Source organism: Canis lupus, chromosome X (assembly GCF_003254725.2).
Source record: "Canis lupus dingo isolate Sandy chromosome X, ASM325472v2, whole genome shotgun sequence".
Taxonomy (NCBI): domain Eukaryota; kingdom Metazoa; phylum Chordata; class Mammalia; order Carnivora; family Canidae; genus Canis; species Canis lupus.
The window spans coordinates 39,228,423-39,372,601 of record NC_064281.1 but is presented as its reverse complement, the minus strand read 5'-3'; the positions used below and the strand labels follow the sequence as shown (position 1 = coordinate 39,372,601).

General features: G+C 38.3%; 2 long non-coding RNA genes and 1 pseudogene across 2 annotated transcripts; 1 reads left to right on the top strand and 2 right to left on the bottom strand.

Annotated features, from left to right (window-relative positions):
• The first annotated feature begins 37,885 nt into the window (after positions 1 to 37,885).
• On the top strand, positions 37,886 to 73,039 carry LOC112673152 (uncharacterized). Its single transcript, XR_003144690.3, has 3 exons — positions 37,886 to 37,992; positions 47,649 to 47,802; positions 67,687 to 73,039. It is a non-coding gene; the product is annotated as an uncharacterized LOC112673152 (long non-coding RNA).
• An 18,575-nt stretch (positions 73,040 to 91,614) lies between these two features.
• On the bottom strand, positions 91,615 to 93,443 carry LOC112673283 (uncharacterized). The gene is made up of 3 exons (XR_003144718.1): positions 93,015 to 93,443; positions 92,731 to 92,884; positions 91,615 to 91,663 (listed from the first exon to the last, which is right to left on the bottom strand). It is a non-coding gene; the product is annotated as an uncharacterized LOC112673283 (long non-coding RNA).
• A 16,460-nt stretch (positions 93,444 to 109,903) lies between these two features.
• Positions 109,904 to 111,287, bottom strand: LOC112673153 (SWI/SNF-related matrix-associated actin-dependent regulator of chromatin subfamily E member 1-like; annotated as a pseudogene).
• Between the last annotated feature and the right edge of the window lie 32,892 nt (positions 111,288 to 144,179).

The following is a 144,179-nucleotide window of genomic DNA, read 5'->3' as shown; positions in this document are numbered from 1 at the left end:
TTTTAGTCCTTAGAGAATGAAATATACTACAATTTTTAAGAGACTATCAGGTATTTTAGTAATGATCCTGAAAGACTGAGTATCCAATCCAATGTTATACCTTCTCTCCACTGGGTACATCATTTAAGAGAGAACAAGCATAATTTAGTGTTACTATTTTATTTCTCTTAGTGGAAATAGTGGGGACTGGACATTGCTGCTAGAATATCTGGAATTTTTAATAGACATTACAGGAAACCTAGGGCTTTCTGGGCAGCATTTATGAATTTTAAGGGGACAGAAATAATCCATTTTTCTGAGAAACACTCACTTAGGTAGAATGGACTCTTCTTAATGATGTGTTAATGAGGTGGCTGCAAAGGCCTGATTCTGAAGGCCCAAGTGAGAGGGGCTGTGGCCTCCTGGTGCTCCCCCCACTTAGCCTTTTATTCAGGAAAGCATTTCTGCCTGTTGCCATCCTTATACTTTCTCTCTTCCTTCTCCATTTGGGGCCTGACCTCTGTGCACGTACATACACACACAGCCTGACATATACACCAGATTCTTCCCTGTTCCAGGGACCAATTAAGCCAAGCTGGGCTGTGGCCTCTTACCTGGTCTTAGCATCAGTTATTCCGCATCTAAAACTCCATTTGTTTTTGGCAATTAAAGTCCTTGTGATCTCTAATGACAAAAACTAGAGACATTTTGCTTTTGTGAGCCAGTTATTATTATTATTTATTATTATTATTATTTATTATTTTTGCTTTTGTGAGCCAGTTATTAGAGGATTAATTTGGTTACTGGGAACTGGTCCTACTCCCTGTTTTCTAATCAGCCTGCATCCTGCACCAGGGTTAATATTTGAGCATGGAGAACAGCCCTTCCGTCTGCTCTGCTCTCAAATGTTGCACATGCTGAGAAGGTAGCATTTTTGGAGTAACTTTTCATTTACTAACTTTTTACTTAGAAATAATTTCAAATTCCGAGAATAGTGTAAGGATCTCTCCTATATTCTTTACTCAGATTCACCAATTGTTTACATTTTGCTCCATTTGTTTTACTTCCTTTTCCTATGTGCATATGCATATATTATATTTTTTTCTGAACTGAGTACTCTCAAATGAAATGACAACATCAAGCCGCTTTACCAAATACTTCAGTGCACATTTCCCAAGATCAAGGACATTCTTTTAAACAACTACAGTACCACAGTCAAAATCCTCCTTCTCCTCCTGCCTCTTCTCTCCACCCCACCTTCTCTTTGGGTGTCATTATGGGCTTATAATTTTTTATTTATTTCCTGTTACAATAAAATACAGCAATTTTCATATTTGTGCTCAAATTGCTTGATCCCACAATATACTTAAACCGAACCAATAGTACTGACAATAAACCTACTGGGTAAATTTTAAGATTATTTTACAGCTCTTTTCATCTTCAGAATATATGCTACTAAATATACAGAGTGTTGGAGTCAGAGAACCACGTTTCAAAGTTGCTTAAAATAATTTATAATTCTTTTTTTCTCAGTGTGAATATATTATCATTTTGATATACAGCAAGATTCATCTGTCTCTGCTTATGGTCAATATTAGGATTTTCTTTTTTTGCTTCTTTTGATGTAATTTTACTTTTGAATACGTAAAATATTAATATATTTATTTATTTATTTTTTAATTTTTTATTGGTGTTCAATTTACTAACATACAGAATAACCCCCAGTGCCCGTCACCCATTCACTCCCACCCCCGGCCCTCCTCCCCTTCTACTACCCCTAGTTCGTTTCCCAGAGTTAGCAGTCTTTACGTTCTGTCTCCCTTTCTGATAAGTAAAATATTAATATATTTAAAAAATGTGAGTCCTTGGAGAAGTCTCAGTTCCACCTTGATACCTTTCTCTCCATTCATATCTCCATAGTACCTATTCTTATGTTCTGATTGTCCTTCCTATGTTTCTTTTTTCTTTTGCAAATATTAAGCATGTGTATATGTAACTATATGCATGTAGTTATATGTTGTTTTACAATATACAATATTGTAATATTATTTACATTGTATATATTGTGAGTATATATATATATATATACAATGTAAATAATGGGTACGTGTGTAGACACACACATTGTTGTATATATGTGCATGGGAGATGGTTATTCTCCCCTTTTTAAAGATTTATTTATTTATTTGAGAGAGAGAGAGAGAGATAAACCCAACCAGACTCCTTGCTGAGCATGGAGCCTGATGTAGGGCTCTATCGCACAACCCTGAGACCAGACCTGAGCTGAAACCACGAATCCAGCACTTAACCAGTTGTGCCACCCAGGTGTCCCTTTCCCTTCTTTCATACACAAAATGTAGTGGATCATAGACTGTTCTATACCTTGATTTTTTTTTACTTACTACATCTTGGAAAGTACTCAATTTCAATTCAGAGAGTTTGTCCTCATTCTTTCTTTATGGCTGTATAGTACTCCATCACGTGGCTAGTTTATTCAACCAGTCTATGTTAACAGAGATGCATTCTTTTCAGACTATTGTTGTTTTAAATAATATATGATTAATAAACTTATGTGTATATTGTTTTAGTCTTGTGGAGGCATATCTTCAGCACTGCTGAGTAAAAGAATATGGGCATATTTAATTCCACTAGATATGGCCAAAATACCACCTAAGTGTGCCATTTTGTACTTCCTGCCATCAAGTGATGAGTGCATATGTTTCTGCACAGTCTTGCAACAGAATGTTTTGTCAATCATTTCATTTTTTGCCAATTTAATAAGCATAAAGTATCTTTGAGTAGTAGTAATTTCTATTTGAGTTATTTTAGGCATATTTTCATATGTTTAAGAGCCAGTTTACTTTTCTCTCTGCAATTACTCTTTCTCATTCTTCAGTTGGGCTTTGGTATTTTTCCTCTGAATTTTTAAAGCCGTTTATATATTCGTTTGTTTTCCTATTTTTATTTTATTGTGGTAATAACATTTCACATGAGGTCCCACCTCCTAACAAAATTTTAAGTGTAGAAAATATTGGTGACTATAGGTATGATGTTGTACAGCAGATCATTAGTACTTATTCATCTTGCTTAACTGAAATTTTATACTCATTACTAACTCCTTATTTTCCCCTTTCCCCAGCCTATGGCAACTACCATTTTATTCTTTGACTTTATAAATTTGACTATCTTAGATAGGTAAGTGGAATCAGGCAGGCTTTCTGTGACTGGCTTACTTCACTTAGCATAGTATCTTCAAGATTCATCCATATTGTCACATATCGTGGAATTTCCTTCTTTTTAAAGGCCGAATAATATTCTATTATATATATATATATATATATATATATATATATATATATATATATATATATACTGTATTTTTTATCCATTTATCTGTTGTTTGATGGTTAGGTTGTTTCCACATCTTGGTTATTGTAAGCAATGTTTTAATGAAGAGAGGAATGCTAATATCTCTTTGAGGTCCTGATGTCATTTCTTTTGGATAAACCTCCAAAAACGGGATTGCTGGATCAAATGGTAGCTCTATTTTTAATGTTTTAAGGAAACTTCATACTATTTTCCAAAAAGGCCGTGCTATTTTGCATTTCCAGCAACAGCATGCAAGGATTTTAATTTCTCTACATACTCGACAACATTGTTGCCTTTGGGAATTTTCTTTTAATAATAACCATCCCGATAGCTGTGACATAATACCGTATTGTGGTTTTGATTTACATTCCCCTAATAATTAGTGATTTGAGCATTTTTTTCATATTCCTGTTGGCCCTTTGTATGTCTTCTTCAGAAGAATATCTATTCAAGTCCCATTTCTAAATTGGGTTATTAGTTTTTTTACAATCAAGTTGAAGGAGTTCCTTAACATTTTAGTTATTATCTCCTTATCAGATGCTTGGTTTTCAAATATTTTCTTCCATTTTGTAAGTTCCCTGTTATCACTCTGTTGATTATTTTCTTTGCTGTAAAGGTTTTTAGTTTGATGGGGTTTTTGTTTGTTTGGTGTTTTTTTTTTTTATTTTTTTTGCCTGTGATTTTGGTGTTGTATTCGTGAAATCATTGCCAAGACCAATGTTATGAGACTTTTCACCCATGTTTTCTTCTAGGAGTTATACAGTTTTGGGGTCTTTGAATCTATAATCTAGTTGAGCCTATTTTTGTGTATAGTGTAAGATAAAGGCTTAATTTCATTATTTTGCATGTGGATATCTCACTTTCCCAGCACCATTTGTTGAAGAGACTATTTTTTCCTTCATTGTGTATTCCTGGCTCTCTTGTCAAAGATGTATTGACTGTGTATGTGCATTCCTTATTTCTAGGCTCCTTATTCTGTTGCATTAGTTGACATATCTGTCTTTATGCCAGTCTCATACATACTGTTTTGATTATTATAGCTTCATAACATATTTTGAAATCAGGAAGCGTGATGCCTCCATCTTTGTTCTTTCTTCTCAAGATTGATTCAGCTATTCCTGGCCTTGTTATTCCATATAAATTCAAGAAATGTTTTCTATTTCTGCAAAAAACAATGCCAGTAGAATTTTGATAGGGGTTACATTAAATATGTAGATTACTTTGAGTGATATGGAAATTTTAACAATATCATTTCATTCCATGAACATGGAATGTTATTTCATTTGTTTTTGTATTGTTTAATTGCTCTCATTAATGTTGGTAGTTTTTAGTATATAAGTGTTTGATCTCCTTAGCTAAGTTTATTTCTAAGTACTTTATGCTTTTTTTTGTGTTATCATAAATGGATTGTTTTCTAATTTCTTTTCCAGAGAAGTCACTGTTGGTGTGTAGAAATGCAACTGATTTTTGAATGTTGATTTTGTATCCTGAAACTTCCCTAGAATTTATTTGCTAGATATAACAGTTTTTTTTAATGGAGTATTTAGGGTTTTCTATAAATAAGATCATGCCATCTGCCAACAGGGGCAATTTTGTTTCTTCCTTTCTGATTCGGATGCCTTTTACTTCTTTTTCTTGCCTAATTGCTCTGGCTGGGACTTCCAGTACTTGTTGAATAGAAATGAAGAGAATGTGCATCCCTGCTGTCCTCTAAATTTTTAACAGCTCTTTATGTAGGAAGGAGATTAGCCCTTCACCAATGATAAAAGATGCAAATATTTATTTCATTTTGTCATTTTCTTTACTTATGTTTTTAAAGAAAATTTTAATTTTTATGTAGCAGAATTTATCAATCTTTTCTTTACATTGCTTCTTGATTTTAAGTAATAAGTAAAAAAACTTTCTCCACTTCTGTATTATGAAGGAATTCACCCATACTTCATTTTAGTACTTAATTTGTTCATGTGTTTTTGTTTAAAAAATACATTTTCAATTTTATCCTCAAAATTTCTATCTAAATGAATATTCCTTTAATAGTTATCTGATTTCTTGTTTGAGTTCCCCAGGAGCAGACCCTAAGTTGAGGATTCATATACATGTGATTTGTGTAAAAAGTGCTCCCAGAAGAAACTAGGAAGGAAGTGGGGGAGGCAGGACGGAGAAAGGGAAGAAGCCAAGACAGAGTGCAATTTCAGGCCAGGTTCCAAGGATGGTAGGTCCAACCTGATCCCTCAAGGGAACTCTGTAGTAAGTTCTGCCTCCAAGGTGTCCTAACCTGAGGCAAGGAAACTGAGCTTTTATATTGCCACATCCATCCATTGCCTGGCTTAAAGCTCTCCCAGGCAAACAGAGCAGTCATCAGAAGAGTCTCAGATGTAGCCTTTGGAAGCAAAGGCTTCCAAAACCTACCAAAACCATAAGAGGGTGTGTAGAAACAGAGAAATCTGAAAGTATATGAGCGAGTACTAGCAATGCTGGCAAAACCTTGAAAGTAGAAGGTTGTGGGAAGGGCATGGCTGGTGGTGAGAGGGAAGAAGAGAAAAAAAATCAAAGAAAGAATCACTTCTTGTTTCAGCAATTCTGTTATCGTTACATTTTCAGAGCCTTCTCCAAGAGCCTGTCTGCATATTCCTCCACTCACTGACCATCTGGAAATCTGACAGCAGATTGCTGACCCTAACTGGCAGCCCCAGTCAGAGGACCCTATGAATACACATCTACATTTTCAGTTAAATGGACCCATGAAGTCTCCTATACAATCATTGGAGGCCCTCCAGCAACCTCTTTCTCCTCTTAGATCCTGTCATTCCAATCCTTTTTAGTGGTTAAGAGACCAAGCTGGGAAGTCAAATATTGGAAAACCAACTCAGCATCTTATTAGATACATAACTTTAAACAAGTTCCTACGTGCTTTCAATGTCAGTTTATTCATATGAAAAAGAGAGATAACACCTACATTGCAGAGTTAATGTAATAATTACATGAAATAAACATATAAAACCCTTATTATGGTATCTGACACAAGTTATTATTATCATTCGTTACTCTCATTCTACCTGAATATTTCTCACATTGTTAACTTCCCTCCAATCCTTTCCTCAAAGACCCTCATTCCACTGTAAATAACCTCCCTTATATCCTCAACTACTTCATAGAGCGCTATCTCCTGGCTCTTCAGAGCACATCTCTCCTGAAACTCCCAAGCTTCTTCTTTGGAAAAGTCTGATTCTTCTACTCCCACTTATTGCATGCTGTCACTTGATCATATCTCCTAGCATTCCAATACAACTGGAAGATTATGACTTCCATCCTGGGGCAAGAAAGCCTCCTTCATTAAGATTTATGCCAACTGTATATACTTCTTTTTATCCCTCTCCTCTTTGTTTTATCTTTGAAACTCTCACCCGTTCCTCTGTATTCATTAAAAGCCTGGATATTCCCTGTTTTCTTCTCTTCCTCATGTCCTGTCTTCATGCTGGGCAGCTTCTCTATCCATGAGAAGCCATTCAGCATACTGGCTTCCTGGGTGTTTTTAAAACATCTTCAACACCAACAGTCTTCACCTGTCATGACCCCAGTGACCCACTTTGATTGTCATATCCTAGACCTGATATCACTGGAGCAGCTCTGTCTCCAAACTCATATTCTACTGTACTGTTATGAATCTTATCATCTTATCCCTCAGCCTTTTCTTCCCCTTCAGCTCTTTAACATCACACACACACAGACATCAAAGCTATTTTATTTCTAGTCCATCAACCCTATCAACCCTATTTGGCTTTACTTTCTTATCTATCTAAACCTGACTCCACTGCACTCAGCAATTGTATCCTTGAACTCAGCACCAAGCCTATCAACTTTCTGGCACATCTCTCCTATAATTTTCAAATCTAGATCAACCTTGCCATCTTCCCTTGCTGCTCCCACATCTGGGCTGCTGAATGCTATTGCAGAAAAATCACATCCTTGAATGAATTAAGGCAACCAGTCCCTCCTTGACTCTCAGCATCCTTTATTAGTTTGTTACCTTATTTCTGACCACGTTGTCCTCCTATTTCTCTGACTAGTTGCTCCATTGACCTCAAGTACTCCATCACTTCAGTGCAGATGACCTTACCTCCAATTTCACCCAGAATATGAAGGCTATCATGTATTGAACTTCTGTAATTTCCCCCCTTACTTATGAGTCATTTTTATCTGCACCGACTTTCAGGTTTCATCATTCATACTAAAGAAGGAGAAAGTAGGCTGCAGAGGCTGTCCTTTTTCCTAATAAAGGCAATTCCCTCCACATCCTCCTCATCTCTAACAGATTCAAGGCATTATTCTGCTCATTACTCCCTCTTTCTCCTCCATTTTCAACTTATCTCCTTTCTGAGGTATTTCTCTGTGGCTTCCAAATCTTCTAATATCATTATACCCTCCTTATGTGCTAATCTTATCTTTCCCTTCTTTTCATAGCCAAGATGCTCCAAAATAATATGCTATACTTCTGCTGCCCCTACTTTCTCACTGCCTGTATATGCTCCAACCTGCCCTAGCCAGGTTTTAGCCTTCACATTTTGTACAGAGTGATCTTTCCAAGGTCACCAGTGCCAAATCCATTGATTGTTTTTAAAAATTATGTCATGAACCCTGCAACATGAAACACTACTTGTATTAAATCTCTCTCTTCCCTTGGCTTTTACTGTACCACTCTTGTTCACTTAGCTTCAGTATTATCCTTCCTTTATTAAATTATTTTCTCAGGCTCTCCTTTCCTTACACTTTCTTAATATTGGTGAAGCCAAGGATTTTCCTCTCATTTCTCTCTACATGCTCTTCCTAAAAGATCTCATCACAGCTGGGACTTCAACTACTATCTTCATGTATACTCATATCTCAAATATGCATCTCCATTCAAGCCTCTTTTCTAAGCTCTAGAACATATATCTAATTCCTTATAGATGATCACCCTAAACTCATCATGCTCAAAATAAAACTCATGCTTTATCTTACAATCTGCTTTTTTATAGATTCAATGCAATACCTAACAAAATTCCAGTGTCTTTTCTTTGTAGAAATGGAAAAGTTAATATTCAAATATATATGATGTTCCAGGAGACTCAAAATAGCCAAAACAAGAAAATGAACAAAGTTGGAAGACTCATATTTCCCAATTTCAAAAATTACTATAAAGTTATAATAATCAAAACAATGTGATACATATAAACCAATGGAATAGAATTGAGAATACAGAAATAAACCCATACATCTATGGCCAATTGGTTTTCTACAAGGGTTTCAAGACCATTCAATGGAAAAATAATGGTCATTTCAACAGATGGTTCTGGGACAACTGGCTATCTACATGTAAAAGAACGAAATTGGACTCCTACCTCTCACCATATACAAAAGTAAACTCAAAATAAACCAAAAACCTAAATGTGACAATTAAAACCATAAAACTCCTATAAGAAAGTACAGGAGGAAATCTTTATGACTTTGGATTTGCACAGTGGATTCCTAGATATGACATCGAAAGCATGAGTGACAACAGAAAAAAAAAACAGATAAATTGGACTTCTTCAAAATTAAAACCTTTTGTCCATCAAAGCATACTATCAAGAGGGTGAAAAGACAACCCATAGAATAGGAGAAAGTATTTACAAATTATATATATATATGGTTAGGGTCTAGTATTTAGAATATGTAAGGAATTTAAACTCAAGACTATAGGACAGACATCCCAATTAAAAAATAGGCAAAGGACTTAGACATTTCTCCAAAGAAGATATACAACTTGCTAATAAGCACATGAAAAAGATGCTAAATACCACAGCCATTAGAGAAATACAAATCAAAACCACAATAAGACATCAGCTCACACCATTAGGATGACTATAATAAAAAAAAGGAAAACAACAAATGTTAGTGATGATATAGAGAAATTAGAACACTAACATGTTGCTGATAGGAATGTAAAATGATAGTCACTGTGGAAAACATTTCAGTAGTTCTTTCAAATGTTAAGCAGAGTTATTAAATGACTCAGCAATTCTTCTCCTAGGTGTATACCCAAAAGAACTGAAAACAGGTACATGAAAATACATGTGCACACAAAGTCATAGTATCACTATTCACAATAGCCCAAAGATGGAAACAAAGGTCCATTAAAGAAGGAATTGATAACCAAATTGTGGTATATACATGCAATGGAACATTAGCCATTAAAAGGAATGAAGTACATGCTACAGTGTGGACAAATCTCAAAAATATTATGTTAAGGGAGAAAAGCCAGACATACAAGTTCACATACTGCATGATTTCATTTATATGAAATATCCAAAACAGGTAAATCCATAGTGACAAAACACAGATTGGTGGTTTCCAGGGGCTGGGGGAAGAGGAAATGGAGATAAACTACTTAATGGGCATAGGATTTCAGTTTGGAGTGATGGAAATGTTTTGGTTCAGATAAAGGTAGTGGTTGCATAGTGTTGTAAATGTATTAAATACTACTGAATTGTTCACTTTAAAATGGTTAATTTTGTGTTGTGTGCATTTCACCTCAGTACATTTTTGAAAATGTGCCTTTCCTCCCATACTTCTCCCCTTAAGCTTAATTCACCCATTCATCCAAGTCAGAAATCTGGAAGTAATTCTGAATATTACATTTTCCTCACTGCGAATGGATTCTCATCATCATTCTATTAATGATGCAGCCCATTTGGCTCTATATTCATTGAATTTCTTGAATTTTTTTCCTATACTCCCATCTACTAGTAGTACCTTAGTTTAGGCCATATACTAGTGTAATTGTGTCCCAACTGGATTCATTTTCTTCAAACTTCCACCCTTTAAACCCCACTCCCCATCACACATCAGCAAGAATGATGTAGAATAGATATTATCAAATCTTCCAGTGCATCATAATTATGTAGAGAGTCTAAAACATAGATTGCTGGGCCCTATGCTTAGAGTTTCTGCTTTGGTAGGTCTGATTCAGTGTAGCCCTAGAATGTGTGTTTCTAGTAAGTGTTTATGTGATGCTTATATTTCTGGCCCAAAGGACTACACTTTGAGAACCACTATTATATGATTTTACTGACTGATTACTTTCCAGTTTAAAATCCTCTTGTCCTTATCCTAAGACATTCCAGTGTCTGGCCCCTGTGCATCTCTCCAACTTCAATTTTATCTATGGCTCATCTGTACCATACTTATGTTAATAGACAACTTTAGTACTTTCTCTTCCATGAACCTATATCATTTAGGGCTCTTTGTATGCAACTGCAACTGACTTAGGTTTTTTTTAGGAAAAAAAGGACATTTATTAGAAGTGCATAATAGATATAATAGGAAGGTTGGAGTACCAGATTCAGAAATAGACATCAGAATATATCAGAGAGCTAGGGAGCAGGAATTAGAATATGACCATCTGGCCCAGGAGGTAGTTTTGGGATGAGTGAACTATATCTGTTTTTTCATCCTTGAATTTCTCAAGAGGCAAAATCCATGGAGAAAAACCTGTGTTCCACCTTGGGTTATATACAAGTCTCTTGGTCAAGGAGGGCACAGTCACTTAGACTCTTAGTCACACTGACATAGTACACAGTAGAGAAAGGTAATTCTCCAGAAAGAAATCAGGCTGTTAATAGATTAGGGTGAATGAAAACTCAGGAAACACAAAACCAAAATATCCCCTACTATTTCCTTCTTTGTGCCTTATGGTACATTGTGTAAACCTCCATATTACTTAGGACTTCTAGTATTTTTTGTGTATATGTCTTTCCATCCTACTAGACAATGAGTTCCTTGGCAACAGGGACCACTTTTCTCTTTTATTTCTAGAATTAGCATAGCATGTGGCATTACACAGGTGACCAACAAATGTTTGTTGAAGGCATGAAAAAATGAACAAAGAAATGAAATAGAATGGATCCAGGACACAGCTGAATTAAAAGATGAGAGAGGAAACCAACCACCAAAATGAGAGGAAGAGAGAAGAGTATAGCAACTTGGGTGGCTCATCAGAAGCTGGAAACACACAGACAAAGGAGAAAAGTCTCCCCAAGCAAGAGGAAATTTGCTGTTTCCTCCCAGGACCCAAGATGTTCAGCAATAAAAAGAAGAATAGAATTTTTTTAACAGCTTAATTGAAGCATAACTGACTTACAATGAACTGCACATATTTAAAGTATACAATCAATTTCATGTTTTAACAGATATACAAGCCTGTGAAACAATCACCACAATGAAGATAATTGGCTGTTCATCACTCTGGAAGGTTGCTTTATGCTCCTTTATAACCCCTCCATCACATCCCTTCCAGTACATCCCATCGAGAGTATTTTCTGTCACTATTGATTACATTGTCTAGTAATTTATATACAACCAGTCATAGAGTATTATTCTTTTTTGTCTCACTTCTTTTACTCAGTGTAATTATTTTGAGATTCATTTATGCTTTGTCCATATTAACAGTTCACTCTGTTTTATTGTTGAGTAGTATTCCAATGTACTGATATATTATAATTCATATACCTATTCACTTGCTGATGATCGTTTGAATTATTTCCAGTTGGGAGCCATTACAAAGTTGTTGGGAGCACTCATGTACAAGTCTTTGTATAGACATATGCATTCTTTTCTCTTAAGTAAACAACCAAGCATGGAATGGCCAGATCATCTTGTGGGTATATATTTACTTAAAAAACACCTCTAGAATTTTGTTTCTGCCACGACAACATCAAAGGCTTTGTTGATATGTTTCCCAGTTAAGCTGGTGAAAATTATTTTGAAAATAAACATTTAAAGTCTCTGAAAATTGTTCTCAGGACATACAACAAATGAAGAAATATTGTTCAAGAAAAACTACAAAAACTCAGCAAGAACTGCAAGAATCTGTGGTATTTGAACCAAAACCTATGCTCTTTCCCGCACCCCCCTCAGCTCAGTGAGGTGAAAACTATGCTCTAGACTTGCACAGACATGGATATCTCTCTCTCTAACTCTTAGTTAGAGGAATGTTTTCCCAACAGGGACAGGATGTCAACATTTCTTATTCTGCCTCAAGTTACCTTGTTGCTGAGGTAAAGGATGAAAAAATATATCATGAAAACAACATCTAAGAAGGTGAAGTAGCAATACTAATATCAGACAAAAAAAGACTTTAAAACAACAACAAAAACCTTACAGGTAAAAAGGGACATTTTATAGTGATAAAAGGATCAATCTAGCTGGAGGATATAAGAATTATAAATATATATGCACATAACAACAGAATCCCAAAACACCTGAAGCAAAAATTGACAGAATTAAAGGGAGACTTCAATAAGCTACTTTCAACAATGGATGGAAAAACTAGGCAGAAAATAAACAAGGAAATAGATAGTTTGAGCAACACCATAATTACTACAGCTTCATAATATAACTTGAAGTCTGGAATTTTGATACCTCCAGCTTTGCTTTTCCCTTTCAAAATTGCTTTGGAAGTTCAGGATCTTTTGTGGTACCCTACAAATTTTAGGATTTTTTTGTTCTAGTTCTGTGAAAAAATGAACTGTTGGCATTTTGATAGGGATTGCATTAAATCTGTAGATTGCGTTGGGTAGTATTGACATTTTAACAAAATTGGCACACATACACACACACACACACACACACAGAAGAATATTATTTAGCCACAAAAGAATGAAATCTTGCCATTTGCAATAACATAGATGAAACCAGAGAGTATAATGCTAAGTGAAACAAGTTAGAGAAAGACAAATATCATATGATTTTACTCATATGTGGAATTTAAGAAACAAAACAAATGAGCAAAGGGGAAAAAAAGAGAGAGGCAAACCAAGACACAGACTTTTAACTCTAGAGAACAAACTAATAGTTACCAGAGAGGAGATGGGTGGGGTTTGGGTGAAATAGGTGATGGGGATTAAATAAGCTCACTTGTGATGAGCTCTGAGTGTTGTATGGAATTGTTGAATTACTATATTGTACACCTGAAACTAATATAACACTGTATGTTAATTATACTAGAATGTAAAATTTTAAAAAAGAACAATATAAATTGACTATACCTAACAGACATTTGTAGAAAACTCCATATCAAAACAGAATATACATTCTCCTCATGTGTACATGAAATATTTCCCAGGATAGACTATTAAAAAACCCTAATTCCATTTAAAAGGATAGGAATAATACAAAGTATGTTCTCAAAACACAAAATAAAATTAAAAACCAATAATAGAAAGGGAAACTTGCAAAAATGTGGAAATTAAGCAACGCACACATAAATCACACATAAAGTTAGAAAATAATTTAACATAAGTGAAAATTAATAACTTTCGACCTTAAGAACTGGAAAGAAAAGAACAAACTAAATCTAAAGTGAGCAGAAGGAAGGAAATAATTATTAGAGCAGAAATTAGTGAAATAGACCCATGTGGAATTTAAGAAACAATACAGATGAACATATAGGAGGGGGAAAAGAAAATAGAGAGAAAGAAAGGGAAACCAAACAAGAGACTCTTAAAGATAGAAAACAAATGGAGGGTTGGTGGAGGGAGGAGGTTGGGGGGATGGCCTAGATAAATGATGGGGATTAAGGAGGGCACTTGTTCTGATGAGCACTGGTTGTTGTATGTAAGTGATGAATTGCTGAATTCTACTCTCAAAACCAGTATTGCACTATATGCTAATTAACTAGAATTTAAACAAAAATTTGAAGAAAAAAAGAAATTAGTGACACAGAAAATGCAAAAAATAAAGAAAATCCATGAAACCAAAGGCTGGTTTTTTGGAAAGAACACATTTTAATAAAGTTAATAAAATTAACAGATTTTGGAAGATTGACCACAAAAAAAGAAAGAAGACTCAAGTTAATAGAATTGAAAATGAAAAATGGGACATTCCTACTGACTTTACAGGCATAAAAATGATAAAAAGGATTGTAAATACAAAGGACAATCATATGAAAATAAATTAGACAACACAACTTAAATGAACTGGATAAAGACCCCCCCCCCCCGCAAATCATAAACTACCAAATGTAACTCAAGAAAAAACAGACTATCTGAGTAGAGTTACAACAATTAAAAGATTGAATTAGTCATCAAAAAACTACCTACAAAGAAAAGGCCAAGCCCAGATGGCTTTAGTGGCAAATTCTACTAAACAGTTAAAGCAAATTAATAACAACTCTTTATAAGTCTTCCAAAAAATAAAAAGAAGAAGGAGGAGGAGCAGAAGAAGAACACTTCCCAACTCATTCTATGGGGCCAGTATTACCTTGGTACCAAAACTGGAAGAAAATATCCCAAGGAAACTGCAGACAAATATGTCTTATGAATATAGATGCAAAAATCCACAACAAAATAGCAGCAAACCAACCCCAGCTACATATAGGAAGGATTATGCAATATAACCAAATGGGATACCAAAGTGCAGAGTTGGTTTAAAATACAAAAAATCAATTAATCATATGCCATACCAATAGAATAACAAAGAACATATTATCATTTCAACAGAACCAGAAAAAGCATTTGATGAAATTCTACACCCATTAGAAATAGAAGGGAACTACTCTGATAAAGTGCTCCTATGAAAAAAAAGAAAAACCGATGAGATCAATGAGATACCACTTCACATCCACTCAAATGACTGTTATCAAAAAGCCAAAAAAGCTCTTATTAATAGGTACATCAAAACAGTTGCCCTTTCAAAATACAGTGAGGAAAGAAACTGCCAACCTTTTTTTTTTAATGGATGTACCATTTTATACTCCTACCCACAGTGTCTGAGAGTTTTGTAGTCACTTGACAACCTCAACAATACTTGGTATGGTCAGTTCTTTTCATTACTGTTAATTTTAGTGGTATCTTATTGGTTTAAAGTTTCATTTTCCTAATGAATACAGATATTTGAGAGTTCTTTATATATTCTGTACTCAAGTACTTTTTCAGATTTGTAGTATTTTTCTCCCAGTCCTTGGATTGTCTTTTCATTTTCTTAGTGTTGTCTATAGAAGTGTAGCAAAAATTTTTAATTTGATGGAGTCCAGATTTATCAAAAATTTTAATGAATAGTGCTTTTGATGTTGTATCTAAGACATCTTTGTCTAACTCAAGGTCATGAAAATCTCATTTTTTAGGGGTTCCATAGTTTTATGTTTAGGTCTATGATCCACTTTGAGGATGATTTGAAAGTTATCTAGGTAAGTTGGTGGGGACAGGTGACTTGGGGACCCTACTCTTCCGCCATCATGCCCCGCCTCTCCTATGATCCACTTTGAAATGATTTTTGTATATACTGGAAGTTATGGATAAAAGTTCCCTTTTTAAAAATACGAATATTCACTACTTGTTGAGAAGGCTATCCTTTGTCTATTGTGTGGATTTTATATCTTTATAAAAGTCAGTTGTCCATATAAGTGTGGGCGTCTTTCTAGACTTGGTATTTTGTTCTATTGATCTATTTGTATACTTTTTATATCGATATCACACTGTATTGGTTACTGTAGCTTTATAATACAGATTGAATTAAAGTAGTGTATATTTTTAAACTTTGCTTTTCCTTTTCAAAATTGTTTTTAGCTATTCTAGATCCTTTATATAGACATATGAATTTTTAAAGCATTTATTTAAATTCCAGTTTGTTAACATACAGTATTAGTCTCAGATGTACAATACAGTGATTTCATACTTCCATATCACACCTGGTACTCATCACAGCAAGTGCCCTCCTTAGTCTCCATTACCTATTTCACCCATTTCCCCACCCCATCCCTCTGGTAGCCATCTATTCTCTATAGTTAAGGGTCTGTTTCTTGGTTTCTCTCTCTCTCTTTTTCCACTTTGCTCATTTTTTTTGTTTCTTAAATTCCATATATGAGTGAAAGCATGTGGTATATGTCTTTCTCTGACTTACTTCACTTAGCATAATCCTATCTAGTGTCATCCATGTTGTTGCAAACAGCAAGATGTCATTCTCTTTTATGGCTGAATGATATTCCATTATATATACACACGTACCACTGTTCTTTATCCATTCATCAGTTGAAGGACACTTGGGCTGTTTCCCTAATTTGGCTCTAGTAGATAATGCTGCCATAAACATCAAGGTGCATTTATTCTTTCAAATCAGTATTTTTGTATTCTTTGGGTAAATAACTAGCAGTGCAATTGTGAGACCATAGTGGGTAATTCTATATCTAGCTTTCTGAGGAACCTCCATACTGTTTTCCACAGTGGCTGTACCAGTTTGCATTCCCACCAACAGTGCAAGAGGGTTCCCCTTTCTCCACACCCTCACCAACATCTGTTTTTTCTTGTGTTGTTGAATTTACCCATTTTGACAGGTGTGGGGTGATACCTCATTGCAGTTTGATCTCTATTTCCCTCATGATGAGTGATGCTGAGTATCTCTTCATGTGTCTGTTAGCCAACTGGATGTCTTCTTTGGAAAAATGTCATTCATGTCTTCTGTCCAGTTTTACTTGAATTATTCATTTTTGGGGTGTTGAGTTTTATGAGTCCTTTATATATATTTATCAGATATGTCATTTGCAAATATCTTCTTCCATTTCATAGTTGCATTTTAGTTTTGCTGATTGTTTCCTTTGCTGTGCAGAAGGTTTTTATTTTCATGAAGTTCCAATAGTTTACTTTTGCTTTTGTTTCCCTTGTGCCAAGAGACATATCTAGAAAAATGTTGCTATGGCTGATGTCAAAGAGGTTACTGCCCATGTATCCTCCAGGATTTTTATGGTTTCAGATGTCGCATATAGGTCTTTCATCTATTTTGAATTTATTTTTGTGTGTGGTGTAAGCAAGTGGTCCAATTTCATTCTTTTGCATGTTGCCCTCCAGTTTTCCCAACATCGTTTGTTAAAGAGACTGTCTTTTTCCCGTTGGATATTCTTTCCTGCTTTGTTGAAGATTAATTGGCCATATAGTTGTGGGTTCATTTTTGGGCTATTGATCTATGTGTCTATTTTTGCACCAGTACCATAATGTTTTGATCACTACAGCTTTGTAATATAATCTGGAGTCTGGAATTGTCATACCTCTAGCTTTTCTTCTCTTTTTCAGTGTTGCTTTGGCTATTCAGGGTCTTTTGTGAGTCCAAAGAAATTTTATGATCGTTTGTTCTAGCACTGTGAAGAATGTTGGTAGTTTGATAGGGATCACATTAAATATGTAGATTTCTTTGGCTAGTATAGACATTTTAACAGTATTTGTTCTTCTAATCCATGAGCGTGGAATGTATTTCCATTTCTTTGTGTCATCTTCAATTTCTTTCATCAGTATATTATAGTTTTCAGAGTATAGGTCTTTCACCTCTCTGGTTAGGTTTATTCCTAGGTATCTTCTTGGTTTTTTTTTTTGTGCAATTGTAAATGGGATTGATTACTTTATTTCTCTTTCTGCTGCTTCATTATTGGTGTATAGAAATAAAATGGATTTCTGTATGTTGATTATGTATCCTATGACTTTACTGAATTCACGTATCCGTTCTAGCAGTTCTTTGGTGGAGTTTTTCATGTTTTCTATATATAGCATCACATCATCTGCAAATCATGAAAGTTTTACTTCTTCCTTGCTAATTTGGATGCTTTTTATTTCTTTTTGTTGTCTGATTGCTGTGGCTAGGACTTCCAGTACAATGATACATGACAGTAGTGAGAGTGGACATCCCTGTCTTGTTCTTGACCATAGAGGAAAAGCTCTAGGATTCACCATTGAGGATGATATTAGCTGTGAGTTTTTCATACATGGCCTTTATTATACTGAGGTATGTTCTCTCTAAATCCAGTTTGTTGAGGTGGGTTTTTTTTTTTATCATGAATTATGTTGTACTTTGTTAAATGTTTTTTCGGCATCTGCTGAAATGATCATATGGTTCTATCCTTTCTTTTGTTAATGTGGTGTATCACATGGATTGATTTGTGAATATTGAGCCACCCTTGAAACCCAAGGATAAGTCTCTGATCATGGTGAATAATATTTTTAATGTATTGTTGGATTCAGGTTGTTAGGATTTTATTGAGAATTTTTGCATCCATGTTCATCAGAGATATTGGCCTGTAGGTCTCTTTTTCAGTTGGGTGTTTATCTGGCTTTGGTATCAGGGTAATGCTGGCCTCATAGAATGAATTTGGAATTTTCCTTCCTTTTTTGTAATTTGAGGAGAATAGATATTCATTCTTCTTTGTTTGGTAGAATTTCTCTGTGAAAGCATTGGATCCTAAACTTTTGTTTGTTGGAGTTCTTTGATTACTGATTCAATTTTTTTGCTACTCATCAGTCTGTTAAAGTTTTCCATTTCTTCTTGTTTCAGTTTTGGTAATTTATATGATTCTAGGAATGTATCTATTTCTTCTAGGTTGTATAATTTGTTGATATGGTTTTTCATAGTATTCTCTTTTTTATTTTTTATTTTTTTATTTTTTTTAAATTTATTTATTTATTTATTTATTTATTTATTTATTTATTTATGATAGGCACACAGTGAGAGAGAGGCAGAGACACAGGCAGAGGGAGAAGCAGGCTCCATGCACCGGGAGCCTGACATGGGACTCGAATCTGGGTCCCCAGGATCGCACCCTGGGCCAAAGGCAGGTGCCAAACCGCTGCGCCACCCAGGGATCCCCGTATTCTCTTTTTTAAAAAGGATTTTATTTATTTGTTTGAAAGAGAGAGCACAAACAGGTGATGGGTGGGGCAGAAGGAGAAGCAGTCTTCCTGCTGAGCAGGAAGCTCCAATGCATGTCTCTATCCCTGGACCCTGGGATCATGACCTTAGCTGAAGACAGACACTTAACAGACTGAGCCACCCAGGTGCCCCTGTGGTTTTATTTATTTGGGTCCTTTCTCTTTTCTTTTTGATAAATCTGGCTAAAGGCTTAACAATTTTATTAAGTTTTTCAAAGAACCAGCTCCTAGTTTCAATGATATGTTCTATTATTTTTTTTTTTACTTTCTATATAATTTATTTCTTCTCTAACCTTTATTATTTCCTTTCTTCTGGCAGCTTTAGGCTTTGTTTATTGTTCTTTTTCTAGCTCCCTTAGGTGTAAGGTTAGGTTGTTTGAGATTTTTCTTGCTTCTTGAGGTTGACCTGTATGACTATACACATCCTTCTTAGGACCACTTCTGCTACATCCCAAAGGTTATGGACCATTGAATTTTCATTTGTTTCCATGTATTTTTTATTTCTTCTTTGATTTCTGGTTCACTTTAGTAGCATGTTGTTTAACCTCTGTGTGTTTGTGGTCTTTCAGATTTTTTCTTGTGGTTGATTTCTAGTTTCATAGTGTTGTGGTCAGAAAAGGTGTATGGCATAACTTTAATATTTTTGTATTTGTTGAGGCCTGTTTTATGACCTAGTGTGGTGATCTATTCTCAAGAATGCCCCAGGTGCACTTGAAAAGAATGTATATTCTGCCGTTTTAGGATGGAATGTTCTGAATGTTTGTTAAGTCCATCTGGTCCAGTGTGTCAAAGCCATTTTTTCCTTGTTGATTTTCTGTTTAGATTATCTGTCCATTGATGTAAGTGGGGTGTTAAAGTCCCCTACTATTACTGTATTATTAACAATTAGTTCATGTTTGTTATTAATTGTTCTATATATTTGGGTGCTCACGTATTGAGTGCATAAATATTTATAATTGTTAGATCCTGTTGGATTGTCTCCTTTATGATGACATAGTGCCCTCTTTTGTTTCTTGTTGCAGTTTTAGGTTTTTATGTTGTTTGTTTGTTTGTTTTTAAAGATTTTATTTTTTAAGTAACCCCTACATCCACTGTGGGGCTTGAACTCAGAACTCCAAGATCAAGAGTTACATGCTTCACTGACTGAGCCAGGGTGGCACCCCCAGTTTTAGTTTTAATGACTAGTTTGTCCAATACAAGTACTGCTACTCTGGATTTCTTTCAACATCCATTGCCATTTTATTACTTGTTTTATTGATGTTTTTGAAGATTTTCTCTGATTCTTTCTTGTCTTTGTGGCTTTTGGTCTCTCCTTTGCACTCAAAGAGTCCCCTTTAATATTTCTTGCAGAGCTGGTTTAAATGTCACAAACTCCCTTAGATTTTGTTTGTCTGGAAACACTATCTCTCTTTCTATTCTGAATGATAGCTTTGATGTATAGAGCATTCTTGGCTACAGATTTTTCTCATTCAGCACTTTGAATATATCATGCTACTTCTTTCTGGCTTGCCAAGTTTCTGTTGAGAAATCTCCAGCAAGCCTTATGGTTCTTCCCTTGTAAGTTAAGGACCTCTTTGTTTTGCTATTGAGATTTTTTCTTTATTGTCATATATTGCAAATTTAATTATAATATGTCTTGGTATTGGCCTACTTTTGTTAACTTTGATAGGATTTCTCTGTGTCTCCTGGATCTGGATGTCTGTTTTCTTTCCCAGATTAGGGAAGGTTTTGGCGATTATTTCTTCAAATAAACCTCCTCCCCCCCTTTTCTCTCTTTTCTTCTAGGACTCCTGTAAAATGAATGTTATTACATTTGATGGAGTCACTGAGTTCCCTAAGTCTATTATCATGTTGCATAATCACTGTTTCTATCTTTTTTTCAGCTTCATTATTTTCCATTACTTTGTTTTCTAGGTCACTAATTCATTCCCCTGCTTCTTCCAGCCTGCTGTTTATTGTATCAAACCTGTTTCCAACCTTATTTATTGCATCCTTCATCTCTGATTGATTCTTTTTTAACTCTTTTATCTCTGTGGTAAGGGTCTCACTGATCTGCTGTTCTTTTCTCAAGTCCAGTGTGTATCTTTGTGACTGTTACTTTCAATTCTCCATCAGGCATGTTACTTATATCTGTTTTCCTTGGATCTCTGGCCATGCCTTATCTTGTTCTTTCATTTGGAGTGAATTCCTCTGTCTTCACATTTTGTATAAGTCTCTGCCTTCTTCTCTGTGTTAGAAAAGTCAGCTATGTCTCCTGCTTTTGAAAGTAATATCCTTATGAAGAAGAGGTAATGCAGTGCCCACAGCCTGGTGCTTCAGGGAGTGTCTCTGGTGTGTGCTGTTTTCTCTCTGCTGTTGTGTTTTGGCTGCTCTATCCTTCAGGTCAGTCATCTTCAGAGGCCCTCCTCATTTGCTATGGGCAGTGTTTGGTCCCTGGCCTGAACGTGGTGAGTTTTAACTAGATGTGCTCTCTCTGGTCTGCTTGTGAATGGAGACCTGATACTACCTCCACCAGAAGTGAAGCTGTGCAGAACTCTCTGGTTGGGAGACATGGTATGGACAGGAGTTTGTGCTGGTCTTCTGGGAGAGGGGCCTGCAGTACTAGGACTAAGGCCAACTGACTAACGGCAGTCCCACCAGAGCACAGTGGTTGAGGCTCAGTGTAAGCAAGTTTGGCAACTAGTGTTGGCCCTGTGCTGCTTCCAATAGGTGGCTCTGTGTTTATGTTGAGGAGTGGGGAAGGGAAATGGCACCAGTGAGCTCTTTTGTACTGAGAGAGGGGTCTCCATGAATGCTGTCTCTCAGGGATGCTCTCCAAGAAAAGCAAATAATCTCTCCACTATGGGCCCCAGGCACTCTTCAATTGATGTTTCCATGCTGTTGGGCCCAGGTTGTTTGTCTGCCTTTTCTCCAAGAGAAATACAGTGCCCTGGGCTCCACCCCAGCCATGCCCACTGACTTTTAAAACTCCAGGCTTTAAGTCCCAGTGGTTCCAAGAATTCATGAAATTCAGCCCCTCTCATTCTCCAGATGAATGTCTTTGGGGGAAACATTCTCCTTGTGCATTTCCTTGTGTGCTCCTCTCTCTCCTACTTTTCTCTGAGACTGCAGCTTCTTCCTCTCCACAGCATTTATGATCCATTACTCCCCTAAGCCTCATCTCCACACTTGCTACCTTCTTTGATATGGCTTCTTCTCTACCTTTAGTTATGCAGTTTGTTCTGTCATCTTTACATCTATTTCTGGGGTATTTAGGATGGTTTGATAGTTATCTAGTTGTGTTCATGGCATGAGGTGAGTTTAGTAGGGTCCTCTTTCTCTGCTTCCAACTTCTTAATCCCACATGAATTTTATTTTATTTTATTATTTTTTAAAAAGATTTTATTTATTTATTCATGAGAGACACACAGAGAGAGGCAGAGACAGAAACAGAGGGAGAAGCAGGCTCCATGAAGGGAGCCCAAAGTGGGACTCAATCCCAGGACTGCGGGATCATGCCCTGAGCTAAAGACAGATGCTGAACTGCTGAGCCACCCAGGCCCTCCCCCTCATATGAATTTTAGAATGAGCTTGGCAATTTCTACAAAATTGCCTTCTGAGATTTTGAATGTGATTGCATTGAATCTATATGTAAATTAGAGGAGAACTCTCATTGTAATAATATTGAGTCTTCTGATCCATGAATACAGTATGTCCTTTGATTTGTTAAGGCTTGTCTAATTTCTCTTGATAATGTTTTTATATCTCAGTGTACAAGTCTTGTGTCTATTTTGTCATTTTTATCCCTAAGTATTTTCTATATCCTATTGCAAATGCTATTGTTCCTAAGTTTCAACTTCTTTTTTTAAATATTTTATTTATTTACTTATTTTAGAAAGAGAGTGCATGTGTGAGTGGGGGGAGGGGCAGTGGCAGAGGGAGAGAGAGAGAGAGAGAGACTTCAAGCAGACTCTGTGCTGAGAGTCTGACATGGGGCCCAGTCCCATGACACTGAGATCATGACTTGAGCTGAAATCAAGATTGGAAACTTAACCAACTGAGCTACTCAGAGGCCCCTTAAGTTTCAATTTCTGATTTTTGTTGCTATATGTAGAATGAAATTGATTTTTGTATTTTAATATTAAATCCTTCCACCTTGATAAAATTACTTATTCATCCTTACAGCTTTTTTACTTCATAGAATCTTATTTTATTCACAGATGATCATATTGTTTGCAAATATAGTTTAATATGGATGCTCTGTTTTAAAGTGAATACATGTTTATTTTTTTACTTCATATTTATTTATTTATTTATAATAATAAATTTATTTTTTATTGGTGTTCAATTTGCCAACATACAGAATAACACCCAGTGCTCATCCCGTCAAGTGCTCCCCTCAGTGCCCGCCAACCAGTCACCCCCACCCCCTGCCCTCCTCCCTTTCGACCACCCTTAGTTCGTTTCCCAGAGTTAGTAGTCTTCCATGTTCTGTCTCCCTTTCTGATATTTCCTACCCATTTCTTCTCTCTTCCCCTCTATTCCCTTTCACTATTATTTATATTCCCCAAATGAATGAGACCATATAATGTTTGTCCTTCTCCGATTGACTTATTTCACTCAGCATAATACCCTCCAGTTCTATCCACGTTGAAGCAAATGGTGGGTATTTGTCGTTTCTAATGGCTGAGTAATATTCCATTGTATACATAAACCACATCTTCTTTGTCCATCGAAAGATGGTTGAGTGAATACATGTTTAGAGTTGTTGTCTTCTCTTGATGAATTGACACACTTATCATTATGAGCTTACTGTATTTATTATGCCTGGTAATATTATTTTCTCTGAAATCTACTTTGTTATTAATATATTCACTTTAGCTTCATCCTGATTAGTGTTACCATGGTATATCCTTTTACATTAAAATTTTTTTAAGCTATTTGTAGGCAGAACATAGTTGGATCTTAATTTTATAAAATTTGAATCTGACCATTTGTGATTTTTTAAATTGTAGTATTTAGATCATTAATGTATTTCATTTGATTATTGATATGTTGTGTTTAGTCAAACATCTTGCTACTTGCTTTATCCTATCTGTTCTTTCTTTATTTTGCTTTTTTGCCTTCTTTTGGGTTGAGTATTTTTATGATTGTGTTTTATCTCCTTTGTTGAGTTTTTGACTATAATGTTTTGTTGTTTTAGTGGCTACTGTAGGTTTTAAATGTACATCCTTGTGTTATACTAATATATCTTCAAGTGATATTATAATAATTCATATGTAGTATAACAATCTTTCTGTTACATTCGTTACATGTTTCTTTATCAATTCCAGTCTTTGTGCTTTTTTTGGCATCTATTTTATTTTTACATATGTTATAAACTCTACAACACATTATCATTATTTTTGCTTTAAACAAAGTTTTGGTAAACCACAGCGATGAGCCAAGTCCAGCCTACCATCTGTTTTTGGAAATAAAGTTTTATTGGAAAATAGTTACATTTACTCATTTTCGTATTGTTTATGGCTGCTTTCATGCAACAACAGCAAAATTGAATAGTTATGACAGAGATCATATAACCTACAAAGTGTAAAATACTTTGGACCTAGCTCTGTACAGAAAAAGTTTTCCATTTCCTGCTTTAGACAATCAATAATGTCTTAAAGGGATTTAAGTATGAGGACTTATTTTTAATATTCATTCATGTAGTTATTATTTTAGCTGATCATTACTTTGCGTAGATATAGATTTATATCTCATATCTTTTTCCTTCTTCTTGAAGGAATTTAACACTTTTTAGAGGACAAGTCTTTTAGTGATGAATCCTTTGGCTTTTGTGTCAAAAATGCCTTTATTTTGCATTTAGTTTGAAATATATTTTCACCGGGAAAGAATTCTGCATGGACAGTTGTTTTCTTTCAATACTTCGAATATGTTGAGCAACCTGCTGTCATCTTTGTCTTTGTTCCTCTAGACCTAATGTTTCTTTTTTCTCTGGGTACTTTGTAGACTTTTTCTTTATCAATTTTTAAAAGCAATTTAATTACAATGTGTCTTGATGTAGTTTTCTCATTATTTGTGGTCAAGATTTGTTGAACTTTTAAAATATGTTCAATTACAGTTTGCATCAAATTCTTTTGCTATGATTTCTTCAGGTATTTTTTTCTCCTCCTTTCCCCCAAATCCTGTTCTTTGAGGACTCCAATTTCATATACATTAGGCTTCTACAAGTTGTTGCACAACTCATTAATGTTCTATTACTTTTTCCCATCTTCTCGGATGGTTTTTTTGCTGTGTGTTCCACTTCAAAAATATTTTCTTCCGCAATGTCTAATCTGCCATTAATTCTATATAGTGCACATTTCACCTCAGAAATTGTAGTCTTTTCAGTCTCTAGAAGTCCAATTTATTTCTTTGTTTTATCTTCCATTTCAATATGTTCAATCTGTCATCTAGCTGCTTGAACATATGTTAACAAGTTCAATGTCTTTGTCTACTAATCTATATAATTTCTGGACTTCTCTTGATTGATTGGCTTTTTTTCTCACTGTAAGTGGTATTTTCCCATTTCTTTGCATACCTGATAATATTTTATTGGAGTAAGGATTCTGGCAGGTGCCCACAACCATGATGGCTGGAAAGAGGGTAGTGTATCTATTAGCTATGCCACAATAATGTGTAACAGATACCCCATACTTGGTGCTTGAAATAGACAGCCTTTATTTTCATGTATCTCTGGATCAGTTAAGTTGACTTTGCTGTTGAAGGCCGGGCTCCACTTAGTGGTTCTCCTTCATATTCTCATGGTTAGGGCAACTCTACTTTTAACTGCAGATCTGAAGGTCAACTGAGGTGGCTCTACTCCATATGTGTTCAATCTGGGACCCAGGCTAAAGAGGCAGCAGCTACTAGGGAAATCACTTCTCATGGTAATGACAGTGGTACAATATTCAGTACTTTATACTCTTAATCTTTCCTTCTTTCTTTCTTCCACCTCCACATCCATAAATAGAAGGAGATTTTTGTTAGGGGCTCCCGCAAAAGTGAGACAATTCCTCCCATCCAATGATATTTCTGGCCTTTGCCTGGTGTTCTTTCACAGTGGAAGATGGAACATTTGGGAAGCTAACACTTTCTTCTGTTTGGTCTCGTGCTTATAATTTATATTATTATAAGTGATTAAATGCTTGACTGTTATTTCATGTAGGCTTATTATCTTAACTGGCTACCTGGAGGCTTAGATTTTTCTAGCTCGACTCTGCTCTTGACAGAAACATGCAAAACCTCTTAAGGTCTGGCCTCAGAATTGACCCAGCATCACCTCTGCCCACATTGGCCAAAGCAAGACATGAGTGAATCTAGAATTAAAGGCCATGGAGGGGCACCTGGGTGGCTCAGTGGTTGAGCGTCTGCCTTCGGCTCTGGATGAGATCCCAGAGTCCTGGAATCGAGTCCCACGTCGGGCTCCCTGTGGGGACCCTGCTTCTCCCTCTGCCTATGTCTCTGCCTCTCTCTGTGTCTCTCATGAATAAATAAATAAATCTTTTTTTAAAAAAGGCCATGGAAAGGGTGAGAATAGGAAAGGCGAAGAATTGATGCCAATGATTCAGTCTACCATAGGTGGGATGGGGGCAAATTCTCTGCCCACAGGGGTTAGATAACCTCTTGGCTCAGCCCAACATCCTCAATTCAGATGGCTATTGATGCTTCTGGGCCATATGTACAGATGAGTTGTTGTTCTGGAGAGCTGCCCATGAGTGGCAGAGCCCTGATCACTGAACCTATATTAGGTCCCTTACCTAAACATTTGACAAGTATTTTTTGAGCAGCTACTTTGTGCCAGAAACTCACTGGCAATGACACAAAAACCATGAAAAACATATTTCCTACCTTGATAGAACTTAAACCAAACTTAAATGTAAGAAAATAGACCTATAATAATTTTGTGGGCTATAAAGGTAACAATGTGCTGAATCAAAGACTGAATGAAAAGCTTCATTAGGTAAGATGGTTGAGAACGGCATAATCTACATGAGTTGTTTTAAGCACAGCCAGAACTCCTCCACAGAGGCTGATGAGGGAACACACTGCATGCATATAGTTGCTTTTTGCAAATTCTAGGATGGACATCAAGAACAGATTATCCATCATGGGAAAAAGCAGACCTTTGAGCAGGATGCAGGGCTTCACTTTGTTTTAAGGGAAAACCTCACCACTTCTTATTTTTAGTAGCTACATTAGAACTGCTTATGCTGAGGTGCCTGGGTGGCTCAGTCAGTTAAGCACCCACCTTAAGTGGAACCTCAGGTCATGATCTCAGGGTCCTGGAATCCAGCCCTGCATCAGGCTGCCTGCTCAGTGGGGAGTTTGGTTCTCCCTCTGCACCTCCCCTCCCCTCTGTTCATGTTTTCTCTTTCAAATAAATAAATAAAATCTTTTTTTAAAGAATCACTTATCCTAATATATGCAGGAAGTCTCTCTTCTCTAGGAGAAGTCTCTAGGGGGAAGCAAACAATGAATTATGTTTCTAGAGAAGAATGTTCCTTGTCTTTGAGTAAGGGGGATCCAACTTTTTAAAAAATAATGGAAATTTGGGCTTCATATTTACTGGGCATTCAAAGCACCTCTCAATAGCTGTCAAGGGCAACCATAACGAGAAGAAGAGAGTAGGAGACATGGGGGACATGGGGAGAGATAAAAGTTGTGTGGGTGGGAAGTAAACAAGTCTGGGAGGAGGCTGAGAAGAAGATCCTGGGCAAGGAAAGAAGTTAGAGAGTGGAGCCATTGCCTGGAAGATGCAGAGAAAGAGCTGGCTGAAAGGATGACATCTCAGGGTCCATTTTGGATCTGAGACTTTGCTATCTAACTGCCTAGATTTGGGTAAAGAAAATATGTACAACAACTTTTGGACTTTCCAGATTTGTAGCTGACACAATGGTGCCATGTAAATATTATACCTGGCACAGGTCAGGTGAAGAAATCACAAATTCAGAGTCATTTACTAATCTATAAATATCCTTTGAGAATCTAGATCAATGGCCTCAATCCTGCTGAAAATATCTTGATTCACTTTCTGCTATATGGCAAGTAACAGAGCACTTTACTGTAGTAAATCACGTGGATATTTGGTTGTCTGCCTCACAAAATTCTAGGATTTAAAAAAAAATCACTTCTTTTGCAAAAATTCACTGGGCCTTCATTTCCTCATTTGTATAATGAATGGGGCAGAATAGGTATATGTGGAGGGTTGTACTATCTGTATGTGGAGAGTTATAATCTGTACTTTGAGGGGGATGGGCAGAAGGACTATCAAACCCAATATTCTTATATTCTAGCAAGTTTGCTCCAGATCAGATGGAAGCAAGTTGTGTAGCTTTCATTTCCGTCATGATTAGTTTGAATAAAACTAAATATTTTTATGAATGATATTATGGTGCTTTCTTCCCCTTTAAGCACAAGGTATAATTTTTAAAACCCAAGTCAATGATAAAGTGTTCTCTGTTCTTTTTCTATCTATGCCCAGCTCCATTAGTACAGGCTGTCCCAGTCTCAGCTCAGCTGAATGATTACCTCTTATTTTCTGTTCTCCATACCCTTTGTCTGTGATCAAATGAGGGATCCTTCCATTCTACAGCCTGATCCTTGCTGCTGTTTTTCATATTACATGCTCATTATTTCAACAGTATTTTCAATGCTCTCTCATTACCCCTCTTATGTGTCCACCCACATCTCCACCTACAGTGTCTATAATGTGCTTTCTATCTACTGTAGCTTAATAAAAGGGAAATTATGCTAATTTTATTCAAACTTTAGAAAAGTAAAACCTGTACCATTATTATTCTGCCCCTTTTTCCCTTTTATTTATTCATTTCAAAAGAAAAAGTGTCTAATCATCTGAGAAAATTGTACTTGCACAATGTTAACCACTTTCCTATTTAATTAAGTAGATTTTTCCAATTGAGTTCGGATGGATTAAGAAAGCCAGTCTTCTGAGTAGCCAGGTTCTGATGCAATTAAGGGCTAGGTCCAAGGCAACTTCAGTGTCAGCTAATAATTTTGGTGCCTGGGAGGTAGCCTGGAAGGTCTGCTGAATGTGCTGTATGGGGGGTGAGGGGCACAATTTCTAGAGACAAAAGTCCAAGGCTTTATACATAATCAAGATCTTAGAGTCAAGCAGGCTGCTTCGACATTAAATACACCCTTCCATAAGCAAGGGATCTTTGCTTGCAAATGCTTATAGGTAGAAAAGTTTATCTTAATGTCTAGAAGAAGAATTTCTTTGTAAGCCCAGACCAACTATGTTGAAAAGATCTTTGGATAAGGATACAGAGAAGGATTAAATTTCCTAGGCCCAGAGTCCTCTAAGGAGAAGCTAACTAAGCACTGTTTGGGCAAAGTTTGGGGAAGGAGATATAGTCAGTGGCTGAAATCTCAAAAAAGAGACTTAGAGCAGAGATAGTTCTGTCTGGGAGTATTCACATGAAATACTTACTGTATGCTGTACAACCTGGTTCTTCCCTGTGGCTCCACAAAATCTTCCATAAATCCTAGGATATATTTGGTATGATTGGTTTTCTTGCAGAGATTGGGTAAGGGGTCAAGATTGCATCAAGTTCAGCTTGGGGGGAAAAACCATAGTCAAGACTCCTACGTGAAAGTTGCATCTGGCATCTGGATTTTACAATGATTTATTCTTCCTTCCCAAGAAATGTGTTTTTATCATTGTCAAGGAACGTTAAGGGTCTTGAGGTGTGGATAATGTTATGTTGGGGGGCTGCATAATTGAGTCAGATTGACATAGATTGTGTCTACATGTTGCCAGGACAAACAAGTGATTGTGTTCCACTCTCAGAAAAAGCTAATCACATCAGCTACATAACTTATCATATAATTGAAAATACACACATATTTAACTGAAATTTTTACATTTTAACAAAATACATAAAATTTTAATGTTCCACTCCATTGATCACTTTTGTTTTTCTAAACGCATTTAGACCTAAGACTATCTAATCCAAACCTTTCATTTTCTAGATGAAAAAAATAAAGGTTGAGGGATTTGCCCAAAAGCAAGCAGTTTATCTTTTGGTGAAGCAGGGTTAGACTTTGAGGTCCTTTGACTCAGATATCCTCTTAATTTGTGTAAATATATGCAGTCAGCATTGGGTAGAAAACAAATTTACAAATGGGATTTAAATGAACTGAATTTTACAAGCCAGGCGAAGAAAGAGAGAGAAAAAGAAATGGAGGGGGAGTGGTAGGAGAAAGAAAGAAAGATTTTAAAGATTTTGCATGTTTCTACCCCCATTCCAGACAGAGAGTAAGCTATGGAATGAACGTAAAATGCAAGATTAGAAATTGTTTTCTCTTTGCCTGTCTCAGATGCTGCTTATATCTCATGATGGAAGCATCTTAGACCACTGAGTGTCATCATATCTTTAAAGATATATATTTTTATAAATGACAGGATCACTAAAATCACAGCAGCACTTCATTTGACTTTATTTTTTTTTATTTTTATTTATTTATTTATTTTTTATTGGTGTTCAATTTACTAACATACAGAATAACACCCAGTGCCCGTCACCCATTCACTCCCACCCCCCGCCCTCCTCCCCTTCTACCACCCCTAGTTCGTTTCCCAGAGTTAGCAGTCTTTACGTTCTGTCTCCCTTTCTGATATTTCCCACACATTTCTTCTCCCTTCCCTTATTGACTTTAAAATGTAAAAACAATGACAAACTCTAATTGTTGGAGGAAAAGCTGTCTGCTTTATTGAATTTGGTGAGTCAGTCCCATTGCAGCTTCTTTCTAGAAAGTGAATGAAGGAATGAATTACTTTTTTTTTTAGAGATACAAACTATCAAAACTCAGAAGAGTTTAGAAAATAATATACATCCAAACACCTGCCACTCAGAACTCAGATTTAACAGTTATTTTGTCATTTTGGCTACAGAATATGTTTTTAAGATAAGGTTAAGGTGACTATTAGAATTCCATCACTAAACCTTTCTTCCTATCTTCCCCCTGCCCCCCACACCCCGGAGGTAATTACTATCCTTGAATTGGTAGCCTGATGTTTCAGGCTTTCACTACCTACCTACATATCCATAAACTAGAGTTGACATATATATTTGAAACATATGGTTATGGATTGATTTATGTTCCCTCAAAATTCATATGTTGAAGTCCTATTCCTTACTCCCTTGGAATGTGACCTTATTTGGAAATAATGTTGTTGAAGATGTAATTGGTTAAGATGAGGTCATATTGAAGTAAGATAAGTCCCTAATCCAGTAGTATTGGCATCCTTCCAAAAAGTAGAAATTTGGAAACAGACACGTGCTTTCCAGCTTTATTGAAATACAATTAACACATAATATTGTGTAAGTTTAAGATGTGCAATGTGGATATTTCATATTCCTAATATAATGCAAAATGTTTATCACAATAAAGATAGTTAATACATCCTTTCCCTCACATAATTACAATTTTGTTGTTGTTATGACGAGAACATTTGAGTTTCATTCTCTTAGCAACTTTCTTCTTTCTTTCTTTCTTTCTTTCTTTCTTTCTTTCTTTCTTTCTTTCTTTCTTTCTTTCTTTCTTTCTTTTTGTTTCAGGAGTAGAATTTAATGATTCATCACTTACATACAATACCCAGTGCTCATCCCAACAAGGGCCCTCCTTAATGCTCATCACCCACTTAGCCCATCCCCTCCAGCAATGCACAGTTTATTCTCTATAGTTAAGAGTTTTTTATGATTTGCCTCCTTCTCCGTTTTATCTTATTTTATTTTTCCTTCCTTTCCCTTGTGTTCATCTGTTTTGTTTCTTAAATTCCACATATGAGTGAAATCATATGATATTTGTCTTTGATTTATTTCACTTAGCATAATACACTCTAGTTCCATCCACATTGTTGCAAAGGCAAGATTTCATTCTTTTTAACCACCAAGTAGTATTCCATTGTATATATACACCACATCTTTTTAACCCATCCATCAGCCAATGGACATATGAGCTCTTTCCATAATTTGGCTATTGTTGATAATGCTGCCATTGAGGTGGCATGTGCCCCTTCAAATCAGCATTTTTGTATCCTTTGGATAAATATGTAGCAGTGTAATTGCTGAGTCAGGGTAGTACTTTTTAACTTTTTGAGGAACCTTCATACTGTTTTCCAGAGTGGCTGCACCAGTTTGCATTCCCACCAACAGTGCAAAAGGGTTCCCCTTTCTCTGCATCCTCACCAACACCTGTTGTTTTCTAAGTTGTTAATTTTAGCCGTTCTGACAGGTGTGAGGTGGTATCTCATTGTGGTTTTAATCTGCATTTCCCTGATGATGAGTGATGTTGAGCATCTTTTCATGTGTCTGTTGGCCACCTGGTTATCTTTGGAAAAGTATCTATCCATGTCCTCTGGCCATTTCTTAACTGTATTGTTTGGTTTTTTTTGGGTGTTGAGGTTGATTAGTTCTTTATAGATTTTGGATACTAGCCCTTTATCCAATATGTCATTTTCAAATATCTCCCATTCTGAAGGTTACCTTTCAGTCTTGTTTCCTTCACTGTGGAAAGTTTTTATCTTGCTGACATCCCAATAGTTTGTTTTTGTTTTTGTTTCCCTTGCCTCTAGAGATGTGTCTAGTAAGAAGTTACTGCCTGTTTTCTCCTCTAGGATTTTGATGGTTTCTTGTCTTACATTTAGGCTTTTCATCCATTTTGAATTTATTTTTGTGTATGGTGTAAAAAAGTGGTCCAGTTTTATTCTATCCAGTCACTGTCCAGTTTTCCCAACACCATTTGTTGAAGAGACTATCTTTTTTCCATTGGATACTCTTTCCTACTTTATCAAAGATTAGTTGACCATACAGTTGTGGGTCCATTTCTGGGTTCTCTATTTGAGTGGATATCCCTGTCATGATCCTGACATTAGGGAAGAAGATCTCACTTTTTCCCCATGGGGATGATATTGGTTGTGGGTCTTTTATTTATGGTTTTTATATTGTTGAGGTATGTTCTTTCTTTTTTTTAATAATAATAAATTTAATTTTTATTGGTGTTCAATTTACCAACATACAGAATAACACCCAGTGCTCATCCTGTCAAATGCCCCCCCCAGTGCCCATCACCCATTCACCCCCACCCCCCGCCCTCCTCCCCTTCCACCATCCCTAGCTCGTTACCCAGAGTTAGGAGTCTTTATGTTCCATCTCCCTTTCTGATATTTCCTACCCATTTCTTCTCCCTTCCCTTCTATTCCCTTTCACTATTATTTATATTCCCCAAATGAACGAGAACATATAATGTTTGTCCTTCCCCGAATGACTCATTTCACTCAGCATAATACCCTCCAGTTCCATCCACGTTGAAGCAAATGGTGGGTATTTGTCGTTTCTAATGGCAGAGGAACATTCCATTGTATACATAAACCACATCTTCTTTATCCATTCATCTTTCGATGGACACCGAGGCTCCTTCCACAGTTTGGCTGTGGTGGCCATTGCTGCTATAAACATCGGGGTGCAGGTGACCCCGCGTTTCATTGCATCTGACTCTTTGGGGTAAATCCCCAACAGTGCAATTGCTGGGTCGTAGGGCAGATCTATTTTTAACTCTTTGAGGAACCTCCACACAGTTTTCCAGAGTGGCTGCACCAGTTCACATTCCCACCAACAGTGTAAGAGGCTTCCCTTTTCTCCGCATCCTCTCCAACATTTGTGGTTTCCTGCCTTGTTAATTTTCCCCATTCTCACTGGTGTGAGGTGGTATCTCGTTGTGGTTTTGATTTGTATTTCCCTGATGGCAAGTGATGCGGAGCATTTTCTCATGTGCATGTTGGCCATGTCTATGTCTTCCTCTGTGAGATTTCTCTTCATGTCTTTTGCTCATTTCATGATTGGATTGTTTGTTTCTTTGGTGTTGAGTTTAAGAAGTTCTTTATAGATCTTGGAAACTAGCCCTTTATCTGATACGTCATTTGCAAATATCTTCTCCCATTCTGTAGGTTGTCTTTTACTTTTGTTGACTGTATCCTTTGCTGTGCAGAAGCTTCTTATCCTGATGAAGTCCCAATAGTTCATTTTTGCTTTTGTTTCTTTTGCCTTCGTGGATGTATCTTGCAAGAAGTTACTGTGGCTGAGTTCAAAAAGGGTGTTGCCTGTGTTCTCCTCTAGGATTTTGATGGAATCTTGTCTCACATTTAGATCTTTCATCCATTTTGAGTTTATCTTTTTGTATGGTGCAAGAGAGAGTGGTCTAGTGTCCAATTTTCCCAGCACCATTTATTGAAGAGACTGTCTTTCTTCCAATGGATAGTCTTTCCTCCTTTGTCGAATATTAGTTGACCATAAAGTTGAGGGTCCACTTCTGGGTTCTCTATTCTGTTCCATTGATCTATGTGTCTGTTTTTGTGCCAGTACCACACTGTCTTGATGACCACAGCTTTGTAGTACAACCTGAAATCTGGCATTGTGATGCCCCCAGATATGGTTTTCGTTTTTAAAATTCCCCTGGCTATTCGGGGTCTTTTCTGATTCCACACAAATCTTAAAATAATTTGTTCCCACTCTCTGAAGAAAGTCCATGGTATTTTGATAGGGATTGCATTGAATGTGTAAATTGCCCTGGGTAACATTGACATTTTCACAATATTCATTCTTCCAATCCAGGAGCATGGAATATTTTTCCATCTCTTTGTGTCTTCCTCAATTTCTTTCAGAAGTGTTCTATAGTTTTTCGGGTATAGATCCTTTACCTCTTTGGTTAGGTTTATTCTTAGATATCTGATGCTTTGTGGTGCAATTGTAAATGGGATTGACTCCTTAATTTCTCTTTCTTCGGTCTCATTTTAGTGCATAGAAATGCCACTGATTTCTGGGCATTGATTTTGTATCCTGCCACGCTACCAAATTGCTGTATGAGTTCTAGCAATCTTGGGGTGGAGTCTTTTGGGTTTTCTATGTACACTATCATGTCATCTGTGAAGAGGGAGAGTTTGACTTCTTCTTTGCCAATTTGAAGCCTTTTATGTCTTTTTGTTGCCTGATTGCTGAGGCTAGGACTTCTAGTACGATGTTGAATAGCAGTGGTGAGAGTGGACATCCCCGTCGTGTTCCTGATCTTAGGGGAAAGGCTCCCAGTGCTTCCCCATTGAGAATGATATTTGCTGTGGGCTTTTTGTAGATGGCTTTTAAGATGTTGAGGAATGTTCCCTCTATTCCTACACTCTGAAGAGTTTTGATCAGGAATGGATGCTGTATTTGGTCAAATGCTTTCTCTGCATCTATTGAAAGGATCATATGGTTCTTGTTTTTTAAATGGAATTATCTGTTATTGTTTGTTTTTGCTCTTGACTTTTGTGACTTCCTTATATTTTTTGGATATTAAGTCCTTTCATGTATATAGTTTCCAAATTTTTTCTCCTATTCTATAGGTTGTCTTTTCACTATTGTTTATTTCCTTTTTTGTACAGAAGATTTTTAGTTTGGTATCTTCTACTTGTTTGTTTTTGCTTTTGTTTCTTGTACTTTTGATGTCACACTCAAAAACCAATGTCAAGGGGCCTTTTCCATGTTTTCTGAAGGAGTTTTACAGTTTTAGGTCTTATGTTTAAGTCTTCAATCCATTTAAGGTGGATTTTGTGTTTGTTGTAAAATAAAGATCCAATCTCATTCTTCTATATATGAATATCCAATTTTCCCAACACCATTTATTGAATAGACTGTTCCTTCTTCACTATGTATTTAGTACCCTTGTGCAGTGCCTTGAAAAGCTGGGAGAGATGATCATTCATACCACTCTTTTCCCTGTGAAGAAAACTTGCTAACTGGGAATTCCCTCTTGGCATTGAGCAGTGCTGGGGGCCTGTGGTATGGGATGCTGCAAGTAAAATAAAGCTGTCCTCCTTCCCTTTTTGTGTGGTTATTCTCAAGTTTTTTGTTCTACTCTGTTGCTGAAGTTTCTTAAGTAGTCTCCAGAGCACTCGCAGAACTGTTTTGTTCATAGACAGCTAATTGTTGATCTTTGTGGGGAGATGAGGACTGGAGTCTCCTACTCCATCATTACCTAATTTTTTTGCTGTTTACTTTACTAGTTTTTCTTCTCCTTTGGGTTATTCTGATATTTTTTCAAGTTATTAATTTGGATGTAATTATTTTCTTTTAAAAATATACTTTGTTATTTTAAAATTATTAAAACTTTTAATTTTTTAACTACTGTGAAATATAATGCACATACAGAAAAATACATAAAAGTGCATACAATTTGAAAAATAACTGTAAATCGCCATCTATGTCAAGAAAGACTATTACGGGCAGCCCAGGTGGCTCAGAGGTTTAGCGCTGGCTTCAGTCCAGGGCCTGATCCTGGAGACCTGGGAGTTAGTTCCACATCAGGCTCCCTGCATGGAGCCTGCTTATCCCTCTGCCTGTGTCTCTGCCTCTCTCTCTCTGTGTTTTCTCATAAATAAATAAATAAAATATTTTAAAAAAGAAATAGACTATTGCAGTGTTTTAGAAACACCCTAACTTGTGCTTCTCAATCAAAACTTCCTCTTATTTCCAAACATTAGCCATTTCCTTGCTTTGTCATAATTTGATTTCTTTATACTTTTACCACCTATGTATGCATCTATAAACAATATAGTTTGTGTTTGCCTGTTTTGGATGTCATAAAAAAGGAATTATGATGTGTGAATTCTTCTGTGTCATGTTTCTTTCTCTCAGCTTTATGTTTGTAAGATGAAGCATGTAATTTCATAGAGCTGTAGTTTGTTGATTTTTTTAATTGCTTAACAGGATTCCATTATATGGATATACTACAAAAATCTTTTAGATTAATGAAGCACATTTTTTCAAGTTGTGATACTCCAAAAATTGCAATGAATACTCTTGAACATACAGCCTGGTGTACAAGTGCCTGAGATTCAGGTATAGATTTTCAACTTTATTAGACAGTATGAAACACTTTTGTGAAGTAATACAAATTTATATTCCCATCAGCGATGTATGAAATTTCCTGTTTTACCACAACCTTGCCAGTGCTTGTTATTGTCAGACTTCATAGTTTTTGCAACAATAGAGTTTCTATACTGGTATTCCATTATGTTTTTCCCTGATTACTAATGATGTTGTGCTCCTTTCCCTATGCTCTCTGGCCCTTTGTATTTGCTTTTTTGTGTGAAAAAAAATTTTTCTTGGTGGTTTGATTTTTATTTGTTTGCAGAAGTGTTTTTTAAGATTTATTTATTTGAGAGAGAGAGAGCATGAGTGGGAGGGAAAGGGAGAGAGAATCTCAAGCAGACTCTGTTAAGCATGGAGTCTGCCTCGGGGCTGATCCCAGGACCCTAAGATCATGACTTGAGACAAAACCAAGAGTCATATGCTTAACCAACTGTGCCACCAGGCACCCCTGCAGGGTTTATTTGTATGTTGTGGCTATGAAACCTCCTAATTATATCTTTTTCTTGCCTTACTATATTAGCTAGGACTTTCAATACACCGTCAAATAAATGCCAATGGTGAGAATGGAAACCCTTATCTTATTCCTGATCTTAGGGATATATTATTTGGTCTTTAACTATTTAGGATGAATAGTGACTTGAAGTGACTTGTAGGTGTTTTCTAGGTGCTTTTTGTAAAAATCAACTTGAGGATGTTCCTCCCTATTCTTAGTTTGCTAAGTGCTATGGTCTGAATGTTTGTGTCTCTCAAAATTCATATACTGAAATCCTAATCCCCAAAGATGATGATATTAAGATGTAGACCTTTGAGAGGTGCTTAAGTCAATGAGGTAGAACCCTCATGAATGGTAATAGAACCTTATAAAAGAAACTCCACAGAGATTCCTTGACCCTTTCACCATGTGAGGACATAATGAGGAGGTACCAGCTATAAGCCAGGATAAAGGCTCTCCTCCACCCATGCTGGTGACTTGATCTTGGGCTTCCCCTTCCAGAAATGTGAGAAATAAATTCCTGTTAAGCCACCCAGTCTGTGGCATTTTGTTGTAGCAGCCATAACATATTAAGACATTAAGTTTTTTTAAAAAATCATAAATGGATTAAAAAATCATGAATGGATAATAAATGTCCAATATTCTTTCTGTATCAATTGATACAATTATGTGATTTTTTTTCTTTAGCCTGTTGGTATAGTGGATTACATTGATTGCCATATTTGGAATAAACCCTACTTGAGAGCTGAAATAGGCAAAATAATGGACCTTAAAGATGTTCACATCCTGGTCCCTAGGAACTCTAACTCTGGTTACTTACATGGCAAAAGGGATTTTGTAGATGTGATTAAAGCTAAGGACCTTGAGATGAGAAGATTATCTTTGATAATTAATGTGGGCCCAATTTAATCTCCTGAATCCTTAAAAGCAGAGAACTTTTCCCAGCTGTGGTCAAAAGAAGAGTGATTACCAAGAACAGTTAGAGAGATGCAGTATTGCTGACTCTGAAGATGGGGGAAGGGACCATCATCCAAAGAATATGGGTAGCCTCTGGAAGCTGAAAAAGACAATGAAACAGATTCTACCCTAATGCTTCCAGAAAGTAACATCAACATCAACATCAACACCTTGATTTTAGTCCAGTGAGACTCATGTTGGAATTTTAACCTAAAGAACTATAAAATAATACTGTTTTAAGCCATTAAGTTTGTGGTTATTTGTTGCAGCAGCAATAGAAAACTAATAGAGTTATTATGTACAGTCTTTTTAGACATGCTCGTTTCAATTTGAAAGTATTTCCTGGAGGATTTTTGTGTCTCAGTTCATAAGAGATACTGGTCTGTAACGTTTTTAAAGATTTATTTATTTATTTTAGAGAGAGAAAGTGAGACAGTGGTGCATTGGGGTAGGGGCAGAGGGAGAGGGAGAGAAGCAGACTTCTCAGTGAGCCTGGAGCTGGATGTGGGGCTTGATCTAATGACACTGAGGTCATGACCTGAGCCAAAATCAAGAGTTGGATGCTCAACTCACTGAGCCACCCAGGAGCCCCTGTAGTTTACTTTTTGTAATGTATTTGTCTGGTTTTAGTACCAGGGTAATACTGGCCACCCCATGAAATGCATGATGAAATATTCTCTTCTATTTTCTGGAAAAGATTATGTATAATTGCTGTTAATTCTTTTCTTTAAAGTTTTTATTCAAATTCCAGTTAGTTAAAAATACAGTGTAATATTTCTTTCAGGTGTACAATATAGCGATTCACACTTACTTAATCCCCATCACCTGTTTCGCCCATTCCCCACCCCCCCTTCCCTCTGATGTTAATTCTTTAAATGTTTGGTAGAATTCTTCAGTGAAAACATTTAAGCCAAGATACTTCCTTTTGGGGGGAGTTTTAAAAATACAAATTTAATTTATTTAATTATTACAGGACTGTTCAAATGATCTATTTTATGTTGGTTGAGTTTAAATAATTTGTGGCTTTTGAGAAATTGGTCCATTTCATACAAGTTGTTGAATTTATGTGCATAAAGTTGTTTGTAATACAGGCATACTTTGTTTTATTATGCTTCATATTACTGTGCTTCACAGATATTGCATTTTTACAAATTGAAGTCTTGTGGCAGTCCTGTGTGGAGCAAGTCTATTGGCAGCATTTGCTTACTTTGTCTTTCTGTGTCACATTTTGATAATTGTTATAATATTTCAAACTTTTTCATTATGATTATATTTGTTATGGTGATCTGTGATCTGTGATCAATGATCTATGACATTACTGTAGTAATTGTTTTGGGATGCCATGAACCACACACATATAAAATGGCAAATTTAATAAATAAATATGTGTGTTCTGACTACTCCACTGAACAGCCATTCTCTCTCTCTCTCCCTCTCTCTTTCTCTCTCTCTCTCCCTTCAGACATCCCTATTCTTTGAAACACAATAATATTGAAATCAGGCCAGTTAATAACCCTACAATGGCCTCTAAGTGTTCAAGTGAAAGGAAGAGTTGCATGTCCCACTTCAAATGAAAAGCTAGAAATGATTCAGTTAAATGAGTAAGACATGTTGAAACCTGAGGTAGGCCAACTGCTGGTCTCTTGTGCCAAATAGCCAAGTTGTGAATGCAAAAGAAATGTTCTTGAAGGAAATTAAAAGTGCTCTTTCCATTGAACACACAAATGATAAGAAAGTGAAACAGTCTTCTTGCTGATACGGAGAAAGTTTTAGTGATCTGGATAGAAGATCAAATTAGCCAGTCTGTCAAACCCAAACCTAATTCAGAGCAAGGTCCTAACTCTCTTCACCTCCTAAAATAGGTGAGGAAGCTGCAGAAGAAAAGTTTGAAGCTAGCAAAGGTTACTTCATGAGATTTAAGGAAAGAAGCCATCCCCATAAACATAAAACTGCAAGAAGAAGCCACAAGTGCTGATGTAGAAGCTGCAGGAAGGTGTACAGAAGATCTAGCTAAGATAATTAATGAAAGTGACTACACTAAATAACAGGTTTTCAATGTAAATGAAACAGCCTTGCATTGGAAGAATATGTCATCTAGGACTTTCATAGGTACAGAAGAGGAGTCAGTGCCGGCTTCAAAACTTCAAAGGATAGGCTGACTCTCTTGTTAGGGTCTAGTGCAGTAGATAACTTTAAGTTGAAGCTCATTTACCATTCCAAAAATCTTAGGGCCCTTAAGAATTATGCTAAATCTACTCTGCCGATGCTCTATAAATGGAACAACAAAGCCTGGATGACAGCACATCTGTTTACAGCGAGGTTTACTGAATATTTTAAGCTCACTTTTGGGACCTGCTCAGAAAAAAAGATCCCTTTAAAAATATTACTGTTCATTGACAATGCACCTGGTTACCCAAGAGCTCAGATGAAGATAGATAACAAGATTAATGTTGCTTTCATGAATGCGAACACAAAATCCATTCAGCAGCCCATGGATCAGGAGTAATTTAAATTTCAAATCTTATTATTTAAGAAATACATTGCATAAGGTTATAGCTGCTATGGATAGTGATTCTTCTGGGCAAAGTAAATTGAAAAGCTTCTGGAAAGGACTCACCATTCTAGATGTCATTAAAGAACATTTGTTGGATGAAAGATCTAAATGTGAGACAAGATTCCATCAAAATCCTAGAGGAGAACACAGGCAACACCCTTTTTGAACTCAGCCACAGTAACTTCTTGCAAGATACATCCACAAAGGCAAAAGAAACAAAAGCAAAAATGAACTATTGGGACTTCATCAAGATAAGAAGCTTCTGCACAGCAAAGGATACAGTCAACAAAACTAAAAGACAACCTACAGAATGGGAGAAGATATTTGCAAATGACATATCAGATAAAGGGCTAGTTTCCAAGATCTATAAAGAACTTCTTAAACTCAACAGCAAAGAAACAAACAATCCAATCATGAAATGGGCAAAAGACATGAAGAGAAATCTCACAGAGGAAGACATAGACATGGCCAACATGCACATGAGAAAATGCTCCGCATCACTTGCCATCAGGGAAATACAAATCAAAACCACAACGAGATACCACCTCACACCAGTGAGAATGGGGAAAATTAACAAGGCAGGAAACCACAAATGTTGGAGAGGATACGGAGAAAAGGGAAGCCTCTTACACTGTTGGTGGGAATGTGAACTGGTGCAGCCACTCTGGAAAACTGTGTGGAGGTTCCTCAAAGAGTTAAAAATAGATCTGCCCTACGACCCAGCAATTGCACTGTTGGGGATTTACCCCAAAGAGTCAGATGCAATGAAACGCGGGGTCACCTGCACCCCAATGTTTATAGCAGCAATGTCCACAATGGCCAAACTGTGGAAGGAGCCTCCGTGTCCATCGAAAGATGAATGGATAAAGAAGATGTGGTTTATGTATACAATGGAATGTTCCTCAGCCATTAGAAACGACAAATACCCACCATTTGCTTCAACGTGGATGGAACTGGAGGGTATTATGCTGAGTGAAGTAAGTCAATCAGAGAAGGACAAACATTGTATGTTCTCATTCATTTGGGGAATATAAATAATAGTGAAAGGGAATAGAAGGGAAGGGAGAAGAAATGTGTGGGAAATATCAGAAAGGGAGACAGAACATAAAGACTCCTAACTCTGGGAAACGAACTAGGGATGATGGAAGGGGAGGAGGGCGGGCGGTGGGGGTGAATGGGTGACGGGCACTGAGGGGGGCACTTGATGGGATGAGCACTGGGTGTTATTCTGTATGTTGGTAAATTGAACACCAATTAAAAATAAATTTATTATTAAAAAAAGAACATTTTTGATTTATGGGAAGTGGTGAAAATATCAACATGAACAGGAGTTTGAAAGAAGTTGATTCCAATCCTCGTGGATGAGCTGGAGGTGCTCAAGACTTCAGCCAAGGAAGACACTGCAGCTGTGGTGGAAACAGCAAGAGAACTAGAATTAGAAATGAAGCCTGAAGATGGGACTGAATTGCTGCCATGTCATGATAAAACTTTTAACAGATGAGGAGTTGCTTCTTATGGATGAGCAAAGAAAGTGGTTTCTTAAGATGGAAACTACTTCTAGTGAAGATGCTATGAAGAATGTTAAAATGACAACAAAGGACTTAGAAAATCATGTAAACTTAGTTGATAAAGCAGCATCAGGGTTTGAGAGGATCAACTCCAATTTTGAAAGAAGTTCTACTTTGGGTAAAATACTACCAAACACCATTGCACACTACCAAGAAATTGTCTGTGAGAGGAAGAGTCAATTGATGTGGCAAACTTTATTATTGTCTTATTTTAAGAAACTGCCACGGCCACCTCAACCTTCAGCAACCATCACCCTGATGAGTCAGCAACCATCCACACTGAGGCAAGACCCTCCACCAAGCACAAAGATTATGACTCATTGAAAGCTCAGATGATGGTTGGCATTTTTTAAGCACTAAAGTATTTCTAAATTAAGATATGTACTTTTTTTTAAGATGTAATGCTATTACCCACTTAGTAGACCACGGTATAGTGTCAACATAGGCTATAGGCACTAGGAAACCAAAAATTTATTTGACTTGCTTTATTTTTGTATTTACTTTAATGTGGGGGTTTGGAACCCGCAGTATCTGAGGTGTGCCTGTATTACCTTATTATCCTTATTAATGGCTGCAGGTGATACCCAGTTTTATTCATGTTTTTGGTGATTGGGTGTTCTCTCTTTATATTTGTAACTCTTACTAGAGATTTGCCAACTTTATTGATCTTTCAAATAAACAGCCTTTTGTTTCATTGATTCTTTTCTCTTTTGTTTTGTTCTCAATTTCATTGGGTTCTGCTATCTGTTATTATTTATTATCTCCTTCCTCCCTTCTTGTTTTGGTTTATTTTTTTCTTCTTTTTTCTAGTTTTTTGAAGTAGAAACTTTCATTATCGATTTGAGACCTCACCTCCTTTCTAATGTAAGCACTTAGTGCTATAAATTTCTCAACACTGCTTTAGTTGCCTCATACATATCTTGATATGTTGTATTTTCATTTAATTCTACACACTTTTATTTTTAATTTATCATTTTTAAAAGATTTTATTTATTTATTCATGAGAGACACAGAGAGAGAGAGAGAGAGAGAGAGAGAGAGAGGCAGAGACATAGACAGAGGGAGAAGTAGGCTCCCTGCAGGGACCCCAAAGTGGGACTCCATCCCAGGACCCTGGGACCATGACCTGAGCCAAACGCCGACGCTCAACCACTGAGCCACCCAGGTGCCCCATTTCTACACATTTTTAAATTTCCTTTGAGATTTCCTCTTTAACCCATGGATTATTAGAAAGTGTTTTGTTTAATTTCCAAGTATTTAGAGATTTTCTTTCTGTTATTGGTGTGATTCCATTATGGTCAAAGAACATATTGTACAATTTCAATTTTAAAAATTCAAGGTTTGTTTGGTAACTCACAATATGGTTTATATTAAGTATTTTATAGGCACTTGAAAAGAAATGTGTGTTCTACTGTTGAGGGATGAAGTATTCTATAAATGTGAATTAGATCCTGTTGGTTGATGGTAGCGTTGAGTTCTATATTGTTGCTTGGTTTCATCCAGCTGTTTTATCAGTTGTTAAGAAAGGGCTTTTAATGTTTCTAGCTATAATTGTGCTTTTTTTGTACTTATTCATTCAGTTCTACCAATAGTTATCTCATATATTGTAGAAAATATTCTTTGTTTATTTCTGGTATTGATTATTCTTTTCTTCTTTAATTTCTGTACAGTGTCATCAGAGGTCTGTAAATTTTGCTTTTCAAAGGACCATCTTTTGGTTTTGTTGATTTCTACATTTTTTCTATTTCATTATTTTTCTTATTTTTCTGTTTTTTTAAAATTTATTTTTATTTATTTTACTGAGATAAATCTTCAGACTTCAAAAAAATTAAAAAAATTAAAAAATCTTCAGACTTATTTTTTTAATATATGAATTCACAGATCTAAAATTTACTCTACTGTTTCACTTTGGTTTTTGTTTGTTTGTTTTTGTGTTGTTGGGGGGGTTGCGTAACAGCTTTATGGAGATATAATTCACATACCATACCATTCACACATTTTAAATGTACAAGTCAATGTTTTTTAATATAGTCACAGAGATACGCAACCATCACTACCATCAACTTTAGAACGTTTTTATGATCTCATAAAGAAACTCTGTACTCTTTAGCTCTCACCTCTACCTCCGTAGCTTCCAGCCCTAGGCAATCACTAATCTACTTTCTGTTTCATTAAATTTGTCTGTTTAGAAAGTTTCATATAAATGAAGCATATGTGGTCTTTTGTGACTGCCTTCTTTTATTTAGCATGTTTTTAAGGTTCATCCACAGTGTAGCATGTATCAGTACGTTTTTATGGCCTAATAATATTCCATTATATGGGTATACTACATTGTGTTTGTCTATTAGTCATCTATGTGGGTTGTTTCTACTTTTTGACTCTTATGAACAATGCTACTATGAACATTCATATATGTTTTCATGTGGAAATGTATTTTTATTTCTTGTGAGTATATACCTAAGAATGGAATTGCTGCGTAAAATAGTAATTAACTTTTTGAGGAACTTCCAGACTGTTTTCCGAAGTAGCTGTACCATTTTACACTACCACCAGCAGTGTATGCAAGGCCCAATTTTTCCACATCCTCACTAACATTTGTTATTTTTCATATGAAAATGTTATACCTATCCTAATGAGTGTGAAATTGTATCTCATTGTGGTTTTGATTTGGATTATCCTGAAGATTAGTGATATTGACCATGTGTTTGTTAGCCATTTCTATATCTTCTTTGGAAGAACATCTATTCAGATCTTTTGCCCATTTTTAAATTCAATTATTTTGCTTTTTATTGTTTAATTGTAAATCTTCCTTATATATTGTAGATACAAGTCCCTTATGAGATATATTATTTACAAATATTTCATGGTTTGTCTTTTCTCTTCCTTGATGGTGTCCTTTGAAGCAAAAAAGAAACCCTTTTTAATTTTTATGAAGTCCAGTCTACCTATTTTTTCCCCTGGTTTCTTGTGCTTTTGATGTCAGATCTAAGAAGGCTTTGCTAAATTCAAGGTCAGGAAGATTTACCCCTACATTTTTTTCTAAGAGGTTCATGGTTTTAGGTCCCAAATTTACAGCATGATCCATTTTGAATTAATATTTAAATAAGGTATAAAAAAAGAGATCCAAATTCATTCTTTTGCATGTGGTTACTCATTTGTCCCCCACCATCTATTGAAAAGACTATTCTTTCCTGAATAGTCTTGGCACACGAATCAAAATAAACTGATTATAGATATATTGGTTCATTTCTGGACTTTAAATTCTGTTCCATTGTTCTTTATGTCCATCCTTATGTCAGTACCACTGTCTTGATTACTACAGCTTTCTGATAACTTTTGAAATTGGCAAATGTGAGTCTTTCAACTTTGTTCTTTGTCAAGAGTGTTTTGGCTATTTTTGGTCTCTTGAGTTTCCTTATCAATTTTCAGATCAGCTTTTCAATTTGTACAAAGAAGTCTATTGAGATTCAACAGAAATTGAATTTAATTTATAGATAAATTTGGAGAGTATTGCCATCTTGACAATATTAAGTATTTTAATCCATGAAAATAGGACATCTTTCTGTTTATTCAGAACTTTAAAAAACTTCTTTCAACCATATTTTGTAGTTTTCAGGCATAACTTTTACACTTAACTTATTGCTAAAGTTATTCTTTTTGATGCTACTACAAATGAAGTTGTATTCTTAATTTTATGTTTGGATTTTCCACCACAAATATATAGAAACACTATTAATTTTGTATAGTGATCTTGTATCCTGCAATATGTTGAACTTGTTATTAGCTTTAATAATTTTTTTAGTGAATTGCTTAGTATTTTCTATTTATAAAAGCATGTCATCTGTGATTAAAGAGAGTTTTACTTCTTCCTTTCCAATCTGGATGTCTATTGTTATTTTACTGATTAAATGTCCTGACTAGAATCCTCAGTACAATGTTGTTTGTAGACGCACTTTATCAGATTAAGGAAGTCTCCTTCTATTCCTGGGTCACTGAGTGTTTTTATCGTGAAAGAGTACTATAATTTATCAACTGCTTTTTCCTCAGTCTATTCAGATAATCATATGATTTTGGCTTTTATTCTATCGATATGGTTTATTATGTTAATTGATTTCAAATAGTAAGCCAACTATGTATTCCTGGGATAAGTCTCACTTGATCATGGTGTATACTTCTTTCATATATTGATAGTCTGTTAATATTTTGGTGAGGGGGACGCCTGGGTGGCTCAGCGGTTGGGTGGCTGCCTTTGCTCAGGTCGTGATCCCGGGATCCGGGATGGAGTCCTGTGTCGGACTCCTGTGAAGAGCCTGCTTCTCGCTCTGCCTAAGTCTCTGCTTCTCTGTGTGTGTGTGTCTTTCATCAGTAAATAAATCTTTAAAAAAATATTTTGTTGAGGATTTTTTACATTCATATTAATAATAAATATTGGTCTGTAGTTCTCTCTCTCCTTTTTAAAGATTTTATTTATTTATACATGACAGACACAGAGAGGCAGAGACACAAGCAGAGAGAGAAGCAGGCTCAATGCAGGGAGCCCGATGTGGGACTCGATCCCGGGACGCAGGATCACTCCCTGGGCCGAAGGCAGGCACTTAACCACTGAGCCACCCAAGCGTCCCTCTCTCTCTCTCTTTTTAGAAATATTATCTCAGTCTAGTTTTTGTATCAGGGTAAATAGTGGCCTAATAGAATGAGTTAGGAAGAGTTTATAAAGAATTGATATTAATTGATTTAAGCTACTGCTCATTAGGGTTTTTTGTCACTCATAGCTAAACTGAATCCCGATGTGCGTTTATTTACCTTCTGAAGTATCTGTAACTTCATTCTAAAATGCCCAATGTTAGAAACAAGACCCAGGAAACTTTTTTAGGTCTTCACCTTCCTTCAATAGAACTCTCAGTGGCAGGACTTTGGAGCACCCTCATTCATTCTATTCATTGGATAAAGGGTTAGTTATCAGAAGAAACTGTCTATAACCAAAAATTTGAAATAATGTCTCCAAAGAGGTATGAATAATGCCAGATTATCTTGCTATTCTCCCTTTCCCCTGAGTCTTCACTTTCTTTTTTTCTTGACTAGATCCTGATTTAACTCAGGCCAGTCCTGGGATGTATCCAGAATGCTGATAATTTAAGACCAAGGTTTTATCAGGCCCAGTTGAAGCATAAAGTGATGGACTCAGGGTTCAAGGTTCAACATCTGGCTCTGTCACTTTCAAGCTGGATAATCCTGAGTGAGTTCTTTAAACTGTCTAAGCCTGTTTTCTCATCTGTTAAAAGAAAATAGTTGGCAATATTACATCATAGAGTTGTTGTGAGAATTAAGTAAGTAAATATAAGCTTGCACCTGTCACATAGTGGGTGCTCAATAAATTATAGTCAATAATAATTTCAATTAATTGAAATAATAGCACTTGGATCTGCCCCAATTTTGACTAATTTTAGCTTGATAAAGGTAGCAGGATTCATCAGAGGGCAGTCTTCTTTCTTCCAACTGTTGTCTCTTTGACAGTAATGACCATAAAGACAATAATTTCTATCTCCAGGGATACTGAGTCATGTTATCTACCTGGCTTTGCAGCACTTAGTACTTAAAGCAAAGCAGACTTATTTTAGGTGAATATTAATTGCCATATCACTCAACTTCCAAAACTGAGCTTCCAAAAGGAAAGGGTAACTTATAAAGAAAGTGGGAGGTAAAGAACTGCTTGAACATCAAATACTTTTTACAACACCATATTTTTATTAATTAAGTGCAAATGGATCAAAAAATACCACACGGATTGATTTCCTGTTAATACATAGAGGTTTAATAATTAAAGGACAGTCTTTGTAAAATCCGTTTGTTGTGCTGCCAAAACCTAAACATTTGCAAAGTGGTATGCAGTATATGGATTTTCTAAAACACATGATTCTCATCCAATATTAATCTAGCCCTTTAGAAAGTGCTATATTTTTGTGACTGTTCCCTCAAATGTGTAAAGGAAAAATTACCAAAACACAAAAGGAAATAAGTTTATTTGATAAGGTGCTTTGAAATTCCAATTCAAAAAGTAAATTTCCTAATAATATCTCACACTAGGACTATTAAGCACTTTCCAAGTGGCAGCTGTCACGCTAAACAATTTAAATGTGTATTTCAATTAATCCTTACAACATCCTTGAGAAACAAGTACTATGATTATCTCTACTTTCAAGATGTGGAAATTGAGGCTTAGAGAGATTAGGCAAAATTGTAAAAGTGAGGTCTTGAACTGAGGTCAGCAAAGCCTCAGCTCTTAATCACTATAGCTTTTACTAAATGTGATTGTTTCAATTTGATGGTGAAATTAGTTTGTACCAGGTTTCATGTAGAAAGGCCAAATGATACTAATTCTGTGTATGTTATCTGTCTATGAAAATTCCCTTGGCTACAGGCTGGTGTTATCGATTAAGCCATGCAGTTGGGGAAGTCTGCCTTGGTGTCTTCCCACATGTCCCTAGCTTCTCTACCCTCTTCCCCTATCCCCTGCATTATTTAGGTCAAGTCAATAAATGAGAATTTGCCAAATTTACAAATTATTTGAAAACCTGATTGATTTAACCATTTACATTTATAGCGATTCAAATTGGCTGGGGTGATTGTAGCAGCTTTTGGAGATTTATGTGCAGTTTAGGTTACTGGCACACAGATTTGAGTCTAGTTTTAGTTTTTCTGTAGCTATTTTGCCATTGCCTTTCATCATAAATAAAATTTAACGTATTATAGGTTTTTCAATACTGTGGGTATATATGACCTTTCAAATTGAGAATTATTTGTATATTTCAAATTACAAGTGTTGCACATGTCTCAAATATCAAGGATTTCAGAACCAAGGTAGAGGGATTTGCTTATCTGACATATTTTAAATTCATCTCCTAGTATTTTGTGTTTAATTCATAGATTTTTTTAACTGACTTCATAAAATGAATAGTTTGCTTGAGAAACAGGGTTTCTTAGTTCATGTCAAGAACTGAGAAGTGTCTGGGATTTCACTCTCGTAATCTAACAATTTAGTCTGATACAGTTTCATGGATGCCAGTAGAAGACACAAGACTTCTAGGTCAGAAGTGAAGGACAATTTATTACTCAAAGAAATAGCAGCAGTTAAGATATCAGCATTTTTATGCAGGTTTCCTGAGCCCATTTCCTACAAGGTAATGGGTAGAGGGCCAAGTGATACCCACACACACAGTGGGTTGCATTACAGAAGAATACTGAGCTTAGGGAACCCAAATCTTTTTAAATGGAAAGTAAACATTTCTGCCCTTTGCTTAGGAGGGAGATACCATTCACTAAACAAATATCCTTGAAAGGATAGTCCAGAACAAAGGACAGTCTCATCTTGCTTACTAAATGCTTATCTAGCTTACATGATGTGCAGAAACATGAGAGATCCATGGAAAATTATCTCCTAATAGGCAGTTGAAAAGTGCTCATTTTCTGACATGTGAATAACACAAGAAAATGAGGTTCGATGAATCAAACTGGCAATCTACTGCAAAATGGCTGTGGTAAAATGGCTACAGCAAACTAAAAGTAAAACTTAAGCTAAACTACATTAACTAAAATAAAACTTAAAAAAATCTTCAGTGTCTGGTGAACTGTCTTATTCAACATAAATTTCTACAAATTTTATACTAGTAAACAGAGACAATTTTTTGGTGAATCAATAATACTGCAATTGGCAATTTTGTCATGTTGGCCACTGTGCAAGTTGCATTGATTTTTGGCAAATAAATCTAAGTTTGAATTGGCCTGTTTCCTAGGTCCACCTTCAAGCCTATTCCCTATCAGATCCAACCACAACTAGCTATAAGCTAAGGTGCTAACAAAAAAGAATATAGGTTATTCCTTTTCTAAGAATGTCTGCATTGTAATAGAAAACTTGACAAATTGGTAAGTTTGACAAAATCACTCTGGCAATTCCCAGAGTAACTAATCTATATTGTCAAATTGTCTAACTTTTGATATATGCAGAAGTAGATATTTGGACACATCATAACACACAGGTTACAGTTCAACCTGACTGGAGTCTCTAATTTATTGACTTTTCCATCTCAATCCAGAGGCCCCATTCTGTTACTTTTTTACCCCTTGTCCAGTTTAGTTCCCTCCATTCATTATTGTATACATTCTCTTATCTCCTTTGCTTCTCTGTCATTACTCCAAATAGTCAGCACTGAAAATCCCAAACATTTGCTGGCTTTGTGCCATGTCCATGCAGCTGAATTTTGCAAGAGAATTACACCATCAGACAAATTGGTTTGTCTATAAATTGATGAATACCAACCCCAAATGGGCACTTAATAACATCTGGCAGGCTTACCAAAAATCATACATTTCTTTCCTAAAATGGCTTTTCCACTGCCTATACGGATATTTCACACTATCCACTCTTCAAATTTCCTATGCCTCCTTCTTCTCCCTAAAAGGACTGTATTATGATTTTTGTGAACCCTAGACACTTTTGCTTTCATGGATCCCTTCCTTTATTAAAAAAGAAAAACCAAAAAATTATGTTTTACCACTGAGCTAGTATAAAGACAAATATAATCCCAGCTGATTCGTTAGAATATATTCATTTTTACTATTATCATTTTTTTCTTCTGATTTCAAGACAAATTACAATTAAAACATTTTAGTGGGCCCTTAAAAGTATTGTGGGTCCTAGGCAGGCACTGGGACTACCATGTCTAATGGCTACATCAGCTTTGCTCCCCAGTATTTCTTCATTTGATGATGTTGCTATTTACTTTATTTTACTTTACTTTATTTAGAAAATAGGTCACAGATTCCTCATCTTGCCATGCAAATCTTGGAAGTGAAACCTCGGCAGGATATGTGGAATTTAAGTTGTCCCTATACAGCAGGGCTACTTAACCTTGACACTAGTGAGAATTTGGAGTGGATGATTCTTTGTGGTGAGACTGTCCTGTGCATTGTAGGATATAAAACAGCATCCCTGGTCTCTATACTCTACATACCAGTAGAATCTCCCCAGTTATGGCAACCAAATGTCTTCAGATATTGCCAAATATACCCTAAGAGGCAAAATAGCCCCTTGTTGAGAACCACTGCAATACATGTATAGGTTGAAACCATGGCAGTTGATGAATTATCCTTGGGAAAGTGTTTAGAATAATAAAGAAAATAATAGTGAATTCCAACATGGAAGGGACTAGAAAAAGAAAAGAAACCACTAGAAAATACTGCCCTGCTTGTAATTCAAGGTGGACCTAGAGGATTTAGTTAGAAAGATTCAAATGTCTACAACCTCTTAGTGTCCTAGCCATGCAAAGGATTCATATGACCACCTACCAGGGCTATCTCAAAAATGTCAAATTCTACACCAACAGGATGATTTGATTCATCCCCATCTTAAGATGAAGAGTTGATGTGGATAGGCTCAGAATTTGCATAAGTCTCTGAGGTTTTGAGATAGTCCTCATCATTATAAACAAGGATACTATAAAGATACTACAAAGCCATAGGACTTCTTGATTTTTTAAATTGAAGGTCAGATTCTGTAACCTCTGTGGGTCATATGGAGTTATGTCAGATGCAACCTTCCTTGACAAATTCTGTTTCCTCATAGGTTTACTCCCCAGTTACTACCCCCCTCACACAAACACAATTTTATTTCAGCATCTACTTCTTAGAGAATTCAACTAACACAGGAATATAGTTTAATTCTTCTTCCCACAATATAGAAAATACATAAAGTTAATATTATCCTCAATTCCCACACCAGTTTGGGTCTATAATCTTGTTTCTATACATAAACACATACTAAAGATAATGTCTACAGAATACAGAATTTTTAAGACCTGCAGCACAAGTATGCTTTCAAAAGGAGGAACTGTAGCCTTTAATTTCCATTTACTATTTACCAGGTTATTTTTTTCCCCACATAAAGAACGTTTAACCTTATTTTGGTTTAATTCTCCTCTTGAGATGACTAAACCCACTGCTGATATTCAAAGAAGACTGTGCTTGTAGTGGCTGGACCAGACTCTGTGGTCTTTCTAGGGTCACAATTCCCTTTCACTTGAGTAGGGATAATTTATCAGTGGTACCACAAACAGGATCGTCTGTGCTTGTGGTATTCAGGTATGCCCCTATACACTGTGGACAGGGTGGATTCACAAAGCCCATCTATGGCTGGAACTGAAAACTGGTCAGGGCCACAACAGTGCAGTGTACTCTGCTATGTTTTGCATAGCCAAGAGAATCTTTCAACATGTTTCCTGTAAATCCTTGAAATACTTCAGAATCTTGTGGTTATTAATCTTATAGTTATAAATACCAAAAACCATGTTAATCAAAGGGTGCTCTGTCTGGTAAACTGTCTTGATTTTCATTGACAATTGTCAAAATACTGTTTCAGTTGTGTAGTAGATAGAATTCTAAGATGGCCTCCATGTTCACCTCATATAATACCCTCCCCTTGAGTGAAGGCAGAACTTGCTTCTAACCAGCAAAATATGGCAAATATTATGAGATCTCTCTTCCATAATTACATTGCAATTTATATATAAGCTTCTGAACAGACTTGCTTTCCATTCTCCTGATGACCTTGAAAAAGAAAGCTGCCATGAGTCCTATAGCCACAAGGAAATGAATCCTTCCAACAACCTAAGGGAACTTGGAAGCATAACCTTCCCTAGTCAGGCCTCTGATGAGAATATAGTCTGGCTGACACCTTGACTGTAGCCTTGTCAGACCCTGAGCAGAAGACCCAGATAAATGGTGACCAGACTCCTGACTTATGGAAGCTATAAGATAATAAATGCATACCGTTTTAAGCTTCTAAATTTGTGGTAATTTGTTCCACAGCAATAGAAAACTAGTAAAAACTTCATTTCAAATGTTTCTTGCTTTTTTCTTTCTTACCTCTGTCAGTGTTTATTGGATACGAATATTGTTTTTTGTTTCAGAGTAAGCCTTTAACATTTTAATGGAAAAGCATACTATTTTAATACATTTTTCTTTAAGCTAGCAATGAAGACTGCAAAATATTCAAACCCTTAACTGCTATGAAATTGGGTTTTAGTCAAGTCCAGAAGCTGATTAATCAGAATAAAGTTGGCCTTATTCATATTTCACATTGACATTCAGTTTGGCTTCCATCTCCTAAATGTTTCATTTGCATTCAGTGATGATAAACAAAATGAAAAGAACCCACCCTCTTAAAAAAAATCTAAGCAGTATAAAACAGACTCTGGCAAATGGCTGATTGTAATCCCAGCCATCAAACATTTGGGTAGTATATTTTCACTGAATTGACTATTAAATGATGTTTCCTAAAGGAAGAAAGGACAATTGAAATCTTTCAAACATTTAAAATGACTGTACTAGTGATTATTATGTAAGTAACTGAGTTTGGTATTTCAGTACTACAGAGAAGAATAAGCAATTGCGAGAGAAATGTTTTTGTGCTGGTTTCATTGTTTGTGTCCCTCAAGGGATGGCTAGCATAAGTTATTTTATATACAGAATCATTTTCTAGAGTAACCTTTTGGTATGTTTATTTTATTATTCTAGGTAATGTGTAATGAACACATTTCAGTATTTCTTTACATAATGTAAAGCCCTTTCTTTCTGTTGTTTGGAAGGAAAATTATCCAAATTTCATTTGAAAGAGCAAGGACGATCTTTCAGTAAGTAGCAGAAAGGGACATGATGGATCGTGCAGGTCAAACTAAAGAGGTTTGATATGAATTATAAATGTCCTGCAATATCTTTATAAGTCTAGATGAGTGAATGTCTTATCTCCTTAGTCTGCCTTTTTTTCTTTCCTTTTTTTAATAGTAGATGGCTCACTATATTCACTTATAAAAAGTATCTCAACATGCCTATAATTGTAAAATTCTTGGGGAGTGAGTTAGTGTGCATCAGTTTACATCATCTTTTTATAGTACTTGAGATGTATCCTCCTTATCAAGGAAAGCATATCTGCTTTAGAAAACTTTTTCAAAGAGAAAATTGCAGAGCAAGGAAACTATTGCACCAAAGAATGGCTTAGAATGCAAACTATTTTAGAAACACTCTAAGGTGGTAGGATGGGGAAAACCAAGAAAAAAAGGAAATGCTGCTACATGGTGAAGACCTTTAAATTGATAGAGAGGTTTGAAGATTCTAGAGATAATCCAGAAGAGAGAAGACAGTAAAGCAGAAGAAAGTGGTATATATGATTTTTTAAGCTAAAAAAGTTGTGTTTTTGTTTTAAACTGGAGAAGAAATTAACAAATTATTCATAGCACGTAGGCAAAAAATATCAGCTATATCTTCCTTTACCAACCATTTTAGATTTAAGGATACTTTAATAAACACATGTCCCAACTTGTGACTGTCCAGAACTTTTGAACACTTAAATTTGGGGAATGGCCCTCTTATAGGTCCTGTTTTTCCAACATAGAAGCACGAAATTCACTCTCCCAGCCTTTCCTGAAGCTAGGCTGTAAACACCTCTCTCGGACAGCTAATGAAGTGCACCATATGAGATTTCAGTTTAAAGGAGACAAACAAAAAAAAACAAAAAAAACAAAAAAAACAAAACAAAAAAAAATAAATAAAGGAGACAAACATAAGGGGTAGAAATGGTGGAAGCAATTCTCTGAAAAAGATAATGGCAGAGGCATGGCTCTCAGAGACAATGACAGCAGCAGTTCAGCATCCATTGCCCCCGATCAAAGGGGCAATCTGTAGTGTTTGTGCCCAGTGGCAACAACAGTTGGAGGCCTTCCTGAAGACATCTTGAAGTGCCATTTGACTATTGTTCCTACCCATTTATCTTCAAGCCTTGTTCCTCTCAGAGGGCTATTGAAACACCTCATATCTGTTAGATGTAAGTTTGTTGCATAACCATCTATGGCGAATTCTCATGTTTACAATCAAGAAATCTGACTGATATGGACCTTTTCCAAACAGAACAGCTATGAAATGCTAGGTACAAGTGACTGCATCCAGAGAACATTTCTAAAATTTTTGTTGCAATTTTACTGCATCCAGAATCAGAAGAAATAGTGCCCTGGGGAAGTTCTTTGCAACTTAGTAATTCACTTAAAAATTGGGAAATTAAAACACCTGCAAATGGGTATACTAGGATGAGATAAATGGAATGGTAAGTTTTGTTAGATGTAGAAAAATCTATTTTAAAAAATAATCATATATAATCTAGTGGAAAAAGAAATGCCAGAGGTATAAATGAAACTAGAGTTATAGAATGTTGATAATTGCTGAACTTGGTTGATGGGTATTTCATTTACTTTATGTGTTTGAAATTTTTCTTGGGGTGCCTGGGTGGCTCAGTTGGTTAAGCATCCAACTTTCGATTTCAGCTCAGGTCATGATCTCAGGATCATGAGATCAAGCCCCAAATCAGGCTCCATTTTGGGCATGGAGCCTGCTTAAGATTCTCTCATTCCCTCCCTCCTAAAAAAAACCAACAACCCAACAACAACAACAACAACAACAAACAACCAGTACACACACAAATTTTTCTTAATAAAAAGTTTAAAATAAAAAGTCCTAAATTAATAAGTTAACATTTGTTGGGGAAAATATATGTTTCTATATTTATCTTTAAAATAAAGAAGAGAGGCAAAACTACACACTGTTTAGAGATTTGGATATCAGTGTTTGTTTCAATAGAACTGAGAAATTTTTGTAAAAATAAGAGATAAGGATAGAGTTACAGTTGCTGTATCTACTTTTTAGGCCATTCTGATTTAGGTTTTTCAGGAATAGCACATTCAGTCAGTCCACAAATATTTTTTCTCAGTTCGATTGAGAAATAATTGACATACATCACTGTGTAAGTTTAAGGTATACAGCATTATGGTTTGATTTATATATATTGTAAAATGATCACCACAGTAGATTCAACTAACATACATATTCTTATATAGATACAATAAAAAGAAAAGAAAGAAAAAAATGGTCCTTGTGATAAGAACCCTTAGGATTTATTCCTGTAACAACTGTCTTATATATCACACAGCAATGTTATAGTCATCATGTTGTACGTTACATCCCTTGTACTTATTTATCTTATAACTGGAAGTTTGTACCTTTTGACACCCTTCCTCCAATTTCCTCACTCCCCACCCTTACTTCTGCTAACCACAATCACAAGTCTGATCTCTTTTTCTATGAGTTTTCTTTTTAGATTTCACATATAAGTGAGCTCATATAGTCTTTGTCTTTTTCTGTCTGACTTATCTCACTTAGCAGAATGCTTTCAAGTTCCATCCATGTTGTTGCAAATAGTAGGTTTTCCTCATGTTTTTTTGGCTGAATAATATTCTACTGTATGTCACAAATATTTTTATTAGTGCCTGCCACATGTTGGCATTGTTCTAGATACTTGGGATACATAAAGAAATAAAACAAAAAAGCCTTGCCCTTAACTCAACTTTTTCTATATTTTATTACATAAAATCTCAAAGTTTGTTACACACATCTTCAGTCCATAAGCCTAATTTATAAATTTTAAAATTATCGCCTGTTTTTATGGTTTAGAGCTGTAAGATTTCATAGTTGAAAAGCAGCGTAGATTTCATAAAATACTACTCCTTTTATTATAGCTGATAGAATATTTTGGCTTTGTAGAGTCTTTTATAAGTTACAGCATACCTTCCTGAGACCCAGAGAGGATAAATGAATTGCCAAATTTATACTGCCTATTAGTAGCTGAACAAAGACCTCAACAATTTGCATATTGGTATTCTTTCTGCTATGCCAAACTTTGCTTGCTTAAATGCAGTGGTTGTGGTTAACTGAAAGGACTTTAATCTAAAGATCTTATTATTTATACATCGTGAACCTGTCTCTTTCTCTTGAGTCCACTGTTCGTCCCCTTTTTTGTTCCTCTCTCATTGGCTCTAAACCAATCCTATAATAACTAAGATATACCTCTCTCTTTGTCACCGACATCCTCATATGCTGCCATTCCCGCCAACCATTGTTTAGATAGGCTCTCCTAATTCAGAGCCTTTAATCTTCTCTGATAACATCCTTTCTTCATTATTCTGAATAATTTGCCAGGACATTGTAGTCCATCTTTCATTTATCTGTACATTTCAGATGTCTAGATACCCAATAACGAATAAAGAATAGGGCCCTCAAGGCTAACAATTCTACTCTTGTATTAAATGACTTCCAAGTTCTCTCCTACTTCTTAGCTCCACAGAATATGTCACCATCTCATGCAACCCTAAAGGGCATTCTGTTTCTCTTTTCACTGTATTATACATACTCATGAGTATATGTTCATCACATCACTAGTGTCTTAAATCCCTTAGAAAATATTGGAGGCTCAGGCTATATCACAAGTGCCTCCAACTGTTGATTTTTAACAATCTACCTATTCAGTTACTGCTAGCCACCTGATATCTCTCTCCCCCCACCTCCTCCTCTCCTTCTCCCCCCCCCAATATGAAGTATTCAGGTTATCTATTGCTGTGCAAAAAAACACACAAAAACTTGAAAGCTTGAAACAATTTCTTGTTATCTCTCATGGTCCTGTGGGTTGACTGAGCTTAGCTAGGTGGTTTTGAATTATCTCAGAGCATTGAAGTCAGATGGTGCCCGGAGTCATCAGAAAGCCCAACTGGGCTGGATGTCCAAGATGGCTTCTTTAGTCACATGTCTAGCTTATCAGCTGGGATGCCTGAAACAGCTAGGGGCTTGCCAGGCATTTCTCTTTCCAGATAGCCTTTTCATGTGGACACTTGAGCTACTGCAAAGCTTTGTGGCATTGAGGTAGGCTGACTTCTTACATGGCAGCTGGCATTCTTCATAGTGAGTGCTCCAAGAGACCCAAGGGACCTGTGAGACTTCCTGTGACTTCAAAAGGAAGGGACTACACAAAGTTGTGAATACCAGGAGGTGCATTTCATCGCAGTGGGGGCATCTCTGGTGACTAGCCACCACAGAAAGGGAAGTGGAATCTAGAGCTAAAAGTCAAGTTAGCAGTGGGTCCACCTGGCTGGCAGAACTATATTTTTAAACAAATATAATTGCCTAAAATACAGCCCTGATTTTTTGGTTAAGCATAGTAGATCCAGAATTCCTTTTAATTAAACAAAAGAGAAAAAAGAAAAACTTTGAACTTAGATGACTTGCACCTCTTTAAACTCTATTTAATCTTCCATTTATTGGAGCATGTGATAATAACTCAGACTTTGTTCTGTCAGTGGCTGGAGGCAGACGTGCCACCATTCTAGAGCTGACAAGCCAAAACAGGTGAGCCCATCCTTCATGATTCACTTTAGTAGAAGTGATTACTGCTGAGCTCTGGGCTTGCAAACTACCTGTTCCCTTTCACACACACAGGCTCACCCACAGCCTGAAGCATACTCTGTATCCTTTCAGAAATGGTGTATTGAACACGTGCAAAGAGACATCCAAACGCTTTGCTTTCCAATGAGAGACATTTTGTGAAGTCTTTGCCAGCATGCTGGCTGGCAGAGTCATCTGGCTGGCACACTCCTGCATCGAGTCATGGCACTGCCACCTCTACTCTGGAGAGTTTCGAAATTTCAATTTGCACACCCTGTGAGATGTGAGTCATTCAGCTCGCAAAGGAGGAGGAGGAGGAGGCGGCCATCTGCTAGTCATGAGCAGATGACAAATACCCTGCACTGCGAATTTCCATCCTCATTTCACAATATTTAAGTAAACACATTTTGTAACCATTTTTTTTCAGAGTTCCTTAGTGCTTAAAATGGAATTTTTTTTTGGTAAACAATATATAAAAGCCACCTTCTCTCCTCTAAACAGTTATATTACTAAAGTGACACTGAAGGCAACCACAGCAAAGTGCTGTCTGTTGAATGACCAGAGCAAAAAGAATACACATGTGAATTGAATGGTTAAGCCCCACGCTATTTCAGGCCCACTGGGCTAAGTTTCCAGGTCTATGAGCAGCCATTCCATCATGCACAGCTCCACGCTGACCTCTACTGTCTGCCTGCAAGAATTCTCAAAATATCTCCCACGAAAGACAAAGAGTTTCCAAACAGCACCTATTTAACATTTCTCTATGCTTTGTCATGGGACGGAAGGAAATTGAAGAAAGAAAAGATAGATGCCTTAAATTATGAGAGACAGCTGACCTCTATAAAATAACTGGGAACTAATGCAAGATCTAATTTTGTGTTAGTTTCAAGCTGTGCAGCACACCTCAAAGTGGAATTTATTCATTTCTTCCCCAACTTTATCTAAAGAAGCTGACAATATCAACAGCAACAGAAATAGTAAAACAGAAATAGAAAATTGAGATTAGAGAGAAAAATGCATGCAAATGTGCTAACTGTAAAAGTCAGTGTTTGAAGGTGTTTCAAATTTGGCCCTGGGCATCCTAAAAGCCAGAAGAAGAAATAAAGAAGTAGGCTGGATTGCCTAGACCTTGCTATTATGAAGAAGAGAGATTATCATTCCTCAAGGGGAATCGTTATTCTTGGGGTTAAATTCTAAATGAAATTTCCATGGTTCTTTTGTGGTATTTCCCAGGTGCTAGAAGGGCTAACACGCTCCTTAGAATTTGTGCTGTTGCTGAAGGAACAGACTTAGTAGGGCTGCTTCAACTTTTATGAGAAAAAAATAGGGTGTGCCATTGAGAAGATGAAAGACATCCTGCTGACAAGCAGGGAAAGTGAGAAACGGACCTGCTGGCAGCCAGACCATGATGTTCTCAACTAACATAAACAATGCTGAGACAAGGCCACTCCATGATCATATTTGGAACAAGATTAAGATAAAGCCACTCAGCAATCACAAAAATGACTAAACATCCTCCTTCTCTGACTAACATGAGTGACTGCTGTTCCTTTACCAATGACAACTGCTGCCTTGTTTGTTCTATATGAAAACTATCAAGGTACCAAAACACTGAATCCCCTCTGTTTCTTGAAAGCATCCAATCCAGAATGGACCCTGCTGCTCTAGTCCTTCCTGAGAATTGCTCAAAGTAAACTCACTCCCAATAAGGAACCTTGGCCCACTCCCCCTTTCCAAGACGTGCCAGGATTCATCTTACATGCTATCTCTTGCTGCAATTAGCCCGCCAGTGAGGAGTGTGTTCCTGGAGGTCTTTGGTTGGTGGGACTTAAGAGCATTGGGCACTACACAGTGAAGGTGATTCTAGGAAGGCCTGAGCTTAGTATTTTTGTTAGGATTTTCACTCTCTTTCCTGTTCAAGGATAGAGTACACAGTATGTAACAGAGGAGAAGAATGGCCCTCCCCATAGACAACCTCCTCTAAATGTTCCTTTGCTTGTCTGGGCTTTCAGTATGAGGTCGCTTGCAGATAGTTGAAGATCATACTCTTTCTGAAAGTCTGGGAGAATGAGCTGGTATTCTGTTCCTGGTTGAGAGCAAATCAGTGTAATCCCTTTGGGTAATCTCTAACGAATCTCTGGCCTACATGAATATTTTCCCACTGTAGCAGACACTGTCATTTTTCTGCTCAGGGCACTCTTATTCTTTCAAGTTTTTCTATGAATTCCTCTCCCACGAAAGACAAAGAGTTTCCAAACAGCCCCTATTTAACATTTCTGTATGCTATGTTATGGGACGGAAGGAAATTGAAGAAAGAAAAGATAAATGCTTTACCCTTAAATTATGAGAGAGAGCTGACATCTATAAAATAACTGGGAATTAATGCAAGATCTAATTTTGTGTTAGTTTCAAGCTGTGCAGCACACCTCAAAGTGGAATTTATTCATTTCTTCCCCAACTTTATCTGCAGAAGCTGACAAAATCAACAGTAACAGAAATAGTAAAACAGTGTCCTTTGGCTTCTAACAGCCCATACCAAACCTGGACACAGAGAAGTAGAAATGCCTGGGAGTTTATGTTAGCCACCACCCTTTACCCCGAGGCCCTTGGCCAATGGCTAGAACAGGAAAGCTCAACTTGACTTCAAGTTATGTCAATTCTCAGGTATAATTTACTCTCCAGAGTTCCCTGAAGGATCAACTTGAGGCTGGGACTCTGGCTTGCTTAGCTTCTTTCCCATCTCCATGTTGTGTCCCACTGTCTCCCGTAGGGACACTTCCTTAATAAATCATTTGCACAGAATCCTTATCTCAATCTTTGCTTCTGTAGAACCCAACCCAAGACATTCATCTAACCCTCACTCTACCCCTGCAAAGTAGAAATTATATTATAATTTTTCAGATGAAGAAAGAAAGGCTCAGAGAGGTCATAAGACCAGTTCAAAGGGGATGCCTGGATGGCTCAGAGGTTAAGCTCTGCTTTCATGATCAGGGCGTGATCCTGGAGTTCAGAGATTGAGTCCCACATGGAGTCCCACACCAGGCTCCCTGAGGGGAGCCTGCTTCTCCCTCTGCCTGTGTCTCTGCATCTCTTTCATTTATCATGAATAAATAAATAAAATATTTTTTAAAAAAGACCAGCTCAAGGTCACACAGCTGGTTAGCAGTGGGCTAGACCTAAATTCTTCATCTTTGTAACCTACAAGGTTAAGGTGCCCCTTTTTACCTTCTTTGAGGCCCTGTATTGGGCCTTACCTCCCATCTCTGGGCATACAGAGGGAAGGTTCTAATGTATGGGGCAGAAAGCAAAGACTCGAATGTCCTCTGTCAAGAATCTGATGTTTAATAGAATGTTAATGCTGCCATCTGGGGCATAGTTTTTTTGGTACAAAGTATGTGGACATTCCTCCTTTGACCTCTAGACAGATCATCACATGGTGCTTATGGTAGATAACCATCCCTCCCCCATATTACCATCTCTTCTAGCCTTCAAGAGATAAACATCAAAGTCACAGCCCTAGGAGAATGCATGACTTCTGTCCCCTTCGTCATAGAGAAGGGTCACTACTGAGTCCTTGGTGGCCTTTCCTACCTGTCACCTCAAAAGAACAGGATTCACCCTTAAGAACACTCCCCCAGGGACCCCTGGGTGGCTCAGTGGTTGAGCATCTGCCTTTGGCTCAGCAGGGTGTGATCCCACGGTCCCAGGATCGAGTCCCACATCGGGCTCCCTGCATGGAGCCTGCTTCTCCCTCTGCCTCTTGTCTCTGCCTCTCTCTCTCTGTCTTTCATGAATAAATTTTTTAAAAAAGAACACTCCTCGACATAGTGATTTTCATTGTGAGGCTACCTTTGCAAATCAGGGTTTACTTGTGGAAGGAATACTACTACTTCAAAACCTCTTACTGCTGAAGTTGCTTTTGGTCTTGGACTTCCTCTCACCTATTACAGACACTACTGAAGGGAAGGGAGAGGGATGGCAGCATGTGCCTCCCACATTCCATTGCCAGCATCACCCAGGAGGGTTAGTTGTTGGCAGAAGTTGGAGGTGGGAAAGTTCACAGAATCTCAGAGCTAGAGGGAGTTTTAATTTGGACTGATGCAGGAGTAGGCATCCTCTCAATGGTAGACCAGCCATGTGGCTGTGTTGCTATGACCAAATATGTTCACTGGCAAAGAAGCTTGCCAGTGGGCTTCACAGGGAGATTTTCCTCTCCCTGTGCCAAGAAGTCCCCCTCGCTGAGCACTGGGTGAAGTCTGAGTAAACAGGAAAGTTACAGAACACAGAACACAATGAATGTGTGTGTGTGCGCACATGTGTGCTCACACACACCAGGATAGAACGGGTTGGAAAACATAAATAAAAGTATGATGCATTTCCACTTCCCAGAGCCTTACTCTTAACCACCACACTACTTTACTACCTCTCCAGGATTTTCATCAAAAGAGCTTGTGTCTCTCTTTACAGAAAGATTCAGGGTTGGTCCTATTATGGGGGCAGAAGACTAAGCATAGTGTAATTTGAGAGGCACCAAGGTCTGCACCAGTGCCAGAAACTTCATCCTTAGCTTCAATCTTTCAGGTTAAAGTTCTACTTCCAGAAAGCTCTGATTAACATGAGGAGGGCAACATACAAACCCATAGTCATTGACACCTCAGAGCCTTATGAGAATTCCTTTACCAGGTTAGCAAACACAAAGCCAGATCCAGAGAAATAATAATATTTATGGTTGGGGATTAGAAGAAGGTTTGTATTTTGGGGAGGGTCCTGGTCAGAAAGTGGGGGAGGGCAGCATGAGAAGTCAAGGATTAGATGAAGGGCAGAGAGCAACGCCATCAGACTTGCTACATGGCAGGGTCCTTATGGCACCTCCTCTCTAGGCAGCACCTGTCTAGCCATGAAAAATTTAAGAGAATGTCCTGTGGCTAAAACTATGTAACCTGACCTGGAATCATATGGGAAGGAGACCAAACTGCCCTCCTAGAAGCAACAGAAACACCTCTGCTCCCAGACCCCCAAGTCTCCAGGAGTCCTTGGTTGGATCTTACAGCCAAACCACTGGTGGAGCTTTCTGTGCAGCACAAGGCCAAGGCCATCAAGGCACTCTTCAACCAGCCTTTTCCAAATTCATTAGCCCTCATGCCTCTGCTGTTTATCTCCAAAAGTAAAAGACCAACCCAAAGTATTTTTAGCCCAAATTTATTGCACAAAAAATTAGATGTGGAGTCTATGGTTTAGGCTCAGCCTTGACAAAGATTCATTGATAAAGCAGTCTCTAGTCCTACTTGATACCTTTATCACTCTCTGAAAATATAAAATAGAAGATGATTCAGCCCTCATCCCTGGAAAGCAAGACTTGGTGAGTCCCCAAAGCATTAAACCATTAAATCTGCATGGGAGAGGAAAGAGGGGAGAGCAGTCTACAGAAGCCTACTTCTGCATCACCCTAAGAAGCAAGTACAGAAAATGACTGAAGGGACTGAAGAATTTGGGTTAGATGATACAGAATTAAGGAGCCCAAAAGAAAGCATGTGTGTGTGAGCACACGTGCACACATGTGCACTATGCTATTAGAGAACTGCAATCAATATTAGTCAGGAAATCTACCATGACTGTGTGTAGACTTGATCTACTCATTTCTTCTCTCTGGCCTAAGTTTCCATATTCTTAACAGGGAGATAATACCTGTCCTATCAACTTCAAAGTTAAATGGCATAATTCCCCTCAAGGCTTGAAACATACTGGTAAATAAATATGAGGCAACATTACCAGGAAGTCTCCGGGAATAAGTGACTAATTGGCTAAAGGAAAAGAAACTCCAAAGAATTGAAAGCAATTTAATTCAATTGCAACAGGTACTAATGTGAACAACAAATATTTACTGGGTACTTACTTTGTACTGGGCATTTCATTGAGAGCTATATAAACATTACCTTATTTAATATTCACTAATCAATGAGGTAAAGACTGTTACCGTCTCCAGTTTATAAATTCAGAAACTGAGGCCTAGAGAGATTAAGTAACATGTCCAATTATTGCCACAGCTACTGAGTAATAGAACCAGGGTTTAAACTGGCGCTTCTAGTCAGGAACTGTTTCTTCACAGTTCCTTAAGCCATCTGCAGGTATCTCTAGGAGTAAGAACACTAGTTAATAACAACAACAAAAACAATTATTATTCTTACATGATATTATATAGTGCTAGGTTCTTCATTCATTATCTCATTAACATGCTAACAAAAATGTAAGCGTAGCAAGCTACACAATTCTGGGGGAGGGTTGTATCTGGCTCTGCCACTTACTAAGAATGTGGCCTTGGGCAACTTAATTAACCTCTGCCTTGGTTTCCTCATCTGCAAAATGAAGATAAAAATGGTACCTACTTCCTATGATTATAGTGAATGAAATGAGTTTGCATTTGCCAAGCCCTTAGGATAGTGCCTGGAATGTAGTCAATGTTACGTGTGTTTGTGGGGTAACTAAACTAAACTAATATATAAATAAATAATTCTCAATTCATAATTGGTCAGCTTACATACATGTGTTGCTTGTAGAAAGAATGCAGAATTCTCTAAGAAGGAAGAGTGCTGATTATAGACAGCTCTGCATATCTTGTGTTGGCTAGAAGTTCAGCCTCATTGTCTCCTCACTTTCCTTTCCTGTGGACCCAGCAATGGCCTCTGCTCATTGGTCCCCTCCAGGGCCATGTACCAGAGAAGGCTGTTCTCCTCTCCCCTGTTCTCCAGACTATACAAAATCAACCACTGGGGATCCCTGGGTGGCGCAGCGGTTTGGCGCCTGCCTTTGGCCCAGGGCGCGATCCTGGAGACCCGGGATCGAGTCCTGCGTCGGGCTCCCGGTGCATGGAGCCTGCTTCTCCCGCCTGTGTCTCTGCCTCTCTCTCTCTCTCTCTCTCTCTCTGTGACTATCATAAATAAATAAAAATTAAAAAAAAAAAGAAAAAAAAATCAACCACTGTTGGCTCAATCTTCATCACAGTTGCTATCTATTTCCTGCCAATGTCCACCTCAGTTCTGAATAGGGAGCTGGAACAAATCCCATGTATAGGTCCCATCAGAGAAGAGCCTATGGCAGGCTGAAGAGGCAGCAGAGAGGGTGTGTTGGAAATGACTGAGGCAGCGTCTTTAATCAGAGCCCAGGTAAGAGAAAAGGAAAATAAATCACAAAGGTTGTCACCACATACAGAGACAACTGAGGGACAGTCAGGGAAACGAGAAACCAAGCGAGACAGAAGGTACCACCAAAGGGATAATGGACCAGAGGAAAGCCACTCCCAAATGTTTCTCAAATCCCTTTCTGCATGTACATATACATCAGTCTTTCATATAGAGGTCCCTGTTAAGTTGCCAAATCCCCCAAATAGAAGGAACACCCAGATTCCCTGGAGAATCACTAGCTGAAGACCACATCCACACTCAGGACTTGCTAAGACCATTGCTGCAAAATGCACCCTCTCAAAAGCCTCTTCTAGTACAAGGTTCCCCAACATACCCACTGTAATGGAAGGGAAAGTAAAGGCTCTGACAAAATATTATTTAAAAGTTTACACACACACACACACACACACCACACACACCCTATCACCACCAAAAGTCAACTAAAAGCCAGATGGGAGCCTATAAAAAGATGCTTCCCCAACTGCTCAGCCTCCCTGCTGCTCTCCTCAAGAGGAGTTCTGGTGAATTTATGATGAGCCTCCTCATCGAGCTTTATACTCGAGTGCTCAGAGGGAGCCTGCTTGCTGCCCAGGGATTGCCCTCCACCTTGGAACTGCTTTCCCTGAACTGTTCCTGCTCCAGAATTTTCTATCACACTCAGTCTTGGTGAGGTGCCCTGGTGTATCATACAGAGCCCATTCTCTCTTAGCCAGGCCCTTCCTGTGCACAAAGACAAAGGCTAATTACTAAATGAAACAACTCAGGGAAAATCTAACATGGCCTGTTGGGTTTGCCTTCTAGAGGCCCTGATTTGAAAGCTGAGACCTCTGGAAATGCCATCAACTTTATCTCAAGGGATATGTCAAGGGATAAATGGGACAGATTGTGCAATCCCTAGCATGTAGCTGCTGCCCAAGCTTCAGACCCTGTTCATTCTCTGAGGACAGGGACTAGGTCTAGCTTTGGTATCTTTTGTGATTTGTTTTCTTTTGGTTTCTCCTAAGGCTAGGATCCCAGAGGGTATCTTCTTTCCTGATACTCTAGGGCCTAGTGAATAGCATAAATTGGATTGTTTGGTGTTTGTCTTTCATATAAGGATAGAAGCTGCATTTCATAGATCCAGAGAATGAACTGCATATTCTTTTCATTCCAACTATTGAACGGATTCTAATAGAAGCAGTTCTTCCATCCTTCTCAGCTTTGAATCTTGTCTTGAACACTAAATACCTCCATAAACTTCACATCCATAAACTTCACATCCATAAACTTCAGTTTCCTCAGCTATTAAAATGGGAATTTAAAATATCCACATTATTGGATAAGTGAAGATTTAATCAGTACTTGCTATGCAGAAGGTATTCAATAGATAATTGTCATATTCTCAACCTTTAATGTCATGCCTGGACCCTTGTTGGCATTCCATAATGCTTGATACAGAAGGAACCTAGAGGTGGCTATAAAGGTTTGTTGGACCCTTACCAGAGTCATGTCAGATGGGCAGTATGACAACCTGTTTCTAATGGAGAATGTGTCTACATTGCCCTCAAGGATGTGGCTACTTTTCTGTTCCCCAATGTGGCCATTGTCCAGAGCCAGAGACAGGAACTAGAGTATTCCTCTGCTCTAATTTCCAGGAAAGGTGAGCAACATCAGGAGTAATTAGCAGAAGCCCAGGAAGAAGTCTTTGGGATCCACCTGCAGAAGATTCATCTTGAAAAAGAAAGACCTGTTTCCATAATAGCCTCTGCTTTACAAACGCCTTTTCAAATGACTTCCATTTGACTGAGGAAAACCTTTCAGCTTTCAGTTTTTTTCTTCAGGCTTCTGACCTCTCACCTACTTTGAATGATTCACTCAGGCTATTCATTGCCCTGGAATGTTGGCTTTGGCAAAGGACTGCAAGTCTCTTAAAATAAACATGACTGGGCTTTCATCTCACAGTGATCACTGCTGGCTGCATATTTCACACACTGTATGGCAGGATATGTTAAATTAAAATCATAATCTCCCAAGTGCAATCCAGGGCCTGGTTAAGACACGCGAGACTTACTCATGCATTTACTTCCAATGAAGTGTCTGAGTAAGATCTTCAGCCATTAAGTCTCCCAGGTAATAGTCTCATTCCCTCCCAATTATCCTAATCCACAGTAAATTAAACCCATCCAGAAGAATGCCATTTGGAAAGGAAGAAGTCAAGGCCAACACCCCGTGGCATATGTAGGTCCTAGAGAGGTGAGTTTGAACTATTTTGTCAGTTTTTTCAAATTTTAACTTAAATCTTGCTAAGGCAATATACCCAACGCGTATGGATTAACAATATGTTCGGCATTATGTTAAATATTCTGAGTAGTTAAAAGAAATATATGACACCAAGCCTTCAGGAGCTTAAAGTCTTGTGGATGATCACTAAGATTAACATGCAAAAAAAAAAAAAAAAAGAGTAACAAAGGCAGGTGCAAGGCAGTAGTAACGTGGAGGAAGCCTTTCTCCAAGTGGAGTCTGGGGCCTGACTTGCCCCAGCTGTGTGATTGCAGAATAAATCTTTGATTGATGGAATATTTTGGTTTCCATGCCTGTACAATGGAGGGTACACTAAACCTCACAGTGGTTGTCATGATTCACTAAGATAAAGAAGATAAAACTGTAATGTATAATGTCACCTATTATGGGCTATGATAAAACAAGTTGAAACAACTTAAGAAATAAGTCCAGGGGCGCCTGGGTGGCTCAGTCAGTTAAGCATCAGACTCTTGATTAGAGCTCAGGTCATGATCTCAGGGTCGTGAGATAGAGCCCTGTGATAGCTCCATGCTGGGCATGGACTCTGCTTGGAATTCTCTCTCCTCTGCCCATCTGCCTCTGCACTAAAAAGAAAGAAAGAAATCCAATAAAGGTTATTCGTTATCTGGGATTGTCTTTATTTTAATTAGTTTATTTATTATCTAGGGTTGCCTTTATTATTTACTTATTTATATTTTTGGGGAGAGAGAGCTTGCATGAGTGGGTGGAGGGAGGAGCAGAGGGAGATCGAGAATCTTATGCAGGCTCCATACCCAGCACACAGCCCGATGCAGGGCTCAATCTCATAACAGTGAGATCTGAGCTGAAATCAAGACTTGATCACTTAACTGATGAGCCACCGAGGCACCCTATCTGCAATTGCCTTTAAATAGTAGTGAACAGCTAAGTTCCCAGGCTGTAAACTTCTTGAGGACCATTTTTTTTTAATTTTAAATGTAGCTCATACCTTGCTTAGTGTCTGGTACATAGTAAGTACTTAATATATTTTTGTTCAATTAAGGAATGCATTCTGAAGTACAGTTAGATTAAATTTGTTTTCAATACAGTAACAAGAGAGGCCCTACCTTTCAGGCCTCCCAAGTTTCTTTCTCTTTTATATTATTTAGAGAATTTAAAAGAGGTAAAACTCTGATGCCTTTAAGAGAGCCTTTGCCCTGTCAGCTCTCTTGAGTTATTGCTAATAGCATATCCCTGGGTACCATTAAAATGGGCTTTTCTGGCCCTGGCCAGAACAAAGTCACAGAAAAGAGTTTTCCTTAGCCCCAAAAACCCCCAATGGGAAGAGATTATGAAAGGCCCTTTGTGCTTCAGTTTAGCATAGTGGCTAAAACAAGACTGAAAATACATCCGGTTTCAAGTGGCTTAAGATATTCATCCCACAGTATATAGACTAGATGAGTAGTAGTCTCAGCCTACAAAGATTCCCATTGCTCTTAGCTCATGGGCACATGCCCAGGCAAGCTATAGAGAGAGGGACATTTGCCCATCATGCATGAGATTTACTATCTTGCTTAAGAAAACAACAACATCAAAATATTTATAGGGTTAAAACTGTTATTTTTTCTTCTCTTAAATGGAATGTACTTCTATTTCCTCTGGGCCATTATAAAGGGAAACAGATACATGCTGTTTAGGAAATGACAGACTTTAGAGAAACAGGAAAACATAAAATACCTTAGAATGGGATGATTTTCCCATAAAGAAGCATTACCTTCACCAAGCGAAACACAAAGCAGCAAGACCTTTCCCCAGAGACTGGCAAGCAAAAATGTAGGTCCCTCTGGGGTGACATCATGTTATAATCATCTTGCAGATGAGAGAGCTCACAGCTCAAGCAGACATTTGCAAGGCACACTCTGGTAGGAACACAGATTCAGAGAAGCATGTTTATCTCCCCCACTTTCCTACTTATGTGCATCTTACACCTGTCTCTGAACATATGGGGTTGATATTACTCTTGTTTATTGGGTTTGGGGACTTATGTGTTGTTTGTCTCATTTCTGTAATGAGACTGTAAGATCAGATGTTTTGTTCTTCTTCCTTTAAATTTCCACAGTACTCTCCTACACCTAGTACTGTTCACAAAAGTACTGTAAGAATGACCTAGGGGAACCGTCATATCAGTCAGGATCCCAACAGGAAACAAAATCCAACTCATAAGATTCAAATGAAGAGACTTTAATGAAGGGACCACCTACTGCCCTATGAGAACAAATAAGGATATTGAGGCACCCAGAGATTAACACAGCAGGAAGCCTTTACCATCTGTAGGCCTGAAGAGAATATGGGAAAGAAATAGAACCCTATGGGGCTGGCACATGGAGAAGGGAGGGGCCATCCAGTGGGAGCTGTGGTCATGGAAGATTTCAGCTCCTGTCAGAGAAGGGAGAGAGCATGAGTCATACCTCCATGTGTTCTCATTCTGTCCTCCTATCTCAACCTGTGCCTTCCATCGACCAAACCCAACCAGAGCTTGAGGTAAGAGCATGTAGGGATGTAGTCCATGGGGGAGCCGCCTCCCAGATCAAAGAGCATGGTAGAAAAGGGTAAAAAATGGAATGGGTGCTGGAAGGGAGGGGTGGTAACGGAGACTTCAGTGCTTTCTCTGCTCAGCCACACTCACCACAGTGTTCTGAGTATAGTAGGGCTCAAAACCTATTCTAGAGCAGCCATCAACGATAAGCAAGAGAAAGAGTTCACAGAATACTGGTGTCTGGGTAGCTCTTTGTTGTTGTTTTTAATCTTCTGTGCCAGTCTTTGTTTTTCTAACTCTTCCTTGACCAGAACTGTTTTTTGATATTTGTCCCGATCCTTGCACCACCCCCGCCCCACTGAGAATGGGCCCAGACTGTGGACAGATTGGTCAAACTTCTGGACTTCACCTTTGTCTCTAACAATGTGAAGCATGGACCAGATGCCCCCGGGTTTTTTTTTCCAGCTATAAAATAAAGCAAAAAATAAAGATCTATCAGTCCCTGCTTGCTAAGGTTGTTAGAGGAAGGAGAAGGGGGAAAATAGGGAGGGAGAGATGAAAATAAATGATGTTGAAAGGGAAGGAAGAATAAACAGGGACAGCTGAAGTAATTGTTTGGAAATTGTGTATTTTTATGGAGCTTTTATATCTCTGATAACAGTCAGTGAAACTCTTCAGGGTGTGTATGTGGGAGTGGGGAGGGGGAGGGAATACTCATTAAGCAAATTGAAGCCATTACATTTCAACTCTATTTTTCCAAGCAATCCAGAATTTCTTTTAAAGCAGTTAAACCTTCAAAATTACATGAGATCAGTTATGGTTTAGTGAAGATTTTGTATTCATTGCTGATCATATCAGCTATTGGCCAAAGAAGTAAGGCAGCCTTTATGTTTCTGAGAACATGGATATCTATTTATTTCACAAGCAATAAAGTGAAAGGGAGCCAGTCCAGCAATTCCTCTCTAACGGTCAAATATAGAATAATTGGGGAAGGGTGAGATTTAAGCATAATTATCTTAAATTCCTTTAAATCACTTCACTATTTGCAAAACAGCTTGAAGACATATCTAAGCTCGTTTGTATGATGCTGCTAGAATATTACTGTTCTCTCCTATGAATCCCTGAATTCCTTCAACATCCCACTGCCAGGGGAACTCTGGGCATTTATAAGGAGTAATCTTGTATAATTGCCATACTCATCCTCCTTCACTCCTGCTATATTACATTAGGAGACACTTGCTAAGAGCCTCCAGAGTATCCAATACTTTCCCAGTAACATTCCTCTCACTGTATGATGATCTTTTGCTCAACCCACTGACATCTCCATCACAGGGCAGGGCTATGTCTGTCTTGCTCACCATTGTGCATAATGTCTAGCACATAACATGATAAGTGCTCAAAATATTCTATGAATAAATGGAATAAATGAATATTTTTGCCTTCTCTCCCAGGGCTTAAGTCTCTTGAGGTCAAGAATCCAGCAACTCTAACCAAGTTTCCTTTATTCATCTCAGGTCACTAGCTCAAACCTGTTAATGAAGAACCAAGTATTTTTGTACAGATAACAGAGAGGTGCTCACATATCCACGACTATTTCACGACTATTTATGGAACACCTACTATGGACCAGGTTTGTGCTAGGTGCTAGAATAGAATAGTAAGCAAAACTAGACAAGATCACTGCCCTCATGGAGCATGCATAGAGTTTTATGAGACAGATATTAACAAGATAAACAAATAAAAAATCAGATATGTGAAGTAAACTATTAAACTGGCAAAATTTAGATAGTGAAATAATTCTGAGTGGTACGTGGATGTAAAGATCTAGGAATCCTTATGCTCTAATGGTGAAACTGCAGCCTGGTACATTTTGAAGAGACATAGAAGTATATGATCAAAGTAACTGTCCTTATGCCACGTGGTCCAGCAATTCCCAAATAAATTGTTGATATGGGGCCAAAGGATATGGATACACAGACAGATACATATTTATTTCAATATTCCTTGTGGTAGTGAAGAGTTAGATGCAAACTAGTCTCTAACTAGAAGGAAGAATAGGAAAAGTGTAATAGATATATTCCATGGAGATGCCCAATAGTTGAAAACAAAGAACTAGATCAGGGGTCAACAAGTTATATGGCTCATGTACCAAGCATAGCCCACCTCCTGTTTATTTTGGATTTTTTTGTAAATAAAATTTTATTGGAACATGACCATGTCCATTTTGTTTATGCCTTGTCTATGGCTATTTTCATACTACAGCAGCAGAGTTGGGCTACAACAGAGAATAAATGGCTTGCAAAGTTGAAAATATTTAATATCTAACCCTTTACAAAAAAAGTTTGCTGATCTCTGGACTGGATACACATGCAGAGATATGAACAGATCTTAAAAATATATTGCTGGGTTTATAAACTGAAAAAAGGGATGCTATATATCACTTGTTTTCACACTTGGTTGCATATTGGGATCATCTGGGGTAATTTTTTAAAAGTAGGCTCCATACCCAGTGTGGAGCCCAATACAGGGCTTGAACTCATGAACCTAATATCAAGAGTCAAACCCTTAATTGACTGAGCCCCCCAGGCACCCCTCTGTGATAATTTAAAATTTGTGATGCCTGGATCTTAACCCCAGCAGAATCTGATTTTTCTATATGGGCTACAAATTAGGTGTCAGATTAAAATAACACTGGTTATTGCAAAGTACAGCCAAGTTCAAGAGCCCCTCAGGGGTGTGTGTGTGTGTGTGTGTGACACAATATTTTTTGATTATACACAAAACATGAACACAAAACAAATACACATTTTGGGAGAACACCTAATGAACTAAAAGACATATATTAAACACATTAGAATAATTTCCTATGGAGGGAGAAGAAGAATGAAATATATATATATATATATACATACACATGTACATTCATGCATACACACATACTAAAGATGGACTCTGCATGAACCAATGATGTTAACATGCAATGGACTGAGAAATATGATAAATCAATCCTCCTCAACAGAAGTCCAAAAATAAATGCTAACAATTGTATTTATTAAATAGTGTGTATATTTAACTGTTTGCTGAATATTTCCTCAAGGCAAATTTGATTTAATTAACCCAAAATTGACCTCATTGCCTTTCCCCTCAAATCTGCACCTCAGGAAGCACTTCTGAAATGATGGAGTAAAGACCTTCAGAAATCTAGTCCTCCATAAAAGCAATGACAATATTGGAAAAAATGTCAAAATCAATTACTTCAGAACTCTGAAAATTAATCCAAAGCTTATAACAATTCAAAGACAATTTACTTCAGATAAATGGCTGAATCTCAGAAAGAACAGTGAGCTTCATGGCATTTTAATTCGACTTACGCACATCATTTCCCCAGCTTTTCAGTAGTCTTTGAAAACTAGTAGCCTCAAAATCATAGTAGCTGTGAAAACCATCAGCCTAGCAGCAACTGGAAGGGGCAGCACAGATGTGGAGCTACCCTAAAAGATCCATCCCCAGGGAGTTATCACTATTTGACCTGGCTGGAAGCTCCCTAAAAAACTTCCATCCATTGGGTTTGTTTTTATTTGACCTGACTCCACTCAGCAAGGAACACCATATTTCCAAAAAGTTTGTCAAAAACAATCAAGGGGCAATTATTTAATAGCACAGTTGCCTGAGGCAGTGATACCAATTGAGGCTATCATCAAGGGTATAGCCAATAACTTATAAGGAAAATCTAGGAAATTAGATGTCTACAGGGGGCCTTGAAAATCTCTGACATATTTCCAGGAATCTAGAAAGCCCATGCATACACATGGTTGCATACATGTTCAGGAAAGACTTGAGAAGACCCTAATGTCTTACCTCTTTCTGACCTTGAAGCTCTATAAAAGCAGGAAGTAAAGGCTCAGACAGAGTTTTAAATTGCTAGAACATTGAAGTTGTGCCTCAAAACCCACACACAGCACTTTGGCCAAGAGTGGAGGACTTATGGGTTCAAATATTTAAGGAAATCTCTGTCCAAACATTAGCTGACTACTAAGCTAACTGAGCAAAGATTTCAGTCATAGTACACAACAAAGAATACAGACTTTATATAATTGGTTCAGGAGAGTCATTAAACAAACAAACAACAAAAACAATACACTCTGGGGAAGGAAGGATTTGATTTCCAGAGTTTCCACATTATATTTATTTAAAATATCCAATTTTAGGGAAAAAAACATAACACATAAAGAAACAGGAAATCATAGCTCATGCACAGAGGAAAAAAGCAGTCAGTCAATAGAAACTGTTATTGAGGGACTTCATATATTGACCTACTACACAAAGACTTTAAATCAGCTATTATATATATATTCGAGGCTAAAGGAAGCCATACCTAAAGAGCAAAAGGTAAGTATGAGAATAATGTCTTGCCATAGACATGGCCAACAAGCACATGAGAAAATGCTCCACATCACTTGCCATCAGGGAAATACAAATCAAAACCACAATGAGATACCACCTCACACCACTGAGAATGGTGAAAATTAACAAGGCAGGAAACAACAAATGTTGGAGAGGATGTGGAGAAAGGGGAACCCTCTTGCTCTGTTGGTGGGAATGTGAACTGGTGCAGCCACTCTGGAAAACTGTGTGGAGGTTCCTCAAAGAGTTAAAAATAGATGTGCCCTATGACCCAGCAATTGCACTGCTGGGAATTTACCCCAAAGACACAGATGTAGTGAAATGCTGGGACACCTGCACCCCAATGTTTATAGGAGCATTGTCCACAATAGTCAAACTGTGGAAGGAGCCTCGGTGTCCACCGAAAGATGAATGGATAAAGAAGATGTGGTATATGTATACGATGGAATATTACTCAGCCATTAGAAACGACAAATACCCACCATTTGCTTTGATGTGGATGGAACTGAAGGGTATTATGCTGAGTGAAATAAGTCAATTGGAGAAGGACAAACATTATATGGTCTCATTCATTTGGGGAATATAAAAATTAATGAAAGGGAATGAAGGGAAAGGAGAGAAAATGAGTGAAAATATCAGTGAGGGTGACAAAACATGAGAGACACCTAACTCTGGGAAACGAACAAGGGGTAGTGGAAAGGGAGGTGGGTGGGGGTTGGGGTGACTGGGTGATGGGCACTGAAGGGGGCACTTGATGGGATGAGCACTGGATGTTATGCTATATGTTGGCAAATTGAACTCCAATAAAAAAAATAAAATAAATAAAATAAAAAAGAAAGAAGCTTGAATGCTGAGGCTCCCAGCCAAAAGTGGAGGTGAAAAAAAAGAGAATAATGTCTTGCTAAATAGAGAATATGGGGAACCCTGGGTGGCTCAGCGGTTTAGTGCCTACCTTTGGCCCAGGGCGCGATCCTGGAGACCTGGGATTGAATCCCACGTCGGGCTCCCGGTGCATGGAGCCTGCTTCTCCCTCTGCCTATGTCTCTGCCTCTCTCTCTCTGTGTGACTATCATAAATAAATAAAAATTTAAAAAAAAATAAATAGAGAATATGAATAAAAGGGGCAGAGATTACAACAAAAGAACCAAACAGAAATTTCGGAGTTCAAAACTATTACTGAAAATGAATTATTTACTAGAGTGTCTCAACAGCAGATTTGTGTAAGCAGCAGAAAAAAAATGAGTGAACTTGAAGATAGGTCTTTGAGATTATCCAGTCTGAGGAACAGAAAGAAAAAGAATGAAGAAAAATGAACAGCATCTCAGGGACCTGTGAAACATCATCAAATACAGCAAAGTACACATAATGGGAGTCCCAGAAAAAGAGAGAGAAAAGCATAAAGAATATTTGAAGAAACAATGGTCAAAAACTTTCTAATTTGATGAAAAAAACCCACATTAATCTACACATCTATAAAGCTCAACCAACTTCAAGTAAGATAAACTCAAAGGGATCCATACCTAGAAACATTGTAATCAAACAGTTAAAGGACAAAGGAAAAATAATATCTTGAAAGCAGCAAAAAAGATACAAAAGATGTAATTTTTATTATAGGAGGGAGACTCCATGAGATTAATAGCAATTTTCTCATCAGAAACCCTAGAAGCCAGAAGGCAGTAGGATAACATATTCAAAGTACTCAAAGAAAAAGACTGTCAACTAAGAATTCTAATTCCAGCAAAAATTTCTTTAACAATGAAGGCATTTGCAATTAAGAAAATGTTGCCACCAGACTTGCCTTACTAGATATAATACAAAGAGTTCTTCAGGCTGAAATAAAAGGACATTAGACAGCAGCTTAAGTTGACAAGATGAAATAAAGAGAACTGGAAAGGGTGACTGCACAGATAAATATAAAAGATTAATAATACACTTGCAACTATTTTTTTTCTTATATGGGACTTAAAAGACAATTGCATAAAGCAATAATTATGGAAATGTGTTGATGGGATCATAATATATAAAGATATAATTTGTATGACAATAATAATACAAAGAAGGGGGAAGAAATAGAGGAATATTGGAACAATTTTTTTGTATATTATTGAAATTAAGTTGGCATTATTCCAAACAAGATTTTTAAAGCGTTCATTATAATCTCCAGGGCAAGCACTAAGGAAATAACTAAAAAATATATAAGTAAATAAAACAAGGTAATTGAGATGATACACAAGAAAATATTGATTTAACATAAGAAAGCAGTAATAGAGGAATACAGGAACATAAAATGCGCATGACATATTAAAAAACAAATAAAAACAAGGCAAAGATGTCTCCTCTAAGCACTCCTTTTCAACATCATACTGGAAGTTCTGTCTAATGCAATATGACAAGAAAAGGAAATTAAAGGTATACAGAGTGGGAAGGAAGAATTAATACTGTCTTTGTTTACAGATGACATGATTTGCTTATGTAGAAAATCCCAAAGAATCACATGCACAAAAAAAAAATTCCTGGAACTAATAAGAGATTATAGAAGGTAGCAGGATGCAAATGTAATATATAGAAGTCAACTGACTTTTCTATTTGCCAGCAATGAGTAATTAGAATTTGAAATTAAGGGGATCCCTGGGTGGTGCAGCGGTTTGGCGCCTGCCTTTGGCCCAGGGTGCGATCCTGGAGACCCGGGATCGAATCCCACATCGGCCTCCCGGTGCATGAGCCTGCTTCTCCCTCTGCCTGTGTCTCTGCCTCTCTCTCTCTCTCTCTGTGACTATCATAAATAAATAAAAAAAAAAGAATTTGAAATTAAAAACACACAATTTACATTAGCACCAAAAAAAAAAAAAAGAGAGAAAGAAATAATTAGGTATAAATCTAACAAAATATGTGCAAGATCTATATGGGAAAGACTACAAAACCCTGACAAACAAAATCAAAGAAGTACTATATAAATGTAGAGGTATTCCATATTCATGGATAGGAAGACTCAATATTGTCAAGATATCAGTTCTTTCCAATTAATATGTAGCTTTAATGAAACCTCAAAATCCTAATAAGTTATTTTGTGGGTATATGCAAACTGATTCTAAAGTTTATGTGGAAAGGAAAAAGACCCAAAATAGCCAACACAATATTAAAGAACAAAATTGAAGGACTGATACTACCTAACTTCAAGATTTACATAGTAAAAATAGTATAAATCAGTTGAAGAGACAGAGAGCCCAGAAATAGACTCACATAAATATAGTCAATTTATCTTTGACAAAGGAGCAAAGATAGTCTTTTTTTTAGACAGGCCATACAAGTATTGACAAGGATGTGGAGAAACTGGAACCCTCAGTCATTGTTTGTGGAACTGTAAAATGGTGCAGGAGCTTTGGAAACAGTTGTACAGTTCTTCAAAATATTAAACATAGAATTACCATACGACTCAGCAATTCCACTCCCAGGTTTATACCCTAAGGAAATGAAAATATATTTCCACACAAAACTTTGTATACTAACATTTATAGCAGCATTATCCATTGTAATCAAAAGGTGAAAATAACTCAAATGTCCATAAACTGATGGGTAAATAAAATAGACTATATCCAGTTCATGGAATGTTACTCAGCCACAGAAAAGAATGGGATATTGATAGCATGGTATATAACATGGATGAACATCAAAAATGTTAGGCTAAGTGAAGAAAGCCAGTCACAAAAGATCACATATTGTATGATTCCATTTATATGATGTGTCCAGAATAGGCAAATTCATAGAGATGGAAAGTAGATTAGTAGATGCTGGGAGTGGGAGATGGCACAATGGTGAGTGATACAGAGTCTCTTTTTCGGATAGTGAAAAGATTCTCAAATTTAGATAGTGGCAATGGTTGAGCATGTCTATAAATACTATACATAACTGAATTGCATACTCTAAGGGGTGAATTTTATGGGATGCAAATTATATCTCAATAAAGCTGCCATTAAAAAATTCTCCACCCAGATTCCCTATTCTAGTGATTGCCAGAATGTTTCATACATTTATGCAAGCCAGATACCTTCCTTGACAAATCCTGTCCCTACTCTCATTTTCAGTCTATAACCTATTCCCACCAATTTCTTCTATTACCTATTTCTCCAGGCTGTTCAGGCCTCCATTTTTCTTTCATCACCATCCAAGCTCAAATCTCCATTATCTCTTGCCTGAAATATTTACTAGCGAATTAATTGGCCATCTTGTATCCATTCTTATCTGCTCCCTAATCTACTCTTCACCAAACAGCCAGAGTAATCCTTCCAAAATGAAAACAAATTTTAATTTAATAGACTTTTTTTCTTAATGCAAAATTTGCACAAAAGTGTACAGATTCAAAGTGTCTAGCTTTGCAAATAATCACAAAGTGAACATATCCATGGAAACCACCCAGATCAGAAAATAAAACATTACCAGCATCCCCGAAGCTCCTCCACCTTATATCCCCTTTCATTCATCATCCCTTTTCCTCAACTCATCCTAACTTTTTTTTTTAAGATTTTATTTATTTATTCATGACAGACACACAGAGAGAGAGAGAGAGGCAGAGACACAGGCAGAGGGAGAAGCAGTCTTCATGCAGGGAGCCTGACATGGGACTCAACCCCGGGTCTCCAGGATCACGCTCTGGGCTGAAGGCAGGCGCTAAACCGCTGAGCCACCGGGGCTGCCCGCTCATCCTAACTTCTACCACTTTATATTGATTTTACCTATTTTTGAATTTTACCTATTTTTTATACATATATGTAAGAAATCATACAAAAATACTCTTTATGCATCTGAATTCTTTCACTCAACATAATCTTTGAAAGATTCATCCAGTTATTGTGTGTAGCAGTAGTACATCCATTTTCATTGCTTCATAATATTCCATTTTGGAATCTAATGTAATTAATTTATCCATTTTGCAATTGATAGACTGCTTATGTAACAGTCCATTTCTACATTATTAAAAATAAAGCTGCTATTAAAATGTATGCATCTCTTTTAAGTATATACATTGATTTGGAATTTCTGGGCCATATATGTATATTGAGCTTTAGTAGATACTTCCAAATAGCTTTCCAAAGTGGTTTTACAATCCCACCATCAATGTATAAGAGTTCCAATTGCTCCACATTCTTACCAACACTTGTAATTGTCAGTTTTTTAAAATTTGGTCATTCTGATGGGTATGTAATGGTATCTTATGATGGTATTAATTAGCATTTCCCCAAATACAAATGAGTTTAATACCATGTAATAAGCTAATGACCATTTCATTATCTGCTTTTATGAAATTCCTATTCAAATATTTTTCCCATTTTTCCATTGGTGTATCTTTCCTTTCCTTATAATATTCTGTATCTATGTTTCTGTGGCTTGCCCATTCTCTCTTATTGGCATCTTTTGATGAAAATAAAGTATTTAAATAGTCTAATTTATTTATCAATGTGGTCTAATTTATCTGTTTTCTTTTTTATGGTTGGTGCTTTTTGTGTCTGATTTCAAAATCTTTTCCAAGGTAATGAAGCTCTTCTATGCTATCTTCTAGAAGCTTTATTGTTCTATCTTTCACACTGTGGTCTACAACTTACCTGAAATTAATTTTTGGTCATGGCATTAAGTAGGGGTTAAGATGTGGCTTTTTTCCATAGGTTTTTCCAATTGACCCCACATGGTATATTGAATATCCCTTTTTAAAAATCAAAATGAAAATTGAATGTTGCTGGAATGGAGAGGAGGATAAAATATTGGTGTGGGATTTAAAATTATTTCTGATGGTAAGATTTTACCTTGAAACTGAGGGGTTATTGCTTAAGTCCAGCAAGAAAGCCCTTGTTACCTAAGACTGGTAATGAACCCTCTCATCTGGAGGAAGAATGGAGAAGCAACTGTAAAAAGGTAACCATTACCAAGCTGAATCCCATAAACGACTTGAATAGTTATGAATAAAGTACTGGTGATGATTACATGCCCAAATCTCCCCGAGCTGAAGAAAATTACATTTACTCTTAGACAACTGAGTATTTGCTGAGTAGATGACTCTCTGAGGAGAAGGGTACTGATAAACATTTGGGGAGAAAGTGGTGTAGTTTCCTTGAGTTATAGGGATATATGTCAACTGGAATATTTTTTCTCATTTCAAGATTGCAAAGCCAAATAGAATTAACTTTTGTTTTACCTATGGCTTTGAATTTCTGCACTGACAATCAGAGTTTTGGCCAGGGGTTCCTTAATATATGATCTGAAAATTACATGAATCACATGGGACAGTTGTTCCTGATGTCTTATCCCTGTTCCTCTTGGGAGGCTGGAGGACCATCACATAATTGACCTTCTACTCACTCCCCCTACACTACTGCCATACAGTGTTGTCCCCCCTCAGACTAATTCCTTCTCCTGTATTTGCTTAAAGCTGTATTGGACAACTTCAGATACTGTCCAAACTTTTGAGCAAGTTTACCCCACCTGACATCAGCTTTCCTGCTGGCTTCCCTCAGCCCAATTCCTTACTACTCCCTTTTTTGATATTTATGCTTGGTACAGTTCCCAGTACTCACCATGCTGATTCATGCCTCTGTACCTTTAGTCATAATATTCTCCTTGCCTGGACCACTCTTCCTATTTTCATCTCCCCACTGGATGTGAAATCCAGAAACATTTAAAAATCTATTAGTCACCAGAAAGCTTTTCTATGACTCAGGTGAACTGAATACCCCACACCTACTTCTATAACCACACACACTACATGATATTGGAAGAGTCTGCTTATATGTGCCCATTTTTTCCCATGTTGCTTCCACATCTTGTTTATCTTTGATTCTCATCCATATTGAGTGCATTTGAACTGCAGTAGTTCAACTAACTTGCTCAGACATCCTCGCAAGTGGGGCTAAGAACCAAGTGGATTGAAGTATTATACATAAGGCTGAGTCTGCCAGCCCTGGTGGAGAAATCCATGTCAACCCAAACAACTACTCACGCCAGAGTCATAGAGGAGACTTACAGCTCAAAAGTTTGGGACTTGCGCACAGGCTCTCAGCTTATGAAATCAAAGCACCCTTTGTCAAGCACTTATTTCTAAAATTGAATAAGTAAGTTCAAAAAGGCAACTGAATGTCCTCCATCTCATGTTTTCTTAAGCCAGGAGCAGACGTATGACACATCCTTCAAATAACTGTGGTATTCTGAGGAAGTGTTTTAAAAAACACAGCCTGCCAACAAGAGCACTCAGGGCTCTTGTTTGTTTCTGAACATTAAAAGTAGTTAAAACTGGAGTGGTCAGTGAGTGTAGGCTCATACCATACCAGTACATTGGCCCTTTTAAAACAGAGATATGCATCTCACAGACTGCATTAGAAAAATGTTTTATGCTAGAAGCCATTAAAACTTTCAAAAAATCCAACATAATTTTAGAAACATCATTCCAAATATTTTAGTTTGTGTTTAAGGTTTTTATAAAATTGCTGTGGATAATAAAGAAAAACAGAAAAATGGCAGCTTGGCTCAATTATTAGTCTTACTACAGTTGTAACCTGCAATAGTTAAATAATTACCTAACATAGAAGTGAGGATCCAGAAAGGGGCAAAGGATTTTTCTTTATCTACACCCCCATCATATATATTCTATGCCCCTTTCTGCCCTGCTCTGTGTCCCAGGGGGTCATGTGGACTGTATTACCCAAGCCTCCTTGCCAGCTGATTTCTGCTTAGGCTATTTCTATGGAAGCATTCATGGGGGATTGAAAAGTACCAGGAAAGAGAGGTTGGGGTATTTCTTCTCCTGATTTCTCCATTCATGAGTGCCACATTTCTGGCATGGTCGTGTCCCTATGAGACTACAGCTTCTGCTGGGAATCTTCCCTTTCTGCCTTATTCCATAGCTCTGGGAACATATTTTTTATTGCCATTGCCCCTAGTGGTTTTCCAAGAACACTAGTCTCTGAATGCCTTAACATCCTTTGTTGGTTTTCTTAACCAAGTCCATACCTCTGTAATTAGTCCCTTCATTAGTGTCTGTTATGTGATCCAGTTTGTTGAATACAGTTACCTTTCAAGAACCTAGATGACATAGGCTAAATTTAGTGTATGAGTAGAGTCCAATATATATCACAGTTGAGGTAAGGCCCCCATTCCCTATGGAAAGCATTTTGACCTAAAGGAAAACAGCAAAACCATTGTTTGTGATCCATTAACAGAATTTTATAATTCATCAAGGGGTTACCAGTGAAGCACAAGGATAGGAAATACCATTTTGAAGGCATTTTAAGACCTCACTCCACTATAAGAGATCCATGAATACAAAGGGGTGAAATAGTGTGGAAGTTTTAAGTCAAGGGATACATTCACAAGTAGAAAAGCCCCATATTAACAAGCAGAAGAAAAATAAATGACATCCAATGTTTACATAAAACATGTAGACCTGATGCTATCACTTGGTTAGGCTACAATAACTACTCATCCCCTCCCACTCCTATTATTGATTGAACAAAGTTCAAATTATGGCTTTTTTGAGGAGCCACAAACATGCTACAAGACTGAACATTGTAATTCATCCTTTTCCATTAGTTTCTAAGGTGAGTAGATGTAAACAAGAGTCAAGAGGTAGATGCAGGGGAGCTGAAAAAAGATTGGAAACTAAAAATGAAGAACATTTATATTCTTGATAGAGTCCTAGTAAATATAAAGCTAGGTAGAAATGTATTAGAAAGAATGGTCAGAATTTAGAATAGGTCCAGACTGGACAGAGGTTCTGAGTAATGGGTACCATAATCCAAGCAAGAAATCCAGAAGGTAACATTAAGAAGGCACTTGATACCAAACCTTTTCTTAATTCCACCAGGTTTTATATGCTTCCCTTATAATGATAAAAGCAAACCCCATTGAAGCTGGCCCAAAGACCCTGGCTGTGGTAGGATTAAAAAATGTTAAGAGAAAGGCAGTTTCTGTTAAGAGTAAAAGAGATCATTTGTAATCCAAAAAATGTATTGTAGATAGACCCATTTAATAGACAATTGTGCTTTTAGATTTTTTTAAATTTATTTTTCAACACAATGCTACAGTGGATCAAGGTTTAGAGGTTCTAGAATAGACACAAACTCAATGTGTTTCTCTTAAAAGATACATGAAAAATTCTTTGGAATTACAGGAAAAAATTGTTTAGAAAACTCACTTCTCTACACTTCTGCTTCCAGTTAACATTCAGTAAAAGGGCTAGATTAATTTCTCACTTCAAATAACCATGGAGTGGACAAAACATATGAATCAGTAATTCTTAAGACAATGGTTATCAGGCAATGTGAGACAGTAAGGCTTGAAAGAAGGGAAACAAATTAGATGAGTCTTATGATGGCCCCTACTTAGTGCCTTAAGAGATTTCAGGCCACAGGGTCAGGGAACCTAAGTAGAGCCTAGCAAACTACTTGAATTCAGGAGACAGAGCTGAGAGTTTAGGGAGACCAAAGCAGCTATAGCTAACCAAACTAAGTACCAGAAAAAAGAGTGCTGCACACAGAGAAAAATCTGGAGATTTGCCTACAAGGACCCATTCAAGTATTCAGCTAGGTATCGATCAGTGAAGGCACTTAAAGAAACTGCCCACAGCTGGCAAACAATCATCTAAAAGGATTACAGGGAATAATACCTAATGTTCATGCTGAGCTAGGAATTTTGCCTGTTACTACCAGCCAGACTGGAAAATCTCATGATTTACAAGGCATTGGGTACAGTACACAAAAGCGTCTTGCGTCAGTGATGGGGAATAATTAGCCTAAAACTGAATACAACTTTGCTCCTGTCTAAAATGTCTTCAAAGCAAGAATTAAAAAACTCAAACTATTTTCAATTAATTTTACTGAATCTTAGAAAAAAGTATCAGATATATTTATAGAAATAAAAAATATCTGAGACGCCTGGGTGGCTCAGTGGTTGAGCATCTGACTTTGGCTCCCTGCGTGGAGCCTGCTTCTCCCTCTGTCTCTGCATCTCTCTCTCTCTGTCTCTCATGAATAAATAAATAAAATCTTTAAAAAATTGCTAGTCTAAAAAACATTGTTGGGGTGTACCCTTTAAATGGGTGAATTGAATAATGTGTTAATTATATCTCAATGAAGTTGTGAAAGTATTACAAAGCTGGAAAATAAGACCTATGATGAAGAGAGAAATCAATCAATTAAAACCAATCCAGAACTGGCACAGATGTTAGAATTAGGAGACAAGGACATTTCAAAAGTTATAACAATATTTCATATGTTTAAAAAAGTTAAATGGAAACATGGAGGATACAAGCTTCTACATATGACAACTACAATGCCTGAAATGAAAAATAGACTGAATAAGAATAATATCAAATTAGATCTCACTTGACATAGCAATAGAAAGTAATCCAAAGTGAAACAGTCAAAGAAGGGGGGAAAATGAACTCAGAATCAATGATATGAGGAACAACATAAAGTAACTTAATATATGTGCAATTAGAATCTTATAAGGAGAGAGGAGTGTGGGAAAATGTTTGAAGAACTAATAGCCAACAATTTTAGAAATTTGATAAAAATTATGAACTCAGATCCAAGAATCTCAATGAATTCCAACACCACCAGTGTGAAGAAAGCAATACCAAGGCACATTATAAAAGACTTTCTCAAAAGTAGTAATAAAGAGAAATTTTGAAAAGCTACAAGAGAAAAAAGACACATTACATACAAAGGAACAAAGGTAAAGATGACAGCAGATCAACAGATTTCTTGTAAACAATGCAAACAAGGACAATGGGGCAATATTTTTAAAGTACTGAAAGAAAAAATGAAGCTATTAGCCTACAATTCTATAACTATTAAAAATATCTTTGAAAAACTTTTTGGGGACACCTGGGTGGCTTAGAGGTTGAGTGCCTGCCTTCCGCCCAGGGCGTGATCCTGGAGTCCCTGGATTGAGTCCCACATTGGGCTCTCTGCATGGAGGCTGCTTCTCCCCCTTCCTGTGTCTCTGCTTCTCTCTGTCTCTCTCTGAGTATCTCATGAATAAATAAATAAAATCTTTAAAAGAAAAAAAAGAAAAACTTTTTGGAATAAAGACATTTTACGGGATCCCTGGGTGGCGCAGCGGTTTGGCGCCTGCCTTTGGCCCAGGGCGCGATCCTGGAGACCTGGGATCGAATCCCACGTCGGGCTCCCGGTGCATGGAGCCTGCTTCTCTCTCTGCCTGTGTCTCTGCCTCTCTCTCTCTCTCTGTGTGACTATCACAAATAAATAAAGAAAAAAAATATTTTAAAAAAAAGACATTTTACAAATGCTGAAGGAATTCATTACCAGGAGACTTACTCTACAAGAAATGTTAAAGTCCGTAAAGCAAAAATAAAATAATAATACACAGTGGAATAAAGAACACAGGAAATGATAACATGGAAAATACATGATACTATTTAAATTTCCTTAAAAGACAATTGATTATTTAAACAAAAATAATAAAAGAGTGTAGAGCTTATAATATATGTATAAGGGAAATGCATGGAGACAATATCACAAAGACCAGGAGGGAAGAAATGAAAATACATTATTGTAAGGTTTTTATAATATGTATGAAGTGTATAATATCATTTGAAAGTAGACTATAAAAGTTAAAGTTAAATAAATCCTAAACTATTAAAATAGGTAATAATTTGACAGTGGAAATAAAATGGAATAATTTAAAAAATTAATCAAAAAGAAGGTAAAGAAAAAGAAAGAAGAAAAAAGCTCAGATGGGATATTAGAAAACAAATAACAAGATGGTAGATTCAAATCTAACCATATTAATAATTAAATGACATGTAAAGGTATGAATTCCTCAATAGAAAGGCAGAGGTTATCAGGCTGAATTAAAAAAACAATATCTAACTATAGTCTTCCCATAAAGATGCGAGTAAGTTAAAGGTAAAGGAGAGAAAAAGATATACTATGCTAACAGTAACCAAAAGAAAGCTAGAGTGGCTATATTAATACTAAACAAAGTAGACTTCCAAACAGAGTATATGACCAGGGATAAAGAAAGCCATTTCATCATGATTAAGAAATCAATTCATCAAGAGAACTTTACCATCTTAAAAAATTTATGCACCTAATAACAAGCTTCAAAATACATGAAGTAAGACTAATGAAATGGCAAAAAAGGAAAAGGTAAATTCACAACCATAGTTAGAGATTTAAATTTCCCCTCTCCAAATCACTGATAGAATAAGTAGCTAGAAAAATCATCAAGGATATAGATTTAAACAACATTTTCAGCCATCTTGACCTAATTGACATTTACAGAGCACTCCACCCAACAATAGCAAAATACACATTCTTTTCAAGTGCACACAGAATATTTACCAAGATAGACCATATTCTGGGCCATAAAACAAGCTTCAATAAATTTTAAAGGATCTAAGTCATAAAAAGTATGTCCTCTGACCACAGTGGAATTTCCTTTAGAATCAATAATGAAAAGATCTCTGGAAAATCCCTAAAATTTTGGAAACTGAATAACACACATCTGGATAACCCATGGGTCAAAGAAGAAATGAAAAGAGAAAGTAGAAAGTATTTTGTACTGAATAAAAATAAAAGCACAGCATATCAAAATTTGTGAGATGTCAATTCAGCAGTAATTAGGGGAGAAGTTTATAGCACTAAATACCAGCATTAGAAAAGAAGAAAGGTCTGAAATCAATGACCTCTCTTCCACCTTAAACCACTAGAAAAAAGAGAAAATTAAACCAAAATTAAACTGGAGAAAGTAAATAATAGATACCAGAGAGGAAATCAATGAAACAGAAAAAAAAAAAAACAGAAAATGATAGGAAAAAAGTCAATGAAACCAAAAGTTAATTATTTGAATAGATCAATAAAATTGACTAAACTCTAGTCATACTGATCAGGAAAAAAAGAGAGAAGACACAATTACCAATATTACAATTACTAGAATGAAATAGCAGACATCAATAGAAAATTCTATAAATATTAAAAGGATAATAAGGGAACTTATAAACAATTTTATTCCATGATATTCAACAATCTAGATACAACTCAAGAATTGCTTGAAAGTTCATTAAAGAAGAAATAGATAATGTGGATTTCCTTGTATCTCTTAAAGGAATTGAATTTGTAGTTAAAAACCTTCTCACACAAGAAAGTTTGGGCCCAGTTAGCTTCACTGGTGGATTTTACCAAATATTTAATGAGGAAATAATTCTAATCTCGCATAAACACTTTCCTAAAATTGAAAACAGTGAACTATGTCTTAGTTCATCCTGTGAGGCCACAATTGTCCTGATAACAAAACCAGACATTACAAAAAAAAGAGAAAACCACAAAACAATATTCTTCATGCACACAGGTGCAAAAATAAATTCAAAACAAATTTTAAAAAATAAAATCCCACAAAACGTACTATATATAATGACCAAATGAGACTTGTCAAAGTGAAGCAAAGTTGGCCTAACATTTAAAAAAGCAATGAACTCTGTTCATCATATAACCAAACTAAAAAGAAAAAAATATGTGATCACCTGAATTGTCCTAGAAAAAGGTTTGACAAAATCTAACACACATTCTTAAATTTAAAATAGTAAAAAAAACAAACAAACAGCAATTTAGGAATAGAAGGAAAATTCTTCAACCTGACAAAGGGCATCTACAAAAACCCTATGGCCCAAATCATACTAAATAGTAAAAAATGGAATGTTTTTTATGATTAGGAATAAGACAGGGATGTCCATTTATACTACATCTATTCCACTTGTAATAGAAGTTCTAGACACAGCAATAAGGCAAGGTAAAGAAATAAAATCATCCAGATTGGAAAGGAAGAGGTAAAACTATTTTTATCTGAAACACGATCATATATGTAGAAAATCTGATGGGATCTACAAAATAAATCTATTAGAACTAATAGGTGAATTTATTAGCAAAGTTGTAGAATAAAAGGTCAGCATACAAAAATGAAAGCATTTTTGATATGCAGTACTAGGAATAATCAAAAATTGAAACAAAAAACAATACCACTTTACAATAGCCTCAAAAATATTAAATACTTAGGGAAAAATATAACAAAAGATGTGAAAGGCCTACATATAAAAGACTACAAAGTATCTCTAAGAGAAATTGAAGAAGACCTAAATAAATGGAACAATCTACTGTGTTTATGGATTGGGAAACTAAATATTGTTAAGAAATCAATTCTCCCCTAGTTAGGCTATAGATTTAATACAATCTCATTGCAAATTTCTGGAGACTTTGTGTAAAAATTGACAATTTGATTTAAAAATTCATATGTATATGCAAAGAATTTCAAATAGCCAAAAAAAGTTTAAAAGAGAACAAAAAGCATGGAAGATTTACACTATTTTACTTCAAGACTTATTATAAAGCTAGAGTTATCAGTACAGAATGGCATTTGTGTAAAGACATGCAAATAGAAACAGAATAGAGAGATTAAAAATAGATCAACACATATATGGTCAATTTTTTTCTAAGTGCTAAAGCAATTCAGTGGAGAAATGATCATCTTTTCAACAAATAATGTTGGAATAATTGGATATCTATATTGGATATTCATATCCAAAAAAACCCCTTCAACCTATATCTCATATCATATACAAAAATTAATTCAAAATAAGTCATAGGCCTAAAGGTAAAACTTTTATTAAAAATATAAACTTTTTAGAAAACAAATTTAGGAAACAGCCTTCATGACCTTGAATTGGGCAAAGATATCCTAGATGTGACACTAAATGAATGATCAATAAAAAATCAAATATTGATATATGGAACATTATCAAGGTTAAAATTTCTACTCTTATTAAGATACTGTTGAAGAGGATGAAAAGACAAGATGCATACTGAGAAAAAAATCATATATGTGATGTCACATGTATTCTATATATGTATATATACACACACAAGAATTTGAATACAGAATGTGCAAAGAACTATCAATGCTCCTTATATATTTTGGATACTAACCTTTTATCAAATATGTCATTTACAAATATCTTCTCCCATTCTGTAGGTTGCCTTTTAGTTTTGGTGATTGTTTCCTTCGCTGTGCAGAAGCTTTTTACTTTGATGCAATCCCAATAGTTTATTTTTGCTTTTGTTTCCCTTGCCTCAGGAGACATAACAAGAAAGGCATTGTTATGGCTGATGTCAGAGAAATTACTGCCTGTGCTCTCTTCTAGGATTTTCATGGTTTCAGGTCTTACATTTAGGTCCTTGATCCATTTTGAGTTTATTTTTGTGCATGGTGTAAGAAAGTGGCCCAGTTTCATTCTTTTGCATTGTAGCTGTCCAGTTTTCCCGACACCATTTGTTGAAGTAGTCATTGTGGAAGACTGTATGGAAGTTCCTCAAAAAATTAAAAATAGATCTACCATATGAGCCAGTAATCACACTACTGGGTATTTAGCCAAAGAATATGAAAACACTAATTTAAATTCAAAAAGATATATGCACCCCTAAGTTTATTGCAGCATTATTTACAATAGCCAAATTATAGAAGCGGCCCAGGTGTCCATCAACAGATGAATGGATAAAGAAGATACAGTATATAGAGACAATGGAATATTATTTCACCACAAAAAAAGAATGAAATCTTGCCATTTGCAACAACATGGGTGGATCTAGAGAGTATTATGCTAAGCAAAATAAACCAGAAAGAAATATGCGAAATGATTTCACTAATATGTGGAATTTAAGAAACAAACCAAATAAACAAAGGGGAAAAAAGAGACAAATCAAAAAATGGACTCAAGTATAGCAAACAAACAAATGGCTACCAGAGGAAAGGTGGGTGGGGGAATGGGTGAAATAGGTGAAGGGAGTTAAGTACATTTATCTTCATGAGCACTGGGAAATATATGGAACTGTTGAATCACGATACTGTACACTTTAATATAACACTGTATGTTAACTACACTGGAATTCATTTTTTTAAAAAAATTATTTATTTATTCATGAGAGACATAGAGAGAGAGGCAGAGACATAGACAGAGGGAGAAGCAGGCTCCTTACAAGCAGCCAGATGCGGGACTCATTCCCAAGACCCTGCCGGGATCACGACCTGAGCCAAAGGCAGACAACCACTGAGCCACCCAGATGCCCCTGGAGTTCAAATTTAAAAAATAAAATAAAATAAATTTCAAAAGAAACTTTAAAAAAGAACTCTCAACACTCAGTAATTTTTTTAAAAGACCCAATAAAAAATTAGGCAAAATATTTGAACACACACTTCAGGAAGATATACAGATAGCAAATAAGCATGTAAAAAGATGCTCAACATTATTAACGATTAGGGAAATACAAATTAAAACCACAATGAGATACCGCTATACATCTATTGGAATGAATAACATTAAAAAGACTCACCACATCATGTGTTCAGTGAGGATGTGGAGCAACTGGAATTCTTATACACTGTAGTGGAAACACAAAACCACTTTGGAAGAGTGTGGCAGTATCTTGAAAAGTTCAACATACACCTACCATGTGATGCAGCTGTTAACCTTTAGGTATTTACCAAAGCAGAATGAAAGCATATATCCCCACAAAGACTAGTACATAAATGTTTACAGCAGCTTTATTTATAAAAGTCAAGAACTAGAAACAGCTCTAATGTCTCTCAACAGGTAAATGGATAAGTAAACAGTTGTATAGCCATACAATGGAATATTACTCAGAAATAAAGAAAAATGAAATATTGATACACCCTACAACGTGAATGAATTTCAAAATAATCCTGCCAAATGAAAAAAGCCAGATAAAGAATGAGTACACACTCATTTATGATTCTACTTATATAAAATTCTAGAAAATGAAAAACTAATCTATATTAACAAAATACAGATTAGTGGTAGCATGAGGATAGGTTTTTGTGAGCCGAGAGTTTGACAGGAAGGAGAGATTACAAAGTGATGTGGAAAAATTGTTGGGGGTGATAGATATGTTTGTTATCTTGATGTGGCTAGATGTTGATGGTGTCATGGGTATATACATACGTCAGAACCTATCAAATTATACATTTTAAATATGTGCACTCTATTGGCATACCAATAATACCTCAATAAAGCTGTTAAAGAAAAAAAAGGAGGAACAAAACTCACTGCTCTAGGGACACCTACATTGCTCTGTGGTTGAGCATCTGCCTTTGGCTCAGATCATGATCCCGGGGTCCTGGGAGAGAGCTCCCGCAGGGAGCCTGCTTCTCCCTCTGCCTGTGTCTCTCATGAATAAATAAATAAAATCTTTTAAAAAAATACCTCACTGCTCTATAGCATCTCTCTTCTAATACAACGGATGTCGTGCGTGCCAATATATATTTCTCCAATGGTAACTTTACAGCATGAGGTTGTAAGCTCCTTGAGGGTAGGGATAGTGTTTCATCAAGATGTAGGGATCTCATATATGGCCTTATGAGAAACAGGTTACAGTGAAGTGCTTTTACCACCCCTAGTCCTGAGAGGGTGAGCAGAAGATGTGCTTACCAGAGCCTGGACTCAGAGAGCACTACGTGGAGAAGGCTGTGACCTGTACGGGGATATGGTCAACCTCAGCAAGCCTACAGTAGGAGAGCTAGCTTCAGTTAGCTGAAGTCATCATTCCAATATGCTGCTGATGCTTCCCGGTGGACAAACCCAGCTGGAAATAGAGCACAAGAAAGACCATATGGTCTATACAGGTCAGTTTCTTGAGACAGCAGGGCACAGAAGAGTGGAGATAAAAATGGAGATACACAGGGTAGCTAGAACCATGTTGAACTTGTGCTCACTTTGCAAATTCTTCTTGTCTGATTGATGAAATGTCGATTTAAGAAAACTTGACAAAACCTGATATTCTTCCTTAGAAGAATGACTGTGCCTTGGCATTTGAAAGCACTTCTGTTTTCAGACTGTCTTCAAATTCAGTTGGCAGTTCTTTTCTCACTCTTGCCTCCTCTGCCCTTCGAGTTCCATTAAAATTATGACAAATAAGAATCTTCCAAAATTATTCCTTGATTTTTTCCCTAAACTCTTCTTCAGAGCACAGATGTTTAGGTGAAAGTAACCTTTGGTTAGAGCTCTAATTTTTTAAAGTGTCTTTCTAAAGATGTTTCCATATGCAAAAAAAAAAAATATTTGGGAAGCTCTGAATTAAGCAAAACTAAGTCAATTTATGCTGAAATTTCTTAGTGCTCTTAAGATGAGACTGTACTTGATGACTCTCCTAGAATAGGTAAAAGATTAACAAAGCTTATCTGACCAGAATTTTTTTTTAATTTTGAAAAAATTATGCTCCATGGAACTCACTGTGAGAAACACAAGAAACACATGAACAAAGAGGTCAATGGTGATCCAAGGACCAATCCATTCCTAGATAAACAAAAGAGGATAGCAATTGCCAGGGTTCTGGTAAGGTGAACTCTGGATGAGGATGTAGGGCAGGGTCTTGAGTGGGTAAAGGCAGGTCCCTGGATAGGTGCTGCATCAGCTGTCAGTAAAATAAATTCACAACTCCAACATGAAACTTCATGTTCCAGGCTTAATCAAGAGTGAAGCTAGTTTTGGGGTTTTTTTGGCTAATCCTTGGAAAAGGAAGCAGGAGATACACCTTTGACAATAGTGGTCAGAAGACAGCAAAAGCAAGGAGATAATTATTTTATTTCCTATGAAAGGTAGGTCCCAAATTACCAAAATCTAGAATATTTCCTTGGCAGTCTCTCCATCTGTTCTACCAGACATCCATAACTACGTGAAATAATTGTTAGACAATGCTTAGTATTCTATTAATTGATAAGAATTAACTGAAGTGTTTTTAAGCAGTCTATTCTGTAGCAACTATGGAGACAAAGAAAACACCCCCCACCCCTGACAACACACACACAATCTCTACAGGTAGGATGCTCTAGGTATATTTTGAAAGATAAGACTTGATTGAATGAGACTGCATGTGAAAGAAGACAATATTAAATCAAAAATTTTGATTGAGGTATAATTGACAAATAACATTATATTAGTTCCAGGTGTACAACACAATGATTTGATATTTTTTATATAATGCAAAATAATCAGTACAATAAGCCTAGTTAACATCTATCATCATATATGGTTATACATTTTTTTCTTGTGATGAGAATTTTGCAGATTTACTCTCTCAGCAACTTTCATATATGCAATACAATATTATTAACATAATCATCATGCTGTATATTACATCTCCATGACTTCCTTATTTTATAACTGGAAGTTTGTACCTTCGACCCCCCCTTAATATATTAAATCAGATATGTTAATGTTCTACACCAATACAATAAATTATGAGTTACACATTATAGGCAATTGGTATGAAAGATATTTTGGAAAGGAGAAAGCAACATGAACTATTGTCATCAAGGAAAGCTTCCTGCAGGAGATGTGTGGAAAGGAGACTAACCACCTGACCACTCCCAGCACACACACAGCTCTCTTCGAGTTGGCTGGCAATGAGGAAGATGGGCTTGATGGCTCCCCCTCCCTCCATCTGATGGAGCTGCTTGGGGTCTCAGTAAACCACTAAGTCTCCCAGTGGTATCAGTGAGGACATGCAACCCCCTGAAAAGCTGATGCCCAAGCTCATACTCTCTACGATCTCCCAACCTCTGAATGGCTGCTCTCATACTTGACCTATAGAGAGGTGACATGGGAGGGACCCATGAGTACCTTTCTTGAACTATAAGCTCAATGTGTCTCAGCATGCCAGGTGTAAGCATTCCTCTCTGTGGGACGCTGAGAGAGTTTGAGGCCTGTTGATATTGACCTGTGAGATCCAGCTTGCACCAAGTTGATTCCTGCCTGTTTTCCTGAGACCTTCACTCAAGAAATTCCCTTTTTCATCTTTATTCCTCACTTAAAATAATATTTTTTATTTATTTACATAGTACCGATCATATTTTTTGAAAAAGGGCAGCAATAATGGAAGCTTAAGGAGAAAGAACTACTGTACTGCCTACCACCTAAGTTAACATGACCTAGTGGTGTTAAAGACCAATTAGTGTGGATTGGATGCTGCTGCTGGATTACAATCATGTCCTGTGAGTCTGATTTCTAAGTGGCACAGACTTTTAGTGGCACACTGCCCCCTAGCTCAATCCTTTCCCAGTTCTGGCTCCTTTAAGCTAAACTTTTCTCCTCAGAGTCATGAAATCATGGAATATTAGACTGGAAGGAACGTTAAAAAATACCCAGCCTAAGACCCTCATTTGGAAGACAGGAAACTCAGTTTTAGAGAAATGAAGTGACCTAAATAAGGCAAAATGGGTTCCCCTGACTCCCAGTCCAGTTCTTTCTCCATTGGGCCACACAGTGACTTGAACTCAGAGTAACAGATGTAAGCAGAGAAGAATTCAATGCATGATAATGAAATGGTAACTTGAAAATCACCTATGAAATCTAAAAAACAAACAAAAAAAAACCAAGCAAACAGAAATAGACTCATAATCCAGAGAGCAAACTGATGGTTGCCAAAGGGAAGGTAGGTGAGGAGGGGGTGAGCAAAATAGTGAAGAGGATTAAGAGGTACAAATTTCCAGTTACAAAATTAATAAGTCACAGGGATGAAAAGTACAACATAGGGAATAATACTGTAATAACCTTCATATGGTGACAGATGGTCACCACACTTATTGTGGTGAGCACGGAGTTATGTATATAGTTGTCAAATCACTATGTCATACACCTGAAACTAATATAATATTGTGTATCAACCGGGATGCCAAGGTGGCTCGGTGGTTGAGTGTCTACTTTTGTTTTTTTTAAATAAATTTATTTTTTATTGGTGTTCAATTTACCAACATACAGAATAACACCCAGTGCTCATCCCGTCAAGTGCCCCTCTCAGTGCCCGTCACCCATTCACCCCCATCCCCCGCCCACCTCCTTCCCCTTCCACCACTCCTAGTTCATTTCCCAGAGTTAGCAGTCTTTACGTTCTGTCTCCCTTTCTGATATTTCCCACACATTTTTTCTCCCTTCCCTTATATTCCCTTTCACTATTATTTATATTCCCCAAATGAATGAGAACATACAATGTTTGTCCTTCTCCGATTGACTTACTTCACTCAGCATAATACCCTCCAGTTCCATCCACGTTGAAGCAAATGGTGGGTATTTGTCGTTTCTAATGGCTGAGGAATATTCCATTGTATACATAAATCACATCTTCTTTATCCATTCATCTTTCGTTGGACACCGAGGCTCCTTCCACAGTTTGGCTATTGTGGACATTGCTGCTATAAACATCAGGGTGCAGGTGTCCCGGCATTTCATTGCATCTGTATCTTTGGGGTAAATCCCCAGCAGTGCAATTGCTGGGTCGTAGGGCAGGTCTATTTTTAACTCTTTGAGGAACCTCCACACAGTTTTCCAGAGTGGCTGCACCAGTTCACATTCCCACCAACAGTGCAAGAGGGTTCCCCTTTCTCCACATCCTCTCCAACATTTGTGGTTTCCTGCCTTGTTAATTTTCCCCATTCTCACCGGTGTGAGGTGGTATCTCATTGTGGTTTTGATTTGTATTTCCCTGATGGCAAGTGATGCGGAGCATTTTCTCATGTGCATGTTGGCCATGTCTATGTCTTCCTCTGTGAGATTTCTCTTCATGTCTTTTGCCCATTTCATGATTGGATTGTTTGTTTCTTTGGTGTTGAGTTTAAGAAGTTCTTTATAGTTCTTGGAAACTAGCCCTTTATCTGATATGTCATTTGCAAATATCTTCTCCCATCCTGTAGGTTGTCTTTTAGTTTTGTTGACTGTATCCTTTGCTGTGCAAAAGCTTCTTATCTTGATGAAGTCCCAATAGTTCATTTTTTGCTTTTGTTTCTTTTGCCTTCGTGGATGGATCTTGCAAGAAGTTACTGTGGCTGAGTTCATAAAGGGTGTTGCCTGTGTTCTCCTCTAGGATTTTGATGGAATCTTGTCTCACATTTAGATCTTTCATCCATTTTGAGTTTATCTTTGTGTATGGTGAAAGAGAGTGGTCTAGTTTCATTCTTCTGCATGTGGATGTCCAATTTTCCCAGCACCATTTATTGAAGGGACTGTCTTTCTTCCAATGGATAGTCTTTCCTCCTTTATCGAATATTAGTTGACCATAAAGTTCAGGGTCCACTTCTGGGTTCTCTATTCTGTTCCATTGATCTATGTGTCTGTTTTTGTGCCTGTACCACATTGTATTGATGGAGTGTCTACCTTTGGGTCAGGATGTGATCCCAGAGTCCCAGGATGGAGTCCCACATCAGCCTTTCTGCATGGAGCCCGCTTCTCCTCCCTCTTCCTATGCCTCTGCCTCTCTCTGTATGTCTCTCATGAATAAATAAATAAAATCTTAAAAAAACCCATTGTGTGTCAACTATACTTCAATAAAAAAAGAAAAGTTATCCTACCCAGGATATAAAAAAGAAAAAAAGAAAAGAAAATCACCTAGTTGTATGTAGAGGTACATGGTTTTGTCAACTCTTTTATATTCCTGCGAGTTTCTAAGAACATCCTAATGTAGATATCTTCGAAACAGGAATGGTGCCACAGGAATGGTAACCTCAAGAAAAGTAAAATCAATCAATCAATCAATCTCTTTTCTTTTCTTGATTTAAAGAATACCTGGGTTTTCAGGATAGCAATTCCTATCTCCCAGAGAATGCATTGTTCCATAATCCTAGAAAGACTTCATATCAACCTCACCTTTAAGGGAAAGATATGGACAGATCACCGAAAGAAACACTGCCTTCTCCATGACATCAGGACACACTTGAACAATCTGTGTGTGTAATGGAGGGGACAGCAATAGGTTTGGGCCCTGCTCTATAGTACTGACAGGGAACAAAAATTCAGTGTTCTAAATCCTGGGTCACATATAGAAAGGAAAGAAGTTAAGATGAATAGTAAATGGCCTTCTTCCTTGATTGTATATCCTATATCCTACTTCTCTGGATTCAGTCTCTGTTCTCTTTGTTTCTGTCTCTGTCTCTCTGTATTCACACGTGCATGTACTGTACTCCTCTGTCCCCGACAAAGGCTTGGCCTGTCTACAACCAATCACACCAATCTGAAGAGGCCCCTAGTTTTCAAACACAGTATGGTTGACAGCAGTATTTCTTTCAGGATCTTCTAAGCCCTCGCAGCTTTAACAGTGATCAGAGCCATACAACCACACCCAGTGGTTGCAGAAGTCTGAAAAGACATGTGAATGGAGTTACTTTCTACCTCATCCATGTCTCCTAGCACCTATGCCTTTGGCTAACAAGGGCTTAAAAAGGAAGTACAGACTTCACAATGTCACGGCGCATTCATTCTGTCATGTGATTCTCCCAAGCACTATATAAGATTGGGCAGGGAATAGCCCCAAGTCAAAATAGAGAGAGTAAGACCTAGAGAAGATTAAGTGACCAACCTAAGGTCATCTAGCTGGTTAGCAGCTAGTTAGCTAAGCTGAATACAAGACCCCATAGTTCCTCCAAGTGCCTAATTGCAGGATCTTAAAAATAAGGTATTGACCAAGGTCAAGACCTCAGAATCTGCGGATTTGCTCCAAAGCTAGATGTGACTTATGTGGCTGTTGGGATGAGTGAAGGAAGACCCCATAGTCATTTTACCCATGCTATCCCTGCCACTTCTATAACTACAGAAGAATATTCTGGGAGACTTATTCTAAAGCTACTCTACAAACTGGCTCTTGGCACTTCTAGAAAGAATTGTTCACCAAAGAAAACTTCTGCTATTATCATTTATAATTGAGGAAGAAATAGAGATTCTGATCACCCGATCATGTGGCCTGTTCACAGCTTGTGTGGGGGCCTTTGGGAAAAGCATACCTGCTGAGCCTTGACAGAGCAATAAACAGAAGGCCCAAACTGTGCTCCACAATCTCTCTGAGGGATATGACCTGTAATCTTCATTAAAGAAGCAAACATTGTGGGGTTTTTTTTCCCTGCCTTTCAATAGGTAATTTGCTCTTAGTCACGGAGATTGTGGATAAAAATGTCCTGTGCTTTTGAAATTCACAATTTGCTGGACAATAGTCTCGCGGTGCTATGAACACCAGAGTGAGAACAAGCAGTCCTTGGACCTCTCTCCCCTGCACTCTTCTCTTTTTAGCTCCTCTCCCCAACACCTCCCTGTTTCTTCCACCTGCCTCCCTTCCAGCCTCCCCGCCCCCGAGGCTGCTTTTGCATGAACTCTCATTGCCTTCACAAAGTAACCCTCTGTCATTTACAACGATCAGTGTCAAAAGTGAAATCTCAGCCACCTTGATCCGCTGAACTCCTACTTCAAAGATGTAGCCATTAAAAAAAAAAAAAGTTCTCCTGTCTGCTGATGTTCTGTCAAGAGAATAAGATGTAAAATCATGTTCTTTTTCATGAAAATGTTACTAGTCTGTGGGTGTCAACAGAGGAAGTCTGCTGCATCCCACAGTGACTGGAAAGAAAACCATCCTCCTCATCAGCAAAGAACAAGCTGCCGGGAAACTCCTCACCCACCAGAATGGCACAGTCACCTCCCCTGTTTGTTTGGTAGGCTTCTTAGATTAGGAACATTTGTTCTGGAGCCATGGATAAAAGGGAACCAGTTGGGTTTACTACCCTCTTTCACAATAGAGTAAACTTGACTCAAAGAAATTACAAAGTCTAAAGTGGTCTCAACCCTTCTAACACAAAAGCCAGCCTTCCTTAGAATTCAGCTACTTGGTACCTATAAATAGGCCCCCTCCCCACTCCTTCCTCTTAGAGAATAAACAGCATATGCTGTCAGACATTGGCTGTTCCCACCCCAACAAGGAAAGCCAAATGTCCCAATGCTTTAGCTCCTTCAGGTTGGCTCAATAGTGACTGGAGGTACCTAACAAAGAGGGTGTCTCAAAGAAAGTATTTCATTTTACTCTTGAAGAAACCAAGTATTTTCTTTAAAAAAAAAAGATTTTATTTATTTATTCATGAGAAACACAGGGAGAGAGGCAGAGACACAGGCAGAGGGAAAAGCAGGCTTCCTGCAGGGGGCCTGATGCAGGACTTGATCCCAGGACCCCAGGATCATGACCTGAGCCAAAGGCAGATATTCAACCACTGAGCCACCCAGGCGTCCCAAAACCAAGTATTTCCAAACCAAAATTCAAACTCCATGATTGAGGGATGTGATTTATTCTCTTACTAAATTAGGTAGTGGTGTACAAGACAAAAATCCATGAGACAAATTACACCTCCCCCTGGGCACCTGGGTAATGTCACCAGGTAAGGGCTGTGTTTGTACAAGGCACCATTTCTCAAAAGGTCTTTCTTCCACCTGCTCAGGAACACCAGGAGCAACTATTAAAGTATGTCAAACGTGGACCTTCCAGATTGTTACATCTGCATTTAAACAAGTGTTCCAGGTAATTCTCATGCCCACTCAAGTCTGAGAACCACTAGTCTAGATGAGGGAGAGATAGGCACAGATCCAGGGATTCCATCTATGTCTGACTAAGCTATTTTTAGGCATGAATCACAGAGGAAAGAAGAATTTTAAAAGCATAGCCAACTCTGTATGCTTTCTACATATATTTTTTAAATTTAAAACATCACATATTAAATCAACATTGCTAAAAATAAAAATTCAACTGGATAAATTTTAAAGATCTTATTGGCCTTATTCAATGATTTATGAATTGGGCCCCATCCAATCTAGCAGACAAAAAGGAGCTCCAAGGAGCTATACTCAATGATTTTTACAAGCAGAGGGGAATGGGAACAAGGAAGTTATACTAGACAAAAAAGCATGTTTTTTGTTACAAGGTCACTTTCCTTTAGGGGTGGCAGGGGATCTATCAGGCAGATTACCTAACTAGTTCTGGTCAGGTGATTCTTGATTGGCTGGCTTGATCAAGTCCTTTCCAGGAGACCCAAAACTGTAATTAAATTAAATCTCAGTTTGGTGACATGAGGTTGAGCATAAATGACCCCATTCTGGGCCTGTTGTCTTGGTTTTTAAAAATGAATGGCTACTTACAAGCAAAAGATATGTAAGACAAAGACAAATGCTCAGGTGTTACTTAGACATATTTGCTATCAAACAGAATCACTTTAAATTTCTGCCTACATACTCATACAATCTTATCTCACCCATAGGCAATCTTTGGGCTTGTTCCCAGATCTGATTTCTGTGATTAGGCTTTGACCTTATCCCAGCTGCCTGCTTTTGGGACTCAGATCCACTCCTCTTCTCTCATCAGTTTTTATCCTTATAGTGCAGCAGTTCTCAAAGGGTAATCTATGGGACTTTAGGGGTCCCTGAAACCCTTTCAGAAGATCCATGAGGTCAAAACCATTTTTATAACAAACCTAAAATGTTATTTGCCTTTTCCCCTCTTATTCCCTCTTGATTGTACAATGGCATTTTCTGGAGGCTACATGATGAGTGATGATGCCACCACTCTGATGACTAATGGAATGAATTTAAGTGTATTCTTATGTTTCCGATTTTTGTTTTAATCTCTAATATGGTAAACATCAACAGATATAACACACACATACAAAGGCTCTTTGGAGTTCCGCTTTTATCAGTGCAAATGATTTGAGAATACAACCAAATAATTTGAGAACTACTGCTATAGAAAATGGAGTCACATTTCTATCAAGATATGCCACACTTAGTACATTCAGAATTCTTGGTCTTTCCACTCAACTGCCATCTTCCTGATGATCAATCAGTAAGTAATCAGTTTCTGAGTGCCTACCATGTGCCAGGCACTTTACATGCAAAAGTTTACAGAAAGAGGGAAGGAAGAAAGAATGGAATGACAGGAAGAAAGACAAAGAAACAAAGGTCAAAGAATCAATTCCTCCATGAAGTTTATAGCCTTGTATTCTATCTATGGGTAGTGTCACAATCATCTGTAAATAATTTAAACTTAAATATGGGTTGTGGTCAGTTACTTGTATTTCCAAAAGCTCCCCAGGTGATTCTAATGCATAACTTTAGTTGAGACTAACATCTAAAATAATTGCCTCCAAGAATGGCCTCTTTCTCATATGACTACTTACTGGAGTTTACAGTGCCTGTAAATAGCCAGCAGGAGGCCATAGGAAGAAGCTTGACCAAGTGAGTACAGGAAGCATTGTGGGATTCAGTCAGTAAATGGGAGAACAAGGCAGGAAAGAAACATTGAGTATTCAAAAGGACGGGCTTGAGTTCCCAAGAACGAGGGGAATCAAATAAGACTTCAGTGCAGGAACCAGAGCTGAGCTCTGGAACTTGAACAAAAAGAGATGTCAGTTAGGCAGGAGGCCAGGTATTAAAGCCAGGCACCCAAAGAAGGCAGAGCTCACATACTGAGCCTTTTAAATTTACTCTAGATGAAAATTTGGTTCTAGCAGATGGGAAATGGAGTTGGGAGTGGGATAGCAGGCATGAAGGTTTTCAGGGACCCTACAGATGAGTGTGGAAGGCATAAAAAGAGGAAGCAGGCAAATCACCAAGCTTTTAGAAGTAAGTGTTGATCATTCAAGAACACTTGAAATAAGAGAAGAAGCATGTTGTGAGAAACCATGGTAGTATGTCTTTAGTTCAGGGTGAATGAGTAAGAAACCTGATTACCTGGGAATCACATCTTGGTTTACTTTTGTTGCCTTGATTCTAAATATTACAAAGCACTTTCTGATCTAATCTGGGTTTCATATACAAAATCAGTTTCTCATAAAACTTATTTATTTTCTTAAGCTAATCCCTTGGTCCTAGCTTTATTTTTTCATTTGACTTTTCCACCTAAGTTTATTTATTTTTTTTAAATTTTTTTTTAATTTTATTTATTTATGATAGTCACAGAGAGAGAGAGAGAGAGAGAGAGAGGCAGAGACACAGGCAGAGGGAGGAGCAGGCTCCATGCACCGGGAGCCCGACGTGGGATTCGACCCCGGGTCTCCAGGATCGCGCCCTGGGCCAAAGGCAGGCGCCAAACCGCTGCGCCACCCAGGGATCCCTTCCACCTAAGTTTAATTTGTATATATTTAATTTGTATTATATATTAATAATTTATATATATTTAGTTTGTGTTATTATCAAGTACCACTCCATTAATATCTTATTATATTTACATTTATTCTCAGTTGAAATTCATATACCAGTTGAAATTCATATACCATTTTATATTCATATAAAATTTCATTCAGGGGGCACCTGGGTGGCTCAGTTGCCTAAGGGATAGACTCTTGATTTTGGCTCAGGTCATGATCTCAGGGTCGTGGGATTGAGCCTTGCATTGGGCTCCATGCCGGGCTTGGAGTCTGTTTAAGATTCTCTCTTTCTCTCTCTCTCTGCCCCTCCCACCAGGTCATGCACACTGTCTCTCTCTCTCTCTCTCTCTCTCTCTAAAATGAAAAAAAAAGTTTCATTCAGAATACCGCATAATGTTTTCTTTTCAAAATAGTATACATTTAAATAATTAGTTGGTAGAAAGGTTTTCAGTATTATATGACTTTGGACAGAATGTGGAGTAGCACACTTTTAGGGATATTTCATGTTTACTTCACAGAGCCCCTGGCCCTACCAGAACCATTTTCTGATGAACTGGATGACTGATTTAATCAAACCAAGATGATACTGTCTGAGTAACTCTGTGGATGCAGTGTTTACATTCTAAGTATATCCTTAACAGGGATTATTTCCTCAGGAAATAATCACTTAATTTTTAAATTCTGTGCCCAAATGCATCATGAATAATATTGCTGATCCTGCATAAATAGCAGCCAACTATGTGGGTTGGAAACACATGACTTTATTAGTACAGTAATAGATATCTAACTTATAAAATTACATTGAATGAATGAAACTTTTCATCTTAACTCAATGCCTCATATACAGCTATTTATTAAACTCAGATTTTTTACTAGATAAAGCTAGATGGATCCTCCAATACATCAGATCATGCCAATGAGTCCACTTTGGGAAATACATGTTTAAAACCCAAAGTTTTCCCTCTAATCACTGAATATACTCTTCTACCCTTTCTTTCTTTTGGCCACCTTTTACATTTTATTTCAAATCCTTCCTCTTCTTTTTCTAATTTCTCTCCTAATGTTAATAATCTAGAAATCTTTTATTCTCCACCACCCAAAGTAGATTTCTCTGTTGAAGCCACAGGCAAACACTTTAAACACTCTCATTCCTCCATTCATTCAATCAATCATTAAATATTTATAGCACACTTTGAATGTACCAGGCTTTAGTTACTATCTGTGGCTTCTCTTTAAGACCTCCTCTTCCCTTTTCCTACCATTTTCTCATGCTCCCCTCCTACCCCACCCGCACAAATATATACTCATATATGCATGGTGAGGATTCTATAATTAGAATTGAATACATCTCATTGAGATCAGCTACCTTTTTCTATTATATAGCATATGTAAGTATTCCTTTGGCTCCTGCATGTCACCATTCCTTTGCGACCCTTTATCCCATGGCTAAAGGATTTCAATCTTTTTCTCTATTTGAGCAGAGTACTGGGTCCTTAATACTTTGACCAAATACTTTGAGGCCAGTCCTTCAATTAAGCAATTTTTAAAAATTTAATAAATATTTCTTGAACACTTCTTATGGGCCAAGCCCTGTGGAAGCTACTGGGAAAACAAAACAAGTCAGATGTGAGTTCTATTTTCAAGAAGTGCACAAACTAGTGAGTCAGACATATAAAACATTGACTGTAATATATCAAACTGAACATTGAGTTAGAGGAACGCATATGAGCAAGCTATTATTCATCCCTGTGATAGGAGTAGAAGATAAAGGTAAAGAGTCAAAGATACAACAGAGAAAAAGTGATGTTTGAATTGATGCTTAAAAGATGAGCAGGGATTTTCCAGGAGTAAAAAGAGTGAGAAAGAAGAGGAAACAGACTGTAAAACTGCCTTTGAAATGGCTTGTTGTATTCAGAAGCTAGGAGAATAGAGGAGGTACATTACTTGATGAGGTCAACAGTGACATTTCCACACATCAGAACATTAGCTGCTTTTCTCTTCCCCACTTTTCTTTGTTTTGCTCACTACTCCATTTCAGTGAATCACCTCTAAGCAAACTGTGACACACAAAGACTGCTCTCTATAATGGACTTTAAGGATTTTAGCTGCCCCTTTCCAATGTAGAACTCTTACCGACAGAGAATCTACAGTATGCGACCTTTTGAACGTATCCTATTTCATAAGTTTATGAAAGTAACACATCAAATTTGAAGAATATGGTAGATGGGGTTAGCAAATGTATCAGGATGACAGATTTCGGGTCCAAGACAAATTCAGGCTAGAACTGTGACACAGATTCAATGAGAAGAAAGATAATAAAGAATATCTAAAGTTCCTAAACATGACCTCAAAAGGCCAACTTACAAGATGAGAATAGAGGATGAATAGTGTGGAATGTAGAATGATGTAGATGTTTCCATTATCTCTAAGTTCAGTATACAGCAATAAGGAGACTCTTCCTGAAATACCTAACAAATGTGGATATATCAGAATTCTGTACCATTCTGGACTGGAATGCTCCTGGAGCCTGGTGCCCCCTTCTGGATAGCACTCTAAAGATGCTGACGAGGGATGCCTAGGTGGCTCAGTGGTTAAAAAAGAAACAAAAGAAAAGGAGAAACAAACCTTATTGTTGTAGGGGCACCTGGGTGGCTCAGTGGTCGAGCATCTGCCTTTAGCTTAGGTCGTGATCCTGGGGTCCTGGGATGGAGTCCTGCATCAGGCTCCCCACAGGGAGTCTGTTTCTCCCTCTGCTTCTCTCTGTGTGTCTCTCATGAATAAATAAACAAAATCTTTACCCAAAAAAAGATGCTGATGAAATGGAGTGGGCCCAAAAGAGAAGTCATGGGGTGATAGAGGGTGGAGAAATCACATCACAAGAGGTCCAGAGTAACTAGAATTAAGAGGGAACAGTAATCATCTTCAACTATGTAAAGTATGTGTGTGTGTCTGTCTGCATCTGAGTCTGCATATTTCAGATTTCTATATGATAAAACCAAGAGTAAATGGCGGACATTTCAGGAGATTGTTTTGGAAAAGTATATGATATAAACTATTATATTTCCATATATGCTAAGATCTCTTTTTGTCTTCTTTAGGCTGTCTACAAATTTATTTGTTTAGCCCTGTATCATTACCACACTTTTTCATTATTTAAATATCTTTATCATTCTACTTTATCTCCTCTTTTAGCTTTGTACTTATACCTATTAACATCAGTATTTTGGTGATTATCTTAGAAATTACAAATTTTTAACTTACTACATCTATCTTAAATCAATACTTTTACCAATTTCTTAATACAAGAACTTTACAACAGTTTGACTCTGATTACCCCCTCCTTCATTAGTTTTTCTGTTGTTGCTACATATTTTACTTCTGCATATTTTGTCAAATCCACAAAACATTGTTATTATTGTTGCTTAAAAAGACAACAGTATATTTATCCACTTATTTACCTCTTTTGAGTGTTATTCATTCATTCTTTTTTTAAAAAAAGATTTTATTTATTCATGAGAGACACAGAGAGAGAGGCAGAGACATAGGCAGAGGGAGAAGGAAGCTCCCTGCGGGGAGCCGGATGCGGGACCCGATCCCAGGGCCCTGGGATCATGCCCTGGGCCAAAGGCAGACTAGACGCTCAACCACTGAGCCACCCAGGCATCCCTTATTCATCTTTTCTTGTACTTCTGTGCTTCTATCCGGGATCATTTTCCTTTGTACTGAATATCCCTTAATGTTTCCTGTAGTGTGAGTCTATTGATGATAAAATCTCTCAGATTTGTTTGTCTGAAAACATTGTTACTTTGCCTTCATTTTTGGAAGGATGTTATCTCCCTGAATAAAGTTGTAGTTTGACAGTTTGGTGTTTTCCTTTCAATACTTCAAAAATGCAATTCCATTATCTTCTGGCTTCCATAGTTTCTCCTTTTTTCTTTTTTTTTTTAAATTGAAGTATAGTTGACATACAATATTATATTAGTTTCAGGTACATAAGAGAGAGATTGGACATTTATATGCATTACGAAATGATCATCATGGTAAGTGTAGTTACCATCTGTCACCATACAAAGTTATTACAATATTGTTGACTATATTCCCTATGCTATGCTTTTCATTCTCATGACTTATTTATTTTATAACTGGAAATTTGTATCTCTTAATCCCCTTCAGTATTTTGCCCATCCCTCTGCCTTCTTTCCCTCTGGCAAACAAAAGTTTGTTCCCTGTGTTTATGAGTCTGTTTCTGTTTTTTTGTTTGTTCATTTGTTTTGTTTTTTAGATTCCACATATAAGTGAAATCATGCCATAATTGTCTTTCTGTGTCTGACCTATTTCACTTAGCATAACACCTTCTAGGTCCATCCATGTTTCAATTAAGAAGTCCTGTATAATTCATACTGTTGTTCTGAAAGTAATAAATCTTTCACTCCTTTGGACAGCTTTTACAATTTTCTAAAATTTACACTTTTGGTTTTCAATGGTTTGACTATTATGTGCCTGGATATGGCTTTATTATTATTTATCCTGCTTCTTGGACATATGGGTTTGTATCTGTCTGCAGATTTGGAAACTTCTCATTCTTTATGTCTTCAAATACTGTTTCTGTTACATTATCTCTCTCCTTTCATTTCAGCAGTTCATTTACATATGTGTTAGATTTTTATTTTATCATGTCCCAATCACTCTTATGCTTATTTTTGGTTGTTTTAAAAATTGTTTTTCATTCTCTTTCTCTTTGTTCTTCAGTTGGAATATTTTCTGTGGGCCTGTCTTTGAGTCCATCAATCCTGTTTTCTGTTGTGTCCAGCCTATTGCTAAAGTCATGTGATGATATCTTATTTTTAGATACTGTATTTTGCAATGCTATGATGTCCACCTGTCCTTTTATCAATATTTTATAGTTTTCAGAATACAGGTCTTTCACCTCCTTATTAAGTTTAATCCTGGGTATTTTATTATTTTTGGTGTGACTGTAAATGGAATTGTTTTCTTAATTTCTCTTTGTGCTGCTTTATTATTAGTGTATAGAAATACAATGGATTTCTGTATATTGGTTTTGTATCCTGTGATCTTACCAAATCCATTTATCAGTTCCAGTAACTTTCTGGTGGAGTCTTTAGGGTTTTCTACATATAATATCATGTCATCTGAAAAGAGTGACAATTCTACTTCTTCCTTACCAATTTGAGTGCCTTTTATTTCTTTTTATTATCTGATTATTGTGGCTGGGACTCCAATACTATGGAATAAAAATGGTGAGAGTGGACATCCTTGTCTTTTTCCTGATCTTAGGAGGAAAGCTCTCACTTTTCACCATTGAGTAAAATGTTAACTGCGGGTTTTTCATAGATGGCCTTTATTATATTCAGGTATGTTCCTTCTTTTTTTTAACACATTTATTTTTTATTGGTGTTCAATTTACCAACATACAGAATAACACCCAGTGCTCATCTCGTCAAGTGCCCCTCTCAGTGCCCGTCACCCATTCACCCCCACCCCCCGCCCTCCTCCCCTTCCACCACCCCTAGTTCGTTTCCCAGAGTTAGGAGTCTTTATGTTCTGTCTCCCTTTCTGATATTTCCCACACATTTCTTCTCCCTTCCCTTATATTCCCTTTCACTATTATTTATATTCCCCAAATGAATGAGAACATATAATGTTTGTCCTTCTCTGATTGACTTACTTCACTGAGCATAATACCCTCCAGTTCCATCCATGTCATAGCAAATGGTGGGTATTTGTCGTTTCTAATGGCTGAGTAATATTCCATTGTATACATAAACCACATCTTTATCCATTCATCTTTCGATGGACACCGAGGCTCCTTCCACAGTTTGGCTATTGCGGACATTGCTGCTAGAAACATCGGGGTGCAGGTGTCCCGGCGTTTCATTGCATCTGTATCTTTGGGGTAAATCCCCAAGAGTGCAATTGCTGGGTCATAGGGCAGGTCTATTTTTAACTCTTTGAGGAACCTCCACACAGTTTTCCAGAGTGGCTGTACCAGTTCACATTCCCACCAACAGTGCAAGAGGGTTCCCCTTTCTCCACATCCTCTCCAACATTTGTGGTTTCCTGCCTTGTTAATTTTCCCCATTCTCACTGGTGTGAGGTGGTACCTCATTGTGGTTTTGATTTGTATTTCCCTGATGGCAAGTGATGCAGAGCATTTTCCCATGTGCTTGTTGGCCATGTCTATGTCTTCCTCTGTGAGATTTCTCTTCATGTCTTTTGCCCATTTCATGATTGGATTGTTTGTTTCTTTGCTGTTGAGTTTAAGAAGTTCTTTATAGATCTTGGAAACTAGCCCTTTATCTGATATGTCATTTGCAAATATCTTCTCCCATTCTGTAGGTTGTCTTTTAGTTTTGTTGACTGTATCCTTTGCTGTGCAAAAGCTTCTTATCTTGATGAAGTCCCAATAGTTCATTTTTGCTTTTGTTTCTTTTGCCTTCGTGGATGTATCTTGCAAGAAGTTACTGTGGCCGAGTTCAAAAAGGGTGTTGCCTGTGTTCTCCTCTAGGATTTTGATGGAATCTTGTATCACATTTAGATCTTTCATCCATTTTGAGTTTATCTTTGTGTATGGTGAAAGAGAGTGGTCTAGTTTCATTCTTCTGCGTGTGGATGTCCAATTTTCCCAGCACCATTTATTTTTTTTAAACTCAAAAAACATTTTTTTTTCATTTAAAAAAGTATTTAGAACACATAAAACAAGGCAACATTTATTCTTTCTTCTCATCTTCTGGTGTGGGGTCTGTCAGTGGCTCCTCCACTGTTGCACTGTTGCTCTCTGAGCCAGTGTTACTATCACTGGTCCCTTCCTCGGCCATACTGTCCACCCCCTCCTGCCCGCTCTCCTTGTCCTCAGGAGTAGATGTGCCTTCTTCACCGTTCTGTTGGCTTTCCGTTGCTTCTTCAAGGTGTGTCTCCTCTGTCTCCATAGGGATGCTTTCGTCGTCCTTCTTCTCCTGGGTCTTACTAGCAGCTGGCTCTTCCTCGGGAACCATGCTGCTCTGACTACGTTCAGCTTGCTCTGCTGCTTCTTGCTCCCTCTCCTCTTGCCTTTTGCGAGCCTGTTCTTCTGCCTGTGCAATTTCAGCAGCAATCTTTTCCATATCCACTTCTACTCTCAAACCGCACAACCTTTTAAGTTCATTGTTAAATGAATCTGTGCTTTCTAGGAACTTCCTCTTCTTTTCCTGGTGTCGCTCCTCTATCTGAAGAAGTTCAGCTTCTAGTTTTCGCTGATGAACCATTAAGGACTGGACCTGTCGTTTGAGGACCTGCATTCTAACTGTTGTGACAACTGACCGAACGTCTGGCACCACACTCTCACTAAGGATTTCACTGATGAGGCGGTGGTTTCTCTGGAAACGGGCAGTGGCTGTATGCTTCATTGAAAAGCCATCATCATAATCATCTGGATCTTCAGCAGGCTGAATGCTCATGTAAGGTTCTCCTTTCTCCATGCGAGACTGTCTCTGTCGACTTTCTTCCTCTAAAGCAGCTTCTGCACTACTTTTCGCATTTATGTAAGCAAGGTATGCGGGGGAATTATGCTAGGCCTTCATAGATTCACTGTACTCTATCTTTCCTGCTTCGTATTCGTTTAAATATTCTTGTTTTTCTTCATCAGTGAGATCTCGCCACATGCCACCAATAATCTTGCCAATCTCCCACAACTTTAGGTCAGGGTTGGAAGCTTTTACTTGGTCCCAGACCTTTCTGCTGTACCTCATGTAGGGCATCAGCGGCTTATCTGGTGGCTTTGGGGGTTTTGGAATCCTAATACCAGAGGATGCTGTGACCCGGCTGTTGGTGCCCGGGTTCCCTCCCAGACTGTAGTTGTTGTAGGCGAGATGACTGTATGGATTGTATCCCACAAACCCTGGTGTGCTGGGCATTTGTGTTGCAGGAGCTGGGGTGGGAGGTGGGGCATAAGATGGTCTTTTTGACATTTTGGAAGATTAAGTTCTCAGTTCCTTAAGAATGAATCTGAGACACCGCGGGCAGAAAAAGCGCCCGCAGCTCCAGCCTCGTTTCTCTTTTCCCCAGCACCATTTGTTGAAGAGACTGTCTTTCTTCCAATGGATATTCTTTCCTCCTTTATCGAATATTAGTTGACCATAAAGTTCAGGGTCCACTTCTGGGTTCTCTATTCTGTTCCATTGATCTATGTGTCTGTTTTTGTGCCAGCACCACACTGTCTTGATGACCACAGCTTTGTAGTACAACCTGAAATCTGGCATTGTGATGCCCCCAGATATGGTTTACTTTTTTAAAATTCCCCTGGCTATTCGGGGTCTTTTTTGATTCCACACAAATCTTAAAATAATTTGTTCTAACTCTCTGAAGAAAATCCATGGTATTTTGACAGGGATTGCATTAAACGTGTAAATTGCCCTGGGTAACATTGACATTTTCACAATATTAATTCTGCCAATCCATGAGCATGGAATATTTTTCCATCTCTTTGTGTCTTCCTCAATTTCTTTCAGAAGTGTTCTATGGTTTTTAGGGTATAGATCCTTTACCTCTTTGGTTAGGTTTATTCCTAGGTATCTTATGCTTTTGGGTGCAACTGTAAATGGGATTGACTCCTTAATTTCTCTTTCTTCAGTCTCATTGTTAGTGTATAGAAATGCCACTGATTTCTGGGCATTGATTTTGTATCCTGCCACACTGCCAAATTGCTGTATGAGTTCTAGCAATCTTGGGGTGGAGGCTTTTGGGTTTTCTATGTAGAGTATCATGTCATCGGTGAAGAGGGAGAGTTTGACTTCTTCTTTGCCAATTTGAATGCCTTTAATGTCTTTTTGTTGTCTGATTGCTGAGGCTAGGACTTCCAGTACTATGTTGAATAGCAGTGGTGAGAGTGGACATCCCTGTCTTGTTCCTGATCTTAGGGGAAAGGCTCCCAGTGCTTCCCCATTGAGAATGATATTTGCTGTGGGCTTTTTGTAGATGGCTTTTAAGATGTTGAGGAAAGTTCCCTCTATCCCTACACTCTGAAGAGTTTTGATCAGGAATGGATGCTGTATTTTGTCAAATGCTTTCTCTGCATCTAATGAGAGGATCATATGTTTCTTGGCTTTTCTCTTGCTGATATGATGAATCACATTGATTGTTTTACGAGTGTTGAACCAGCCTTGCGTCCCGGGGATAAATCCTACTTGGTCATGGTGAATAATTTTCTTAATGTACTGTTGGATCCTATTGGCCAGTATCTTGTTGAGAATTTTTGCATCCATGTTCATCAGGGATATTGGTCTGTAATTCTCCTTTTTGGTGGGGTCTTTGTCTGGTTTTGGAATTAAGGTGATGCTGGCCTCATAGAACGAATTTGGAAGTACTCCATCCCTTTCTATCTTTCCAAACAGCTTTAGGAGAATAGGTATGGTTTCTTCTTTAAACGTTTGATAGAATTCCCCTGGGAAGCCATCTGGCCCTGGACTCTTGTGTCTTGGGAGGTTTTTGATGACTGCTTCAATTTCCTCCCTTTCCTAGTTATTGGCCTGTTCAGGTTTTCTATTTCTTCCTGTTTCAGTTTTGGTAGTTTGTGGCTTTCCAGGAATGCGTCCATTTCTTCTAGATTGCCTAATTTATTGGCGTATAGCTGTTCATAATATGTTTTTAAAATCGTTTGTATTTCCTTGGTGTTGGTAGTGATCTCTCCTTTCTCATTCATGATTTTATTAATTTGAGTCTTCTCTCTCTTCTTTTTAATAAGGCTGGCTAATGGTTTATCTATCTTATTAATTCTTTCAAAGAACCAACTCCTGGTTCTGTTGATCTGTTCCACAGTTCTTCTGGTCTCGATTTTGTTGAGTTCTGCTCGAATCTTTATTAACTCTCTTCTCCTGGGTGTAGGATCTATTTGCTGTTTCTTCTCTAGCTCCTTTAGGTGTAAGGTTAGCTTTTGTATTTGAGTTCTTTCCAGTTTTTGAATGGATGCTTGTATTGCAATGAATTTCCCCTTTAGGACTGCTTTTGCTGCATCCCAAAGATTTTGAACGGTTGTGTCTTCATTCTCATTAGTTTCCATGAATCTTTTTAATTCTTCCTTAATTTCCTGGTTGACCCTTTCATCTTTTAGCAGGATGGTTCTTAACCTCCACGTGTTTGAGGTCCTTCCAAACTTCTTGTTGTGATTTAGTTCTAATTTCAAGGCATTATGGTCTGAGAATATGCAGGGGATGATCCCAATCTTTTGGTATCGGTTCAGACCCGATTTGTGACCCAGTATGTGGTCTATTCTGGAGAAAGTTCCATGTGCACTTGAGAAGAATGTGTATTCAGTTGAGTTTGGATGTAAAGTTCTGTAGATATCTGTGAAATCCATCTGGTCCAGTGTATCATTTAAAGCTCTTGTTTCTTTGGAGATGTTGTGCTTAGAAGAGCTATCGAGTATAGAAAGAGCTAGATTGAAGTCACCAAGTATAAGTGTATTATTATCTAAGTATTTCTCCACTTTGGCTATTAATTGATTTAAATATTTGGCAGCTCCCACATTCGGGGCATATATATTGAGGATTGTTAAGTCCTCTTGTTGGATAGATCCTTTAAGTATGATATAGTGTCCCTCTTCATCTCTCACTACAGTCTTCAGGGTAAATTTTAGTTTATCTGATATGAGGATGGCTACCCCTGCTTTCTTTTGAGGACCATTCGAATGGTAAATGGTTCTCCAACCTTTTATTTTCAGGCTGTAGGTGTCCTTCTGTCTAAAATGAGTCTCTTGTAGACAGCAAATAGATGGGTCCTGCTTTTTTATCCAATCTGAAACCCTGCACCTTCAGAGTTACTATTGAGAGATATGAGTTTGGTGTCACCATGATATCTATTCAGTCCTTGTTTCTGTGGATTGATCTTCTCTTTATCTTTGGTATTTACAAGCTTCACTATTAAATGTCAGGTGTTGAACGGTTTTTATTGATTTTAGGGGGGGGGGGGGGATCTCTCTGTTTCCTGGATCTGAATGCCTGTTTCCCTTCCCAGATTAGGAAAGTTTTCAGCTATGATTTGTTCAAATACATATTCTGGCCCTCTGGCCCTTTCTGCGCCCTCGGGAACACCAATTAAACATAGGTTTTTCTTCCTCAGGCTGTCGTTTATTTCCCTTAATCTATCTCCATGGTCTTTTAATTGTTTGTCTCTTTTTTCCTCAGTTTCTCTCTTTGCCATCAACTTGTCTTCTATGTCACTCACTCGTTCTTCCACCTCGTTAACCCTCGTTGTTAGGACTTCTAGTTTGGATTGCATCTCATTCGATTTATTTTTAATTTCTGCCTGATTAGATCTAAATTCTGCAGTCATGAAGTCTCTTGAGTCCTTTATGCTTTTTTCTAGAGCCACCAGTAGCTGTATAATAGTGCTTCTGAATTGGCTTTCTGACATTGAATTGTAATCCAGATTTTGTAACTCTGTGGGAGAGAGGACTGTTTCTGATTCTTTCTTTTGAGGTGAGGTTTTCCTTCTAGTCATTTTGCTCAGTGCAGAGTGGCCAAAAGCAAGTTGTATTGGGAAAAAGAGAAAAAGAGAGGAGAAAAAGAAGGAAAGAAAAGAGAAAGAGAAAAAAAAGGGAAGAAAAAAAACGGAAAAAAAAAAAGAAAAAGAGAAAGAAAAAGAAAGGAGAAAAAAAGGGGGTGGGGGAAGGAAACAAATCAAAAAGCAAAACAAAACAAAACAAAACAAAAAACAAAAAACAAACAAAAAGGAACCACGGGGGAGTATCTTCTGATTCTGTGTACTTTAAGTCCCTTGGCTTCTCCTGGAAGTTGTCAGTCTAGCTGGTGTTCTGGGGGAGGGGCCTGTTGTGCTGATTTTCAGGTGTGAGCACTTGGGGGAGCTGCTCTTCCCCCTGCCTGGTGCAGGGCTCAGTGGGGGTTGTTTACCCCGTGAGGCGGCAGGAGGAACAGCCCCAGTGGCGGGGCAGCTCTGGAAACCTGGATTCAGCTCCGGAGCTCTCCGTCTGCAGGGCCTGGAGGCTCCGGGGCGGGGCCGCTGATCTGCTCAGCTGGGGCAGGAGCGTCCTTGCTGTCCTGGGCCCTCCCGGCCTCTGCCTGTCCCGGAGGAGGCCGGATCCTGGGCTGTGTCCCGGCGCCCAGTGCTCCGGGGCGTGCGCAGTTGGATTCATGCTCCCGTCCGCGCAGCCCCCTCCGCGGAGCTGCCGCCCGAGCCCCTCCGAGCTGCTCCCGCCCCGCAGCCCCCTCCGCGGAGCCGCCCCCGAGCCCCCCCGAGCTGCTCCGGGTCCCGCCGTGCGCTGCAGCCCTTAGGGAGCTCGGCGCACTCTCCTGGGTGCGCAGTTGCTGTTACTGTCCCCGGGAGCCCGAGGGCATCCCCGCCCTCCTGGGTCCTGCTCCAACTCCCCGCGAGCCCCTTTCCGCCCGGGAAGGTTGGTGCAGCTCCTGCGTCTCCGGGACGGGGCTCTCCTGTCCTGGGGACACTCGCCCCGGCCTCAGCCCGGCTCCTCGCGGGGCCCCTCCCCCTTGGAGGCCTTTTGTTTCTTTATTTCTTTTTCCCCGTCTTCCTACCTTGATAGAAGCGCGAACTCTTCTCACTGTAGCATTCCAGCTGTTCTCTCTTTAAATCTCAGGCCAAATTCATAGATTTTCAGGATGATTTGACGGTTATCTAGGTAATTTGGTGGGGACAGGTGATTTGGGGACCCTACTCTTCCGCCATCTTGCCCCTCCCCCAGTTATGTTCCTTCTAAACCTTCCTTGTTGAAGGTTTTTCTCATGAATGGATATTGTGTTTTGTTAAATGTTTTCCTGCATCTATTGAAATGCTCATAAGGTTTTTCTCCTTTCTCTTGTTGATGTAATGTATCACATTGATTGATTTACAAATATTAGACCACCCTTGTATCCCAGGAATAAATCTCGCTTGATCGTGGTGAAAGATTTTTTTTTAATGTATATTGGATTCAGATTGTCCATATTTGTGGAGGGCTTTTTGCATCTACGTTCATCAGAGATATAGCCCTATAGTTCTCTCTCCCTCTCTCTCTCTCTCTTTCTGTGTCTTTTTGGTAGTGTCTTTAGCTGGTTTTGGTAATGAGATAATGCTGCCCTCATAGAATGGATTTGGAAGTTTTCCTCTCCTCTTTTTTGGAATAGTTTGAGAAGAATGGATATTAAGTCTTCTTTAAATGTTTGATAGAATTCACCTATGAAGCCCATCTGGCCCTGGACTTTTGTTGGTTGGGAGTTTCTTGGTTCTGATTCAATTTCATTGCTGGTAATTGGTCTGTTCAAATTTTCTATTTCTTCCTGATTGGGTTTTGGGAGGTTAAATGTTCCTAAGAATTTATCCATTTCTTCTAGTTTGCCAAGTTTGTTTGCATATAATTTTGCATAATATCCTCTTATAATCCTTTGTATTTCTGTAGTGTTGGTTTTTATTTCTCGTCTTTAGTTTCTGATTCTGTTTGAGTCCTCTTTATCTCTCTGATGAGTCTGGCTAAAGGTTTATCAATTTTGTTGATCTTTTCAAAGAACTAGCTCCTGGTTTCATTGATCTGCTCAGTTTTTCAGTTTCTATTTCATTTATTTCTGCTAAAATCTTTATTATTTCCTTCTTTCTACTGGATCCTGGTTTTGTTTGTTCTTTTTCTAGCTACTTTAGGTATAAAGTTAGGATGTTTATTTGAGCTTTTTCTTGCTTCTTGAAATAGGCCTGTATTGCATTAAACTTCCTTCTTAGAACAGATTTGCTGTATCCCAAAGATTTTGGATTGTTTGTGTTTTTGTTTTCATTTGCCTCCGTGTTTTTTTTAAATTTCCTCTTTGATTTTTTTGATTGACTCATTCATTGTTTAGTAGCATGCTATTTAACCTCCATATATTTGTTTTCTTCCCAGATTTTTCTGGTGGTTAATTTCTAGTTTCACAGTGTTATGGTTGGAAAAGATGCATGGTATGACTTCAATCTTTTTTTAATTTATTAAGGCCTGGTTTTTGTGACCTAATATGTGATCTATTCTGGAGGATGTTCCATGTGCACTTGAAAATAATGTGTAGTCTGCTCTGTTAGAATGGAATGGTCTGAATATGTCTGTTAGATACATTTGGCCAAATGTGTCATTCAAAGACACTGTTTCCTTGTTGATTTTCTGTTTGGATATCTGTCCATCGATGTAAGTGGGTGTTAAAATCCCCTACTATTTTTATATTACTATTGATTACTTTCTTTTTTAAAAAATTATTTATTTATTTGAGAGAGAGAGAGGGAATGTGTGTGTGTGTGTGTGTGTGTGTGTGTGTGTATGTCAGTGAGGGAGAGGAAGGAGAGAGGGAAAGGGACAAGCAGACTCCATGCTGAGCACAGAGCACAATGTGGGGCTCAATCCCAAAACTCTGGGACCATGAGCTGAGCCGAAACCAAGAGTCAGACACTTAACCAACTAAGCCACCCAGGCACCCCTTGATTACTTTATGTTCATTAGATGCTGCTTTATGTATTTGGGTGCTCCCATGTTGGATGAGTATATATTTACAATTGGTATATCTTCTTGTTTGATTTTTCCCTCTATAATTATATAGTGTACTTCTTTGTCTCTTATTCTAGTCTTTGTTTTAAAGTCTATTTTATCCAATGTAAGTATTATTACCCTGGCTTTCTTTTCACTTCCATTTGCATGATAAATGCTTTTCCATCCCTTTACTTTCAATTGGTAGATGTCTTTAAGTTTGAAGTGAGTTTCTTGTAGGCAGTGTATAGATGGGTCTTTTTTTTTTAATCCATTCTATCACGCTATGTCTTTTGATTGGAGCATTTGGTCCATTTACATTCAAAATAATTATTGATAAGTATGTACATATTGCCATTTTTTTTTACACATTTTATGGTTGTTTTTGTAGTTCTCTGTATTTTGTCCTGTCTTGCTGTCTTCTCTCATGGTTTGCTGACTTTCTTTAGTGATATACTTGAATTCCTTCTCTTTATTTTTTGCATATCTATTACCAAATTTTGATTTATGGTTACCATTAGATTTATACATGCATCTATATTGCAAGCATAGTAGCATATGCATATAGCAATCTATATTAAGTTGATGGTTGCTTAAGGTTGAACCTATTCTAAAAGCACTAAATATTATCTCCCCCCCCCCCATTTTAGGTATATGGTGTCATGCTTCACATCCTTTTAATTTGTGAATATGTTGGCTGATTTTGTATAATTAATTACTGCCTTTGTGCTTCCTACTTTTCATACCTGTATTTATGGTCCTTTCTTTCTACTCAAAAAGTCCCCTTTAACATGTCTTGTAGGACTGGTTTAGTGGTCATGAATTCCTTTAACTTTTGTTTGGTAAGCACTTTATCTCTATTTTGCTGGATAGAGTGTTCTTGGTTGCAGGTTTTTTTCTTTCAGCACTTGGAATATATCATGCCATTCCCTTCTGACCTGCAAAGTTACTGCTAAGAAATCCACTGATAGCCTTATGGGGTTTCCCTTGCATGTACCTGTTTTCTTTTCTCTTGCTGCTTTTACAATTCTTTCTTTATGATTACTTTTTGCCATTTTAATTACTGTGTCTTGGTGTACGCCTCCTTGGGTTGATTTTGTTGGAGGATCTCTGTGCCTCCTGGATCTGGATTTCTGTTTCCTTCCCCAAATTAAGGGGAAAGCTTATTTCTTCAGATATTATTTCTTCAGATAAATTTTCTGCCCCCTTTGCTCTCTCTTCTCCTCGGATCCCTGGAATGTGAATGTTATTACACTTGATGGTGTTGCTGAGTTTCCTAAGTCTATTTTCATTTTGTATTATTATTTTTTCACTCTGCTGTTCAGCTTGATTGCTTTCCATTTCTCTGTCCTCCAGGTCACTTATCTGTTCTTCTGCTTCCTCTAATCAACTCTTCATTCCACCTCTCATATATTTTTTTAAAGATTTTATTTACTTATTCATGAGAGACAGAGAGGCAGAGACACAGGCAGAGCGAGAAGCAGGCTCCATGCAAGGAGCCCGACGTGGGACTCAATCCCACGGGTCTCCAGGGTCACACCCTGGGCCAGAGACAGTTCTAAACTGCTGAGCCACCTGGGGCCGCCCCTCACCTCTTATATTTTTAAATCAGTCATTGAGTTCTTCATCTCTAGTTGGTTCTTTTTATGTGTATTATCTCTTAGTTGCGTGTCTCACTGAGATCCTCCACTCTTCTTAAGTCCATGAATATCTTTATGACCATTACTTTAAATCTCTATCAGGCATGTTACTTATTTCCATTTCATTTAGTTCTCTTGTTGTGATTTTGTTTTGTTCAATCATTTGAAACATACTCCTCTGTCTCATTTTGTTTATCTCTCTGTGTCTATTTCTGTGTGTTAAGAAAGTCAGCTATGTCTCCTGCTCTTGAAAGTAGTTGCCTTTTGAAGAAGAGGTCCTGTAGTGTCCCTGCAGGGCAATGTACTCTGTTTGCCAGAATCTGGTGCTTGAGGAGTGTCTCCTGTGTGTTTTGCATACACCCTACTGTTGTGGTAAGCCACTTTTTCCTTCAGTCCAGTCACTAGCCATGGCTCTCTTTGCCTGTTACCGGTAGGGTTTGTGCCTGTAGTATTAGTGAGCCAGTCTGGGGCCTCCCTCGACTTGAGATGTGTCCACCGGGTGTTTGCCAGAGATGCAGCATCACTGAACTGCAGGGCACTTTCCCTGTGTTGTCCCCAGAGAAGCTTTCATTGGTGGGTGGGGCCTGCAGTCAGACTGGTGTATGTGTCCATCTACTCCTCTCCCCAGGGAAAGAGTCCCTTGGCGTGGTACCTGCCCCTGCCTTGGAGTGGTACCTGCCCCTGCTTGTTGACCCCTGTCAGGGATGCTTCCACAGTCCATGCTTGTGGCACCCCTTTGGATGGGCTCTGGCCAAGAGCATATTGGAAGGGGCAAGTCCACAGGAGAATGTGGAGGTGGGGTGCACTGGTCTGCTGTGGAAAGGGACCAACAACCACCTGGGAAAACTTCTGTTGAGAGCAGCCAGGTTGGAGGGGGAAGATCCATAGAAGCTCAGCAGGGAGGAGTGCACCATTAGCAAGCTACATGGAGAGTGTCTGTGCTATGCTGGTTCCCATAGTTATTTATTTACGGCGGGGGAGGGGTTGGGAAGAAGAGGGAAATAGCACCCACCAGCTTTTTGTTCTTGGAGAAGTCTTCCAAAGGTCCATGCCCCTCCAGCACATGCCCTGAGATTAGTCAATAAATCTTCCGGTATACTCCAGGCATTTTTCAAATTGCTGCTTCTATGCTGTATCTCAGCAGGCCTGTTTATTGTGCTGTCTTTTTAAGGGTGGGACTCAGTTTCTTCTCACCCTCTGACTCTTCCAGAGCCATGCTGCTGATTTTTAAAGTTCTAGGTGTGAAGCCCCACTGATTGTAAGAACTTACAAAGTTAGGTCTTTCTGGTTTTCAAAGCAAATGTTATGGGATTTTTTCTTTCCAGTGTGAGTCCCCTGTGCCTAGGGTACGTGGGGTGAGGGTCTGCTCCTCTCTCCTCTCCTCTCCATGCCCACCACATCCCTCCCTCCTTTTTTTTTAAGATTTAATTTATTTATTCATGAGAGAGACGGAGACGTAGGCAGAGGGAGAAGCAGGCTCCATGCAGGGAGCCTGATGTGGGACTCAATCCTGGGACTCCAGGATCAAGCCCTGGGCCAGAGGCAGGCGCTAAATTGCTGAGCCACCCAGGCGACTCCACATCCCTCCTTCCTGCACACAGTTCGACTGGTTGGTTTTGCTTCCAGAAGCATCTCTACCCTTCTTACTCTCTTTGATATGTCCTCTTCTCTAACATTTAGCTATGGAGAGTTTGTTCTGCCTGTCTTTGGGTTGGTTTCTGGGTTATTTACACCGATGTATATCTGTCTTATCTAGTTGTAGCTGTGGGATGAGATGAGTCTAGGATCCTCCTACTCCGCCATCTTCTTATAGGTATATTTTTAATCCTTTGTCCTTTAATCTTTATACTAGTGGTAAGTAATTAACACACCACCATATTATAGTATTAGCATATTCTGAATTTGTCTATACTTACTGTACCAGTATGTTGTATATTTTCATATGTTTTCATGTTACTAATTAGTATTCACTCATTTCAGCTTGAAGAATTCCTTTCAGTGTTTCTTGTGATGTGGGTCCAGTGGTAATATAGACCCCAGGTTTTGTTTGTCTGGGAAAGTCTTTGTCTCTCCCTTTCCAAAGGACAGCTTTGGTGGAAAGAATATTTTTTGGTTAGCATTCTCTTCCAGCACTTTGAATGTATCAGCTTTCTCTCTCCTGGCCTGTAAGATTTCTGCTGAGAAATCTACCAATGGCCTTATGGGGGATCCCTAGTAAGTTATAAGCTTTTTTCTCTTGATACATTTAACATTTTTCCTTTGTCTTTATGTTTTGACAGTTTTATTTTAATGTCTCTTGAAGAGAATCTCTTTAAGTTGAGTTTGTTTGGTGACACATGAGGTTCATGAACTTGAATATCCAAATAAGCTTTCTGTCCCTTTCTCCCTCTCTTCTTCTGGAATTCCAATAATCCATAAATTGATGCTTTTGATAGTATTCCACAGACTATGAAATCACTCTTTTTCATTTTTTTCCTTCTTTCTGCTCTGGATAATTTCAAAGTTCCTGTTCTTTAATTCACAGATTCTTTCTTTGGCTTCATTAATTATGTTATTGATGCTCTCTATTGCATTTTTGTTTTCATTTCATTTATTATATTATTCAGCTCCATAATTCTTATTTGGCTCTTTTTCATGATCCCACACAGCTGGGGGAGCCCCAGGCTCTTACTCACAGGCTCTCACTTTCTCCCATGGGAAAAATTATGAGCCAAGAAGGTCTTGCCTGGCACTGAGCTGCACCATGTTGGGGGAAGTGTGATGCAGGTAAAGTTGAATTATTTCTCTTACCCTCTCCACTGCATCCAAACTCATATTTCTTTTTGTTTCAACAGTGTGCTCCAGCTTCTCTGCCAGAAACCTGGCCTTCTACAAAAGTTCTTTGTCCACAGGTGATTGTCTAAGACAGTGTTCTCCTGAGGTTCCCAGACCATGACCAAGAGGTGCCGGAGCCATTTCATGAGCCACTTTAAGATCCAAAGCTGAGACTGAGGTCGGTATGTCTATTTCCTAATGCATGAATGAGCAGCACTACTCCCAGGTCCCCTGGCATATGGTGCCAGATCCCACAGCTCCCACGATGGCACCTTTGTCCATGGATAGATGCCAAATTGTTATCGGGGAGGGCATACAATGATGGATGTCTTCTTCAGCTGTGTGGTAGATGTCACTTCTGCCTTGGATATTTAAATGAATATAGATAGGACCCACTATTAGCAAATCTTCTGAAATCGAAGAAAAAGAGCTGAGTTTTTACATTTCCCAGATTTTCTGCAGGAGGATAAACTAATCTGAAAAACGATGAGTCAATAACCAAAAAAAAAAAAAAAAAAAAAAATCAACCTCAAACAGAAATTCTTATGGATACTTTTTGTTTTCCCTTCCCAGTCTTTAAAGATAATCTTACCCTTAAATAACAATTAATTGCTGCTCATTGTTCTTTACTTGACTGGATTCAAAACCTCAGTTAATTTGCTTGAAATAAGTGAAATGAAAGCCTATAATTCATGAGAATGACAGAACCAGAGAAACTTAAGAAAATGTCTGTGATGTAATAGAAAAGCCAGTTGCTACTGGTGGCATCAAATTTGGGCTCTCACTCTCCCAACCCCCCCAGTCGTCGAGTATGTAGCTATGAGGCTCAGCTGCCTCATCTGGAAGAGTGAGAAAATAGGCAATATAGTGTGATTAAGCACTTGGACTCTGTAAACAAAATGCTTGGGTTTTATTCCTGGCTTTACCTCCTGCCACTGTGACTTTGAGCAAATTATTTAACCATTCCAGGCCTCAGCTTCCTGAGGTAATTTTATTTACTTCATAGGCTTATTATAAGGGTTAAATTTGGTAGTATATATTAAGTTGTTGGCCAGTGATGAGTACTCAATAAATGTTGGTTCTTATAGATGTTATATTATTATTACTATTACTACTAACTACTACTATTACTACTACTACTACTACTACACAATTACATATAATTCAACATGTTTTGAGCATCTATACAGTAAACATTAGCTTTGTGTTTGGGGTAGGGGGCAGGGGTCACAAAAAATTGTAGTGATTCTCCTTTTCTGACTAAACCTATGAGTATCACATTTTTTTCTGAGCCTAAAAGAACAATTATTGAGGGGAACTCAACCTGGCTACCATGTGTTTGGGAGAAGATTGGCAATAAGCCTTCTCTCTGGCTCCCACACTTTTCATAGTGGTGACCTTTCAAGAGGTATATCTCATCCACTTGCCTGATTTTCCACCTGGCCAGAATTGTGCTTTCACTGCAGGAAGGGAATATATAACTTGGGCATTGCAGAGTTCTCACTGGTGAGGAAAGAACCTCAGGATTTTGAAAGACATTTTATAAATTAGCAAATATAGACATACTGTGCCTTCCCACCAGGGACTACAGATTTGTAAGTTTCAAGGAGGCTGGTGGAACTGCTATAAGTGCCTTATTTTCGTTTTTTTTTTTTAATGTGATATGTCTGGCATGAAAAAACCCCAAATCCATTGAAAACCTTAGAGAATGTATTAGGCAAAGATTTGGAATCAAATCTTTGGTTTGACTTAAAATTATCCCATAACCTATATTCATAATTGGCCTCAAGTAACCTCAGATACAGCACAGGGACATTTCCCCATAACTTGTGTCTCAGCAGGGGCTCAGGATCCTTGTATATAGAGCTTGGGGTTGATCCTGCAGCAAGATGACAGTTACTAGGAATAAACCTTCTCAAGCTAGCTTAAAGAAAAAGGATGAACATGTTGTAGGGAGGCAAGGGCATCTTCAAATCTTTGGGCGGAAGGTACACAGCCATGCTTTAGACAGGATTGAACCCAGGAGCTGGAAATGCTTCAGGGGCTGCTTTCTTTACATATGGCTAATTCTTTCTTCATCTCTGGACATATTTTTCTCTGCTGCACTTACCTAGAAACCAAATTTGTTTGCCCCAATCATGACTTTATATCATTTCCTCCCTTTGAGCCTACAACAAAGACTCCATTCAATCTCTGTGTTCTAAATATAACTTTAGAGAAACCTGATTTGCCCAGCTTAGATCATGTACCAACCTCTGGTTGACCAGAGGGAAGACTCTTATGGCCTGTTACCCACTCAGCAGGAGATGGGAGAGCGCAGAGAAGAGGCGTGGGCCACCAGAAAAATGGATTGCCATGCCATGATTGTGCCTTCTCCTTCTTCCTAGCTCCAGGTCATCAGCCTCCAAGGGACAAGTGGATCAAATCAAGTCAGAATGAAACATGATGAATATGATCAAAAGCCTAAACTTCAGAAATAACACTAAACAGAAGGATGAAACTGAGCAGGAAGGGACGCTTGGAAAGAAGAGAGAAAAGATGTTACCCACAGGTTATCTGGGTCTGGCAGGTGATGTGAAAAAAGAGGAATAAAAAGCACGATTGACCAGTTTTAACCACAAAATTGTCACCACTGCCCCCTGCCTTGTTAAAGGAAAAGGAAAAGATGGTTCACCAGCAGTACTTGGAGCTTCTGGTCAATTTAAGTACAAGTTAAAACTTCCTCCTTATCACTGCCTCACCCAACAATTGTTCCCCAGAGTCTCTAAGTATCTCTAACTTTTGATTTCCATTTGAAGCACAGAGCTCCTCAAAGGGTGGCTGCTGGAGCCATCATTCCAATAGGTGACCCTGAGAATCGCTTCTCCCAGGAGTACATTTGTTGGGACCCATTTGTTGGCAGAAATCAATCCCTCTTCCTTTCCCCTAAAACTCTATGCAGTCACTCTTGCCTTCCCAGCCATGATCTTAAGGATTTTTATTACCTCTGGGCAGAAGGAGCCCGGAGCTGCAGACCTGCAGTGCCTTCTCTCCTGGCTTCATGGGAGTTTTCAGCCTGAATTGGCCCGAGAGTTACATAGTGGGCTGGACCTGTGCCTGGCCAGAACTGTGAAGGAGGATAGTGTTTGTCTTCCAGGACTTTGTCCCCCTAGGTCATCCTCCAGCTCATTTAATCTTCACTCAAGGAAGAAGTTCTGCTGGATACATCACATCTAAATCTGCACTGAGGCTTTCATGTAGGCACAAACAAGGTCAAGGAGAGAATTAGCTAAGTGGTCCTCAAAGTACAGTCTCGGACCAGCAGCAGCAGCATCACCTGGGCACTAGTTAGAGATGCAAAGTCTTTAGTCCAATCTTAAACCTACTGAATCAGAAACTCTAGGGGTGGGGGACCAGTCATTTCTGTTTTATTAAGACCTCTAGCTGACTTCTTACGGACACCAAAGTGTGAGAAACTCTGCTCCAGAGTGGAATAATGGCTATCCTAAACAATAGATGAAGTCAGATTTTAACATCTCCCCACCCAAGTACCACTTATCATAGGTTTACTTGTACCTTCTAGCTACCAAGGCTATCCACACAATTTCCAGGCCCAGTACAAAGTGAAAATGTAGGACTCTTGTTCAAAAAGCAGGAAAATAGGGACGCCTGGGTGGCTCAGTGGTTGAGCATCCGTCTTTGGTTCAGGTTATGATCTCGGGTCCTTGGATCGAGTCCCTCATCAGGCTCCCCAGAGGGAGCCTCCTTCTCCCTCTGTCTGTGTCTCTGCCTCTCTCTCTCTGTGTCTCTCATGAATAAATAAATACATTTATTTTATTTAATTATTTAATTATTAAATTAATGATTAAATAATTATTTATTAAATAAATTTAATAATTTAATTTAATTATTTAATAAATATTTATTTATTTATTTATTCATGAGAGATAGAGAGAGAGAGGCAGAGACACAGGCAGAGGGAGAAGCAGGCTCCTGCGGGGAGCCCGACATGGGACTCGATCCTGGGACTCCAGGATCACGTCCTGGGCCAAAGGCAGACGCTCAACTGCTGAGCCACCCAGGCGTCCCAATAAAATCATTTTTAAAAAAGCAGGAAAATAGTGTCAGTAAAGGTACACATAGGTTTTTTTTCTTTCTTTCTTTCCCATCTCTTGAATTGTCATGGTATTTTTTATTTGTAATTTAAAATCATTCTAATTAATGAAAAATTAAACCTTTAAATTGTTAGCATAAGTTGTCTTTCTATTGTGCAAATAAATAAACATAATACTAAATAAATGCAATATTAGAGCATTTATCCTATATGTAGAATCACCAAAATTTCACAATTTGTATTTCGTGGCTCATCCCTGAAAGGTGTCTCAAGCTGGCCTGAAGAGATGGACACAAGCCAGGTTCAAGAAGGTCGGAAGGAAGTGAAGAACTTCCCCATGCACAGAATTAGCTGAGAGAGCTCTTCTGTGATATTGACCAGACAAGTGCAGACCCACCCAGGCACCCAAGCACCCAAGCCTCTGTCCTTGGCGAGGCACACTCACAGGCTTGACCTTCAATAGGTTCCCTGCCCATCAGCTGCTAGACCACGCCCCCTGTCCCGCCTCCATCCTCCCACGGGGAGGCAGGGCCTGGGGAAGTTCAGCCACCATTTTCCTTTCCTAGGGCCTGCCATCCTAACCTATGGCAGACAGATGATGCTGAAGGATCTTTAAAACTCTGCCAGGATGCATCAGTCCCTGGAACAGGACAGAAAAGAGGCGTGCGTGTCCCCCTTGAGGCACAGCTGTCTCCAAACATCCCATAGTACTACCAGCCTGGGGTAGGAACAGGGCCACTCTTCCTGCCCAGGGATGCTGCGGGGGGCACATACCCAACCCCGTCCTCCCCATACTCATACACAGGCCCTTGCCAGGGACAGAGGATAGAGGATATCAGCTGTCAGGGCTGAGATGGGGAGAGGGGACCCAGTGGGGCCTGGGGTGTCAGGAAACAGGCAGCTGAGAATCCATCCCAGGGAGGTGGAGAAGGTAAGACCTCAACCTGAGCTAAGGCACCAAGGTCCTTGCACATGCCGCATTGTCCCTGCAGATCTCATTTACAAAACACAAATTCAAAAATGAAAGTATTAAGAATTTGAAGACATTGACCACATAGCATTAATTCCTAAGCCTGGGGCCCTTCGGAACAAGGGCCCTGTGCCACTATACTGGCCCCATGCCCCTGATGCCAGCTCTGCCGGCTACCCCTGAAATGAGTAGGGTGAAGACTGACCAGCTCAATGGCATACCTATCCAGCCTCCACACTGCTTTAGGAATGGAATGGGTCTCCTCGACTGGTCTCACAAGAACCTTCAGAATCAGAACCTTCAGAATCAGAAGCTGGACTATTTCTCCAATTTCAACTTGACCCAATATTTCTGCCTCAACTATGGTTTATAGCCAAACGGAACTACTACCAGCTGCTCTTATGCAAGCGCCTTTTGCCTCTGCCTCTGCCTGAAATGCTCTCCACTTTTCACTACCATCTTCTGCACCCCTCCCTGTGTCATCCCCCCTCACTAACTGTCTTTCAGGTGGATACTCTAAATGCATCAGGCATCCTACGTGGCCGCATATCATACCGTGTCTGTCTCATTTGTCGGAATTAAAAGGGCCTGTTTCCCTGTCTGTCCCCACAGTAGTTAGAAACTCCAGGAAGGGGGATCCCTGGGTGGCTCAGGGGTTTAGTGCCTGCCTTCGGCCCAGGGCGTGGTCCTGGAGACCCGGGATTGAGTCCCACATCAGGCTCCCTGCATGGAGCCTGCTTCTCTTCTCCCTCTGCCTGTGTCTCTGCCTCTCTCTGTGTCTCTTATGAATATATAAATAAAATCTTAAAAGAAAAAAAGAAACCCCAGGAAGGCGAGGATGGCATCTTGTGCACTACTCTCTCTTTGGTGTTTGGCAGAGTATTAGCAAGAGTGGGAATTAGAGATGCTGATGAAATGGGTGACCAGTCCAAGCTCGAAGACTCACAGTATGCTGTCACTGAGAGAAACCGCCTGTCCAAGCATCTTATGACTTAAATGCTGTAATCTTGTATTCTCTGAGTCAGACACGACACCACTTCCTTTTTTGAGACTGTTTTTCTATCTGTCAGATAATTTTAAGTGGCTGAAGTTTACAGAGCCGTATTCGGATGAGATGAATGTTTTGCTTTCACCACTTCAGTTAAATTCCTCCCATTGAATTTATATCTTAAAGTGACAAAAGACAATCCTCCTTCTCATCCTTCACTTTTTTTTTTGGCTTAGAACCCCTTTAAATATAAAAATAAATAAGATGAACATCAGCTATATCTGCTCCTGCTGAGTGCTCAGACATCAAATCCTTTCATTTTCTGAGAACCCTGAAGAGACAACATGGAATTCACCTGAATCATTTGTCATTGGCTCCTAAGAGATAGATTTAAAATTTTTTTTTAAATGAGGCAATTGTGCAGCACATGGAGGGAAGGACATTCAGATGTCTTTGCTTCAGGTCTGGGAGTAGGGAGGGCTCTGCTTTGTGTTCCGAGGTCAGAACCAGAGCCCCAGCAAGAGCCAAAACATGCAGCAGCCCTCTGAGCTTTCAGCCATCCAGCATTCACATTGTTGCCTTTGAGGCTAACAATGGAAGGCTAGAGTTAGATCTTTCAAACTGTGCCTTGTATAAATTTGCTTGGTGTCTGAAGAAGGCTATTTTGAAAGTATATTTAGGCTTCTGATGTTCTTGTGAAATAACAGCGTTGAAAAACATTTAGCTTGTTTGGTGAGTGTAACTTCTGAAATAATCCCCTTCTTCTCTTCTAAGTAACACTGATTTTTACCTGGTAGCAATGTGTCCGTATTAAAGTAGATGCTGTCTATAAGGAAATGTAAACCATGATCATATAGTTCCCTGGAGGCAGAAAACTTATCATAATTGTTTGCCTTGACCCAAATGAACATAACCACAAGGACAGAGAAACATCTCTTAACTTCAATAGCTTGCTTGCTACTTTGTTTCTCTAACATGTTTATTATTTATGTTTTTCAGTATCTCTTTCTACCTACGACGTTGATTACTAATCACAAACCATATGCATGTTTCTTCTATAGCTTTAGAACAAAGTGTTTAAGAGCACACACACACACACACACACACACACACACACAGCTTCTGAAGCCAGACTGTCTGGATTCAGATCTAGACTCCAACTGGCTCATTGGCTATGGATCCTTGGGCCTCTCTGAGCCTCAGTTTCCCCATCTGTAAAAAGGGGATAATAATAGTGCCTGCCTCACAGTTTCTGTGAGGTGCTGTGCCATGCGTTAACACATTTGTAAGGTATGTAGAGAAGTACCTCACATATATTTGGCACTCTAGAGGTATTAGATATAGAAGTCATTATCTCTTTTTTTAATTTTTAGAAAGATTTACTTATTTATTAGAGAGAGAGAGAGAGAGAGCACGAGCAGGGGGAGGGGCAGAGAGAGAGAAGCAGGCTCCCCACTAAGCTAGGAGCCCCAAGCAGCGCTGATCCCAGGACTCTGAGGTCATGACCTGAGCCCAAATCAAGAGCCTGACGCCAAACTGACTGAGCCACCCACGGGCCCCAAAGTCATTATCTCTTCATGTGTTGGTGGAATGTTAACATCTGGTCAAGATTCTACAATTTAAAACATATACACATGCGAGGGAGGCATATATATTCAAATTCCTCTTCCATGGGGATCTAGCTCTGCACATGTGGTGAGCATCTGTTTGCTTCTGTCACTAAAGAAGAAAAATCTCTATGCTCTGATGGGACACGTTCTAGTAGAAATAATAATTCTTTTCCAATTTAAGTAAAATTAACATTTCAGAAAGATCATCCTTTTCCTCACTGGTGCATCATTGCCACCCCACCCTCAGGATGAAATCACTTCTGCTTGAGGGGGCCTTGGACTCACTAAAGGAGGGTCCTAGATTCACATTAGTATTTTATAGAAGTGTCTCCTAATCATTTGGGCAAATAAAAATTCTTGGGACCTTTGATGTCTTTCTCTGTCTTTTACTGATGTCACTCCTTTAGACCTGAGAGGTCTTTGTTGCTTGCGTGGACCAGGTAGATGCTAGGTGACTCCATAAGATTTAAGGTTGCTTTACCACTATCATCATTTCACACAACTGACCCTGTTGGAATAGCTCTTGATCACCAAGAATATATCTACCTCTGACACTGGATATGGTTGTTTACACAGTATTTTCCGGAGCCAATCCCCAGCCCAACTCCAATCATGCCACCTTTTTACTGCCAGCATATGGTGGCTTAGAGTTCAAAGATTGCCTCTGTGCTGGGCCTGCCCTAAAGGCAGGTATCTTCTCCATCAGTGACCAGATCACAAGGCAAGCTGTTGAGGTTGTTCAGTCATGGCACTGGGTTCTGCGCTGCCCACCCCCTCCTAGGCTCAACTCACGGGGACTCTTGCCATATGAAGAGTTTCACTGTTAAGGACATTTTGTTCCTCAAAGTTCTCAAAAAGAAAACACTGAGGTAGGGGCAGCCCAGGTGGCTCAGCGGTTTAGCGCCACCTTCCACCCAGGGTGTGATCCTGGAGACCCAGGATCGAGTCCCACATCGGGCTCCCTGTGTGGAGCCTGCTTCTCCCTCTGCCTGTGTCTCTGCCTCTCTCTCTCTGTGTGTCTCTATGAATAAATAAATAAATCTTAAAAAAAATTAAAAAAAAGAAAACACTGAGGCACAAGTTCATATTTTCTAAGATCTGATTACATTAATAAAGTTTCATGTGCCCATGTTTCCCCAGACCACTTAACTGCTATGCTTTAGGATATTTCTTTTCCAACAAGATTTAAGTAATTAGCCAGTATTCAAGAAATAGTTCTTTGCCTCATCTTTCAGAAAAGAACTGATTGCTAATTCTCTGACTTCTGACCATTGAGCCATTTGCTCACGGTTGTCAGCTGAGCGAATGTGGAAAATGTTCCATTTGGCGAGTTCAAAGTTAAAAAGGAATTTAGTCTCAGATTTACTTGGTTCTAGAATTATCTGCTCCCATCTCTCCTAACTCCTGCCAGAAGAAGAAAAAAAAAGTGATAGTGTTTCATCGTAGTTATATTCAGAAGGGAGAGTTAAGAATTTATCCAATGTAGCCGACACCAAGCAGAGAATTGGCCAGAACAATACCTAGCTCACAGTAGGCGTTTAGTAAGTATTTGAGATTGAAACGACTTACTCAAATGACACCAAATTTGGTGACAGACCTGGCATCGGGACACCCCACCCCAGAGTATGCCGTCTGCTGCTTAGGCACTCTGTTCTCACACATTGGTTTATTTTTACATGAACACATTTTTAAAAAAATGTTTTCATCTATAATTTTAATATCCGGCCAACTGTGCATAATGTTTAATGACATCTTATTAGAAGAAACACTTTTAGAAGAACCACAAGGAAGTAGCAATTGTTGCTTTTCTCCTCAGCCCCTGATATAAGGTTTCTTGGCAGGGGGCAAACTGGATGACAACTCTTGCTCAATCCCAATGCCCCAAGACTGAGTTTCAGGAGGCAAATATCTCTTGCTATAGTCTGATCCTCAAAACAATAGTTGGGCTGGCTTTAAGTGTGGTGGAAGCAAGGCATTAGCATGAGTGATTTGAATGGACATGACAGACCTTGCTCAGCTTAAAAGCATCTCTACCTCTGATTGGCTGCTCATGGCCTGAAGACACCCTCTCAGGAGCTTCTCCATTGTGTTAAGCAATGTTCTCTCTCCTAGAACCAGTTTAAACTTTTCCTGAGATGGAAAAACTCACGGTCAGTAATACCCAACCATAATGTGCCAACTCTAATCACTCATCTCAAATAGCAACATGGAGGAGGAATAGCTTAAGAGCAATGGAAGGAAGTCTTGGAGTATGGAGATGCCCCCGAAGAAGGAGTAGGCCGAGTGGTAAGCATGAAGGCCATGGTGCTGTTTTTAATTTGTTATCAATAAAATTTTAGAAGGTTAAGGTTGAAAAAGACAAGTTTTGCAGCAGATAGTCATGGGCTTAATTCCCAGCTCCTTTACTTACAAGCTGTGTGAACATATGCAAGTCATTTAACCTTTCCAGTCCGGTTTCCTCATCTGTAAGATGGTGGCAAACAATCATACCTGTATTAGTTTCCTGGGGCTGCTGTAACAAAATGACCACAAATTCAGTGATTTAAAACAACAGAAATGTACTGCCTCATTGTTCTGGAGGCCCGAAGTCTGAAAGCAAGGTATTGGTGGGGTTGGTTGCTTCTAGAGGCTGGGAAAAAGAATCCATTCCACTCCTCTCTCCCAACTTTGGGTGACTGCCAGCAGTCCTTGGCATTCTCTGGCCTGTGGCTTCATTATTCCAATCTCTGCCTCTGCGTTCACATGGCCTTCTTCTCTGCATCTCAAATCTCCCTTTAGACGGGTACCAGATTTAGGGCCTGCCACAATCCAGGATGATCTCATCTTGAAATCCTCCACTTAATTTTTTTAAGACTTTATTTATTTGAAAGAGAGAGAGCGAGCACAAGTAGGGGGAAGGACAGAGGGAGAGGGAACATCAGACTCCCCACTGAGCAGAGAGCCCCATGTGGGGCTCGACCTTGGAACTCCAGAATCATGACCTGAGCTGAAGACAGATGCTTAACTTACTGAACCACCCGGGCACCCCCTTCCACTTAATTATATCTGTAAATTACACATCTTTTTCCAATAAGGTCATATTCACCAACACTGAGGGTTAGGACTTGAACTATCATTTGGTGGGGGGACACTATTCAACCCACTACATTATCATATATGGTTATTGTCAAGAGTTAGTGAGATAATATACTAAAGGCCTTTAGCATATTGCCTGGGGACTATAAGAGTTCAATAAACGGTCACTATGATTACAAATATGTGAGTCTTCTTTACTTAAAAGTCTACATAAGAACAAAGAAAGTCCTGTTCTATAACAAAAGCATGATTACTGTGTTTTTAGTGCTTACATGCCAGGATTTTGGTCTCTATTTTCACAGTATTTGTTAGACGCTTGCATATTTACTGACCTTGCTCTTGGTTGTAATGTTTTATAAATATTATTAACTCTCTAATATCTGATAAGTGCAAAAGCAGTGATAAAGGCAAAGTGATAGTAAAGAAACTTGTCAGATTGCTACGAATGCTAAAATAGAGATTATATAGGAATAAGAAAAATTAGACTTCTGCTCTGGACAAGATGGTGTAGACTCATCTCTTTTGCTCTTTTCTGCATACAACTGTGAGCCCTGAAAATAACTCATAAGACTCCCAAAGAAAAGCTCTGAAAGGTGGAAGACAGACCACAGGACTAGAGGAACACCACAGTGTCAAGACAGTTTACAAACCACCATGCAACAGAAGAACACTCAGAACTAGTATTTTCCAAACCCACAACCTATTAAGAAAAAGGGTAGCCCTGATAAGCTCACTCCTTCCTCAGATGAAACGGGAGCCCCAGCAAAGGGAATCTATTGGATGCCACACTGACAATAAGTGATCAGGGTATCTTTACTCTGTTTGAGACTCCTCTCCCCACCCCGTCCAGAGACAACACACAGCTAAAGGGTGCTGGCAAAGGGGATCCCAATGCAAGTGCCAGTTGAGAAGCATTCTGCTTCCCTATTGGGCCCAAGGCCTTCCTCCCCCACTCAGAGACACCATACATGCAGCGGGAGGGAACTGGTAAGTGGAATCATGCACAGTAAGTGTGTAGACTGGGATGCACTTTACACCACCGCCCAAGCCGTGGGGAGACTGCCAGGAAGGCTATTTGTCCCTCCAGGCCTAAGACTCTCCCTGCCCCCCCCCCCCCCCCCCCCCCCCCCCGCCCCGAGACATTCCAAGGAACCTTCACAAGCACTCCACTAGGAGGCACTCTCCATCCCCCACAGATGGGAGGAGCCTGCTATCGGGAGGAGCCTGGAATAACAAGCACCCTGGAAGGGATGCCTGGGTGGCTCAGCGATTGAGCATCTGCCTTCAGCTCAGGGTGTGATCTCAGAGGTTTGGGATTGAGTCCCACATTGGGCTCCCTGCGGGGAGCCTGCTTCTCCCTCTGCCTACATCTCTGCCTCTCTCTCTGTGTCTCTCATGAATAAATAAATAAATAATCTTAAAAAAGAAAAAAAGCACCCGGGAGCTCCATTCATCCCTAAAGTGGGAAAACTCCTTTCCCCACGTACAGGTTTTCACCAGCCTAGCTTAGAGCAAGCTTACTTCTTCAGCTCCCTCCAACAGCATTAACAAAGGATCAATGAAAGCTCTGGTGGCTTGAGGTAAGTCAAGTAGACAAAAAATAGCATCCCCAAAACTCTGGTAATTATATTGGAATCACAGTTCAATAATTAGACCAAGACTTGGGCACCTGGGTGGCTCAGTGGTTGAGTATCTGCCTTTGGCTCAGGTCGTGATCTGAGGTCCATCTCAGGTCCTGAGATGGAGTCCCACTTCAGGGTCCCCATGAGGAGCCTGCTTCTCCCTCTGCTTATGTCTCTGCCTCTCTCTCTGTGTGTCTCATGAATAAATACATAAAATCTTTTTAAAAAATTAAACAAGGACCTGCATAGTAAATCTAAACAAAATGACTCCCCATTAAAATTAAGAAGTTAATGGGACCCACAGTCTCCTAATGTAATAGCCAAAATGTCCAGATATAATTGAAAATCACTCTACATCAGAAACCAGGAAAACCACAACTTGAAGGAAAAAAAGAAAACGTTTAACTGGTGCCATCACAGAGATGAACTGGATGTTGGAATTACCTGATAAAGATTTTAAAGTAACCATCATACAAATGATTGAACAAGCAATTACAAATTATATTGAAACAAATGAAAGATAATTTAAAATGTCAGGAAAGAAGCAGAAGTTATAAAAATGGACTAAATGGAAATTAAAAACTGAAAATTATAACAAGAGAAATAAAAACTCCCTGGCTGGGGGCTCAGTGGTAGAATGGAGATGATAGAAGATACAACCCGTGAACTTAAGGACAGATCAATAGAACTTGCTCAGATATTTTCAAACCACATATCTGACAAGGATCTTGAATCTAAAACAAAGCAAGAACACTCAAAATTCAACAGTAAAGAAACAACAAATTCAATAAGAAAATGAGCAAAGGATATAAACAGGAATTTCCCCAAAGATGACATACAGATGATAAACACATGAAAAATGTTCAATGTCATTAGTCATTAGGGAAATGCAAATTAGAACCGCGATGAGATATCCCTACACACCCCTCAGAAGAGTTAAAATAAAAAATAGTGATAACACCAAATGCTGACAAGGATGTGGAGAAACTGGATCTCTCATACATTGCTGGTAGGAATGTAAAATGGTAGAACAATCCTGTAGAACAGTTTGGCAGTCTCTTAAGTAAACATAAAATTACCATATGACCCAGAAAATTGCACACATAACATGAAAGCTTAAATTCTGTGCACATAAAAACCTGTGCACAAATGTAATAGTCCCAAACTGGAAAATTACCCAGATGTCCTTCAATGGTTGAATGGTTAAACAAATGGTGGTATATTCATATCGTTGAATGCTGCTCAGCAGTAATAAGGGGTGACCTATGGATACATGTAATGATTTTGATGAACTTCTAGGGAATTATGCTAGGTAAAAAAAATAATAAGCCAATTCCAAATGGTTATGTACTATGGGATTCTAATTATATAATATTTTGAAAAGATAAAATTTTGGAAATGGAGAACAAATTTGTGGTTTCCAGAGGTAGGGGCAGGTGAAGGGAGATAGAGTGGTGGATGCAACCATAAAAGGCAACAAGGGGGATCCCTGTGGAGATGGAATGATTCTTTTTCTGCACTGCATCCATGTCAATATCCTGGTTGTGATACTGTACTACAGTTTTGCAAGATGCCACTTTGGGGGGAAACTGGGTAAATGGCACATAGGATCTCTCTGTACCATTTCTTACAACTGCATGTAAATCTACAAGTATCTCAAAATAAAAAGTTCAAATTTAAAAAAGATGCAAGATGGTCACCACCACGCATGCAAATAGAATGAATTATATGAACATTTTTGCAAGGCAAAGAGCAAATCTCGTGACAGTATGAAAAGTGCTTTGCTTGTGTGGTCGACAGTAAACTACGAGGGAAGAAGGAACAAAATTGACCAAATATAGGAAGGCTTGCTCACAGGGTTGGCCTTCATTGCTGTAGGCATGTGGTGTGGCCTTGACAGTAGTTATGGAGAAAGCCAGGGTTCAGCTTTGGAACTTATGGACTCACTTGAAGGAACCTTTTCCTCCAGCCTTGAGTAGTTCCATAGAGTCAGGATCTGTTTCAGTCTGCACAGTATCAAGGGGACCGGTGGGGGTAGTGTGAGTGTGGACTCATGGATTTCCATGTGGATGCTAAAAATCTCCATACACCTCGGTTCTTACGTGGCCCGAGAATGAGGTTACTGACTTCAATGAGTGCTCCATATCAATGGAACACGGGGAATGGCTGCCTGAGAAAATACACTCCAGTAGGTAGGCAAAAGGTGGCCAGATTCCAAGGTTGGAAGAAATACCTCACAATCCCATCGGTGGAAATACTTCCAGGAACCTCAAACATAAACCTATGCGATTTCCTCACTTTGGACGAACACACAACTGACCATAGGAACAGCCTCCCAGGTCTTTGCTCACCCGTAAGGAAAGCAGTTTCTCTACTTCATAGATTTAAAGACATGAGCCCCTATAAGGTTTGCTTCTAAATTGAAGGAAACCACAAACTGTCAATCTTTACAATCCTCACATTCTCCAACTTTAGTTTAGGACTCAAGGGAGTCAGTTGGCTGTGGAGAGGGAAAGTGAGAGCCTTGCTGGGGGATAAAAGGCCCCAAATGACAAAAGAGCTTTCCAGAATGAGAAACCATAATTGGAACATGGGTTTGGGCTCAATCCAGGCCTCTGCTGATGTGGGGCTGTAGAAACAGAACCAAGAATTCCTGACATGGCAACTACTTTTGCTCCGAAACCACCAGTGAGTGCTCTCCAATTCTGTGGGAGAGTTATCCCAGACACACTGAAAAAGGAGAAATCTACAAACATTTTGCTGCGCTGAAAAAGAAAGATTTCTGGCATTGGGAGACTTGGCTCCAGCACGAAAAACTGCATTGGATATTTCTCTGTCATTTCACATGAACTCTCAGGGGAATTTGGAGTCTCACTTGGTGTTAGGAGATAAAAAGGAGACAAACTGTCCCCCACCCTGCATCTGGTGATGGAGCCCTCCTCAATGCCAATTGACAACAAAAGATCTCTTCCTTGTCTTTAAAAATAAGCTGCTACCACTGAGATGAGAGTCAGTGTGTGCCCTTAGGTAACTTATATTTCTTTTAGAGATGGTGGGAATGGCCATGATGTCACTGGTAATAACTATGTAGAGCAGTGTTTTCTAGAGACACTTGGAGTAAAAAGTGTCCGGTGTCAAATAAGTTGGTAAAATGCTGCGTCATCTACTTTTTAAATAGCAAATTAAAGGCTGGGAGAGGTGCATTGTTAAGAATCCTGAGTAAATTTCCTTAACTTGACTTGTCAAAACTTATTTGATCACACAGCCCTGTCAGGGTATAATTTTCAAAAAGTTAAAAATCATGACTATCATACTAACATAGTGAGCATATGTCAGAAATTTATTTAACACAAAGGTTTATTTAACTTGTTAATGAGAGTGTGCATCAGTGGGATGGTAAAGCTGGTTCAAAGAAGGATCCGAGAAACCAGTATACAGTCAACTGAAAGAGAGAAAATGCTGAAATAAGATTGCTAAATTGCTGAAACCTTAAAGTTTTATAGGGCAGTAAAACTAACCATTGGGGTTATCTTTTTCATTGGGCAGATCATTTGCATTTCCACTGTACAAAAGTCCTTGGCAACTTCTACAAATTTACCTGTCACTCAGCAGAATCTCTGCCTTGATAAACAGCAGTAAATAGTAAGTCAGACGATGTTTCGTTCCTCTAGACCGAAGGGTTCTTGAAGTGTGCTCCCAAGACCAGCATCACCTGGAATCTTGTTAGAAATGCCATTTCTTGAGCCCCACTCAAGATCTACTGCATCAGAAAGTCTAGGATAGGGCTTAGCCCTTTAGGGGATTCTGAGGCATATGAAAGTTTGAGAACCACTGATCTAGAGAATTAATCCTCAGACAGAATGAACATGTCGCCAATACTCTGGTATGACTTTGCAAAGATACGTAGGCTTCCTTTTGCCTATTTCTAAGCTTTAAATAAATTTTCTTAGCCTATTTTTCAGTATCACACTTTAGAAATGTCAACTTACAGTGAATAAAAACCATCCAGAGTTTTAGAAAAAGGAAAGACTTTATTTCTATCTCTTCCTACTTCAAGTAACAGTTCAAATCACATCTTCTCCAAGAAAATATTCTAACCCTTTTAGTCCTCGGCAATCTCATTCCCCCTTGGCCTTCTGGAGACTCTTAAACTGCAGTTTAACCATTCATTTAACACAGTGTTGCTAGTTGTATTCATGTTAACCACACTATAAAGTGCATGTAGGCAGCAATTGTGACTTAAGCCCCTCCTTTCGATTCAAACTTCAGTGTAGTTACGGAATCATAGATTCTCAAGATTAGAAGGTATTTTGAACATTAATTTGTTTAGCTGAGTGCTACAGTATCCATTAGCATCCCCTTATGGTTAGTAGCCAGAATTCTAACATGGTCTCCAAGATCACCTTCCACCACCACTACCACATACACATCTTGCATAATGCCTGGACACTGAACGTGATGAATTTTACTCCCATACTTTGATTTTGTTATATGGCACCACTGACCTTAAGACAGGGAGACCATCCAGGTAGCCTGACCTAATCACATGAGCCTTTATTTTTTTAAAAATATTTTATTTATTTATTTATTTGAGATAGAGGGAGAGAGAGCACAAGCAGAGGGCAGAGGGAGAGGGAGAAGCAGACTACCCACTGATCAGGGAGCCAGGCGCTGGGCTCAATCCCAGGACTCCAGGATCATGACCTGAGCCGAAGACAGACACTTAACCGACTGAGCCACCCAGGCACCCCTCACATGAGCCTTTTAAAAGCAGTTTCTTCCAACTGGTCACAGACAGGAAATGAGACACTCAAAACACATTGCTGACTTGAAGATGGAAGAAGACAGGACAAGGAAGGTGAGTAGCCTCTAGGAGCTGACAGCAGCCCCTGGCTCACAGCCAACAAGGAAACAGGGACCTCACTCTATTAAAGAATAAAATTCAACTGAGCACATTTGAAGATCTAATAGGCTTTATTAAGTGATTCATGAATTGGGCAGCATCTCATCTAGCAAGTAGAGAGATGCTTGGAGGAGTTGTACAAAATCGAAGGTTTTTATAGGCAGGAGGGTGGGGCAAGGAAGCTATCAGCAAAATAAATGGAAATATTATTTCAGGCCAGGACAGATTCTTTCTTAGGGTAGGGGAGAAAGACCAGCAGAGTTTTGATCATACGTTATGTCCCTCGTGCTGATCCTAAAGTTTCAGATTAGCTGTTGCAAGGTCACACTCCCAGGAGAGGCTGAAATGGTAATCGAGATCTCAGTTTGCTGTCATGGGAAGCAAATAACTCCAGTTGGGGCTTCTTTCTTTTTAATAACCGCAAGGAACTGGATTCTGACAACAAGAATGAGCTCCGAAGCGGACTTTTCCCTAGAATCTCCTGATGAGAATTTGGCCTGACCAACACCTTGATTTCAGCCCTGTGATATGCTGAGCAGAGAACCAGCAATGCTGTGCTGGACTTCTGACCTATAAAACTGTAAGCAAATAAATGTATGTTGTTTTAAACCTCTACGTTTATAGGTATCTGTTATGCAGCTATAAAAACTAATATGTTATTTTCCTAAGAGGTAAGGGAACTTCTTCTTAAATACTTGGGGCAACAGGGAACTCATCCTCCATACCCCAGGGCCACCTGCACTCTTCACTGCTGCAAGACAGCCCAGTCCTCCTTTGGACACCTCTGCCTTTTAAAGATTGCTTTATCAGGGCACCTGGGTGGCTCAGTGGTTGAATGTCTGCCTTTGGCTCAGGTTGTGATTCCAGGGTCCTGAGATCGAGTCCGACATCGGGCTCCCTGCAGGGAGTCTGCTTCTCCCACTGCCTATGTCTCTGCCTCTTTCTATGTGTGTCTCATGAATAAATAAGTATAGATCTTTTTAAAAATTTAAAAATAAAAATTGATTTATCATATTGAGCATCCCTCAATACTCCCTTTATTCCTATCTTAATCTGTTCAGGCTACCATAACAGAATGCCACAGACAAGGTGGTTTATGAATAACAGATTCCAGGGGCCTGGGACCGAGCCTGCATCAGGATCCCAGCTTGGTAGGGAGTCCGCTTCTCCCTCTCTTTCTGCCATTACCCCTGCTTGTGCTCTCTGGCTCTCTTTATCTCTCAGTCATAAAAATAAATAAAATCTTTTTTAAAAAAGGATCTGGGGGGTCAAAGCATAAATGCTCAGTCTGTAGAAATCCCTTACAGCCAGGGAATGCAAATCTGAGCTTGCTCCCATTTGCCTCTATCCTCAGGATAAGGTAGGTTGTGTTAGAGAAAGTGTCAGCAGACTTTTTCCATATAGTAAATGATTGTAGCTTTTGAGAGCCATACAATCTTTGCCACAACTACTCTGCCATTAGAGCACAGGGGCACCTGGGTGGCTCAGTGGTTGAGCATCTGCCTTTGGCTCAGGTTGTGATCCCGGGGTCATGGGATTGAGTCCCACATCAGGCTCCTTGCAGGGAGCCTGCTTCTCCCTTTGCTTCTCTCGGTGTCTCTCATGAATAAATAAATAAAATCTTTAAAAAAAGCAGCCTTGGACAATATGTAAACAAATGGGCACATTTGTTTTCCAATAAAACTTTATTTATAAAATAGGCTATAGGCTGGATTTGGCCCAGAGGCAATAGTTAATCACTCCTACTGTAGTTTAGCTCTAAAGGGTGTCACATGAGCAATTAAATTTAAATGTGTAGCTTAGAAGGAGCATAGATCTCTTTAACTCACGAATTCAGTGGCCAGAATTAAGCAGATGGCCCTACCCAGCTACAGAAGCAAGGAAGTGTAATTCTACTATGTTTACAGAAGGAGAGCTGGATATATCTGGTGAATAATATGAATGACTACCACAGAGGACAAACATTAAAGTCACATGTTTGCATGTCTGTCCTGTCCACTACAAAGTAACCCCCTCAAGGGCAAAAATCTTACCTTATATACAGACCTAAACAAATGTAGTAGATGTGTTGTCAAAAAACTGATCTCTGTGCTTTGGAGCCAAAATATGATGCAAAGACGGAGTTTGGCATAAAGAGGAATATAACAGCTTTGTTTCTTTGCTGGGCAAAGGAGGCTGCAGCAGGCTATGGCCTTGAAAAACTATAAGCCCACTGAGAGGAAGGAGCTTGGGAGGGGGTGTTTATAGGGAAATATGGGATCTAGCTGGCCTCTTTGTCATCCTCATGTTGGTACCAGGTTCCTGAAACAAAAGGCTAATGAGGGAGGAGGGGAAGTTTGTGGAAGAGAGAAAAAAGGTTACTTTAAAATCAAGGGGCTCCTGGGTGGCTCAGTTAGTTACGCTTCCGAATTCGGCTCAGGTCATGGATCTCAGGGTCCTGGGATCGAGCCCGGCATCAGGCTCCCTGTTCAGCGGGGAGACTACTTCTCCCTCTGCTCTTCCCTCCCCTCCTCATGCTCTCTCTTTCTGTCTTTCAAATAAATAAATAAATAAATAAATAAATAAATAAATAAATAAACAAACAAAATCGTTAAAAAAATATGGTCAAGTTTCGCTGAAGCATTAGTGCAGCCATTTCAATATTTGTTCAACTTTATACTTTCAAGCAGTTTCAGATGTGTGTAACTATGTATGATTGGTTGAGAAGGGAACAGAAAGAAGCAGAGAGAAGGGAAAAGACATTATCAAAAGGCCAGTGGACTGGGTGGTGATTGTAGTAGTAATGGGGAAAAGGATTATCACTGTTGGTAGTGGTGATATTTCTGGCAATTATAATGCTAATACCAGTAGTGATACTCTTAAAAGAGTGATCTATACTCCTATATTCTCGTGCCATTCATTCCTTGACTCATTTCAATTTGGCTTTTCCCCCCAAACCCCAATTCCCTGAAACCACTCTTGTTAAGGCCACAAGTAACCTCCTATTTGCAAAACTTAAATGACGTGTTTCTTTTTTTATTATTATTTGCAAGAGAGAAAGAGGGAGAGAGAGCGCACAAGCAGGGTAGGGGGCTTGGTGGGGGCAGAGGGAGAGGGAAGAGCAGACTCCCTGCTGAGCAGGAAGCCCGACATGGGCTCGATCCCAGCACCCTGGGATCATGACCTGAGCTAAAGTCTAACACTTAATCAACCGAGCCACCTAGGCACCCCTTAAATGCCATGTTTCTTAATCCTTATTTTATTGAACTCAGTGATACGTGAAATCACCGAATGCACCTCCTTGAAATTTCCATCTCCATGGGCCTCTCCTCCATGTATCTCCAACCATTCTCTAGACTTCCCCTACTCTTCCAACCCCTTAAATATTAATGTTTCTAAGGACTTTGTCCTCCTCCTTCGGCTACTCTTTTCACTCTGCTACCATCACCTGGATGGTCTCACCTACCCACATATTTCCTATTACTGTCTATAGTGCTAGCAATTCCCCCACTCATGTTCCCCATCCATACTTCCTCCCAAATTCCGAATCATGTCTCCAACTTTGGTCTCATGCTTTCATCAGGAGGTCTTCTGCATCTTTCAAATGAAACATGGCAGAAAACACACTCCTGTCACGTCTCAGTGGTTACAATTTTATCTGCACTGTCCTCTCAGCTAGACACCCGAGTGATAGTGTACGTGCTTCCTCCCTACTCCCATTTTCCTGTCTAGACTAAATATTTCTTTCTTTTACTTCCATTCCAGACTACTGTCTTGGACCATATCCCTATTGACTTTCACCTAGATTACCATACAGCTTTCTAACTTATTTCTCTAATTCTTTTGGTTTTATCATGAAATATTTCATACAGAAAACTGTAGCAATAAATATAAGGTATACTCAGTTTTAGCAAATCTTAATTTGTTAATACATTTGCATTTGATTTTTAAGGGGAAATAATGGTAGATCTAGATGAAGCTTCAGTTTTATCACCCTCGGCTCATTTTCCTTCCTCTCTCCGCAAGGTAATCAGCATCGTGAATTTAGAATTTATCATTAGCACGCAAGCTTTAGCTAAATTATTACATTTGTATACATCCCTAGAACATACAGAGTATTACTTTGGGGGTTTTGAACTTTATGTAAAGGGGACCAAACCATATGAATCTTTGTGAAATTTGCTTTTGTCACTCAGTATTATGTTATAAAACACAATGTGAAGGCACCCTGAGGACTTCATTTGGGCTTCTAGGTTGATATTTCATCTAGCAAACTTGATGAATCTTTATCTGTTTTAATAATTTATCTGTAGCTCCTCTTGAATTTTCTATGTAGACTATCACACAATCTTCAAACAAAGACAGGTTGTCTCTTCCTAATCCAATTTAGATACACTTTATTTTTCTTCACTTTTTGCATTGGATAGGACCTCCAGCATAATGTTGGACAGAAGCACTTATCGATGTTTATGGAGACTCTGACTTTATGAGGGTGTGTCAAAAGTGTCACAATTAAATATGTTTGCTCTAGGTTTTGGATGGATATATTTGATTGAGTTTTATCAACTACTTTCTCTGCTCCAGTGAAATGATCATATGACTATGTTCCTTAGTAGTGTGATATATGACAGGAGTAGAGTTTTTGATAATCAATTATCATTTCATTTGGTCGACGTCTTGAAATATTCCTGAGATCTATTTGGTAATCAGGTATGGTAAAATGACAGACATGAGACCACTGCTTTTGAAATAAGAGTTTATTACAATTGTT